The 144179-nt window shown below is 35.5% G+C and overlaps 11 protein-coding genes, 3 long non-coding RNA genes and 1 pseudogene across 23 annotated transcripts; 12 read left to right on the top strand and 3 right to left on the bottom strand.

The window, feature by feature from the left end:
- Nucleotides 1-13711: 13711 nt before the first annotated feature.
- Nucleotides 13712-19233, top strand: LOC145598774 (iron-sulfur protein required for NADH dehydrogenase, mitochondrial-like). 2 transcript variants are annotated; one of them, XM_081655164.1, is made up of 9 exons: nt 13712-13809; nt 13929-13985; nt 14112-14238; nt 15363-15485; nt 15766-15863; nt 15954-16080; nt 16419-16504; nt 17034-17159; nt 18706-19233. In XM_081655164.1, exons 2-9 carry the CDS (start codon nt 13944-13946, stop codon nt 18871-18873), a joined length of 897 nt encoding a protein of 298 aa, XP_081511290.1. In that variant the 5' UTR covers nt 13712-13809; nt 13929-13943; the 3' UTR covers nt 18874-19233. The 2 variants fall into 2 exon arrangements, with proteins under 2 accessions (XP_081511290.1, XP_081511291.1); XM_081655165.1 differs by lacking the exon at nt 13712-13809 and having other exon boundaries at nt 13920-13985.
- Nucleotides 19234-19957: 724 nt separating this feature from the next.
- Nucleotides 19958-25120, top strand: LOC145598352 (uncharacterized). The gene is made up of 5 exons (XM_081654697.1): nt 19958-20433; nt 21731-21981; nt 22176-22467; nt 22689-22841; nt 23941-25120. Exons 1-5 carry the CDS (start codon nt 20056-20058, stop codon nt 24334-24336), a joined length of 1470 nt encoding a protein of 489 aa, XP_081510823.1. The 5' UTR covers nt 19958-20055; the 3' UTR covers nt 24337-25120.
- Nucleotides 25121-32496: 7376 nt separating this feature from the next.
- LOC145597846 (uncharacterized) lies at nt 32497-35676 on the top strand. Its single transcript, XM_081654102.1, has 3 exons — nt 32497-32607; nt 32777-32889; nt 33067-35676. Exon 3 carries the CDS (start codon nt 33219-33221, stop codon nt 35529-35531), a length of 2313 nt encoding a protein of 770 aa, XP_081510228.1. The 5' UTR covers nt 32497-32607; nt 32777-32889; nt 33067-33218; the 3' UTR covers nt 35532-35676.
- Nucleotides 35677-38946: 3270 nt separating this feature from the next.
- LOC145596660 (uncharacterized) lies at nt 38947-39600 on the top strand. The gene is made up of 2 exons (XR_014103291.1): nt 38947-39226; nt 39464-39600. It is a non-coding gene; the product is annotated as an uncharacterized LOC145596660 (long non-coding RNA).
- A 14906-nt stretch (nt 39601-54506) lies between these two features.
- LOC145598879 (uncharacterized) lies at nt 54507-57134 on the bottom strand. Its single transcript, XM_081655279.1, has one exon. It carries the CDS (start codon nt 57066-57068, stop codon nt 55212-55214), a length of 1857 nt encoding a protein of 618 aa, XP_081511405.1. The 5' UTR covers nt 57069-57134; the 3' UTR covers nt 54507-55211.
- Nucleotides 57135-59623: 2489 nt separating this feature from the next.
- LOC145597239 (calmodulin calcium-dependent NAD kinase-like) lies at nt 59624-64002 on the top strand. Its single transcript, XM_081653386.1, has 8 exons — nt 59624-59876; nt 60024-60247; nt 60424-60488; nt 60629-60862; nt 61627-61753; nt 62181-62503; nt 62974-63118; nt 63602-64002. The coding sequence occupies exons 1-8, from the start codon at nt 59624-59626 to the stop codon at nt 63872-63874; spliced, it is 1644 nt and encodes a 547-aa protein (XP_081509512.1). The 3' UTR covers nt 63875-64002.
- Nucleotides 64003-68423: 4421 nt separating this feature from the next.
- Nucleotides 68424-69899, bottom strand: LOC145597931 (uncharacterized). The gene is made up of 2 exons (XM_081654206.1): nt 69579-69899; nt 68424-69465 (listed from the first exon to the last, which is right to left on the bottom strand). The coding sequence occupies exons 1-2, from the start codon at nt 69780-69782 to the stop codon at nt 68758-68760; spliced, it is 912 nt and encodes a 303-aa protein (XP_081510332.1). The 5' UTR covers nt 69783-69899; the 3' UTR covers nt 68424-68757.
- An 8509-nt stretch (nt 69900-78408) lies between these two features.
- Nucleotides 78409-81146, top strand: LOC145597238 (uncharacterized). The gene is made up of 5 exons (XM_081653385.1): nt 78409-78556; nt 79572-79801; nt 80119-80218; nt 80771-80828; nt 81082-81146. Exons 2-5 carry the CDS (start codon nt 79629-79631, stop codon nt 81144-81146), a joined length of 396 nt encoding a protein of 131 aa, XP_081509511.1. The 5' UTR covers nt 78409-78556; nt 79572-79628.
- Nucleotides 81147-81972: 826 nt separating this feature from the next.
- Nucleotides 81973-83844, top strand: LOC145596557 (uncharacterized). Its single transcript, XR_014103256.1, has 4 exons — nt 81973-82180; nt 82916-83057; nt 83166-83372; nt 83516-83844. It is a non-coding gene; the product is annotated as an uncharacterized LOC145596557 (long non-coding RNA).
- A 3115-nt stretch (nt 83845-86959) lies between these two features.
- Nucleotides 86960-90110, bottom strand: LOC145598427 (putative WRKY transcription factor 21). The gene is made up of 3 exons (XM_081654778.1): nt 88689-90110; nt 88463-88588; nt 86960-87486 (listed from the first exon to the last, which is right to left on the bottom strand). The coding sequence occupies exons 1-3, from the start codon at nt 89492-89494 to the stop codon at nt 87342-87344; spliced, it is 1077 nt and encodes a 358-aa protein (XP_081510904.1). The 5' UTR covers nt 89495-90110; the 3' UTR covers nt 86960-87341.
- Nucleotides 90111-101244: 11134 nt separating this feature from the next.
- Nucleotides 101245-102507, top strand: LOC145597236 (uncharacterized). Its single transcript, XM_081653384.1, has 2 exons — nt 101245-101290; nt 101381-102507. The coding sequence occupies exons 1-2, from the start codon at nt 101245-101247 to the stop codon at nt 102505-102507; spliced, it is 1173 nt and encodes a 390-aa protein (XP_081509510.1).
- Nucleotide 102508: 1 nt separating this feature from the next.
- LOC145597235 (uncharacterized) lies at nt 102509-105698 on the top strand. The gene is made up of 3 exons (XM_081653383.1): nt 102509-102740; nt 102826-104251; nt 104339-105698. The coding sequence occupies exons 1-3, from the start codon at nt 102509-102511 to the stop codon at nt 105696-105698; spliced, it is 3018 nt and encodes a 1005-aa protein (XP_081509509.1).
- Nucleotides 105699-119420: 13722 nt separating this feature from the next.
- Nucleotides 119421-120446, top strand: LOC145597234 (replication protein A 70 kDa DNA-binding subunit B-like). The gene is made up of 6 exons (XM_081653382.1): nt 119421-119535; nt 119634-119712; nt 119786-119915; nt 119988-120121; nt 120208-120328; nt 120405-120446. The coding sequence occupies exons 1-6, from the start codon at nt 119421-119423 to the stop codon at nt 120444-120446; spliced, it is 621 nt and encodes a 206-aa protein (XP_081509508.1).
- A 419-nt stretch (nt 120447-120865) lies between these two features.
- LOC145598595 (plant UBX domain-containing protein 1 pseudogene) lies at nt 120866-123515 on the top strand (annotated as a pseudogene). 2 transcript variants are annotated; one of them, XR_014103587.1, is made up of 2 exons: nt 120866-121053; nt 122452-123515. The product of XR_014103587.1 is annotated as a plant UBX domain-containing protein 1 pseudogene, transcript variant X2 (transcript). The 2 variants fall into 2 exon arrangements; XR_014103586.1 differs by having other exon boundaries at nt 122412-123515.
- A 2266-nt stretch (nt 123516-125781) lies between these two features.
- Nucleotides 125782-130545, top strand: LOC145598197 (uncharacterized). 7 transcript variants are annotated; one of them, XR_014103505.1, is made up of 9 exons: nt 125782-126252; nt 126398-126513; nt 126908-127065; nt 127419-127518; nt 127611-127736; nt 128605-128674; nt 128789-128937; nt 129050-129127; nt 130086-130545. It is a non-coding gene; the product is annotated as an uncharacterized LOC145598197 (long non-coding RNA). The 7 variants fall into 7 exon arrangements; XR_014103504.1 differs by having other exon boundaries at nt 126388-126513; XR_014103509.1 differs by lacking the exon at nt 126398-126513 and having other exon boundaries at nt 125784-126252; nt 126916-127065.
- The last annotated feature ends 13634 nt before the right edge of the window (nt 130546-144179 follow it).

The following is a 144179-nucleotide window of genomic DNA, read 5'->3' as shown; positions in this document are numbered from 1 at the left end:
TGTATGTTTGTGGAAACATATTACATGAGAAAATACATCAATTTGCAGAATTATGTTTAAAACAGAAATTATTATTTCTCTTATTTAATTATGGTTTTGAAATTAAATAAAATGTCCAAAATAATTATGGATTGATGGGCTCATCAGGTTATCTATCAGATAGAGACCTGGTGTATGAAACCCCACAGGTGAACAAAATCCGTATATTATTTAAGTTCCTAGTTCGAAATCATTAAAGTGGACATAAATGATTTCAATGAATGGACTAGCATGTAAGATTGATTGGATAGCTCGGTTTCATGGGCTATAGGGGCATAGTGATGCTCGATCAATCACTTGGATATGCATGAATGATGCATGATTGAACTATTGACCTACTTTGAAGTTCAAGTATAGAGCTTCCGTATATATTAGTGGATTCCTTTGACATGAGTGGAACATTGATTTCATTCAATGGATGTTATAACTGTGGTACATTCAAACGTCTTCCCGTAACTGGAGATTATAAAGGATGTTTCCCGGTTATTTCAGAAGTTGAGTGGGAGGCTTGTTGCCACAAGATTGGATAGAGTCTACCTATTAAATTAGGAAATGTGTCATGGCCGCTTGAAGAGGGAGAATTCAGAAAATACGTGGCCGCGTTCAAATGCATTACTCAGTAATCATTTGGTTTTGTAATTCTAACTCAGATTTCAAGAAACGATTTGTAGATTAATATGATCTCGACATGTGATGCAATCATATTATCAAATAGACATATACATTGACTTAAGGAATTTGAATATTGCACCCTTGTCTCAGACAAGTGGGAGATTGAAGGAGTTATGTCTTCGTCGTGTGCAATTACTAGATATATAATTGGATCAAATTATGGAGATAATTAAGTCCGGACATTTGGGTCGTCGTTTTGCCATAGCTAGAGGTACTTACGATCTTTGGACTAGTAAAATAGGCCAAAGCCCGATTGGACGGATCCTATAAGGTCACACAAAGGGGCTAGATCGAGCATTAGAGGACGAGGCCCATCATGGGCCTCATCTCTCTAGGTGGCCGGCCATGTAGGGGCTTTGAGAGGCTATTGGGCTTCGTGCCCTAGTCTAATTATGATGAGATTATAAATAGACTAGGTGCCTAGGTTTGCAGGTAAGGAATTAACTGATCATTAGATCAAACCCTAATTAGCAAACACGAAACCAACCCCCTCTCATACTCCCTCTCTCACGGCTCTCTCCTCCTCCCGGCGCACGGTGGTGTCTCGTGGTGGTGGTGGTTCGTGCGGTGGTCGGTTGTCCAAAAAGGTGGTGATCGCGGTTTTCCTCAATCACTCGACCAATCTAGTATTGGTGGACGGCTCGTTCGAATCTCGTGGACTAAGTAGAGGAGCAACACTTGGGGCTCTATTCTCTCCCTGATTTGCCTGTTGAATAGCTTCGTGGAATTCACGCTTCAAAGGTATGATTATGTGTCTTGTGTGTTATGCATGTGATTCTTGGGATTAGGTACTTTATTGAATATGATTCATATATGTTATTTCCGCTGCGTAGTACCTATAAACTCCTACATAAGATTCCACTGGATCCGCTTGAGTCACGTGCCTGTAGTGTGCCTAAACAAGGTAGTCTGGCTGCATTGCTAAGAGAAACGACGCTTATCATTTGGGATGAGGCTTCAATGGCAAAAAAAGAAAACGTTGAATCACTTGATATGTTGCTGAGGGATATATGTGATCCTGACTTATTGTTTGGTGGCAAAATCATTGTATTTGGAGGAGATTTTAGACAGGTTCTTCCTGTTGTTCCCAAGAGAACACAACGCGAGGCAGTTGCTGCAAGCCTGGTTAGTTCTGCTCTATGGCCACTGTTAACCAAATTCAGGTTAACAGAAAATATTCGAGCTAGACATGATCCAGCATATGCAGCTTTCTTGTTAGCACTGGGAAATGGGGAGCTGCAGGACAGTGAAGATGCATTGGTTCAGCTACCTACAGAAATTATTAAGCCTTATGATGGTGCCACACCTCAGGATATGCACCTGACATCAGTTGCTTTTCCAGAAATGGATATGCCTCCATTTAATGCTGATATATTTACCACTAGAGCTATATTAACACCTGTCAATGACGATGTTGATGCTATAAATGCCATCCTGATAGATAAGTTTCCAGGTGAAGAAGTAGCCTACAAGAGTTATGATTCAATGATTGACGATAATTGTTCCATTTATCCCACTGAATTCCTAAATAAGCTATGTCCTGGTGGCATGAGCCCTCATGAGCTCATATTAAAAGCCAATAGTCCAGTTATATTACTACGCAACATCTTGCCATCATCCGGACTTTGTAATGGAACGCGTCTGATATGCAAGAAATTCTTTCCAAACCTCATTGAATGTGTTATTGTTGTTGGTCATCATAAAGGAGAGCATGTACTAATACTAAGAATCAATCTAATACCATCAGAGTCCTCGGCTTACCCTTTTCAGTTTCAGAGAAAACAGTTCCCTTTAAAGCTTAGCTTTGCAATGACCATCAACAAAGCTCAGGGACAAACATTAAACAAGGTTGCTGTTTATTTGCCGCGATCATGCTTTTCACATGGACAGCTATACGTGGCTCTTTCTCGAGCTCAACAAGCATCTAATGTTAGTGTTATAACTAATGTTAGCGATGATAAGTCAACCTTAGGTCATGTGAGGAATGTAGTAGCCTATGATATTCTCCATCTAGCTGGCATCATTTAGCTCCATCAGTGAGTAATTATTTTCCATTTTTTCTCATTAGAATTTATTTTGCATTTTTGTGCCTTTTTTTAGGATTCCTTACAGGGTTTTCTGACTTATTTGCTTTCAATTTCTGGCTACAGACTACACTATTTGCAGCATATGTTCCTTTTGTGGTGACTCATCATTCAACAATCAAACTAATGTCCTTTCAAAGTATGATATGCTTTTTAATGATATCATGTACTTTCTGATGTATTGTTCTGATCTGAAGCTAGATTTTGCAAATTAGCATGTGCTTGATGTACAGGTATTTTTCTGTTATTTGTGCAGTGTTCAGGGGAGATTTTGCTGATCATATGCTTGCAAGAGAACAGTTATTCTGCTGATTTGCCTAGGCATTTATACATAGTTCAATGGATAAGCCTGAATCGTCTAATCAGTTGGTTATTTGTAATTGTAATAATCAAATATTATCTTGTAATGCTACTTACTTAGTTAAGTGCTGTTGTTTGTAATTTACTGCAGCCAAGCCTTTGTTATTAGTACTCCTATTTAGCTATAAGCGTAAGGATAATTTCTTGCGTGTTGTATCCTCATAGCCCTATGCACATGAGTGGTTACCTGTGAGATGCTTAGTCTTTATGTACAGGTAATCTCTAACATAATTTGTATTCATAGTATCCTTACAAGAGGCATAAAGCAAGACATACTAGGGAGGAAAAAAGGATCAAACATCTTTGCTTTTCAAGAAATAGATATGCCTCCATTTTTTTTTTATAAAACTAAAGTTGAAAAAATTAGTACATAATATCATTTTAGCAATGGTAAAGCTGTGGAAACTAAAATAGTACTCAAAAAGAAATTACACAATGCCTTTAAAATAAAATGACACAAAACACTATATTAAAAGCACATGTTTATAATTGCCTAGGAAATATTAAGTTTTACAGTGAATGTCAAATAGAGGTCTTTAGAATTGTAAGGAAAAGTTTTAGTCAATAAAAACAAGTACAGTCAAATGCAGAAATTATGCACTTCAGCTTTAGATGGTTCAAGTTATGTTTTTGGTTTCTTATCAGAGTTAATTTAAAATATGACTACAAAAATTCTATATGTATATCATGTAAGTGCTATGATTTCAGTCTAAAGATATTAAAATAGATATGCAAATCCATATTTAAATATAAACAAGTACATCCTATATCTATTGAGTGTAGAAGGAAGTATTTTAGGTAGTAAACCTTGCTGATTTCATGGGAAAAAATACAGCAGACCACTATTGCAGTGAACAGTGTATTTGAATTCTTGCCTTTTTTCCACACTTTCTTTTTACTTAAACTTAAAAAAAAAATCAAGCTGTACTATAAAAACACTACTACCGTTAGGTCTTCATATGACTGACAACATTCTATATTCTGCAGTAAACCATAGGAAGGAGACCAGGAAAGAAAATTCCAAGCAGCAGCTACAATCTACACATTCAGCATTTACACCCCTGCAACTTGACAGGTAAGATCAATCTGTATAGTATTTCACTTCATTTATTTAGGAATTCCAACTAAACAAATTCGAATTTATTACTGACTGAATATCCATTCATGCAAGGTTTATGTCATACGTTTAGATTCTTCAAAGACTTTTAGGGGTTGAATATGAAAAAGTCATTATTTGTTTATATGCTTTTGTACATTCCCCGTTACATATGTGTAGTTGTTTAGTGATGCTTGCTGTTGTTTAGATCTATTTAGTACATCACATCATAAAAATCTAAAAGGACATGCACTTAATTAACAAATGGCCATATTAATTAGGTTAGATTAGTGCTGAAATTGCTAGATATTTTAAGAGTGCAAGATTATTCAGTAGCTTTAGTTACATATGTAAATTAGTTGATTCATTTTGTAAAAAATAGATGTTACATTATGACTCGAATCGCTGCAATCGGTTTGATTTTGGTCTTTGAATGGCTATATATCATTGCTTCTGATGTTTACCCTTGTTATCAGTGAGATATTATGAAAGAGACCAAGATTTATAGCAGCTACACTTAAATCTAATAATTAAAATACATGTATGTTTAATTTATTGTGTGATTACTGTCTTAAAAAAAAGATAGAGCCAACTGGTGGCTGATCTTTCTGCTTGCATGTAAACTTATCTGTTAGTTATCTAGACAAAATAGCCACTATACATGTATGCATACAACCAAGACTTATTGAACTTTCTGATTATGTTGTATGTAGAATCTTTTAATGGCACCTCAGCGAAAGTTTCTTGATGAGCTCAATGCATCGAGTAAGTCATACAAGGTCAAAGTTAACATTGCAGAGAAGGGTAGCAAGCAAGAATCTGAGAAAAAAAATAATGTACCAGTACATTATCTTACAAGATGATAAGGTATAGTTCATGCATACCATTTAGAAATATCCATTAATCCTAAAACACAAAGTGATACATAGTTATGTTATAACACATGTTTTTTTCTCCTTTTTTCAGAAAAATAGGATGAAAATGACACTGTTTGGTGATCAGATTGATGCATATAAGGATGTCATCTTATTCAGAGGCAACTATGATATTGCTAATGCCTTGATAAGGCCATTAGATCCCCAATACAGAGCTAAGGAAACAGATCTTCCATTTCAGATGACAGTAGGCAGCAGGACACTCATCCAATCTTTGGATCCTGAAGGACAGCAAGTATTTCCTAGATATCAGTCTCTTGCTTCTATTCCAAGAATTGCCCTTGATGACACTCGACATAGTGAGAAACTTCCTATTTGAACCTTGTAATTATCTATTACTACCTCATCCAATTAAATAGCTAACACCAATATCTTTTCCATTTTAGATGTTCTTGTCATTGTGTTGTATGTTGCAAAAGAACCAAGGAAAATCGTGACAAATCTGTGCAAAGAATCTTTTGTGCGCGACCTGATAGTGATAGACCATAGGTGACTTCACTTCTGTTACCAGCTTACATTCCATCATAACAAGATAATACTTGTGATCCTTTTACTCTAACACTTATACTGTTGGTGCACTTTCAGCACTGATTAATCTATAAAGGTATGCACATGGAATGATCTATCAGGAAGCCACTGTGAAACTCTTGTTTCTGACAGTGACAACTTCAAGGTCATTGGTATTACAGCTCTGCGTCCTGTCACTCGGAAAGGTAGCCAATAAGATACCCTAATCAGTATATGCCTAATTTGACTTGTTTTGCTATCTATCAATCAGCTAATAAACATCTCCTAATGTCTTTAACATACAGGTTTCCAACTTGAATCAACCATGTCAACTGTAATAATCGAAGACCCTGAAGGCAAAAAAGCAGCTGCATTAACTGAATGGTATGTCATTTTCCATTTATCTTTAAAGAATTCCACAATGTGCATATTTTATTTGCTATTGAACTGATACAGGCTACAATTCTTATTTACAGGGCAAGAAAACATCGACCTGTTCTGATTGATCATCAAAATAGAGTTGGGGCTGCCTAGAATCCACCTGCTGAAAGAATTTTAACCACAATAGGTCGCATCAAGGCAAAAAAGGTAGATTCCTATGATATTCCAGTATTACCTCTTTACTCACTATCAATGGTAATGTACTAGCTCTTAAATGACTTTATATCCTCAATGTAGGCAACAAAGACACTTCCACAAGAAGTATATTGGTTGTGAGTTGTTGCATCTGATATGCAATATGATAGGCTCAGAACATATATAGGATGCTCTTACTGTGGAAAACGAACACAGCTTCCTCTCGGAACCATCTATAATTGCGCAGCCTGTAACAGAGATGAAATAACTGTAACACACCGGTAAATAACACAACTTTTTCACATTACCTGATAGAAATAACGAGATATGGTAGCCATTATAAGAGAAAACACTAATCCTTAGAATAATACAGAGCAACTATTACAATGACTTTCTCTGATGGAACTGAAGCACTTCAGCTCACTGCATTCACTGAAAACTGCCTCCCACTTTTTAAGCTATCAGCTGAAGAAATCTATCACATGAAGGCTACGGTAAATGATTAAGTGCAGTGCATGTCATATGTTAGCAATTCTTAGTGTTCTTGATTTGTGTGCTTCCTTTTATATTAATTCACCATCTATCTTATTTCAGGATGATACCACTAAATTCCGTAGGATAGCTTATAGGCTATCAACTACATACTTCTTGATAAAGGTTGGTCCTACGACTGCCTTAGAACAGAATCAAGTTCTGCAGTGGGGTTTAAAGGGTGTAGAGATGGACGATACAGCCACACCTAATGTTGTGGGAAGCAGCTGTTATCGCAGAATCTGTAGCAAAGAATGCAGAACCAATAGCTGATGCTGGAGATGCTGCTTCTGACCAACACAATGAGTATGCACTTCAGAACAAAGATCCTCTCAGCAAAATCATCAAGAAGGAAACAGTTGTTGCATATGATCTATCAGTCTTCAGCCAAGAAGAGGAAGATGCTTGCTTAGCAGCAGAGGCAATGGCTGCAGCAGAAAAAGCAGCACAGTCTGATGCAGAGGATGCAGGACAAAAAAGAAAGAGGGTTGATGCTGACAGTCAGCCTGATGTTACCACACCAGCAAAAGATGCTATTGACCATGAAAAAGCTTCAGCTATCAGGAATGCACATCTCATCAAGGAAAAGGAGAAGGATCAGGCAAGGCAAGCAGCGCTGAAAGGAAAAGGAATAGACTATGACGCACCAATTGCCTCTGCGGAAATAGTCAAGGCTGTTAAGCAGGAAAAGGACAGCAAGCGTCGAGCCCTTGTATTTCCAGATGATGACTCAGATGACTCGTAGATGCAGGACCAGGAGTAGGACTTGTGACAGATTGGTTGGGTAACAGCTTCACTACTAAATCTTTTGCAATGTATATATTATGCTACTAAAAATGTGGCTTTTAGAAAGAACAAGTACTCTTAGATTACATGTTCCTAAATAAAGCCATATAGACTAGATAAAAAATTGGTTATGGTTAAGACTTTTAGGAACTATGGGCTTGCAAAGAAACTGGTTTCATAGAGACACTCGTTTCTAGACAATGCCAATTGTTAGACTACCTATCTTTTGCTGCTTCATTGCTTATGGTTTTATATAGGAACAAGCATTTGATAAGTGCTTGTTCCTGTGTAACACTACCTTGAAATGTGTCTATCTTGACACAAGCTGGAATTAGTCCATTTAGCTTTTGTTGTCTGATTGCTTAGTCATGCTCTGTAGCACAATCAGACATTAGGTATCTGAAGTTCAGGGAAGATGTAGCAATGTTACCAGTGTAGCTATCAATCATGTACTTGTTATGGAAACTCTTATGTGATATATATATATATATATATATATATATATATATATATATATATATATATATATATATATTTATATATATATATATTATGGCTTAGTGCTTGAAATTTAACTTTTTACATTTACTTGCCATACATTTCTCAATAGAGTTCTTTTGTTCTAAATTGACAAGGAAATTTTGAAGTCAAACAATCTCTGCATTGTCACTATATTATTCCATTAGTTTGTACATGTGGACTTATTAACACTGAATTTATATAGAGCATGGCTACTAGCAATATAGTATAGCAAATAATCAATCATAAAAAACACAGAATATATAATCAAGTTCGATCATTCATTTATACTAAGAGCAAAATCTTAATTTGCACTAATTACAACCTACTATCCTTTGTTACTAATTACACTGCTAATAAGCCTTTCATCAGCTAATTAGGTGCCTACATCTGATACTCCAAAAAGACATCAGTTAAAATCACCAAGAGACACCAACATAATCTAAACCAAAAACTAACAGCCAACAAAAATCCTAAAAACCTAAGCAATAGACAACATGCAGTCAGTCAGGAATTTTCATACGAAACATCGAGGGGTCTTCACTTGTCTCTGAATTTACTTCTTGCTGGTTCCCAGAAGAAGGATCTGAATCACTGCCATCATCAACTTCATCATTATAAACATCACGGCTTGATTCTAATGCTTCATCTGAATCAACAGCAACTTCTTTCTCAGATTCAGCCTCCGAGTCAGAGTTCAAATCGCTTTCAGGATTTTCATCAGTCTCTTCATCTTCCTCACTCTCATCTTCTTCTTCACTTTCCTCCACTTTCTCTTCTGCGCCAACACCCTCCTCATGTTTAGTCTCAGTTTTATCATTGTCTGAATCAACAATGATAACAGGCCATTCTCCACACCCATTCTTCTCAATTCCCCATTTTCTCTTATTACTTGTTTCTCCTTTTTCTTTTTTGCTCTCCACCTTTGAAATCCCTCGTTCCAGAAGCTCCACATGCCTATCCATCTGCTTCTTCAGTTCACTGGCATATACACGAAAGCTTGCAACGTTTTCTTCTTTGGATTTCAATTCACTCGGCCTCCAACTTGGTGGTGAAAATATTGTCCCTGATGTCGCGGTGCTATCTGTGCTTCCCATTGTGAGGTAATTGAAAATAAAATGTAAAGAAAAAAGACAGACAAAAAAAATGAAGAAGAAAGACAATGAACAGGAATAGAAGAGCCCACACACCACGCAATATAAAGACCAGGCTTGACTGATCAGAGATAAACAAGCCAATCATGACACTTTCTTGAAAGAGTAAAAAACGAAGACTTTATGACTTCCTTAGCACAACCATTCAACGTCTCTACATATTCTCTTGGACTTACAGAATATAAAAATCAGAATTAGAAAGTTTCTTTTCATAGATATATATAGTTGTACTTACAGCTTACAAAAGGCAAAAATAGAAAGTTACTTTTCGTAGATCTCGTAATATGCACAATGTCCACACACACGTGTGTTGGCTGTTTTTCCTATTATTATATGACGCCTTGTCGTATTTTTAAACATCGCTTTGTCACACAATCTAAATCAATTGTAGCTCTTAATCCTACACAATATACCGTTTTAAAAAATAAAATGGAATTATTAAGACTTGTATTTAATTACCGTTACACGATACAACATCCTAGCCCGTTCAAACCACTATTGCACTGCCCATTATATACATTATCTAAATTGGATTAATAAGTTCCATCAAATTAACGATACCGTTAAATTCACTCGTTCCGTGTTTATTGGGCTATCGCGCGCACCGCGCGCGATGGCTCAACTAGTGAAATAATAAAGTTTAAAATTCTTCATATTTAATTGGGGTTATGGTTTTAATTGGTGAAGCCAAGGGGCAAGGCCCAAAGGAAAAGCAAAGAAACTACGAGCTAGAAAACAAAAGAAAAACAAACTAACAACTACTCCCATACTCAAGACCCAACTTAGCTAATCTTCGGAATCATCCTAGGAATAGCCATGCCACGTAAGTCCTCCAATAAAACGGTACCAAGATTCGTCGACTGGTTTGCAAGGTTTTATGGTTTAATTACATGACAACATTAGTCACTGGACAAAGCAAAGTTGTTGTTTTATGTGGGAATTTTTTTCCCCTTTATTTTGTAAAGGTCAAAATTAACGACTTACCCATAATTGTATTTAAAGGACATAGAGAATAATAAAAATTAATCTATGATTGTGTTGAATGTATTAGGAAGCTAGAAAACCAAACTGACTACAATGAAAAGGGAAAGAAAGCAAGAACGGATTCAAGGAAATTAGCATGGGTGGACAAAGAGGCTACAAGTGGAGCTGCATAGGGCTAATTTTACTGAAAAAATAAATTCTTAGAAGCATTTTGTCCAAGTTTATTTTCTAATTCTATGTCAACTTTTAAGCATTATAAATCATGCATGTATATCTGAATATATACTGAGTATTATATATTAATGCCACTACTATGTATTGTGATGTACCTTATACTGCTATATGTTGTACTTAAGTTGTTTCCAATTAGGTCAATGAGTGCAAAAGATATATTAGTTTTGTAAATTCCTATATAATCTTTATGTAAAGCTAATGGATGCTTTCTCTTCCTCCATACTATAGTATTTGGTATTTCCGTGTCAAAAATCTTGTGCTCTCCATGTGAAGTGCAAACACAAGACCTCTTAAGCAATAAAGAGACATATATTCCTTACCAGTCCATCATCAATGTGAAGTGCAAACACAAGCCAAGAAAAATTAAGTCGAAAGAGTTGGACATACCGAGCGCAACGCGCGCGTTGGCTGCCCTAGTATGAATAAAATTGGAAGTTGTTTATTCTAGCAATAATAAAATTAATGTATGTGACAATTATGTTACCCTGTTTTAAAAATATATACTGTATAAGAATTATGTAACTCGATAGGTAAGTACTCTTTCTGTCCCAAAATAACTGACACAGTCAAATTTTGCACACATGCTGATGCACTCTTATGACCTCATATAAAATATTTCATGATAAAATAAATATGCTTTTATTATGTTAGTAAATAAATATAGTCAAAGTTAATATATAAATAGTGAAAAAAGTTCAACGTGTCCGTTATTGTGTGACGGAGGGAGTACATAGTAGTGTGCTTTTATAAGCTTTAATTTAAATTGTATTATTAGATTTAGGTTAAAAGGAAAAAAAAAAGGTTACAAGCTCACAGGAGAACGAAGCTAGGTGGCTCGATATCACACCCATTATATTGACCTTATTAATACTGTTGATGTTAGTGTTGCATATACATTAATTATAATGGTTGAATGTTAAATCAACTTTTGTTTTGGAGTGCAATGTTACATCAAATACCTACGTGAAAGCTAAACTTTTTCCCCATTCTACAAAGTGTGAAAGCAAAGGCTAACGACTATTATTTCTGAATTAAAGAGTATTCATGCAAACAGCAAACCTCAATGCAATTGATCATGTCTATTATACTTTATAGTTTATACATTTATTCAAGTGTACCTAGATATAGGTGCATATGTATTTTCTTAAATATAACTAAATTATTCTAAAAAGGATTAATCCTAACATCAATTGCAACTTTTGCAAGTAGAATTAAATTTGATAAACATCAATCAATATATTATTCTCTTTACATGAATACGAGATAAATACAACGGTTGTTATATACATCAATCGTAATGTTTTCTTAAGAGTGATAAGACTGTAAAAGCAACAATCTAATATACATATATAAAGGGGAGTTTTTTTTCAAGATTTTAGAGCGCTATGTAGGATTTTTATTTTTAAAAAATTATTAGAACGCCACATAGGATTAATATTTTTAAAACGCTATTATGCCACCTAATATAAGATTAGTTAACGTGCCACGTATGATTATAAATTATAGTTTATCCAATAAATAATTCAAGTGCCACATAAGCATAATTGACCAATGAGATTTTAATGGTTACATTAATTAAATATGAAATACTATCTTTTGAGATTAGGAATTTTATCTAATATTTTAAAATAAATACGGAGAAAAAAAGATATATTACGTACAACTAATAAAATAACAAATGTAATCATATATGAAAAATATTTTTTTAAAAAAAAAATAGATCGACCCGTGCATCGCACGGGCTTCATCTAGTTACATTGGAAAGATAAATTTACATTGGGTATATAAAATAGTAGAGAGAGAAAGTAATAAAAGTACATTGAAAAACAAAATTTTTATTGAAAAGATAAATTTGCACAAATATTGTTTTAATTAGAGAGAATTTTGATAAAAAATTGATATTAATGGTACTTGAAAAAAGCAAATGGGACTATCATTTTGGAATTAAAAATAGGCCATAAGGGACTATCATTTGGGGACGGAGGGAGTATAATATAAGGATTCTGCTAATGAGCGCCTTTAATAGTCCAAACTATTTGCTAAAAATTTAAAGTATATGAACACTGTATTAATTTTAAAATGCATGACGAAATTACGTATCAATCTCTATAATTAATGATTATTTATTTTTTTTATTTAATATATATTTACATTAAGATCTCTTATCTAAAACCACAAAGCATTTGTTAGCTTTTTCCATAATATAAAATTAATTGTATACACAATGTACAATTGGTTATTATTTATAAATTGTCACGGGGTTGAAACATGTTGATTTGCAATGAATTAAAAATTGGTTTTTATATTATATAAAAAGAATCGATATTTGCACACTTTTTAACTACAAACTCCTAAAAATAAAATGGTAAGTGGTCACAGTCTAGTTGGTTAAAATCTTAAAAGATAAGAGTAGTAGTATTCCGTATTGAAGACCTATGAACAAATTTCATGTATTGTAAGAGATTGTTATATGCACACCCGGTTAGGGGTGTCCATTCGGTTTTCGGTTTGGATTTAGCCCAAATCCAATCCAATCCGAAATAAATTTCGGTTTTTTATTTTCAAATCCAATCCGATCCGAATTACTTACCAAATCCGATCCGATCCAATCCGAAAATCCGAATTAAAATACATTGCTAAATTTTTTGGGTATAATGCGATTATAAAAATAAAATTGCAATAATAAAATTCAATTCTTGAAAGTATAGTAGTACATGATTTATACAAGTATTGAAAACATAGGCTTACATTATTAATATTATTATAATCATAAATATAATTTAACATGATTAATATTAACGATAATTTTTTGAAAAATAACGCTCATAATTCGGTTATTTCGATTTTTTGGATCCGAACAAGGTCAATCCGATCCGATCCGATCCGAAAATCCGAATTATCAAAAAAATTCAATCCGATCCGATCCGATTTAAAGTTTTGATCCGGTCCGAATTGATAATTCGATTTGTATTGGATTGGATTTCGGTTTTTATCCGAATAATGGACACCCCTACACCCGGTGCATGGTGCACCCATCGGTATTTTGTTTTCGTTAGCACCCTATAAGAGTTGGGCGTCTTCAAATCATACCAACCCAATGGGCCTCTTCGACACAGTTAACAGGCTTGGATTCGATTAACCTGAAAGGCTGAAACACATACAAGTCCATTTCTTTCCTCTTCTTTACAGAAGTACGAAACTCCATTGTTGAGCTTGGCATTGTCAAGGTTTTTTTTTTTTTTTTTTTTTTTTTTTTTTTTTTTTTCCCATTACTACATGAAAATTAAACCAAATTCTACAAACAGAAGTGCAAAAATCAGAAGTTATTCGAGGTAATTTCAGCTTTAATTTTACGGTTAAGTGTAAAATTTTCCTTCAATGGTTGATTAAGTTGATATTCCTGTGATTAATTATAACTGATAAACCTTGTTAACTGATTACTGGGTTTCAGGAAATAAGGAAATCCATGAAAGGGGCATTCAAGATCAATAGTTTTGTTAATAATTGGGTAATTAAAATTTCTGGGTTTTGTTATTTTATCAAAGTATTGAAATTTATTGAGTTTTGAAACTCTGGGTGTTAATTTATTCTCATTTTTGGGGGGATTATTGATTCAATCAATTGAATTTTGCAGAGAAATGTGGGAATTAGGGGTTTATCAGCATTGGCTGAAAAGGGAAAAGGGCTGCAAATATCAGGGGTTAAGGATATTATAGCAGTGGCTTCTGGTAAAGGTGGAGTTGGCAAGTCAACTACTGCAGGTATTGCTACTTTCTCCATTCTCTCTCCTCTTTCTCTTCAAATTATATTGAAATTTTGTTGGGTTGAATGAAGGAGGAAATGGGGTTTTTGCTGTTGATTTTATTAATTTTTTTTAAAAAAATTTGGTTGCTCATTGTGTAGCAATTGGTTGATGTTGAGATTGATAGGATAATGTAATTGCTAATTGATGATCTCAAGTCTCAAACTTCAGCTTGTTTTTTATATGTCGAACTGTGGAATTTTGGAGTTTATTGTGTTGATATGGAAATTGTCTGTTGGGTAAATAAATCATGGGAAGGAGAGTGATTGATTGCCAACAATACAATTTTATACAGTAGTTTTTTTCATGGCAGTCAAATTGTGATTAAATGGCTGAATATTAGCTCCTTGTAAGTGTTACGAACACTGGTGGCAACATAAAGGGGAAATGCTTATAGGAGTAATGATATTGAACATATTGTAAAACATTTTAGGTTTCTAGGAAATTTGCTCTCATATTCTATCTAGATTCTCAGCAGTGAGGAAAGTGATGGCAGACAAGCTATTCTGATGTCGGTTTTGTTGTTAATGATAAATTTTACATGGGAGTGTAACTAGTTGTCCATTGATGTCACTGCAGTGTGGTGTTCACATAGTAGTTACTCAATATGAGCTCCATTGACTCTTGTTATGAAGCATCAGAGTTTTAAGCTAGTGGCTCCTATAATGACCAATATTAATAAGCACTATGGAGGCATTAGTAATGACTGAGCCAATGATCTTTTTAATTCTAGCTCTTTTTTAACTCTTATTTTAGGTCTTCACTGTTTAGATGTTGCATCCTTTGCATTTTAGTTAGCGTCAATTTTTATCTGCGCCTCCGCTAATTCTTCAGTTTAAATCACACTCATGGATGAGAAATGGAGGGTGTTTAAGATATCATTAAAAAAACAGGAAACGAGACTTGTTTATATTTATTTCTTTCTTTTCCTTTGGGATGGCTTGCAGCCTGGCATGAGTGGATTTTTTCAAATACTATGATGCTCTAACTAAAATTTTGACTTTATATGGAATAGGAAAAGAGTCATATCAGAAACTTTGCAAATATAGCTTACATGTGTTTGTGTGATTATTTGATTTGCAGTTAATTTGGCTGTTGCCCTTGCTAATAGATGTCAGCTTGCTGTTGGTCTGCTTGATGCTGATGTCTATGGACCTTCTATCCCTACAATGATGAGGATTCAGGGAAAGCCAGAAGCCACTGAAGGTGAGGAGAATTCTTCATGATGATATTTTTGTTCTGTGTAATATGTTATGATGTGCATGTAAATAGAGACTTCCAATCGTTGATTCCTTGTCCGTCTCTGTATAACTAGTACAGAGAAGTAATAATTTAACTTCCCATCACCTTCTTCTGGTTGGGGGCACTTTTTGCTATGAGCATGTTATCTTTTTTTCTTTTTTCTTTTTTTTTTTTTTTTTGAAACCATGAGCATGTTATCTCATCATTGGATATAAATGATTTCCTTTTTTTGCCAAATTATTAGATTTGAAGATGATTCCTAAGGAGAACTATGGAGTGAAGTGCATGTCAATGGGATTGCTTGTGGAAAAGGATGCACCAATTGTTTGGAGAGGTCCCATGGTACATAATTCTGCATCTTATGCTTGTATTTCCTTTTGATTTCTGGTATCAAACTCTGGGTTTCATCTTGGCTTGACTCTAGTCTTTCAGGTAATGAGTGCTCTGGAGAAAATGGCAAAAGGAGTTGATTGGGGAAAGCTTGACATTCTTGTGGTTGACATGCCACCTGGAACTGGTGATGCTCAGCTGACTATTTCTCAGAGGCTGCAATTATCAGGTACATTTCGTAGTTTGTTGACAGTTTAGTGTAGGAAGCCAACATTCGTTTGCAGGCTTATGCATAGCATCCTATCTTATATCTTTAAGCTTAAATAACTTAGCAGATTAATCAAGTCTATGTATCTTTGTGGGCATCTTTCTGTTTTTGCTTTGGTGGGGGGTTGGGGGGGGGGGGGGGGGGGGTGGGTGGGTGGTTGGTATCCAGGAGGTGGTGACAGTGTTCACTGTCATGTCATTTAACCTAATATGTTTTGCTTCCTTTGTTTGCTTTAGTTAGCTGTCTACCTTGAATTATCTTCCCCAGAAATGTACCTTTTCTGCTTTTTTCTTTTATAGGTGCTATAATTGTCTCCACTCCTCAAGATATTGCATTACTTGATGCTCGAAGAGGTGCTCACATGTTCTCCAAAGTCAACGTTCCGGTATGATTAACTCTTTTGAAACTATTGACTGCTCTTCTAAATTGCTTAATGTGATAATATTTGAGCAGATAGAGAAAATTGATGCTTTTGGACTTGTTGAAATTCTGTACTTAGGACATAATATATTTCAAGAATGAAAACTCAAGCTTTCTTTAGGCTGACCAATTGTTAAACTCTCTTCTGCTGCTTATTTGTATCATCCTTTAGGTTAAATATTGTTTACTGCCCTCTGGTCTTGATTTCCATTTGTGTGCTCTTGTCAAGTAGAACCCATGATAAATACAAGCGGAAATGCGGAATAACACCTTCTCCCTGTTTGACCATTGTCTTGAAGAGCCATTTTAGTCTAGTTGGTTACCTGCAAGCGTCTTTATCTGTTATGGAGTACCTCAGAGGCAGAATCTTCAAGGACAACTTGCCTCTTGAGAGTTGGGACTAAGTTAGAAGTTTGCTGATTAATCACCGTGTTGCTCTTCATTAATGTCTGTTTAATTGTACAATAATGTATGGGCTTTGGTTTTCCCTGCAGATTATTGGAATCATTGAAAACATGAGCTGCTTTATGTGCCCTCACTGTAGCCAGCCTTCATTTATCTTTGGGGAAGGAGGAGCAAGGAGGACAGGATCTGAACTGTCTCTTGAATTTCTTGGTGATGTAAGTGATTCAATATCTTTTTGATATATTTAGTATGGTGAAGCTATGTCCTAAAATTTTCTTTTCGAATTCATAAAGAATCAGAAACATAGCATTATTCTTTTGTCTTTCTTCTGTCAAAGTCTCAAATCCATTTCTCCAAGCAAATGCTTGGGTTGAAATTGTTTTAGGTTTTTTTTTTTTTTTTTTTTTTTTTTTTTTTTTTTTTTTTTTGGTAAGCGTTGCCTTTCAATTGATATCTTCCCCTCACCCCCTCTGTGTGGGAACAGAAACATGTTACATGTAAATCCTGGTTAATGATGAGCTTTTGTTCAACAGGACCAGCCTTAGCATTGGTTAGCATTAGACAAGTTTACTAGATTAGATATCTTGATGGTTTTTGCCGATAATTATTACACAAATTTTACCTGTCTTGCCTATGAGTTGTGGCATAAGGAAGATCTCTTGGTGCACCAACCACATTTTCCCTTGGAGTTGACAAGGGAAGAATATCAACTTGATCCAAAAGCCGGACCTAGATGGTGAATCTCCATTTTTCTAAATCCTGCACTAAGTTCTGAGGAAATGATCTAATAAAAGATAAGCATTGTCAGGGATTTCATTGTGCTAAAAGATATGTGTGTTTCCAGCTGATTGAGTAGTTCTGTCTTTATTGGAGATAACCAAGTCGATCTTTCTATTCCCTGCCTGACCTCTAAGGTTCAAAGTAGAGTTGGTTGCCCTGCAGCCAGTTTAGTGATGGACCATCGAGTGAAACCCCTAAAAGTGTAGTTGCAAAAAATAAGCTTGCTTAAGGAATGGTAGATGAGATTGTGAACTATCTTACACCCTCAGTCCCTAGAAAAATAGTTTGCCTTTTCACAATCTTCTAAGTCTAACCGTGCCTGGCAGTAACAATTACAATGCCTTGCTAACACAACTCCACATGTACTCACTTTTTGTCTGTTTGTGTGCTTGTGACTTACTGACTTAGCCTCGAGTTCCCTATTCCTTGCTCTCAGACTACTCTACAAATACCTAAATACCCCCATAATTGAACTGTAAATTTTTTTTTTTCAAACAATAAGATACACGGGGGAGATCCCCCTCCTATCACAGGATGGGGGGGATAGGAGTCGAACCCAGGTCACACCTGGGGGAGATGGAGGGACTAACCATCCCTCCACTCCTCACTCCTCACTCCTCTAATGTATATAACTATGTAGAGATTATGTATTTAGATGGATTTTGACCAAATTGCTGAGGTGTGTTATTAAAGCTTGAATCAGACAGAGCTCAATTAGGGAAGAGGTTTCGTGACCTTTCAAGTAGTTGGGAGGGAGGGTATATTATCTATTCTTTATTACAAAGCCAAAAGAACGTAATAATTTTTTGTCAAGACTAGGTTTGGGGAGGTCCAGATGTTGACAGCTGCGCCCTGTTCATTGCTTGGGTCTGGTCACACAGGAGAAGTTTGCTAATGTTATATGTGCTTTTTTCAGCTTGCTAGATGCTGCTTTTGAATTATGTGTTTCAAATGCTCAGTAATCTTATCAAACTATTGCAGATACCCATAGAGATGGACATTAGAACTTGCTGTGATGATGGTGTCCCTATTGTTATATCATCGCCAGATTCTACCAGTGCCAGAAGATACACTGATGTGGCTCAGAAGGTTATAAAGCGACTAGAGGAAATTTCACAGAAGCAATTTAGCCCTGAAATTTCACTATGATTTTCTGAACTTGCAAGACTATACAGAGAAATTTCCAGTGTTGACCTTGTACCTTTCTTTGAGGAAAAGGAGGGGTAGGCCTTGTAGTCTCAACAGTATCTTTGGGCAGTCAGAAATTTTTAAGATCAGGGTCTGCATGTAATCAAGTCCTCGTGTATGGTCACTATGGTGTGTAATCGTGGTATTGCGCTTCAAAATTTATGGTTACCCCTCCAGTTTTAACTCGTCTCTGTATTTACTTTTCAAGTTTTGTTGAAACACACCCTCTCTTCCATTTACCTGAGTATTATGTTTTCAACTACAATTGTTCCAGATTGCTGCTCTTTATAGCTCGCTACAGTTTCTGTTTTGGCTACCTCATTGATGATGTTTCTTGAATGTGTTTATGTCATTTCTTTGTTTTCATATCTTCAACCAAACCATGCTTATACAGTTAGTAAGTGGCTGGTAATTGACGCCCTTAATGCTCCTTACATCAATTGCAAGGCTACACTTCACTACAAGTAGTCCACTTTACTAAACTAGGGACCTTTCGCTGTAGGCTTACAGCATAAATAGTAGTTAATTAGTTATGTAGTTATGTAAACAAGATTTAATCATAGGTCACGAATAGTCGGATACCACCTTCAAGACTTTAACCAACTAAACTTATTTTGTATTCGGTAAAAGTTACTAATAACATCATAATATGTATATCTCAAACACTAAGGGCCTGTTCATATTTACTGAATTGAGCTGAACTGAACTGATTGGAACTGAACTGAACTGAGCTGAAATGAATATTTTATGTGAGAGGGAAATTAAGAGCTGAACTGAACTGAACTGATTGGAACTGAACTGAACTGAAATTAAGTAAATGTGAACAGGCCTAACACGTGTAGGCATTTCAAGCACTCCACTTAAAAATCGAATAACAAAAAGGTACAAAAACACGGCAAATGAAATCGCGACTAATCGCCTATTCACCCTAACGAAATTGAAAGAAGTTTTGTTCGTTCAGTGCATCGAATAAAAAGCCCAAAAAAAGACCATTTCAACTTCACTAATCACTATACTACTAATCACACTTTTCTGGGCTTGAAAACTCCATGCATTTCAGAACCTCAATTCACACTTTCTCTCTCCTCCATCTTCTTCTTCTTCACTGAGTGAATTGTTCTTCCCCAAATCACTGAAGTCTGAATGCATCACCTCATCTTTTCCCCCAAATCCCTAATTTCTTCCAATGTCTTCTTCCCCTCACTCCCTCTCTTCCCTCCCACAAACCCTAATTCAATCATCACATCAAAATCACCTAAAACCCTCAGAAATTCCATTGTTAATTGCAGAGGAATTGAAGTTTCGGTCCTAAGTAATCACTCAAATTCGCTCAGTTCTTCGAATTATAATGGCTCAATTGGAAATGAGAAGTTGAGAAATTTAGATGTTAAAGATGTTGATATTGCGACGCTTGGAAATCTTTGCGTCGACATTGTTCTTAATGTTCCTCAGCTTCCCCCGAAGCCTTTGCCTGAAAGAAAAGCTTATATGGATTCCTTGTCTTCTTCTCCTCCTGATAAGGTATTTTTCTTTTATTTCACATTTTCTTGTTCAATTTTTATCAAGAAATTGTTTGTTTTTCATCTTTAATGTTGAGTAAACGATTTTATGTGGTTATTAATTAATAGTTTGCTTAATTTTTGCTGCTTTGATTTAATTCTTTGGGTTTTTATTTTGATTATACTATTACAAATTGTTTAGATTACAAACATTAGCATCTTTTTTGAGCAATTTTTGTCTGTTACTTTATTATAATATGCTTATGCCATTTCCTGTTTCATGAAGTCCAAAAAATTATTGGAAAGAGATTTTGTTGGTTGAGAATGGAGTGTATGTTATTCTCAAATGGAAAGAAATTAAAGGGAAAAAGAAGAAATGAAAATTAAAGGCTATCTTGAGATTGTTTGATTAAATGCAATATATTAATGGCATTGGACCATAGTGCTAATTGTGGTTGGGTATGTTCCAAACTACGCGCAGATGATTCAGAAGCTCCAAACTTTACTGGTTAACTAATAACTTGATTATCCATGGGCCATGGCAACTGATGATTAATGTATAATCTTATTGCCGCCAAGATTTTAGGATTTAGAGGGGAGGGGGCAACACTTATAGAATACTACTTATCTAGTCCATGACAGAAAGATTCATTGACAACCCATTTGGTAACCACTTATAATAGTTACAAATAGCAGTAATGTGAACAGATTTATGTTTTATTTGTCAAGCAAATTAACATTCTAGTGTCCATAGTAAGGCTTTCTCATCCCAAACTTGTGTTTTTCCTTATAAATGTCCATTACCACCCAATACAGCTTTTTGGTTGAACTTACATTACCATGGAAATAAATATTGATTTCTCTTTCGAATTTTTATGCTAATTCATTCCCATTACTATAATGTATTATTACTTACCAATCGGGGCATGAAGGTCAATAGCATTCAAATTTTCAAACTTTAGATTATTAACTGAAGTAGGCCTCCCCTTTTGAAAATGGAAGGGTTTGCTACTTTCCTTGATATAATACAGAGTAGAATCCTGGAAGCATGTTCGTGCTTATAGAGTAAGATGTCAGTGGTATTAGAAAACTCCCAATGTTAGAACAAAGGAAGCTTGGGGCCTTCCTCTCTTCATCAGCCATTTATTTAAAATCTTGCTAGTATGAAAGCTTAAATTCCATGGAGGTTGAGTTTTCCTAAAGGCCAGAGTTCTTTGTTGCTTGCTAAGTGCTTAATGATTGCTTGATTAACTTTTATATTTTTTTTCCTGGATGTATTTCTGAATTCTTACATTGGTGATCATATGTTTTTCCCATAGCAATATTGGGAAGCTGGTGGCCACTGTAATACAGCCATTGCAGCAGCCAGATTGGGACTACGATGCCGTGCAATTGGTCATGTGGGTAATGAAATCTATGGCAATTTTCTTCAGAATGTGCTAGATGATGAGGGAATCGGTTTTGTGGAGATGGTTGATGATCTCGAAGCTGTTAAGAGTGCCACCGAAGCATATCAAACCCTCCTTTGCTGGGTTTTGGTGGATCCTTTGCATCGGCATGGTTTTTGCAGGTTTGTGTACCTGAAGTGTTGTTCTGGTTAGATAGAGAAGTGATGAAGGTTGTTTACAATTTGTTCTACGTGCTAGAAAGTAGATTATCTGTTGTGAATATTCAAGATAAACGAAACAAAATTACATGACAAATTAAAATTCATGAATAAACTTTCACTATACTTGTTAACTTAACGTATGTTTTCTCTATCAGCCGAGCAGATTTTAGTGACGAGCCTGCTTTTAGTTGGATAAATGAGCTCTCAAGGGATGTAAAATTGGCTATCAAACAGTCAAAGATTTTGGTGGTCAATGGGTATGGTTTTGATGAGCTCTCCCCTGGTTTTATATTGTTTGCTTTGAAGTATGCTGTGGAAGTTGGAACTTCTGTCTTCTTTGATCCTGGACCAAAGGGGAAATCTTTGTCTATGGGATCTCCTGAAGAACAAATTGCCCTTAATGAGCTTTTGAAGATGAGTGATGTTCTTCTTCTAACTTCTGATGAGGTTAAAGCTCATAACTTACCTAATCTACATTATGCGTCTAAATTTGTTCCTCATTCTGAATGTTGTGCTTCCTCTGCAAAAACCTCATATGGCTCTTTATTGGACTTATTGAAGGCTTTAGGCATGCATTTTTTTGCTTTTTATAGATGCTTTACATCAACATGCTGCTGTATCTATCATGTCTGCCTGTTTGTAATGTGTGTTTACAAACGATTTTTTAGGCTGAATCCTTGACTGGCATAGGGAATCCAATATTAGCTGGGAAAGAGTTGCTCAAAAGAGGGTCAAGGACCAAATGGGTCATCATCAAAATGGGATCGAAGGGTTCAATACTTGTCACTTTGTCTGGGACATCTTGTGCCCCATCTTACAAGGTAACATTTAGTCATCTAAAATTTTGTGAAAGGTAGTTTACACTCTGTATTCCCAAGATGCTGCTTTAAAAGGGTAGAAAATTGTCTTCACCTTCTGTGCTTTTTATATGCTGAACAATTATCATTAAACAAGTTTCAATGACAGAGAAATCTGTTTGGCTGCGTGTTCACATATCATTTTGAGCTCAAAATGGGAAGAGAGTTCTTTTCACAGTTATTTTGTTGTACCTTTATATACATTTTTGCACTCTCATTACTTTTTGGTGCATCTGTCCAACTTAGAGAGAACTTAACTTAAGGGATGCCATCATATATGATGTCTTAAAGTGTTTAACTTTTCAAAATTGTTTCGCACACAGTTGTAAATTGAAATAAGTGTTGCGACTGTTGTCATCAATTCATAAAACATTAAATTACCTATGGTACATGCCTTAAGCTGTTATCTGATGATGATGAACTTATGCGTGATGTTTATGACCCTGTCAACTCGTGTGTGGCTTTGCTCTAGGCTAGATTTAATAAGCTATGGTGCAGATAACACTTGTATAATGTGCTGTTGAAGATAAAGAAATTACTGAGACTAGGATTTAAATTGTTTATATTCCGCACAATGAGTACTATGTTTTTATGTTCAATCTGCATGCAGATGCCTTAGACCTCAAGATTAATGTTATACAATGGGTAAAAACAAACAAATAAACAAAAAACTAAGCCCCTACTCTTTGCACAAACCTTCCATGGTGCACATACTATTGCCATGTTTCCTCTTTCTTAAATCTACTGCGTAACTGTGTTAACCTAGGGGAAATCTCTTCATTAAATTTTCTTTCTAGTTCTTTCTTTGTAGCTCCCCATATTAGAAGCAAAAAATATATATATCATTAATCTCCCTGCTTAAGTAGACTTTTCTAGGGGTATTTTTTTAGCAAATATTTTTATGTTTGGGTTCCCCACATTTTGGGTTGATGCTGCCTTTTTTTGTAACGATTTTCTGGTTCTTTATGCCAAATGTGTTTGACTATATATCAAGTCTTGTGAAAGTTCTTTGTTTTGCCTTTATATAACAGATGAATTCAAGTTGCTACCTTGAATGTTGCAGGTGAAGATCATTGACACTGTTGGCTGTGGGGATAGTTTTGTGGCTGCTGTGGCATTTGGTTTTGTGCATGAAATGCCTATGATTCACACATTAGCTATAGCTAATGCAGTTGGTGCTGCCACAGCTATGGGTTGTGGTGCTGGCAGGAATGTTGCAACCTTAACAAAAGCAGTGGAACTCATCAAGGCTGGTGATCTAAATGAGGATGACAAATTTTGGAGGGATCTTCTTGATAAATATGCAGATGATCAGGAATTTACTTTGCTCTCAAAGAAAGTAATAAATGAAACAGATAGTAATTTGAATTGTGTGTCCTTCGAGAAGATATATCCTGAATTAACAAGTAAGCTTAAATTAGCCAAGTTATTCACTAAAGTCTTATCTTCCGAATCATAGTCATTTTCTGGTATAGCACATACCAGTATTTATTGTTGGCATCTTGCCCCATTCTCCACCCCATCCCTTCACCTTTTGTATTCTGGGATAGGCCGGGTGAATTTTGGCTCGCTATTCATGATCATCTCTAGTTGTAACAAACTGCTAATAGTTGCAGATATGATAGCAGAGGAAGTGATAGCAGAGCTATTGAATTTTTGTAACTAGATTTGCAAGGATATGTACTTAGATTGCCACCATATTGGTAAAATATAGAGGTTCTGTCTCTGCCACATAGGTGAATGGTGTATAAAAAACATTCTGGCGATATTTTTGTATTTAGAGAGCAACAGGTACAAAGACACCCTGATCTAAAGTTGGGACCTGTATTGTGAATTTGTGATTTGTATGTATTTGTTCAAGCATTATTCTGTTATATAATGATGTGCTGATAGGCATTGGTGACTGCTAACAAAAGAATTATGCAGAAGACTAGAAGTCTTCAAGATTCAAATGGTGTCCACTCTCAATTGACAGTATCATAATAATGGCTCCAAACTTTGAAACTGTGGTACACTTTTTTTTTCTTTTTTTTTTTCCTTTTTTTTTTTTTTTTTGGAATCAAGCTTGATTTGTGTTTCAATATTCACATATTATGAAATATATGGTAGAGGTGTTTCTTTTTCTTTATTTTTTTTCTTTCTCTTTTTTGTGAAATATAATATACTACGAAGTACTTATTGAAAAAGCAACAAAAATGATTCGTATTTGACTCAATTGAGTTAACTAACACAACACTCATACAATACAGGATGATATTATGGAGAGTAATGAATTTGGGTATATTTGACAACTCAATGAAGATGAAGAATTTCCGACATCTTGATAGGACCCCGTGATATCAATTTAGTGATTTAAACAAACATCTCTTGTAGCTCTTAACTCCCTGCTACATTAAAAATAAAAAGTCATATAGTTGAATCAAACTCATTTTCAAGACTTTATAGACATTTTTTTTTTTTTGAGGTGGAATGTTTACTTTATAGGCATATTGGTATGCCTTATATACTTAAAAAAACCAACTTATATGACCCTAGAAGACACCCCGCACATCCACTTCAATTTTGAAAAATTTATCAAAAATTTGCCCTAAAACGTGGATTATAACCTTCAATTTTGGATAATTTTCGACTTTTTCGGACCCAAATAGAAACGAGGTTGGGGTGCTTCCTACGACCCCACAATGCCTTAAAAGGCAATTTGAGTTGTTGAAATTGTCTACTTCCTCTACAAACCGTTAATTTAGTCGTTTATATATACGTCTCTCTCCATTAATTTAAGCCTACCTGGGGACTTTAGGTGACTGACTAATGGTTATATATGGTTCCAATTAATAGTATATGACCTCGAGATGCATTTCTTACAATCTCAAAAAATTTCAATTCAGAGTTTCGAAAATCTCTGAAATTAGTCCGATTTCGTGCATTATAACCTTCAAATTTGGCCTTTTGTGAACATTTTTGGACCAGGCTATATTTTGCATTGAGAATATGAGATACTTCCTAGGGTTCGCGAAGGTCCTTGGGAGGTATATTTAGTGTCAGGAACAATCTCATTTATGTTTTGGCTCGCCCCTTGTTATCTTGTCTCGAGACACCTTGTGATGCCTTGACTTGGCTTGGCGTTGTGATTTGAAAATGGGGTTGCTACTAGTTCCATGACCATCGTCCTACTGTCTTGATCAACCATCACTCTTTGTGGGATCTAGGTTTGCACACAGTTTGCACAGTGATCAAGCTTTCAAATCATCTAACATTGACCAAAAATGGCCTACTTGGCCAGTTAAAAAGTTCTTGACTAAGTGGCACTGTTTAGCAAAACAGTTGCATCGTCATACCTATTTAAAGTTTGATGATAGGGCGTTGCACCCTGACTGAGGTCTCTGATTATTGGCTTTAGCTTATAGAACTTGTGAATGAGCTCCACCTATTCTAAGGGAACGTATTAGAGTTTGGTTTGATTGATTTGTTATATTTATGTTAATATTGTATATTTGGCAAGTCTATCTTGTTAGGAGTTTTAGGCAAGTTAGGTATTCCTTTGTATTTGGTATATATTTGTGATTAATGGAATATACGAGGCTAAGCCGTTTTCTCCAATACTTCTCCACTTTAACATGGTATCACAGCCTCTCTGATTTAAGAGATTTTTTTTCGATCCTGGTTTGTTCATCTTTGATTTATTTTTCCGCATTTAATTTTTATATTCTGAGATCAAGGCTTCAATTCATATATTTTTTTTCTTTCTTTTCCCTGGTTTATTGTTCACGAAATTGGGTATTTACAAACCCTAATTTCGTGTCTTGTTTTTTTTTGGTGGGTGCTTCGATCTGTTGTGCTCCGTGTGTGGGTTTGTGGTGCGTCTTTGCGTGCTGCAGGCTGTCTTTTGTGTGCTGCGTGGTGTGCTTCTTGTTGCGGTGTACGTGGTGTGTGTGTGTGTGTGCTGCAGTTTGTTGCGGTGTACGTGCAGTTTGTTGCGTGGTTTGGTCTGAGCGTGCTGCTGCCTTGAGGTGTTGCGAGACAGAGTGTGTTCTGTTTTTGGCTTTGTGGTGCTGCTACTCGTGCTTTGTGGTGCGTGTGAAGTGCTTTGTGGTGCTGCTTTGTGGTGCTGCTGTCCGTGTAGTGTGTGCTGCTCGTGTGTGGTGCGCAAGTTTGGTGTGTGGTATTTTTTTAAGCTCGTATTTGTAGGCGTGATGGCTAGTGACGAAGTTATTCTGACTCCGCCACCTCTTCCTCCTTCCAAGTATGAGCCTTTCACCGATTATTACCTTCATCCTAGTGAAGGCTCTCAATTGGTGATTTGTCCTGTTTTGCTTACCGTCGACAACTATGAAGAGTGGTCGAGGTCAATCCGCAATAATCTTCGGTCCAAGAGTAAGCTCGGGTTTGTTGATGGTTCTATTGTTCAACCCGATCTCAAGCATCCGGATTATCGTCAGTGGGATATTGTTAATTCTACTGTTGTTGCTTGGATTTATAATACTCTTGATGTTTCTATTCGTTCTACTGTTATTATTCCTGATGATGCAAAAACTTTGTGGGATGATTTGCGTGATCGTTATTCTCTTGGTAACGGTCCTCGTATTTTTGAATTAAAACATGATATTGCTGATTGTAAGCAAAGAGGTCGTTCTGTTGCAGTTTATTATGGTGAATTGAATAAATTGCAAAATTTATTATCTAGCTATGTGAAATTGCCTGCTTGTACTTGTTCCGCTGCGAAAGAATATGCTAAGTTGCATGAGAATGAGTTATTGCATCAATTTTGTCTTGGTTTGGACCCTAAGAAGTTTGGTTCTGTGGTGTCTACGTTATTGATGAGTGATCCTTTGCCTAGTATGAATGCTGCTTATGCTAAGGTTATTGCTTATGAGCGTAAGCAATCTGTGTCTGAGGCACATGAGACCTCTTCTTCTTCTGCGACTGTTGGTTTTAATGCAACAGGTACGGCTTCCGGTCGGACTTCCGAACGGATTGAGTGTACTTATTGTAAACGGTCTGGTCATGATAAGGACCACTGTTATCAGCTCCATGGCTTCCCGGGTGGGGGCGTGGAGGGCGTGGTGGTCGTGGTGGTCGAGGAGGTAGTGGTGGACGGTCGTCTGGTAAGGGCAAGGGTGAGTTTGCCGGTGCTGCAGGAAATTCTCGTGGAAACAATGAGCCGGTTTCTGATTCTGATCGTGGGAGTGTTCCAACGATTTCTGATGCTCAATGGAAGGAACTCATGTCTGCGGTAAAGGGTGCCAAGTCTGGTTCTTCATCAGATGGTAACAAACTTGGTACGTATAATTCCATTGATTGGCTCATTGACACTGGAGCTTCGAATCATATGTCTGGTAATATTGATCTTTTCACTGATTTGCATGACATCTCTTCGCCTGTTGGTTTGCCCAATGGGAAGAGCACGACAGCAACGAAGGAAGGAAGAGTTATTTTGTCTGATAATTTAACTCTTGACAATGTTTTATATGTCCCTGCTCTTAAATGCAATTTATTATCTGTGTCTCAATTGTTAGAAAAACAATGCTATTTTATTATGTTCACTGACAAGCTATGCATTATTCAGGACCGCAGTTTGAGGAACCTGATTGGAGCGGGGGTCCAATGTGATGGGGTCTATATTTTTCGTCCGGTTCGTGCTCGGAATCTGCAGGCGAACAAAGTGGTTATTTCAGACGCAAGTTTATTATGGCATAGGCGTCTCGGGCATCCGTCAATGCAAGTTGTGAGCTCTCTTCCGGGAGTCTCTAGTAGTCGTAGTACTCATAGTAGTAACTCAGTTTGTTCTTTTGATTGTGACATTTGTTTTATGGGGAAGCAACCCCGAAACTCTTTTCCATTAAGTATGAATAAAGCATCTGAAATTTTTGATTTAGTTCATTGTGATATTTGGGGTCCGAACAAGATTGTTTCTAGTTGTGATGCTCGTTATTTCCTAACCATTGTTGATGATTTTTCTCGTGCTACTTGGGTGTTTTTGATGGTTGGTAAATATCAGGCTTCTCAGTTGGTTCGTGAGTTTTGTGCTATGGCAAAAACTCAGTTTGGCAAGAAGGTGAAGGTGGTTCGGAGTGATAATGGCCTAGAATTTCTGAGTTTGGGGTCGTTCTTTGCACATAAGGGTATTCTTCATCAGACATCATGTGTTGACACGGCTCAACAAAATGGTAGGGTTGAGCGTAAACACCGTCACATTTTAAATGTGGCCCGTGCTCTTCGGTTTCAGGCAAAGTTGCCAAAGTATTTTTGGGGGGAGTGTGTTATGACTGCGGTGCATCTTATTAATCGCACTCCTACTCCGGTTTTGAAAGGTAAAACCCCTCATGAGCTTTTATTTGGTCAATTACCTTCTCTTGATAGTTTGCGTGTTTTTGGTTGCCTTGCTTATGCTGCAAATCGTCCTCGAATTAAGGACAAGTTTGATTCTCGGAGTCGTAAGTGTATTTTTGTTGGTTATCCACACGGAAAAAAGGGTTGGCGACTTTTTGATTTAGATACGAATGATTTTTTTGTAAGTCGGGATGTCCAATTTTTTGAAGACAAGTTCCCTTACCTTGAGTCTCTTCCGGACGACCGACGGTTACAGTGGGAAAAATATTTTGCGACTCCACCCGTGTGGGATTACGAGGATGAGGATTTTATGCTCAATGGCGTGCAAATTGGGGGTGCAAATGTTGATGAAGTTAGCACCGCAGCTAGGCCGCGGGAAAAGGCTCCAAACCGCAGCCAAGCTGCGGACTCCGCTGCCCAGCCAGCCACGCAGCAGCCCCAGGCAGAGAGCACCGCAGCCAGGCCGCGGCAAGTTGCCTCAAACCGCAGCCTAGCTGCGGACTCAACTGCCCAGCAGTCTAGCAGCAGCTGCGGCCAGCAACGAGCCACCACAGCCCAGCCTGCCAGTGCTGGGCAGCTACCACCCCAGCCTGGTACGGCTGGGCAGTCCCCTGTCGCCGGCGACGGTCAGCCGGTGGTACCGGAGGGTGGCGCCGGTAGTGTAGACCAACCGGAAAATGTTAGTGAGTCCGAAAATTTCGACGAAAATATTTTGAGTAGCCCGGAATCTTTGAGGGGGAGTTCTTCGGATAATAATTTGGGTCGTGGTCATCGTGAGAAGCGTGCTCCTTCGTGGCATCGGAATTATGTCACTCATACTATCATCACTGAAAATATAGACCCCGTTACATCGAATATCGACCCTCCTCCATCACATTCCTCAGGTAAACCTTTCCCTATAGCTTGTCATGTTGAATATAATCGTTTTTCTAACAGACACAGGTGTTTTCTGGCGACAATCACTAAGGGAAAGGAATCGTCTTCATTCAAAGAGGCGGTTAAAGACGTCGGTTGGCGTAAAGTTATGCAAGATGAGATTGATGCTCTAGAACGCAATGGCACATGGACCATTGTGGATCTTCCTCCAGGAAAGAGGGCTATTGGTTGTGGTTGGGTGTATAAAATCAAATACACCGACAAGTCAAAGGTCGAACGTCTCAAGGCTCGTTTAGTTGTTCGTGGCAACCGTCAGGTTGAAGGTGTTGACTATAATGAGACGTTCGCTCCAGTTGCAAAGATGACTACGGTACGTGTTTTGTTGTCTGTTGCAGTTTCTTTGAATTGGGAGTTACATCAGATGGATGTCCATAATGCTTTTCTTCATGGTGATTTGGAAGAAGAAGTATATATGCAATTGCCTCCAGGGTACGGTACTTCGACACCTGGCAAAGTTTGCAGGTTGGATAAATCTTTATACGGCTTGAAATAAGCCCCGAGACAGTGGTTTGCAAAACTGTCCAGTGCTCTGCGAGGTTTTGGGTTTAAAAACTCATATACTGATTACTCTCTATTTAGCTATGTACAGGGCAGTGTCTCTTTACATGTTCTTGTCTATGTCGATGATTTGATAATTGCAGGCAACTATCATGATGCCATTGTTCGTTTTAAAGCCTATTTGAGCAAATGCTTCTATATGAAGGATTTGGGTTTGCTTAAGTACTTCTTAGGCATTGAAGTTGCTCGGAGTCCCGAGGGCATCTTTCTTTCACAACGAAAGTATGCTCTTGATATTTTGACTGAGGCAGGAATGTTGGGTTGCAAACCCATTGATACACCGATGGAGCAGAATCATCGTCTTGCACATGCTTCCGGTGAGCCATTTGCTCAACCGGAACTGTATCGTCGTTTGGTTGGTCGTTTGGTTTATTTATCGGTCACTCGACCGGAGTTGAGTTATTCAGTGCATGTTTTGGCACAGTTTTTGAGTGTTCCACAGGTTTCTCATTGGGATGCGGCCATTCGTGTCTTGCGCTATCTTAAGGGTAGCCCGGGACAAGGTATTTTGTTGCGACCTACGACAGATTTACGTTTGACAGCGTTTTGTGATAGTGATTGGGCGGCATGCCCGTTGAGTCGGCGTTCCTTGTCAGGTTATTTTGTTTTCTTAGGTCGTTCCCCTGTTTCGTGGAAGACTAAGAAACAGCCCACTGTAGCCACATCCTCATCTGAAGCCGAATACAGGTCTATGTCACTCACTTCTCGTGAGTTGAAGTGGTTGAAAATGTTGTTGTTCATTCTTGGTATTAAACATTCAAAGCCTATGCAGTTGTTTTGTGATAATCAGTCGGCTTTGCATATAGCCAAGAATCCGGTATTTCATGAGCGTACGAAGCATATAGAGGTAGATTGTCATTTTGTTCGTGATGAGTTGATAAACGGTAATATTTCTACCTCATATGTTCCGACAGGTCATCAGTTGGTAGATATTCTCACCAAAGCTCTTGGACGTCAACAGTTTGGTTTTCTTTTACGCAAGTTGGGCATTCGTGATTTACATGCTCCAACTTGAGGGGGAGTATTAGAGTTTGGTTTGATTGATTTGTTATATTTATGTTAATATTGTATATTTGGCAAGTCTATCTTGTTAGGAGTTTTAGGCAAGTTAGGTATTCCTTTGTATTCGGTATATATTTGTTATTAATGGAATATACGAGGCTAAGCCGTTTTCTCCAATACTTCTCCACTTTAACAGAACGAAGCTTCAAAGGGCATCAACTACTATACGGCTCAATTAGTCACGCAAAATAATTTGGTTAGCAATCTAATATAGAGTATCAACAACAATTGAATTTTGTTGAATTACATCTTGTACTGCGCATCATTTTAAGGTGGTAACCGGTGAATGCTAAATTAATACTTGAAGAGGAATAATTGAATGATACTACATGTCTACGTATATGCAAATAATGTTATACTATGTAATACGCATGCCACATCAGAATAATCTATTGAAGATTTTTTTTTAGCGCTAAATAATTAAGTGACGCATAAGATAAGATAGTTCTCAACACATTTATTTTTTAGGGTGTCATTCATATTTGATACTGTACATTTTTTACTTTATAAATTATCATATAATAAGGTTAATTAATATAACTCCTAATATAAGCAAAAAATTAACATGTGTAGAACTTAAAAGAAATTTCAAAAAAAAAAATTAAATAAAAAGATATTCCTAATCATATCAGAAATTGTTCGAGGGTAGTAAAGGGAAAGCACAGAACAAAAACAGAGCAAGTAGTTGGATGACCCAAAAATACCCCTTTTTATATGAAGTTTGATGCATATTTCAATTACCCTAAAAAAAATCCTCTTTGAATCGCCAACAATCTTGCTCAACTCTTAGCTACCCTTTTGCCCCTGCAAATTTATCTCTTCCCTTCCTCTACCCTCCTCCTATAAGGTGCTTTCTTTTTACCCAATTGTTTTTTTGTGCCCGCCAAAATCTATTTTAATTCCCTCTTTCTAACCTTGTTCTATCTTCTCGTGCCTATTTTTTTTCAATTTTGTTTGCTAGATCTGTGATTTTTGTTTAATCAATGTCTCATTCTGTTTGTGTTTTGATTTTTCAGGTGATTTCTGAGGTGGGTTTTTATAAAGTTCGAATCTTTCTACAATTTGCAAGATACCCAGATCAAGAATTTGGTGATTCTGTAATTTCTGCTTCTAGAATTCGCTATTTCTGGTAATTTGCTCGGTACCCATCTATGGATTTTTCAATTTTTTCCCCTTTTCCCCTTATTTTTCCTCCAATTGATGCTTAATTAGTTAATGATATTTAGGGTTCCAATGATTGATTTTTACTATTAGTTCATTTAGATCAAATGTAATGCTGAAATCTTGTTTGTAATTGGGTTTTCAGTGTTGTTTGCTGGAATCTTGTTGCTGAAGCTGAATATCTAAAACTGCTTGACTGTTGCTTGATGAGTCTTGTTGAGTAAATAGGAGTGAGAGTGTCAGAGTGATATGGAGGATTAATCTCTATTTGGTGTGAGTCAATTTAGGTACGGGTTCATGGAAGACCGCGATTTGGTTATTGGGTCGAGTCATGGTTTTCCTAATGTGAAACAAGAATTTGGATTTTTCAATAATCATGAATTTATTTCTAGTCAAAATCATGGGTTAGGGCATGGGAATTCTTTACCTTTAGAAGAGAACCATGAGATTGAATTAGATGTGCAACATGACAATGAGCATGATTTGGGATTAGCTCATGAGCAGAGCCACCATTTGACTATTAGCCAGATTGATGAGGATAATATGAGTCCGCTACAATTAGTTACTCGTGATTATGATCAAGATGATGGATATAGTCATGAAGATGAGGCTGAATCAAATGTAGGTTCTAGTGGACATGTGGTAGACAAAGGGAATTTTGAGGAGCCAGGTCATCAGTTGTGTGATACAGATGAAAATCATAAGTTAGACCACTTAGATGTTTCAAATACCCATGATTTTGATAAAAGCCTTGAGATGAATGACAACCATACTCAAGAGATGAGCATCGCTCCTACTTCAGATTTTGAAATAGGGGTGCCTGAGATGATTTACTCCGCGCCTCCTATTGTGCAGTCACGGTGTGTTGTTCCAGCGCCTGACCATGAACTGCATGTGGGACAGGAATTTCCTGATGTGCAGAGCTGTCGTAGGGCACTTAGAGATGCAGCCATCGCCCTTCATTTTGAAATTCAGACTGTCAAGTCTGATAAAACTCGCTTCACTGCCAAATGTGTCAATGAGGGATGCCCTTGGAGGATCCATGCTGCTAAGCTTCCTGGTGTTCCTACATTCTCAATTCGAACCCTTAACAGTAATCATACATGTGATGGTTTAACTCATCTTGGCCATCAACAAGCCACTGTTGAATGGGTTGCTCATTCCGTGGAGCAGCAACTTAGGGAGAATCCAAATTGCAAGCCAAAAGAAATATTGGAAGAGATCCACCGGGTTCATGGAATTGCTTTATCATACAAGCAAGCCTGGAGAGGGAAGGAACGAATCATGGCTACTGTCCGTGGATCATTCGAGGAGGGATATCGACTCCTTCCTCAGTATGTTGAACAGATTGAACGAACAAATCCAGGGAGTATAGCAGCGGTGTTTCCCAATCCAGAGGATAACTCTTTCCACCGGCTGTTTGTGTCATTTCAAGCATCAATTTATGGTTTTCTCAATGGATGTCGCCCCCTTCTTGGACTTGATAGGATTGCCTTAAAGAGCAAATACCTAGGGACCTTACTTCTGGCTGCTGGTTATGATGGTGATGGAGCTCTATTCCCTTTAGCTTTTGGGGTAATTGATGAGGAAACTGATGACAATTGGATGTGGTTCCTCTCTGAGTTGCATAGTTTGCTCGAGTTGAATACAGAGAATATGCCAAGGCTAACTATCTTGTCTGATAGGCAAAAGGGTATAGTTGAGGGGGTAGAAGCAAATTTCCCCACTGCATTCCATGGGTTTTGTATGCGACATCTTAGTGAAAGCTTTCGTAAAGAGTTTAACAACACCATGCTCGTCAATCTATTCTGGGAAGCTGCTCGGGCCCTTACTGTAATAGAGTATGAGACCAAAATTCTTGAGATTGAGGAAATTTCATCAGATGCAGCCTATTGGATCAGACGGCTTCCACCACGCTTATGGGCCACTGCATATTTTGAAGGGACAAGATTTGGCCATTTGACAGCTAGTATGGCTGAATCAGTCAGCCCATGGATTCTTGAAGCTTCTACTCTCCCAATGGTTCAGATGATGGAGAACATAAGAAGGCAGCTGATGACTTTGTTCAATGAACGGCGTGAGGTAAGTATGCAATGGACAAGCACACTGGTACCAAACGCAGAAAGGCAGGTGGCAGAAGCCATAGAACAAGCTCGGACATACCAAGTGCTCCGAGCTAATGAAGCTGAATTCGAAGTTATATCCCATGAGGGGACCAATATTGTTGATATCAGAAATCGTTGTTGCCTTTGTCATGGATGGCAGGCATATGGGTTGCCTTGTGCTCATGCTGTAGCGGCTTTACTTTCTTGTAGGCAGAATGTTCACCGGTTTGCTGAGAGCTGCTTCACAGTTGCTACTTACAGAAAGGCTTACTCCCAGACCATTCACCCTATTCCAGATAAGACCCTGTGGAATGAGGGTAATAACAATAACAATAGTTGTACTGACATCATCTTGAGCCCGCCTAAATCACTTCGGCCACCTCCACGTCCTAGGAAAAAGCGTGTCCGGGCTGAAGACCGAGCTGGCCCAGTGAAGCGAGTCGTGCACTGTAGCCGATGCAATCAAACGGGACATTTTAGAACCACCTGTGCAGCTCCTATATAGATAATTAGATGCATGATGATTCATCATCTTTATTTTCCTTGCTATGTTTTTCTTTAGTTGCATTAAGAATTCATTGTACTTCAGTATCAGGCTCTGTTCTTAGTTCTTAATCTTCTAATACAACAAGAGTTCCAATTGAGTGCAACTAATTCTGGCAATTTTAATTGATATGTTCATAGCTGTTTCGTTGCTATATTTTTTAGTTGAACACGTTTCTTGTATGAAGTAGTCCATATCATGTTTGCCAACGCATAATTTTAACAAGTATTATAGCAAAAAGTTGATACTGCGTATTTGAAATTATATAAGAGTATGGACAAATATAACATGCTTTTACATTACTATGTTTTATCATAAATAGTTGAGGTTTTTTTATATGGAGCTACAACCAAATCAAATTCTTTTACTTGCTATTTCTTTGTTTATATGGCCTAAATAACCTTATTATTCTATGTCATGCTATATACATGAATGTACTTAGAATAATCAGATTTACATACTAGTCATACCATCATTTTTGTCTAAGAACCTACAATATTATGAATCAAAAGTCAAACGACTATAGACATAATCAATCATTTTCAATATGCTTGACTGTTGTTAAAGTCAATTTTTTTCCTAATAACATATATGTTTAAGGAATTATTATTGAAAGAAAGCAAAGTAAAATGTTCTACTAATCCTAGTAAAATTTGTCAATGAATAATGTATTGTATTATCCCTTGTGCTACAATTTACCCTGCAAGAAGTATGGGCTTCAAAGTTTCAAAATAATGGCTTTGGAATAATGATGATGATTGATGCTAAAATTATGACACTTGGTCACTATTACCTTCTTTGTACTAGTATCATTTAACAAGAAATTTTTTGTGTCACTACCTAAGAAAGGTTTAGAATGATGATAGTGAATTTTAGCTTACTTTAACATAATATGTATTAAAAGTAAAATTGTGTTATATTTTCTTACTATTTCGGCTTTTGTATTAGAGGCGGATGAACGCGGACTATAATGGACATTGATTAAAACTTGTCAATAGATAACGAGCATTGTATACAACGAACAGACCTATTATTACCAAATCGTATATGAAGGTCTCTATTCGTAAAGGGGAGATTTCAACTTGATATAGCGTGACATTATAAACGAAATAAGGTTGTTTAAAAAAAAATATTTTATAAGAGTAACAATGATTCTAAATTAGACCTATTAATTATTATTGTTAGACATTAGAGGAACCAAATTGAATTAATGGTGAGCTTAATAAGTTAGGTCAGTTTCACCTCAACACTCACATGACTTTTGTATACAATTAAGCAATATCATTTGTTTGTTTGTTTTAAGCAAAATTCTTCATGTCATTGAAATCTTGATTAGTGGGTTTGAAAAAAAAATCTTGAAAAATGAGCACAACAAAAATTAAAATGAAAAATTCACAGTACTTTTGGAAGGTTTGACATAACTTTATTTTATTACTAAGTTAAGAAAATGTCAATTAATATAATATTTTGATTCTGCAATGAAAAGAATATATCTTTTACTTCCCACTAGAGTAAAGAGGTGGAGAGCTAATTTGATGCCAAGCTTAAATCCCAAGCTTAACCCTTTCTAAGCCCTTTTGAGGTAAAAAGCCTACAAGATAAAAGTCTAAAAAAAAAAAAAAAAAGAAAAGAAATTACAGTAGAGATATTATAGCTTTTAAAATTTCTTTATGTATATAGTATAAATTATGCTATACAAGTATACTAGTCTAACTTAGAATAGAAAAACATGTTTGAAATTATAATTATTCATTGATATTAATATTGGATTCTTCTGTGCTCTTCATTCATCCTTTATTCCTTTTAGCAATGAAGACATACGACTTACCTCTCAGGGCTTGTTCTGATTGACTGAACTGAACTGAACCGAACTGAATTAAACTTAATATTAGGAGGATATTAGGAACTGAACTGAACTGAACTTAAGCTTAAGGGAACAGGGCCCTAAGTCTTGTACTGTACTTCGTATATAACTGGTGTATTGTATATTGTATATGATAAATTTGCCAACTCTTTGCGCATGCAAAGTAGTTAAATTTAATAAAGTCAAATGAAAATATTATGTTGTATATTGTATAATACACCATACCTTTTGTATACAAGTTTTTATGGTACCTTATGATGTATACAAGCTTTTGCATGACTACTACTTTTGAATGGAATAGAATGTAGATACGGAATTAAGGTAGAAGTATACTTTGACTGTAGATCGATGGATTATGAAACATAAGATGTAAAGTGTATAGATGTATAAAATTTGGTCATCAAGCAAAAGGTTTCTAAATTCTACCAAGTACATGATTCTTTCCCTTTAAAAGTTGATAGCCCGTCAAAAGATAATTGAAATTAGCAATTAAGCTGACCTCATTATGTTGAAATTGAATTAAAGGGTCAATATTTTAACAATGAAAGTGACACTATAATATAGGGTAGTAATATATATATCTCAAATTGGAATGGTTTGTAATTATATTGCCACAAACGGAATCTAAACCTTTATTCTAAATTGGAATCCTACCCATCATTGACACTCTCTAATTAATTGGTTTTGGTACAAAAACATACTAATGATAAACTAATTATCGACTCTTTAAAACATGGTTTATCCTAATTATACATACAATCGACAAATTCTTCTTAATAGTTAATACAAAATACAACTTACAAGTTATTCTTTTATGTCAAAAATATATCTTGTTAACCTTCTAAACTTTCTTGTTTAAACATAGTTCGTTGTCCTCCTTAAATTTTAATTTCATTTATTTTGTTGATAAGCATAATCGACTATTTTTCACATAAAGGGGTACGTAGAATCAATCCAATATACTGAGTGCTAAAATGAATGGTTTTTATTACATGTTCAAAATATCCTATATAAATTGAGTAGCGAGTGGGAATAGAGTAAAAATAATCTAACTATTAGTAATGTAAATGTAACAACTAAAGTCCAAGTTATCGTTTAGTGACCACCAAAAGAGATGAAATCTTGTGTCAAAAAAAAAAAAAAAAAAAAAGAGATGAAATCTTAACTAGTAAATTATTATAATTAACAAACTATGTCAACAATAAGTCAGAAAAATGATAATAATAAATTCTCATGCATAAGTTTTCAACTGATTTATTTATATAAGGTATCTAAAAAAATACAAATAACGTACTTTTGCGTGTGAACAAGGCAATTTTGTGAGGTGCTGTAGAAAGTGGACTTATTTTCATGTGTCACAAATTTAAAAAGAGAGAACCTATTCTCACATATATAAAAAGAACCTTGACCTTCACCTTTAATTTACAACTTGAAAAATATTGATTATAATGCATGGAACAAATTGAGTAGACCTTATTCTCATTCTCATTCCATTTCTCTCTCACACTCAAACTCAAACTCTCTCTTCCTTATTGTGAATCATGGTTGAGGGGAATGTTGTCTGGCTCGAAATCTTTCGGTTATTGATTCTTAATACGAATGATTTCGGACCAGGCTTCATTCCCCTCAACATACACATGTAGGTTAATCTTTATATGGTGATACTTCTACAAGTCTACAATGTAACCACCTTGTATGAATTTCATCATTGGCAGGTCTAAGAAGGTTCAGATGTATACAGCCTTACCAGCAACATCAACCGATGCATGCTATTTTGAGCAAAACATATAAAGTGAGTTTCTTTAACAAAATCAATTATTTATGCTTCCTTTACTAATCAAAGTGTGGTTTATTTCATTCTTTGTTCAAGTCGAAAGCGTGGTCTTCTCATCTTCAGTTAGTTGTGAATATATGACTAGGTTATTTTAAAATTCTAGACATGAATTAAAGCATTAACAATAATGTTTTTGGTTGTGGAATTTATTTATTTTCTTTATATATATTCAGGGTTGTATGTTTTGAGTTTCAGGAAAATGTGAACATTCAATCTGCTGTCAATGGGTGAGCTGTTGCAAGAAGTATTACTTTGTTTATTATATTCGGACTTTGAATATTGTAGCTTTAATTGTTGATTTATTTTTGATAATAAAACTAATTTGTCAGCTGTGAGATTGACTTCATATACTTCAAAAGAAAACAAATCATTTGAAGTATTGCATATAGTTTTTAGTTTCAAAACACAAGAGTTTTTGTTTTCATTACACATACCTTCGATTTTTTTAATTTACACATAATTTATTGATTAAATAGCTATTACATTTCTAAAATATGTATTTATAGATATTATACATAATATGGTTTCAAAAAAAAAAAAAAAAAAAAAAAAAAAGATATTGTACATAATATGAAATGAATAGAGTAGCTGTTTTTTTTTTTTTCTAACTTTTCTACTTAATAATTTGCAACTTCCATGCATTTGAAACAGAAATTGCTCAAATGATACAAGGAAAGTTATCAATAGCATGTGAATTTTACTAGTAATGATATCATGTGGGTCATGTTCTTCAGGAAGTTCATATATAAAAAGAGCAGAAAACATGATTTTTTTTCGTTACATAGCAATTAATTTATTTGTCACAATGTGACGGAAATTTAAATCAAACAACAATAATCAAGTACACGAACATTTTGTTTATGTATTATTTATCATAGGAAGATATGACAGATTGACAGGCTTGCAATGTCAGTAACTTCTCATAAACTTGCAGAGTTTAAGTCTTGGATATACTAACTACAACAATATCAGTCCAAAAAAGAATTCTGCTGAGACTGCAGGTATGTACGTCTCAAGAGTTGACGATTTGTTTGAATGGGTCGTGTTTGTGTTTGGTTTCATGTCGATTTTTCAAGTTGTTCACTAAGTAGATAAAAAATTATAGAGATTTATGTCATGATATGGCAAATGGGTCAAATTCAATCAGTATGGGTTGATTAATGTTCATATCATGTCCACTTCGAATTTCTATCAGTAATGGACCTCAAGTCGGATTTGTTTTGTGTTATCGTGTAAAGTTTGCTAGTTCTGCTCTTACCCCTCAAGGCCCCTGCAGTCAATCTGGATTGTTGTGAGTTTCAGGTAAAGCATATTGCAGCTTTCAGCGCTGTGCTGTGGTGTGGGCCGTGTGGCTGTAATTGTAGTTATAACGATATAGAACAGTCAGATATTCATTACCAATTCCATTGAAATGACACAAATGTCAAAAATAATATCAGGCACCAGCATAGTATAGGCATACAAGAATAAAGTCGATGCAAAAAATGGAAAGTTATAGATTGAGAATATTATGGAATGTTATATCATTGTAACAACAATGATATTTCTGCACCAGTGTCAAGCAGAAGTTAACACAATACACAGATTAGTTGTACTGAAAGAGAAATCTAGTACAGTATAAATTTGATTACAGAAAATTTACCCTTAACCTGAGCAGACTGAATCTTTCCGAAATAAATCACCAGGCATGCCTATGATACAAGGTCACTCGCTAGACATAGCTGAAATATATCCAGCCACTGGGAACACTGCCTTTCTCAACCTAGATATGATTTCCACGTATGTCAAACTGCAAACCTCCCCTCCTCGCACCTCCTCAAATCTTCAGAAAGCATTTGCAAGTAGAACTTCACAACCACAAAGACATCAGGGAATTTGCTACTCTGTTCCATATGCAGCCAAGAAGCAATTGATCTTCTTTATCGGTTTCTTCAAAAGAAGTTGCTGCATCAAAGAAGAAAACAATGTCATGTTGTGCATCTATGAATATGACCACTTATCTATAAACTAATGCAGTTGTCAATTCAACTGACTGAGGCCTAAGAAAATGGCATCCAGTATAAAAATTTTCTAGCCATTGCAATTCATAAAAAGTTTTGGCATTATTGAATCGCAGCATGCACATAACTGCACTAAATATTCAGAAATCAATTACATATACTCTGAAAAGCTGTTTGATGGATAATTATTAAGTTTGGAAATGGAATGGTAAATTTTAATTCTCAGTGTTTAGTTCAAACTTTCTGTTTTAGACTCTGTTATCAAGGTTTAAAACACAATGTCTTCATTGCACGATGCATTCCAAACCCAGGTCACAAAAGCCACTCCCCCCATAGCATCACTCCCACTCTCTCATGTGACCAATACAGCCAATTTACACAATTTCTAGATTTCAGAAAACAACAACAACAAAAAAGGCAGAAAATCTTTAATTAGATTATCACACAAGAATATTATTAACGGAAAACAATACGAGACAAGAGAAAGAAAAGATTAAACCTCGGGAGGAAAGGGAGAAGAGAGAATACAATATAATGCCAAATTGCAACAAATCACAGACAATAACCACAACACCAAGCAAGATGATCAAGGGTTGAGTACCAAGACCCCATATAGCCCACATCTGGCCATAGAGTTGATAAATTCCCCACATCCAGACCCAGCAGCCATGGTTGACAATACATCAATTGCAATATGAAGGAGAAAGGAGCAGTAGTTATCTTTATTAGAGATAGTAAGACCTTCAGCAGATGAGAGGATGGTCGGTGACATGCAAAAGGATGTGAAGCAGAGTCATGCAAAGGCAGCGGTGTAAACAACAGAGCTTGAGGAGTCAATTATTAGAAAAAATAACCAAATAGCTTTAATAAGAGAATAGAATACATTCCTATACCTTATCTAACACCACTCAAATTCTAGTTGAACCACACAGGCTTTGATATTATCAATTTGGCAACAGAAGTGAGACTGCTCAAGAAAGTGACTGTGAACTAAAGACACCTCAGGCTATTTTAACCCTCTAGGCTCATAGTTGGTCCTCTCCAGTTACTTAATATCAGTTCCAACATTTTCATAGCCTTTGGTTTCTTTCAAGAGTGTCTATAGCCCCAGACAATCGAGCCAATTATGGACATCAAACATCCAGAAGCAATTCATTGTGCAGGCAAATTTTGATTTTCTATATAGGTGAAACAAGGTCTTGCAAGCAAAAAAAAAAAAAAAAAAAAAAACAAAACAAAAACTTCCCAGGGTTAACATATTGTCACTTGAGAAACTTTGAATTTCAGAGAGCTGCAGAATGACAGTGGGCTAGTGACAGCAGTGGGCTTCCCGCTGCCAGTCCCAAGCCTGGACAAAGGAGGAGGGTTACGGTGGGCCAGTGACAACGAGTGTAAAACTTAGTCACCTCACATAACACGTGACATGACAAGTGTAAAACGCTGAATTAGGTATGTGACGAATGAACGCCCATTCCCTCTCAACATTCTGCATCCCGGGGCACAACTAGAGACCTTACACCAGACCAACACTTTTATTTTTCCAAAAAATATTTTTTATGGGCCCCAAAAAGCGAAAATACGGGAAAAAAGGAGGTAATTGGAAAAATATGAAAATTTGATGAAATAGTCCAGAAGATAGGGAAAATGTGGGGAATAAGAAGGGAGGGGGGGTTTAACGCTTTTTACATCCCATATTGTGCTTTTTTCGTGGTTCGGGACCGGGACCGAGAATATGGTGATTGACTCCAAAACATGGTGATTGGGGGACAGTTTGGGTTGCTGGTGATTGTTTACATGAGATAAGATATGATACTTACATTACAAACATGAATAGTTTGTTCAAATATATCAATCAACATAACACATCATATCAATCAACACACATGTGAATAGTAAAATCCCTATTGTCAAATCAATCTTCATATTATATAATGTGTTCGTTTCCATTACTATTGTCAAATCACATCACTATTACCCTTAAACATCACATCACTATTTTACCCATATTACATTACTAATATAGCATAATTATATTTTTATGGCATCACACTTGTCAAGTCACATCATATATTGACATCACATCATTAAAAATTTACTTTCATAATATGACATCATTATAGTCAAGTCACATCACTTCAATATACATTATGACATCATTATAGTCAAGTAACATCACTTCAATATACTTATATGACATCATTATAAATATATGACATCACTATACTCAAATCACATATCACATTATTAAACTTATATGACATCACTCTTAGTTTTAAAAAGCGCGCCTAGGCGCACTTGAGGCGCGAGGCGGCCCTCAAATCGCCTCAAGGTCCTGTAGCGTGGCGAAGTCAAGGAGGCGCGCGCCTCCGCGCCTTTTAATTGAGGCGTGAGGCGCTATGAGGCGTCGCTTTTGAGGTTTGAGGCGCTTTGAGACACGTGCTACTATTGCTAATTTAAAAAAAAATTGGCTTTAATTAAAGAAATAGAAGAGAGAGAAAACAGATCTATTTGAAAATTAAAACCCTAGCTTCCCGATTTACGTTGGGTCTCAGCCAGATCTCGCCGGAAACCGTCGCTTCTCGCCGGAAACCTAGCTATTCTAGCCGGAACCTGTCGATTCTTGCCGGAAACCTGCCGATTCTCGCCGGAAACAACCCAAGCTGTGGTGGATCTTGCCGAAAATCAGGTTAGCTTCTTCGTTCTCTGTTTCTTTTTTTTTTTTACTTTTTTTTTTTCGTTTTTTTTGTACTGCTTCTTCGACTTATCTTTATCTTTTGTATTCTGATTTATATTCTGTGCTCTGTTTTTTTTTTTTTTTTTTTTTTTGCTTTTCAGTTTATTTATTTTAGTTTTTGGTTCCAATTTTTTTTGTTTTTCTCTATTTATAACTTTATATTTATTTTGTTACTGTTTTCTGATTACAGGACATGGATGAAGAGTCCCTTCCTTCCACCGGATCATCCGATCCCGACCCGGCTAGAAAATATGGAAAACCGAAACCTAATAATAGAGTTAATTGGCATTGTAGTTTTAGTTAAAGAGTTTCATGCCATTAGCGCCTTTTAAGGGTATCTTGTAGTTCCTTTGTTAATTTATGCATTAATAATATGTTATTTTGATTACTTAAGGCTTATATTTTGGTCTAGAAGTAAGTTATAAGGTTTTGGGCACTTAAGGTGCGCCTCGTATCCAATAGGCGCGCGCCTCCGCTTTGCGCCTCGCGCCTAGGCTCTAGGGACCCTTTGCGCCTCGGTGCGCCTCTCGCTTTTTAAAACCAAGACATCACTATATTTCATGAATTTCAAAATAGAGTCAAAACTCATTCTTGGTACTTTATGGACATCTTTATCTGTGTCTTATGGTTTCAAACCTCCTTATATGACCCCAGGAGTCATCCAACACTCAGTTTATTTTCCGAAAAAATGTTAAAAATTGATCCAAAATAGTGTATTATAGCCTTCAATTTAGGACAATTTTCAACTTATTCTGACCCGAAAACAAAAATTGTCGAGATGCTTACCATGGACCCTAATACACCCTAAGAGTCTATTTGGGTGGGTGCAACCATCCAATATGCCATCAAACGGTCCGTTTACCCGTTCGCAACTTACACTGATTTCGTAAACTCAAGCCTACCACGGACATTTATGATAACATATGATAGTCATATATGATTCCAAACGGCATTATATGACCCTGAGATGCATTCCCTAGGGCCTCAAGACTTTTCTCCACCGGGCCTCGTAACCTTAAAAATTCCTCAAAAAACATAGATAATAGCCTTCAATTTTGAAAACTTTTGACCTTTTTTTGCCAGGAAATAAAAATTGCCGAGATGTTTACCATGGTCCGTAGTACCCTCTGGGAGTCCATTTAGGTGGGTGGAACCATCCAATTTGCCTTAAAACGTTCAATTTAACCGTTCAAAACTTGCACCAATTTCGTGAACTCAAGCCTACCACGACATTTACGACAATATAAAATGGTCATATATGGTTCCAAACGGCATTATATGACCCTGAGATGTATTCCCTAAGGCCTCAAGACTTTTCGCCATCGCGCCTGAAACCTCCGAAATTCCTCAAAAACGTGGATAATAGTGTTCAATTTTGGAATTTTTTAACATTTTTTCGCTCAGAAATAAAAATTGTCGAGATGTTTACGATGGTCCCTAATTCCCTCCGAAAGTCCAATTAGGTGGGTGGAACAATTCAATATGCCTTTAAACGGTCAGTTTACCCCAACTTACACTGATTTCGTGAACTCAAGCCTACCACGGACATTATGACAACATATAATGGTCATATATGGTTCCAAACAGCATGAGATGCATTCCTTAGGGACTCAAGACTTTTCGCCACCCGTACTCGTAACCTTAAAAATTCCTCAAAGAACGTGGATAATAACCTTCAATATTAGAATTTTTTGACCTTTTTTCACCCGAAAATAAAAATTGCCGAGATGTTTACCATGGTCCCTAGAACCCTCCGGGAGTCAATTTAGGTGGGTGGAACCATCCAATTTGCCTTAAAACGTTCAATTTACCCGTTCACAACTTGCACCAATTTCGTGAACTCAAGTTTACCACGACATTTATGACAATATATAATGGTCATATATGGTTCCAAACGGCATTATATGACCCTGAGATGAATTCCCTAAGGCCTCAAGACTTTTCGCCATCACGCCCTGAAACCTCCAAAATTCCTCAAAAACGTGGATAATAGCCTTCAATTTTGGAATTTTTTAACCTTTTTTCGCCCGAAAATAAAAATTATCGAGATATTTACCATAGTCCCTAATACCCTCCGGGAGTCCAATTAGGTGGATAGAACCAACCAATATGCCTTTAAACGGTCAGTTTACCCGCAACTTACACAGATTTCGTGAACTCAAGCCTACCACGGACATTTATGACAACATATAATGATCATATATGGTTCCCAACGGCATTATATGACCCTGACATGTATTCCTTAGGGCCTCAAGACTTTTCGCCACCGGACCCCGTAACCTTAAAAATTATTCAAAAAACGTGGATAATAGCCTTAAATTTTGGAATTTTTTTGACCTTTTTTCGCCCGAAAATTAAAATTGTTGAGATATTTACGATGGTCCCTAACATAGAATAAAAATGTGGTCGCGGTCGCGATCGCGGGAACGGTCGCGGTAGCGCGGTATCGGTATTGGTACGCCCGTAACGGAGTAGGTATCGGTCGTCGCGGTAGAATTTTAATTTTAGAGTATTTTAAGGGTGTTTTTTACCAAATTGAAGCCCAAAATATGTATATTAATAATAAATATCATTTATAATTGTAATTATAAATGTAATTCATATATTTAAAGCCATGTTTTTAATTATTTGTATATCTTAATAACCGGTAAATGTATTTATTAATTCTGTATCTATTTTTATGTATTTTTTTTTTATTTTTAAACATATTATTCTTTATTTGTAATTAATTTATTAAGAAAATTAAATTATTATTATTTAAATGACAATAATAATAACCTCATATTAGTTATAAAAGAAAAAAAAATTACAAAGTTTAATAAGATAAATACAACAAACCATGTTACTGAAATGATGCATAAGCCATAAATTCTACAAATATTACATATGAAATTCTTAATACCAAAATGAGTGGCGTGGAGCATCTTGTTGGGCATCTCCATCGTTATTATTTCTTCCAGTTTCCCCGAAAAAATATGATCCCGCACCATCCATCCATGTGGACTCATTTTGACTAGAGTTACCGCTACTACCACAATAATATGTAGGCTGATGATAGTGCACACCACCATAATTTAAGGTGCCATGGTTGACAATATGAAGACCTTCTTGATTGAAAGGGTCAAGTTGTGGTTCTTGGTAGCCAAATCCACTCCCACTCGCTCCTGCATATGGCATACCTATTGTAGATTGAGGATATGATGAAAAAGAATCATGATAGTTGTAATCTTGGGGGTTGGAAGTTACTGATTCAGATGGAAAAACATTTTGTTTTGTACAAAAATTAGTGACAAAATTTTTTAACTTTAATTTACTCATTTACGTGATACACTGTTACTCTAATACAATAATTAAAAAAATATTATGCACAAGTAAATGAATTACCAATGTTCACACATGTATAATTGTTTAGCACTTTATAAGTTTATATTACTAGTCTAATAAAATAATTAAAAAAATATTATGCACAAGTAAATGAATTACCAATGTTCAAGCATGTATAATTGTTTAGCACTTTATAGTTTATACTACTAGTCTAATGCAATAATTAAAAAAATATTACCATAACAAAATTTCCTAAACAATTTCTTAAAAGATACAAGTCCACAATTCTACATATAGTCATATAATTGTCAAACACCTTTCTTAAAGTAATACACTAATACTACATATAATAATTATATAATACAACAATCTTAATACTTATCTAAAAATTTAATTACAAAAAAAAAAAAAAAAAAAAAAAAAAAAAAAAAACCTTACGTTGGTTGCTGCTTCTACTACTTGATACAAGTATACATCTAGTGTTTTACAGCTCACTAACAAGTCCCAACTCCCAGAGTACTCCCAAGTCCCAAAGTAGCAGTAGCACTATTCTTCTTCAAATCCACAATTTCCCACTCATCTTCAACCTCAGGAGAAGCTAAGTAATTGGGGATGGTGAGTTCGTCGGCCGGTTTACAGCTTACTCCCAACTCCCAAGAGTCCCAGAGTACTCCCAAGTAGCAGTAGCACTATTTTTCTTCAAATTCCTAATTTCCCACTCATCTTCAACCTCAGGAGTCGAAGCTAAGTAATCGGTGATGGTGAGTTCGTCGGCCGGCGGCAATGTTCTATCCCCGACTCTACTTTTCTTAAATCTGAAAACGGTAAGTTTTCCTTGCTTTTCTTGTTTAAGTTTAGATCTGAATTTCAATTACTTCCTCCTCTTCTTTTATCTGTGAAAATTTACAACAAAAACAAAAATTAGACTCTTTGCGGGAAACACGGGGAATATTAGCTCTGAAAAAGTTTTAAGAAAAATCCATAAGTACTCATTGAACTTTTTGAAATTGTGAATGCGGACAATTCGTCCAAGATACGGATGTCGCGGTTAAAAAACGCTTGTCGCGGTTAAAATTCGTTTGTCGCGGTATATGTCGCGTTGTTTTCTAGCACTCCGTGACAAAACGCTAAATATCGTAACGGCAGTTTTGAATACCGTTACAATACGGCCGCGACGCATCAACTCGGCCGATATTTTATACCATGGTCCCTAATACCCTCCAAGAGTCCATTTAGGTGGGTGGAACCATCCAATTTGCCTTAAAACGTTCAATTTACCCGTTCACAACTCGCACCGATTTCGTGAACTCAAGTCTACCATGACATTTATGACAACATATAATAGTCATATATGGTTCCAAACGGCATTATACGACCCTGAAACGTATTCCATAGGGCCACAAGACTTTTCGCCATCGTACCCCGTAACCTCCGAAATTCCTCAAAAACGTGGATAATAGCCTTCAATTTTGGAATTTTAACATTTTTTCGCTCGGAAATAAAAATTGTCGAGATGTTTACGATGGTCCCTAATTCCCTCCGGAAGTCCAATTAGGTGGGTGGAACAATCCAATATGCCTTTAAACTGTCAGTTTACCCGTTCGCAACTTACACTGATTTCGTGAACTCAAGTCTACCACAAACATTATGAAAACATATAGTGGTCATATATGGTTCCAAACAGCATTATATTACCTTGAGATGCATTCCCTAAGGCCTCAACACTTTTTGCCACCGGTACCGCAACCTTAAAAATTCCTCAAAGAACGTGGATAAATAACCTTCAATATTAGAATTTTTTGACCTTTTTTCGCCCGGAAATAAAAATTGCCGAGATGTTTACCATGGTCCGTAGTATCCTCCGGGAGTCCATTTAGGTGGGTGGAACCATCCAATTTGCCTTAAAACGTTCAACTTACCTGTTCACAACTTGTACCAATTTCGTGAACTCAAGCCTACCACGACATTTATGACAACACATAATGGTCATATATGGTTCCAAACGGCATCATATGACCCCGAGATGTATTCCCTAGGGCCTCAAGACTTTTCGCCATCGCACCCTGAAACCTTCGAAATTTCTCAAAAACGTGGATAATAGCCTTTAATTTTGGAATTTTTTAACCTTTTTTCGCCCAGAAATAAAAATTATCGAGATATTTACCATAGTCCCTAATACCCTCCGGGAGTCTAATTAGGTGGGTGGAACCAACCAATATGCCTTTAAACGGTCAGTTTACCCGCAACTTACACAGATTTCGTGAACTCAAGCCTACCACCGACATTTATGACAACATATAATGATCATATATGGTTCACAACGGCATTATATGACCTTGAGATGCATTCCTTAGGGCCTCAAGACTTGCCCCGTAACCTTAAAAATTATTCAAAAAACGTGGATAATAGCCTTCAATTTTGGAATATTTTTTGACCTTTTTTCGCCCGAAAATTAAAATTGTTGAGATGTTTACCATGGTCCCTAATACCCTCCGAGAGTCCATTTAGGTGGGTGGAACCATCCAATTTGCCTTAAAACGTTCAATTTACCCGTTCACAACTTACACTGATTTCGTGAACTCAAGCCTACCACGGCATTTTTATGACAACATATAATGGTCATATATGGTTCCAAACGGCATTATATGACCATGAGATGTATTCCCTAGAGCCTAGGGCCTCAAGACTTTTCGCCATCGCGCCCCATAACCTCCTAAATTCCTCAAAAACGGGGATAATAATAGCTTTCAATTTTGGAAATTTTTAACATTTTTTCGCCCGGAAATAAAAATTGATGAGATGTTTACCAAGGTCCTTAATACCCTCCAGGAGTCAAATTAGGTGGATGAAACCATCCAATATGCCTTTAAACGGTCAGTTTACCCGTTTGCAACTTAAACTGATTTCGTGAACTCACGCCCACCACAAACATTTATGACAACATATAATGATCATATATGGTTCCAAACTTCATTATATAACCCTGAGATGCATTCCCTAGGGCCTCAAGATTTTTCGCCACCGAGCCCCGGAACCTTAAAAATTCCTCAAAAAACGTGGATAATAGCCTTCAATTTTGGAACTTTTAACCTTTTTTTGCCCGGAAAAAAAAAAGTGCCGAAATGTTTACCATGGTCCCTAATACCCTCTCGGAGTCCATATAGGTGGGTGGAACCATCCAATTTGCCTTTAAACGTTCAAATTAACCGTTCACAACTTACACCGATTTCGTGAAGTCAAGCCTACCACGACATTGACGACAACATATAATGGTCATATACGGTTCCAAACGGCATTATATGATCTTGAGAAGTAATCCCTAGGGCTTCAAGAATTTTCGCCATCGGAGCCCGTAACCTCCGAATATCCTCAAAACACGTTAATAATTGACTTCAATTTTGAAATTTTTTAACCTTTTTTTGCACGGAAATAAAAATTGTCGAGATGTTTACCATGGTCCCTAATACCCTCTCGGAGTCCATATAGGTGGGTGGAACCATCCAATTTGCCTTTAAACGTTCAAATTAACCGTTCACAACTTGCACCGATTTCGTGAACTCAAGTCTACCACAGACATTTATGACAACATATAATGGTCATGTATGGTTCCAAACGGCAATATATGACCCTGAGATGTATTCCCTAGGGTCTCAAGAATTTTCACCATCAGGGCTCTGGGCAACCTCTGAAATTCCTCAAAAACGTGGATAATAACCTTCAATTTTGGAATTTTTTAACCTTTTTTCGCCCAAAAATAAAAATTGTCGAGATGTTTACCATGGTCCTTAATACCCTTCAGGAGTTCAATTAGGTGGGTGGAACCATCCAATTTGCCTTAAAACGTTCAATTTATCCGTTCACAACTTGCACTGATTTCGTAAACCAAGTCTACCACGGACATTTAAGACAACATATAATGCTCATACATGGTTTCAAGCGGCATTATATGACCCTGAGATGTATTCCCTAAGGCCTCAAGATTTTTCGCCACTAGGCCCAGTGACCTCCGAAATTCCTCAAAAAAACGTGGATAATAGCCTTCAATTTAAGAATTTTTTTTACCTTTTTTCGCCTGCAAAATAAAAATTGCCGAAATGTTTACCATGGTCCCTAATACCCTCCGGGAGTCCAATCAGGTGGGTGGAACCATCCAATATGTCTTTAAATGGTCAGTTTACCCGTTCGCAACTTACATTGATTTCTTGAACTCAAGCCTACCACGGACGTTTATGACAACATACCACGGACGTTTATGACAACATATAATGGTCATATATGGTTCTAAACGACGTTATATGACCTTGAGATGCATTCCTTAGGGCCTCAAGACTTTTCGCCACCGAGCACCGTAACCTTAAAAATTCCTCAAAAACTTGGACAATAGCCTTCAATTTATGAAATTTTTGACCTTTTTTCGTCCGGAAATAAAAAATTCCCGAGATGTTTACCATGGTCCCCATTACCCTTTCGAAATCCAATTAGGTGGGTGAAACTATCCAATTTGCTTTAAAACGTTCAATTTAGCATTTCACAACTTGCACTGATTTCGTGAACTTAAGCCTACCACGGACACTTATGACAACATATAATGGTCATATATGGTTTCAAACAGCATTTATGACCCTAAGATGCATTCCCTAGGGCCTCGAGACTTATCGCCACCGGGCTTCGTAACCTTAAAAATTCCTCAAAAAACATGGATAATAGCCTTCAATTTTGGAATTTTTTGACCTTTTTCCGCCCGGAAATCAAAATTGCCGAGATTTTTACCAAGGTCCCTAATACCCTCCGGGAGTCCAATTAGGTTGGTCGAACCATCCAATTTTCCTTAAAACGTTCAATTTACCCGTTCACAACTTGAACTGAGGGTTTATTCTCATTGACTGAACTCAGTTGAACTGAAATGAATATTTTATAAAAGAAAGAAATTAGAAGCTAAACTGAACTGAGCTTAACTAAAAATGTATGAGAACAGGCCCTGATTTCATGAACTCAAGCCTACCACGGACCTTTATGACAACATATAATGGTCATATATGGTTCCAAACGGCATTATATGACCCTGAGATGTATTTCTAAGGGCCTTAAGACTTTTCGCCGCTGGGCCCCGTAACCTCAAGAAATTCCTCAAAAAGCGTGGATAATAGCCTTCAATTAGGAATTTTTTGACCTTTTTTCGCCTGGAAATAAAAATTGTCAAGATGGTCCCTAATACCCTCCTGGAGTCCAATTGGGTAGGTGGAACCATCCAATTTGTCTTAAAACGGTCAATTTACCCGTTTTCGTACACGCCTCTTATATAGGCTGTAAGATTTCACGAGGCTTGTACGTAGCCGAATAATGGACATATATGGGTCGAAACAATATAATACGACCCCGTGATGCATCACGTAATGTTTCGTGAAATTCCGACACCCGGTCCTGACACCTCCTAAATTGCTCCAATTTCGTGTATAGCCTTCATATTTTGCTTCCGTATATCATTTTGTCAATAGGCGAGCTTATGCATCCAAGTACTTCCAAGGGTTCCCAAAGAGCTTTGGGAGTCATTAATAGTGCCCGGAACCATCTAATTCATCCTTAATCATCATGTCTTAAGGGCCTTAGGAAGCCATGGTTGACAATACATCAATTATAATATGAAGGAGAAAGGAGCAGTAGTTATCTTTATTAGAGATAGTATGACCTTTAGCAGATGAGAGGATGGTCGGTTACATGCAAAAGGATGTGAAGCAGAGTCGTGCAAAGGCAGCGGTGTAAAGAAGAGAGCTTGAGGAATCAATTATAGAAAAAATAACCAAATAGCTTTAATAAGAGAATAGAATACATTCCTATACCTTATCTAACGCCACTCAAATTCTAGTTGAACCCCACAAGCTTTGACATTATCAATTTGGCAACAGAAGTGACTGTGAACTAAAGACACCTCAGGCTATCTTAACCCTCTAGGCTCATAGTTGCCAGTTGGTCCTCCTCTCCAGTTACTTAATATCAGTTCCAACATTATTTTCATAGCCTTTTGTTTCTTTCAAGAATGTCAATAGCCCCAGACAATCGAGCCAATTATGGACATCAAACATCCAGAAGCAATTCATTGTGCAGGCAAATTTTGATTTTCTATATAGGTGAAACAAGGTCTTGCAAGCAAAAAAATAAAAAAAATAAAAAAAAACTTCCCAGGGTTAACATATTGTCACTTGAGAAACTTTGAATTTCAGAGAGCTGCAGCTAAATAAAAGCTCCGAGAGAGAGCATTGTATTACATCAATCAACAGAAATCAGGAATACTACCTCAGTGTTCTTACAATCAATCCGATTTTTTAAACCTGAATTAGTTACAATGGCAGTGGGCCAGTGACAGCAAGTGACAGTCTCAAGCCTCAAGCCTGGACAAAAAAGGAGGGTGACGGTAGGCCAGTGACAACGAGTGTAAAACGTAGTCACCTCACATGACATGTGAAATGAAAAGTATTTACAATAGTTAAGCTAACTAACAATATCACATACTCTCATCACCAAAGGGCCAGTCTAGACTTTACATGCAATCTCATATCATTATATGCACATTATTTTATAGCTTATAGCAAGCTTTTAATTAAGTTTGTAAGAATTCTTAAAGGCCATTAAAGACACTTTTCATTCTAATACTAACATCTTCTTCCAGGTAAACTAAGAATGAGGGTAACAGGCAAACCAATTCACTATTGAACATTTTCTGGATTGTGGTTCCCACTAAGGCCGCTAGGGCCACTGTAAATTTCTATCTTTTTTTTTTTTTTTTTTTTTTTTTTTGCATAACAGTATTAGTAAGACTTGCTTTTTGTGAACCTTAGAGTTCGTACCTTTGCTACTTTGATCACCACACTCCGCATATTCCTCTCTTAAGACTCACTGCTACAGCTGCAGCAAAAAAAAAAAAAAAAAAAAAAAAAAAAAAAAAAAAAAAAAAAAAACATGCCGCATAAAAAGGCTGACCATGCAACTCATATAGAAGATATAACTGCAAGAAAAAGAAAATTAAATGAACATACATGATCCGAGCAATACATGCATTGGGAATGTCTGAATCAGTTTGATTGTTCAGATAGTCTACTAAGATTGATAAATCTGTCATAAATGAAAATATCAATGAAATTGATTTATGCCCAAAGTACCAGTAAACTTACAACTTTACAAGTTTGATCAAGCAGTTGTTCTCATAGCATGATTTCCATGGGCCACATTGCAAGTCTCTGATAGATATTGAAGTGTAAAACCGACATACATTTACAGTCGGTCAATCAATCACAACAATCATGTGAGGAAAGCCAAAAACTTCCATAATTACAGAATGGCAAGCGATAATCCACATCACAGCTTGATATCATGTAATACCAACTCAGGAAAGAAAATAGGCAGCCTCCAGTTGTTCTCTGTCACTTTGACTCCATTTTTTTCACTGCTACATAGGACCAGTGGCTTTACAAAGAACTAATGTGCCTCCAAATGAGATTATTTTAGCCTACAATTGACAGAGGTAAGAGCAACGGGCATCCTCAACCTTGTTAGTGGTGCTGCTCGTTCTGGAATCTTAGTATCATCTTGAAAGCATGAAGGGCATAAACTGGCAATACTACGAAGAAGACAGCTGCTACCAAGTACCACCCTATGACCCTACCAGATGTGCTCAAATTGTCCAAGAAAATGACTGCCCGTGAGTACATATTACAAATGAAGTCACCAAGACTACTGAAATAAGAATTAGCTTCCTAGGTCTGTGAGTGGGTGGACCATAGCAATCTGTTAAATGTAGGCTCAAATCTGCCATAGAGAGCAGCTACTCTGTAGACAAATCTCACTTTCAAAGAAGTAAGAAGAGAAAGAATTTTGTAGCCTAGTCAGATCATCAGGACTTTTTTGCTGATGCTTGCATGGGGAAGGTTGGTAGCATATTGAGCAACTTCTTATGATCTTCGTTCTTAGAAAGTAAATCTACCACTATAGAAGCAGTGAATAAATCTGGTGAAAGTTTTCTTTTCTTCATTTCTTGAAGAAGCTCCACCACCATATTGCTCTCATTTTTCTTACAAAACCCATGCATAAGGGTATTGAATATAAAATCATTAGGGGCACAACCTTTCTCTTCCATATCTCCAAAATAACTATAAGCCTCTTCTAGTTTGCTTTCCATGCATAACCCATGGATCATGGCTCCATAGGTTACAATTGTCGGTTGCAAACCGACAGATGGTAATCTAGAGAACAGCTCTTTGGCAGCTTCAAAGTTTTTCGCTTTACAAAGCCCATCAATGAGGCAGTTATAGATCCTGACTTCCAGCTTAGATCCACGAGCTTCTAAAGCATTAAAAAGTTCCAATGCCTCTTGAAGGCAATCGTTTTTGCAAAGCCCATCCAAATATATTGTATAGGTAACTGAATTTGGTGTGAGGCCAAGATCTCTTATCTCACCAAATATTCTTCCAGAATCCTCAACTCTTCCACCTCTAAGAAGACCAGTTAGCAAGGTATTCATTGTTACAATTGTTGGCTTAATTCCTTTGCTAACCATATCTTCATATAGCTTCATTGCTTCATCTGCATTCCGGTTTCTAAAATATCCATTCATCAAAGTATTGTAGCTAATTACATCACAACCATCACTACTACTAGCTAATAAGTCAAACACTTCTCTTGCACCATCAACATTACCAAGTAAACAGAGGCCATCTATAAGTGTGTTATGTGTAAACACATCAGGAACCACACCTAGCTGCTTCATTTTCTCCAACAGTCCTTTCGCTTCTTTTGCTTTGCCAACTTTGCAAAGCACACTAATGAGCATATTGAATGTCACCACGTTAGGCTGGATACGTTGGTCCAACATTTCGTTAAAAAGTCCTATCGCCTCTTTCCATGTCCCAAAATGACAAAACCCATCAATCATAGAACTATAAGCCACAACATCAGGAGAAATACCCTCGGATTTCATTTCCATGAACAATGTTTTTGCCTTATGGACAAATCCTGCTTTACAAAGGCCATCAATAAGAGTAGTATAAGACACTAAACTAGGTTTAAAACCAAAACCAAGTTTCCCATTCCCCATTTCTCGATGCAACCGCAATGCGGCTTTGGCATTCCCCGACCTACACAACCCATTGATCAAAATCCCACAAGTAGCCACATTTGGCTTACAACCCAAATGCACCATCTTCCTAAACAAACCAGCAGCTTCACCAATTTTGTACTCCAAACACAACCCTCTAACCAAAAAGTTTAATGTCATCACATTTGCCTGAAAACCCTTCTTTAAAATCAACCCTAAAACCGAAAATCCAGCACTAGTACATTTCATACTACAATAACAATTCAACACAGTATTCAAGGATATAAAATTGGGAATCAACCCACTTAAATTCAACCTCTTATAATAGCAAATAACAGGATGAAATTGCTTATTTTTAACCATAGCACCCAACAAACAATTGAAAGACGAAATTGGTGGGGTGGGGTGTAAATGAATCATATGATCAAATAAAGATTTTGCTTCTTCTATAGTAATATTGCCTGATTTGCAAGTAGTACTTAACCATTGAAGCAATTGGGTATCTTCTTTAAATTGAGAAATTGATTTTAGAGTAGTTATTCTGGGAGTAAGTTCGGAAGAATCTACATGAAATAAAGATGAAAGCTTGTTACCCGTTATTGCAGAAGCTGTAATTGATGGTGCATCAGAAAAACTTCTGCGAATGATGAAAGCCATGAATAGCAGTTAGCAGCGCCACAAACGAGCGAAAGAGGAAATGATTGTGAGAAGAGGAGTTGAAGTGTTGAACTAGTGATTAGTGAAGTTTCATCACTTTCTAGTTTCTAACTATCTTAAGGAAAATAATTAGTCATTCCTAGTTAAGTCACCAAACATTTTATTGAAGTGTTTCGCATAAAAAATGACACAATCTAATTAGGGATGGCAACGGGTCGGACTCGGAGCGGATTATGTTAAATCCGACTCCGATCCGACAGGAAGTCGGATGTTAAATCCGACATCCGACTCCGACATCCGACTCTGACTCCAACATCCGACTCCGACTCCGACTTTAATATCCGACCTCCGACTCCGACTCCGATCCGACCCGACTCCGAGTTTCTTTTTCATTATTTAATATACTTTGAGATGTTGGGCTATTTGGGCCTTTACAATCCACACCCAATGCCACCATGACCCACACAAAAATCCACTATCTATTGGAGTCGGAGTCGGATAATCCATCAAAGTCGGACATTTGTCGGAGTCGGATTTTTTTCTCGGATTTTTTTTAGGATCCGACTCCGACCCTCCTCCGACTCGGAGTCGGATTATTTTAATGGAGTCGAACTCGGATTACTTTTTTCTCGGACTCGGAGCGGATTTTTTACCTCGGATCGGGGCGGAGTAGGGTCGGATCCGGACTGGATTGCCATCCCTAAATCTAATGGGCCCAACTTGGTGTTTTTTCCGTGTTAAATTAATTGTAAGTTGTAACACTTTGATTGATAGTCTGATACACGTGATAATATCATGTTGTGAATGGTCACAAAGCCATTAGCGATAGCTAATCCACACGTTAGAAGTGAAGCACATTAACAAAGGAAACAAAGCTTCAGTTTGGTTTGCTAATCGAGGAGTATCTCAACACAATTAAATTGAGTTGATTCAAGTCCCCTCGCTTTTAGGTCGTATTTTACATAATGATGTAGTAGGTTTGACTTTACCACGTGGTGTTCCTCTTTAGTTTGTTTTTATGTTTTTTTTTTCAGACTTTGCCCCTTGTGTGTGTGCACCAAAAAAATAAATGTAAGCAACTTATATCTTATTAGGTGCTTTGACAATATATAATACAACAATATTTATTACAAAAATAATATTTTATTAAGTGTTATTAATGTCTATCTAAAATCACCCCACCCCTTTTTCATTCTATGTATTAATGTGTAATTATTGGTCAGTTTTCTTATATGCTAAGCATCCAATTACATGGAGTAATTTAAAATTAAAATACTTTATACAAATGGAGATTTTTTTTTTTCTCCATATCATCTAATGTGAACGAATTGCTCAAATAATATAACTCCTATTACATGGCAAAACCGTACAAAATAGCAGGAATATTGACTTTTGACTACTACGAAGTCTACAATACATTCATTTTTGTTGTCAATACAATTAATCGGAAATATTTAATGCTTGTCTTTAAATTAGAAATTAATCAATAAGTTAAAACTTGAAATAATATACTACCTCCGTCCCCTTTTAATAGTCCCTTATGGACATTTTTCACGGGAATTAATAAACACAAATAAAAAAAAGTTAAAGTACATTGAAAAAGTAAATTGACATTGGGTATGCAAAAAGTAGAGAGAGAGAGTAATAAAAGTACATGGGAAAGCAAAATTTACATAGAAAATATAAATTTGCACAAGTATTGTTGCAAATTGGAGAAAAGTTTGGAAAAAAATTAATATTTATGGTTGTCGGAAAAAGCAAATTGGGTGAACAATTTGAGACTAAAATTTGCCCATAAGGGCAATAGCAATGGTGGGGTTTGTGTGAGGTTTGTTGGAATTTTTTAGAGGTTTTTCAACAAACCTCTTGTTGTGGGTAAAGGTTTGTATTTTAGAGGTTTGTAAATACAAACCGGTTTGATCATGTGAGTTGGCAAAATTTTGGGGCTTTTTCCTTTTTTTTTTTTAAGAAAAGAAATGTTGTGGCAGGTTCATCTATTGTTGGTGAGAGGTTTGTTAGGGGAGAGGTTTATATAATGATGATGTGGCAGGTGAACAAACCTCTTAGAGGTTTGTTCTATTGCTATTGCCCTAAGGGACTAGGAGATGGAGGGAGTAATAAATTAATAATAAATATAACAAGATAAATTTTGAAAGAATTTAATGCTTGTCTTAAATTTAGAAATTAATAAATACGGAGCAAGTTAAATCTTGAAATAATAAAATAGATAAATAAACAAGATAAATTTTAAAAGAATTTAATTAGAGAAAAGAAATAAAAATTTCCCTAACAAACACAACCCACTTGTCAAATTTACAAGAATAAAATTCATAGCCAAAACAAATCACAACGATTTGCATGGCAAAGAGTGATCTCTTCCACTAATCACCCCCCTTATCTGCCATCTCAACACAGATTATGAATTTTCTCTCTCTTCAGCCCAATCATTCAGAGAAATGCAGCAAGGTAAGATCTTTTCCATAACATAATCCATCAATAAATATAATTTTATCTTCTATTTCTACTAATTTTGGCAATGCATCATCTTTTCTACAATGGAAACATCAACCTTCATAACTAACTACCTTGATGATATCCTTTCCTCTCAGTCTGATTCTGACAATTCTAAATGTCACAAATCTTCAGATGGCTATGCAATGCTTATCGCGTCTACGGTTGGATTAATGATTGCTGCCGCTGCTGCATTGTATCATCAACGAAACCTTAAGAACCAAAAACTCGTCCCTAGGATCAAGTTTGATAGCTCCAAGAGGGTGGCAAAGCTCGAGCGATTTTCTCATTATGTAGGTAATTACATCTAATTCTACCTGATATAAATTTATAGATCAATTACAAACAAACATACATTTTATGATCTCCTGATATAAAATCGGGATGTTACATGATATGACTTATAATATAATTATGAATGTCTCTTATGATCAATATGGGCAGCAAGGCAGTTAGGATTCCCTGACAGAAGGCTATGTCCACAGCTCAACAGATTGGCGTCTGATTATATACAAAAGAGAGAAGGTTGGGAGGATACCGTCTACTCCTTTTTTGCCCGTGATCCAGATTGTGATTCACTCTTCATCAAGCTAGTCGAGGAATTTGAACGATGCATTCTCAGTTACTTCGCCTTTCATTGGAGTTTTGCAGAGACTTCCCTCAAACAGGTAATCCATCAAAGACCCGGCATGCAATCAACTTAGCACCCCAAATAATTGATCATGCTGAAAATGTATGGGTAATGAAACATTTGCCTAAAGCCCTGCAAAAAGCCATAAGTTTGTAGCAATATTTGTACCTTAATACATGACAGAATCTTAATTTAGGCTGGTATACATTTCAGGTGATGCAAGGGCCAGACCCAGAACCAAAAAAGAAGCTCAAGAATATTTTGCTAGCTGCCTCAAGGTAAGTCAGAGAAAAACTCTCAGAAACGAACAATTTGGTTTCTTGCAATGAACAAAGTACTTTTAGATGATACAATATGAGAAGTGTGACAATAAAAGGGAAATCAAAATTCATTTTCTCATGCTATGTAATGAGTCCAGGGAGAAGATAATAGAGAAGGTGACCAAAGACTTGAAGGTAGCTAGAGTATTTACCACATTGGTGCAAGAAATGAAAGCAATTGGACTCGCTCAGCCAAAACCAGAGATCGATGAGTCTGAATGCACAGATGTGATGGCACCAGTAGCTTTCAAAGATAGAAGTCCAGTTCTCCTCTTTATGGGTGGTGGAATGGGAGCTGGGAAAAGTACAGTGCTTAAAGACATCCTCATTGAGTAAGGAATACATCTCTTTTATTATGCGTGAAACTTGCAAAATATATTGAGAAAGAATACATCTCTTTTATTATGCATGAAACCTGCAAAATATATTGAGAAAGAATACATCTCTTTTATTATGCATGAAACCTGCAAATATATTTATATTGAGAAAGATGATTATACAATAAGGAAATAATGGAATAACAATAATATATATCTTTGATGAAATCAATCAAAACAGATGTCTCGGCTCTCTGCTAAAGGAAAATAAAGATAATATACAATATTTTCAGCTTAGTCCCCTGATACAAACTACTAATTTCCACAAGACAGGGTCACAAGGGCTCTAATTCATTGCTTATCTCTCCATATATGTTTTACGGTCAAAGAGAATTGTTTCCTGCTGACATCTTAGGGGTTGTTGACAAGACCTGAATCAGCATGCAGCTTTACAATCTTAGCCTAATCACAGCTTGACTCAAACGCTTGGGCTTGATCTCATACCTTAATGAGTTAAGTTGAGGAAAAATATGGCAAAAGATTATTAAGATTTAAGCAGACAGTTACTGTTTATTGCAGCTTCCTAAAATTATACAAAGTAAATGATATATATGATATCTTATGACTCATAATCTCTGTCAAAAATGATGCTTTAATTGAAAGCAATTTGGTCTTAGACATATAGTGCTACAAATATAATAGTTCAGGCATTCAGCTGCAATACTAAGAAGTACTGAAACCTCTGAAAACTAACCTCGTGATCTCAATCATCCATGCAGACCATTTTGGCAAGAAGCATCAGGGCAGGCAGTAGTCATAGAAGCAGATGCTTTCAAAGAAACAGACTTATTTTATAGAGCCCTTAGCTCACGGGGCCATCACGACGCAGTCCACACAGCAGAGCTGGTGATTGTCTTCTCTTCTCTGGATATAAGATCTTGCCTCAATTGCATGTAGATCAATTAACATCAATCTTATCACCATGCTAAAAACTAATACTGTCTGTTTAGAAAAACCTATGTACATAATGCAGGATTTGCAGGGGTCAGGTGCATCTGCCTGAACCTATTTGAACAGAAGTGCCAAAACATAACAATAACTTGTGATTTAAATAACAATACATATAATTCCTCAAACACTTAATGCTATGAAGTGATTAAATCACCACTTGAGATTTGACATATCATGTCTAAAACTCGCAGGACAAATCAAATTGCATATGCACTTCCTAAGTTCCTAAGCGAGCACCATAGCTTTACTCTTTCCTGATTCTTGTGTACAGTATGCGACATATCATGATAATTTGGGTCACATAAGATTTTATTTCAAACAGGTTCACCAATCATCTGCAGACGCAGCAGCGTCAGTACTCGTGACAGCACTGAATGAGGGTCGAGATGTTATCATGGATGGCACCCTATCTTGGCTTCCCTTTGTAGTGCAGACAATAACTATGGCCAGGAATGTCCACCGCAAACGATACCGTATGGGACCCGGATACCATGTGGCTAAAGATGGAACTGTGACAGAAAATTACTGGGAACAAGTAGAAGACGAAGAGGAGGAGCAAACAACCATTAAAAAAAGAAGGCCATACCGAATAGAGTTGGTTGGTGTTGTTTGTGATGCCTACTTAGCAGTGATTAGAGGCATAAGGTAAGCATATACTGTAATTTTCTATAAATCTGCTACTATCAGTCATTCAGTCTCATAGGCTCATATATTAAACTCCTATCATCAACTCATATAGCAAAATTCCTTCTAAAAAAGCAAGCTGCAAATCTTGTATATTGTGCATAATGGCAAGCATGATACCTAGTCATTTTAGTCTGAATACAAACCACAGGAAACAAAGGTGAGAAAGGGAGTCCAGCTCACAAAGACCTGCATTCCAGTCAAATATGAGTCTATGTTTTAGAACAAAATTTACAAAACTGAAAATCAGCATGTGAATTGACTTCTACAGTTCAACATTCATCCTACAAAAATATTCTGCAGAGACATAGAAGGATCTTCATACTTTTATCCACTTAACTTAGCCATTGGACCATATTATAGGCAGGATACAAACAAGTTATGTGGTTAAAATATGGAACTAATGAAATAATTTCTCGTTTTACATGCAGGAGGGCAATCTTGTGTGGGAGAGGTGTGAGGGTGAGTTCACAGCTAAAGTCTCACAAAAGATTTGCAACTGCATTTCCAGCATATTGCCAACTAGTAGACCAGGCCAGATTATACTGCACAAATGCTTTGGAGGGTCCACCTAAGGTACTTTTTCTCATCTTCCCGTTCACTTTCTATGGTTTAGTTAACATTACTATTGTCATTAACTACAATTAACCAAAATCATCCCCGACGAAATTTATCTAAACAAATCATATCACCAAATAAGGCAACACAGAACAGAATTATATCTGCTCCGCCCAAAAATATAAATCTCAGTGTTATATTCTATGTGTCTGACTGACTGTATCTACACATGCATTAATTGCAAATTAAGATCATTCATAAAACTTAACAGCCATGGTTACACTAGGCATAAGATCATTCCCGCATCTCAAGAAAATATTTATTTTTCTACTCAATCTTATAGAGTGTGCAAGATCTAGACAAAATCAGAAATCACAGAATCACAAATGCACAAAACAATTTCACCCACACCAAGCCTGCACGCAGCCAGCCAGAACATTAAACTGTTTCTTGCTTGGCATTTTATAAAACTATTGTACTAAAGATCATTATTGTATAAAGTTGATAGGATGGAAGGACAGAGACAAAACCCTACTTGTTGATCCAGAGGAATTCAAGTGCCTGAAGATAATTTCAGAGTTAAACGAGGAAGCAGACAACATTTATGAGCTTTACAAGGACCCAAACCCAGCATGTCAAGATGGCTCTATTTGGAAAGACATAGTATCATCACCTTCAAGGTTAAATGTGCAACAGGAACTGAAATACTCAATCCAAAGAGTTGAAGGGTTGATAGATACCAAAAACAACAAGAGCAGCTTCCGGAACTTATGAGAGCTGGATGCCTGGATTCCAAAAGGATGCAAGCTGAAATCTTCCACCATCTCGAGCTTCTTGTTCTGCAATTCTGAATTCTTCTGGCAAAACAGAGTCAAACGTCTGTATGTAGATCCAATCACATCTACCTGCTAACAACATTAAGATGATACAGCTGCAGCATCATTTTGGGGAAGTATACAGATCAATAAAGCACAAGTAGCAGTATGCTGTTTACAATGCAATTTAAATAAGTTGCATCACAATATCACATTGACCACCAAACAACCAACGACACACTCACGTCCTAATGCCAACACTTACATATTTCGGACTTTAATTCTCTATGAATTTCAGCAATTACCAGTACCACTCAATGTTCATATAGCTTACCTCAGAAGACAACATTTTCCTTTGCCCTTCAATGCATTCAAGTTATACATCAAGGCTTCATTACATCTAAAATCCAGGCAGAAAATGCCTTAAAAATTCTTAAAATTGTCTTTTAAAGTTAATATACAGTCAGAAATTTGAATGTTTTTGAGAAGTCAGTTTGTAACAGTTGTCTAATACTGGGTATAGCCTAAATTCTGGTAAATAAGCAATCATAGCAAACCACTTTACATAGCTCCAACACCAAGCAAATGTACTGTGAACATACACGACCAAAAGGCTATAATGAGAGAAAGGAGTCAATGAGAATGAGGGTTGCAAGTCTTGCAATGAAGTCCAATAATTGCTAGAACCAAGTTTTTCTTTGTAAAAAGCATACTGAGAAACTCCAAATTTTTAAACTCATGATCCACACAGCAACTGATACAAAGCACACATACTACAGCTTTAAGCGGGCAGACAATACACCATGAATTTATTTTTCATGGACCATGAATCCCAAAAAGTATCATGAGACAGCATAATATAACTTGAAATTTTGAAACACAGTGCTTTATATAATGAGCTTCCTTTTATTTTCTGCCTTTTCTTTTCAAAGGTAACTATAGATGATCTCAAAGAAAATTCTTGACATCAATAGAAATATCAATCCCTTCATGCGTTGAAGCTTCATAACATCTAGAGGATATGAAAGGCATACATATCTTTCCTTTGAATATTTTGCTTTACTACTTTCCTAATACATAGCAATAGGAAAGAAAAAATTAAGATCTTACACATGAAAGATTAACATAAGATAAAGATCATATAAAACTGACATTGGTGAAAAAGGCCAAGAACATTACAACAAACTTAACAAACAGGTACTACACAATAAAGATAGAGATTACGCCTTATAGAGGATAACCATTGTTTTAAGATACTACCAAGTACCAACTACCAAGTTAAGATCAGACAAGTAACAATCTCAAAACAGTTAAGTGCTGACTGATAGAGTACAATACTATTAAAAAGATGGCAGAATACATTGTACAGGATGCCAAGAGTAAACCAAACCTGACCTCTAAAAAGGACCAAAAGAGCTCTTAAAAGGATCAAATCAACCCCCTATTATAGCTGATATGAGGAAATTTAACAAAAGTATGCAGATGCTCTTAACAAAAAATTAGACAGGAAAGTAACGAGTTAACGACACATATGTCTTCGATTAACTCCATATAAAGACTTAAGTCATTATGCAAGTTTTCTCTTAGGCATTATGCAAGTTTTCTCTTTGGCATTCAAGTCATCCCTACAACATAGTGTGAGTTTGGCAAGTGCATATTGCAAATACTGCTGAGAAAGAGAAAAAAATAAGCTTATTAACCAGATCAACAATAACAAAGTCAAACATCCCTTCAGATGTAAAGACATGAAGGATAATGCAAGTATTCCAGAGTCCAGACTCCAGAGCTCCTATTCTGCTCTTAGGACATCAGCTTAACTCTACTTTGATATTATACCCCTTTCCCCAGAGGACAGGTCAACAGTCCCCCTTTTCTCATATAATTTTCCACCACATATTATCAATCTTTATTTTTACCTGCTCCATTCATCCTAAAGCCTACCCAGTGTTTAGTTATAACACCAATGATGCAAAGGAGGAGAATAAAACAGTTTAAACTAGTTGAAGAATTGGGTATTTTGTACAGAAAGTTCAAAAATAGAGAGCAAACATGGAAACTTCAGGTTACACTCATTTATTCTAAATACAAACAGAAATGGAAAAATAAAATATCTCAACATTGTGCGGCAGTTCATTAAATATTATGTAATGGAAAGAAACTTAAAGGAACATCATGAGTCCTCTCCAGTCTCCATTACAAGCACAATCTATTCTATATTTCCATTACTCGTCTTTACAAGCCATAGTTGTAAAGATCTGCATCCAGAGGCAAAAAAAAACCTACTAAAGGAGGAGTAATTCATGCATCCACATACATAGATCACCAATACCAGTAAACCATCCTGAAATATAAATTTCTCCGAGAATTTAGATGGGTAAAGCCATAACACAACATACCACAGTCACTTGATGCTATCTACATTTCATGCTTCAAAAATTTTATAAACATTTTCCCACTATTAAGTTAAATTCTCAATGCAAGACAAACCCTAATAAATTGGAGCCCCCTGTGGTAAACTGATTGAGGCACCTTTCTAACAGTACTAATAAAACAATACCAACTTGCTAACTTCATACTCCGTCTTTCAAAAAGGCAACATGCCAGATAAATCATCTTTACATGGAAAGAAGAAGAAGAAAAAATACTTCACAAGCATGTGTCCTTTACAGTGACTAAAGCCTCCCCATAACTCTCCTCAAACTGTCCAGTGCCCTAAAAAAACCTCATTGTCAGTACTCAATGGCTTCTATTCTATTCAATAACTTCGACACAGACTCAATAAACCTAGTTAAAGGCTGCTGAATAAACACTATCTAGCTCAATAAACATCACTAGTGGGGTTAAGGACAATTACTTCCTCTAACAAACAGCTATTCCCAAGCTAGATAGACTCAGGAAAGTGCAGCATTGATGGATGAACATTTCCAATAATATAAATTATAACAAGCCTCAATTCAATTTCAATCAATTGGGAGGATGTGGCAGTAAAACATACCGTAGGATGCAAACCTTCAGGGTAAATGACATACTATAATACTCAAAAACTCGGACCATAAAAGTACCCCATGAGATACCACCATTGTTCCATTGACAATGAATAAGAGAACACAATGCACAACGCACAGAAACAAAGCCTAGTTGTTCCAAGTCTTCTTACTTCCCTATGATTGAAGAAACACAAAAGCACATTGTTAAGAACTTAAGACAATTAGAATGTTTGCTCAATGTAGCTAGTTCTTCCAATGTATAATACATCCAGTTCAGCATCTTACAGGTTCACAGATTTTGATTTTGATTTTGACAATACAATTTCTAAAAGATTATAAACTAGTTGAAGAACAGGGGATTATGTATCAAAAGTTCAACCATAGAGAGCAAACATGGAAACTTCAGGTTACTCGCATTTATTCTAAAATAACAAACAGAAACGGAAAATAATATCTCATTTCTCAACATTATGCAGCAGTTCATTAAAGATTATGAAATGGAATGAAACTAAAGGAAGATCATGAGCACTCTCGAGTCTTCATTTAAATCAAAATTTTATTCCATATTTCCATTACGCTTCTTTGCAAGCTATAGTTGCCCAGTGCCCTAAAAAAACCTCATCGTGATTACACGATGGCTTCTATTCAACTTCGACACAGAATCCATACATTGTCCCCCCCCCCCCCCCCCCTTCTCTTAAACGTAGAGACCGGCTGAAGAAACACTATCAAGCTCAATAAACATCACTTGTGGGGATAAGGATAATTACTTCCTCTAACAAATAGCTATTCCCAGGCTGGAAAGCAGATAAGCCAGATAGACTGTTAGAAGGCATCAAAAAATAAGGAAAGTGAATCGGAATGGATGAACATATCCAATATAATTGCAAATTATAACAAGCCTCAATCTAATTTCAATCAATCAGTAGAATGTAGCATTAAAAATGTAAGATACTCCTAGAATGCAAACCTTCAGAGCAAATGATATACGAGTACCATAAGTCCATAACACTCAATAACTCGGACCACCATGACTCCATGAGATTCATACTCTTTTGAAGGTTCAAACACAATACCACCATTGCTCTCAAGCATTGACGAGTGAGTAAGAGAGCACAACACACAGAAAACAAAAACTTTTAATTCCAAGTCAAACTTTCCTATGATTGAAGAAACACAAATGCACATTGCTAAGATAATCAAATGTTTGCTCCATCTAGGTAGTATTTCCAATGCATAACACACAAACAATTCAACATGATAACAAGTGCACTGATTTTGATTTTGACAACGATTTCCATAAGATAAATGCTAAATACACAGAAGTGCAATATACACTTACATCCTTAGTGCGCAATTCAATTGACTACGAGTGCTTCAAAGCTAATCAAACCCTCCCCTTCAACTCAGCTCTTCACTGAAAACCATGAAGAACAATAACAATTCAGATACCAAACTCAACACTTGATTCATCAAATAAACTCAATCAATGTTGAGAGAAAAGAGACATACCATCAACCATGAACAACATAATCTCAATCAATTGCACAATTCACAAACAAAGAGATTAAAAAGACAATGAATTGAATCTAAAATTCTTATCTTATATTAATACTCATATATTAAAACTACATCTAATTAACATCCCAGATTAAAACCATCTAAATAAATGTAAATTAAAAAGAAAAAAGAAAAAGGAACTCCAACTTCCATGTATAATATGGGCGCTAAAACTCTCTCAACATTACACCCACTAAAACATCGGAACATTTACAGAAAAACTATTCATCCCAATCAAATCCTACAAACAATCCACCACATCCCAGAAACTATCTAAACCCAACAACAAAATTCATCATTTCTTCCCTCTCTTCGGCATTGATCGCTTTGCCGGCGACCTCACACTCTTCGGCTTAACACTCTTCACTGCGGCAGCCTTCTTAGCAGCAGGAGCCGCCTTCTTAGCAGGAGCAGGAGCAGCCTTCTTCGACGGAGTCGATTTCGCTGCGGTTTTCGCAACCTTAGCCGGCTTCTCCTTCGGCTTCACAGTAGCCACTGCCTTCCTCTTAGTACCAGTAGCCTTCGGCTTCGCCGGAGCAGCAGCCACTACTGCCTTAGGCTTAGCAGCAGGCTTAGCCTTTGCCGCTTTCGCCTTTGGCTTCGCAACAGTCTTAGGCTTAGCCTCCGCTGCTTTAGGCTTAGCAACGACAGCCTTAGCCTTAGCCTTAGCCTTAGCCTTAGCTTTCGGCTTCGCAGCGGCTGCTTTCGGCTTAGCAGCAGCAGCTTTCGCCTTCGGAGCAGCGGCTTTCGCCTTGACAACAGCCTTGGTTTTCTTAGCAGGAGCAGGCTCTGGTTTCGGAGCAGCAGCACGAGCCGAAGGAAGCTTGAAGGATCCCTTAACCTTCACAAGACGACCAGAAGCAACGAATTTCCTCAAATTCACAAGAAGAAGCTTCCGGAACGTCGATGGAAGATCCTTATGCTTCTCCTCAATGAATTTCTGAATCGCCTTTTGACTCGAACCATTCCTCTCCTTCAATGTCGTAATCGCTTCACTCATCATCTGAAATTCCAATTCAACAACTCAATCAATCAATCAATTCAATCATTTAACCTAAATTACAAAATTCAATTCAACAATCAAAAATCAATCAACATTTTTCCAGAATCAATTACCTCAAAGTAAGGAGGATGAGTAGGAGTCTTCCTGGGCTTAGAAGCAGTAACAGCCTTCTTCGGCTTAGCTTCCTTCGCTTTCCTCGGCTTTCCGACGACTTCTTCAGCAGCGGTGTTCTCTTCCTTAGGAGTATCCTCAGGTGCCGGAGCAGAAGCAACCTCTTGCTCTCCTGCTGCAACAATGGGTTCCTCAGTCGCCGCCATTTTCGCAGAAATCGAAGCTTTTTTCTAGGGTTCGAAAATCAAGAATATTTTTTAGAGAGAGAGAGAGAGAGAAAGAGAAACTGTCGGAAAATGAAGGCCGACGATTAAGATCTGTTTGTGTGGATGAGCGAAGAAGAACGTTAATCTGAGGGCGTTTAAATAGTCAGAAATGTACGTAAGTAAAATCCAAAAGCTCAACGCTGATTGGTTGAGAGGGCCTTCACACGGATCGCCACCCTTTTTCGAATTTTTAATTTTAGATCGTTGGATAAGATTTTATCAACGGTTGGTGTTTGTTAGTGGTGTATTGTGAAGGATTGAGGAAGGATGGATTAGGATTTTGGATTGGTGGATTAGTGAATAAGGGTTTGGAGGGTGTGTTTCTTAGTCGGATTATTGTGGGTATATCTTGAGATGTGGTTGATGAATTTTTGTGAGGTTTGGTTTTTTGGGTAGGGAATTATGTGAGCTTTCATATGAGGGGTTACTCGGGTTCTAGCGTGGTCTAGGTTGGGAGATACTTGGGTTGGAATCGACAGTGGTCATGATGAAGGTTTTGTGTGAGTTTGTCGTGCTTGTGCTTGATTTTACAAGAATGTTTGGGTTTGAACTTGGTTTTTTTTGCTTGGATCTTTTGTGGGATAACTGAGGAGTGTTGTGAATCAAGAATCGTGGAAATCGGATTTGATTTGGGTGCTGAAATGTTTGCCAAAACACCGATGAAGATGAACACACGTAATAGAAGTGTTAGGTTGGAGAAAACATGCATGTTTTGCATCCTAGTGCTATTAATGATCGAATACGTGAATGCAAAATCTATGTATGTATTCTTACAATTGCCCGTTAATCATTAGACAATATCACGAATTTGAAAATTTAATGTAGTGCGTGTTATGATGGGTTAGTAGATACGTTTCCATGTATACCCTTATTAATGTTTTTCCTAACGCGTTTAACATGAATGTGCTATCCAAGCACTTTTTTCACTTATTGTATACCGTAAAAAATATAAAACTTGATAATCAAAATGATTATCATCATTTAACACTTTTTTTTATTATTTCTAAAATCTTGTACTACACGTAACACAATAATTTAATAACTTCAACTCATGCAAGTGTTATCATGTATATCAATGTGTTTATGTTTTATGTCTTAGTGCGCTATGTCTCGATTATAATCCTGTCATGATATTGCTAGTTTAGATAATGTAATGCGAAAATAGTTGGATTGAAGGAAGCCTTTGTGAAACAATTATGTTAGTTGTTAAACCAAGTGCAAAGTGCAATAAATTACGAACATAAAATCATATTGCATAACTTCGAATTAAAAAACAAGTAGATATGCTTGTTATAAACAAACCCTTTAACATTGCTCACATTCAAAATTAGTATCAAATAACATATCTGTCATGAATATATATAGATGCATATTCCATTGTTATAATTTAAGCATGAACAAGACATCTCAACAAACCAGAAATAGTGCTAAACCAAGTCAATACCATGAATATTAGAGTGTTAACATGTGTGGCATTCTAAATGTGATACTTGGACAATAAATAAAATGGTACATGAATATACCACATGAAAATTTGTCCTATCATATATACTTACATGCTTTGTAGTTGGAATACATAAGAAGAACATTATAAATCAAACATTACATTACTACTAAAAGAATTAGAATGAAGGGACATGGACATGTTTCAAGGGGAAAAATTAGCTTTCCCAAACAACACATAAGATTTTTTTTCTTTATTCCACGAAAAAAACTTGATTAAAAATTTATATACTATTATCGCAAGATATTACATTCTTTCACTAGTACTGTTTGATTGGAGTCTCCAAACTTTGGAATTATCACTATTCAAGTGTTAAACTTTTTTTTGTTTTACTCATAAAGATCATTTATTTAGATGTAAAGCTTTTTTGAAAAAAAAAACGTATTACGTACTTACCAATACTACGCTCTCTAATGGTAAACCGACCAATATACTTAAACATTGACGGTGATTTGCCCTCACCTGATTTTTATAAGGCCCAACTAGTTAATCATTCCACTTGGAATAACTTGGTTATAACGCAAAAAAAAAGGGTCACGATTCACATATAGCAAAGATAGGTTGGTGCATGATAATGTCGAAAATGGTACGGTTTTCGTATAATTAGCGACAGTAATAATTACGGGGTTCTACATACGTTCACTTTACATATTGGAGCTCCAGAGTGCTAAAAATCCCTACAATGGGCTTCAAATTTAGCTATATTGCTTATTGATTCCTATAATCTCGTTACTCTTCTACAAGTGATGAAAAGGGAGACATCAATTATCTCGGCTCAATAAGAACAACAAGCTTCTTAGATTGACCTTCCAACATTGCAGTATATATACAACTATACAAGGCAGATAAACATCATGCTCTCCATGCTAACCAAATTTAAGGAGAAGCGATACTACATTTAATTTGTTTTTCTATTAATTCATATGTAAACGTTTTGAACTATATATTTTTTTTTATATAGAATAATGGCAAGAAAAGTATTTTTCTTCTTTTTTTTAGTAAGCAATTTAATATATCAAAAAAAAGATCAATTTGGTTTACCCCTTAAAAATTTCACTTTTATGTGATTAATTTATTTTACAAAAATAAATGTTTGATATATTTTCCTTTTCAATTACGATTAGTGAATCGCTTAACAACACCCATAAATTAAATTTCTTGATTTTATATATATTTATAGTAAATGGACTTATTACACATTCGCCTTCGCTCTCTCTTTCTCTCACACTCTCTCAGTCTCACCCAAACCCACCACTGGAACAACCAACGCCACCAAAAGCAAATTTTTTTTTTTTTTTACCTATTAGAAGATTTTTCAAAATTTGAACTATATATCTAAGTATTTAACACACACACACACACAAAAAAAAAAAAAAAAATCTCTAAATTAGAAAAAAACTTAAAGATTAGTTCCACTTGGAGAAAATCGCAATTGTGTACAACTACTATATAAAATCAAAATCTAATTTTCTTCTAAGTTTGGCTATTTTTAGCTCATCTTATTTTAACAATTTTACTTTTTTTCAGACCTAACTAGAAAAAATAAGTTCAAATCAGAATTATTAAGCTCGAATCATACTTAATAGTTAACCTTATCATGTGCGATTTTTGTATTGCTAAATATCTTTAACTTCACAATGAACAAAACAATGAAAATTTTAAAAATACTATTTTGCATAGCATGCAAATATCCAATGTTTATCATCCCTTAAAAATAGTTTAACTTAAAAAATGTATAGGATATATTTATAGGACAATTTTTCAATAACTACACGACTTTTTTAACCATTACAATGTTTGGATCACAACTTTTTTTTTTTTTATTTTATAAATGATAAAGTGTTGTTTAATATAAAATGAAACTTATTCAATATTCATTCCAAAAAAAATGCTCAATATATTTCCATATATAGTATGGTAAATTTTGATTGCCCAAATCATATCATGTATGATTTGGTATATACTCTAAATATAGTATAAATCTTGTGTAATAATCTTTATATGGTAATTGACATTAAAAATATAAAAAAAGAAAAGAGTGAATTTGGATGGAAAAAACAGCCCGAAAATGACATGTGTCATTCCCGATGTCTGTTTTTAATATTGAATTATTGATTGTATCCACAATACAAGATTTGTAGTTAAATTATAAATTAAAAATACGGCCAATTATTAATAGAGTTACGAGAAAGAGGGCGTTGGCAATGATAGTGAAAATTCGAGAAAGCTTAGCCGGTATGAGAGAAAGTATGATTTTATTCATGATATACTAAAACAATTTACATTATAATCTTTTTTTTAAAAAAAGTGTTAACCTTTATAAAAAAAAAAAGGTGTTAAAAACGTAACATAATCACTGTAATATACACAAAATCATTCAGATACACATTAGCGATTACAAAGAATAATATTAGAGATATTCACAGATCGATCAATAATAATAAAATACCATAACATTCAAGATATCAAGAGATATTATATATATTATAATATCAAACTCGTCAATCAAAATAATTTCCATTGATCCATATCATATTATGTACCAAATAAGATAGTTCTTTTACAAAATATATCCTAAACCCATAAAGGAAAATATTGCAATATTTGTGTATATTCTCTCACCATAAGCTTTGTATCAAATTCTGAAAATTTGAGGTTTGGAGCTATTAATATTATATTACCCCCAATAGCCTATTTATCATATCAACTCCTTATTGAGTTGGATACACTCCATTGACTATTTGACTGAATCCCTTTTTGACAATGAATAGTTGTGTTTGTGTAAGCTGATTTGGCTATCTGATTGTATGAGATGGTTTGATTACTAGTTGCTTGTTTTAGTTATTTGTGTAAAATCATTTGATAACCAACTGTTGGAGGGTAATTACTTTTTCTTAAATGACTTATAAGAAGATATATACATGCATTATGTTAGTATTAGCTTTTACAAACTAAGTAAAAAGTAGTGCATTTGATCAACAATGATAGATGATTCATTTCCCCTCAAATGCAATAATAGATCTCTCTAAAAAAATAGACATACTAATAGATTTTTTTTTTTGTTTTTCAACATTACTGTTTAGACTCAAGTACTTAATGTTTTTCTCTCAACTAAACATTCACATTCGAGGATTGAGTTAGTCGGACTTTTCAAACAAGCTCCCTTAAGTATCACTTATGAAAACCTTTATTCTTGTAAGTTATACATCTTCAATCACTATGTGTATTTCTTACTCCATATTTGACTTGTCTATGTGTTTGTTTAGAAGCTCAATCAAAGTTAACCATTTGATGAATAGCTTTGGTCAAGCTTAGGGCCCATTCTTTGGACTGAAATTCTTCAAATTGAACTGAATTATAACAACTTGAATTGAACTAAATTCAAAAATCATATATAGAATAGTTAAATAAAAATAAAGCCTATTTATTAAAATTATTATAAACCTAAACTTTGGATAATACACTTGAAAGATGTTAATATGGAGATCATTTTACTAAGGTATTGGTATTCTTAGATTTTAACAATCGCTTGTTTGATGGGGAACCTATAAAAATAAAATAAAATAGAACCAAACTACATGGCGAATCTTAATTAATAAAATAAAACCTATTAATCTCTTTTACATATCATTCAATCTTAAGCATATACGACCTCCACTTCATAATAAATGCATTGTTTTGATTTTTCTTTTCAACATAGCATTGTGACCATTAATTTTTGTATACATTAATTAATAGAATAAATTTAAAAAATTAATTTTTTATAAGGATCTTGCTAACGAACGCCCTCAGGGCGTTATAAGCATTTAAAATATTATCTAAAGTGGTTTTTAATTTGGGAATGCAAGACAAAATCACGAGTCGATCAATGTAATTACTGTTCTTTTTACTTCAATATTTCTACTTTTAATTATCTTATCCAACTATCCCGAAACGTTTGTTACTTCGTTAGCTTCTGCCTTTTTATAAAGAAATAGAGACCAACCCATAAATAAATAGGGTACTCAAATCGTTAAATCTACTGTGAAATGGAGGTATTATTAATTCGCATTTACATATCCTGACCCAAAAAAAATCCAAAAACTCAAGAATAAGAAACTAGAAAAAGTTATTTCCACTATTTTGTTGTCAGTTTCAAAAACTATAATGATTTTACTAAGGGCCTGATCTCTTCGGCTTAATTTGAATTCAGTTCAGCTCAACTCCAATTTATAGTTATAACACTTCTTTTTTCACGCTTGCCGATGCCTGTTTTCAATCGCTAATATCTTTAATTCCCGACATGTAAAAACTATAAACATTTGATATAAAAATTGTATAAGTCGAGACGAATCTAACAAGATCCCACATGATTATACTTATAGTTAAGTACAAACCGTTAAAACTAGTCAAAGCGAAATACATGAATAGTGTAAAAGTCAAACTGTTGCAACTATTAAAAAACGGAGGAAATATCATATAGTCTTGAAAAACAAAAAAACCCCAAAAAAAAAAGAATACTAGCAATGCTGAATGGATTAGTACTTTTCACTTTTACATTGTCAGCTTTCTTAATAATCATGATTTCAAATATTTAGACTAATTTTTTTATTATTTGTATGACTTATATCATATATAAAAAACTAGTCAAACTTATAAAAATCATAGTAATTTTGAAAACCGATAACTGAAAAGTGAAAACACTTTTTTTTTTTCATCTTGTTTTCCATTTTTGATTTTTTATTTTCAAAAAAATAAAAAACTGAAAACCAAAAACGATGTCAAATAATCAATAACTATATACTAAAAGACACACCAGTAATGACACATGTCATTTCCTGTTGTGTGCTTAGTTTTTTTTTTTTTTTGATGAATTTCTATTAAGGAAATAAATATTATACAAAAATAATTCCTGATCTTATACGATATAATTATTTAAATTTAAAATATCTGACATATATTTCACACAAATATTTATTGTAATTAAAATAATCCCCTAATCTTATATGATATATTTACTTAAAACAAAAAAGATTTGACATATTTAAATACAAATATTTACAGCTATTAAAAAATTATTTTTAACATAAAAATTTACAATATATTCAACTATTCAGTTTTTTCTTGATAAAACATCTATAATTATGGATTAACATCCATCATTTTACTACAAGAAGGTATATAACAAATCAATGCTTATAGAAAATTAACAACACATACTCCGTATTTCTATTATCTCTCGATAATCTACATTTACAATAGTTATAATTAGTCAATTATCTATAATCTATCAATTTATACATATACTAAAATAGAGGTACTTAATTAGTTAATTTACAAAATGACACATATCACTATTGCATTATAAATCTCACTTTTTTCCATTCTCTTATTAAAATAACTAGATGAAGCCCGTGCGATGCACGGATCGTTTATATTTTTTTTAATTTTTTTTTTTTTTTTATATTTATGTAATTACATTTGTTACTCCGTATTTTATTAGTTGTATGTAATATATCATTTTTTCGTATTTTGTTTTTAAATATTAGATAAAATTCCTAATTTCATAAGATAATATTTCGTATTTAATTAATGTAACCATTAAAATCTCATTGCTCCATTATGCTTATGCGGCACTTTAACTAATCTTAGGTGGCATAATCCTATTGTAGCGTTTTAAAAATATTTATCATATGTGGCGCTCTAATAATTTTTTAAAAATAAAAATCCTAAGTGGCGCTCTAAAAACTCGGGGAAAAACTCCCTTTTATATATATAATATATATATTAGATTTGTGTAACATCACATCCTTAATACAAAAGTTAGAATATAATATTAAATAGACATTAAAAAACTAATGAAGATCTATTTATTTGTTAAATTATTTTACTGTATTAATCTTCCTACTCCCTCCGTCCCCTTTTGATAGTCCCTTATGGGCATTTTTCACGGAAATTAATAAACACAAATAAGAGTAGTTAAAGTACATTGAAAAAGTAAATTAACATTGGGTATGCCAAAAAGTAGAGAAAGAAAGTAATAAAAGTACATTGGAAAAAAAATTTTACACGGGAAATTTAAATTTGCACAAGTATTGTTGCAAATTGGAGGGAATTTTGCTAAAAAAATAATATTAATGGTTGTTGGAAAAAGCAAATGGGGTGAACATTTTGGGACTAAAATTTGCCCATAAGGGACTATCAAAAGGGGACAGAGGGAGTATTAATTAACATATTTTTTCTTACACAAACTAATGGCATTTATTTTTCATTTTAAGTGTTACTCCCTTCGTCCCCTTTTGATAGTCCCTTATGGACAAATTTTAGTCCCAAAATATTCACCCCATTTGCTTTTTCCAACAACCATTAATGTTGATTTTTTACCAAAATTTCCTCCAATTTGCAACAATATTTGTGCAAATTTAAATTTCCCATGTATATTTTGTTTTCCCATGTACTTTTATTACTTTCTCTTTCTATTTTTTTGCATACTCAATGTCAATTTACATTTTCAATTTACTTTTATTATTCTTATTTGTGTTTATTAATTCCTGTGAATAATGCCCATAAGGGACTATCAAAAGGGGACGGAGGGAGTATTAATTATTTTACCGTTATTGTATCTTTGATTATAATACATAATCTTTTGAATTCCGTATTTTTTTATCAAAATTTGACAACAATGTCTTTATTTAATTTTTTTTATTTATAAAAAGTTAATTATAATGATAAATTAATAATAATTATTGAAAAATATCGTGCATGGCACGGGAACTAACCTAGTTCTACAGTAATACCGAGCCGGAAAGTAAGGTATAACTTTTTTTTTTTTTTTTGAGGGAAAGTAAGGTATAACTCAGCTAGTTAAAGCTCCCCTAAAACAATTTGTCGGAACCGACCAACTTAAATGGGCCAACAAAACAACACAATTTCATTTCAGTTTAATTAGTTTTACAGCCCAACAAAATTCCCTTACTTCTCACTCTCTCTCCTCTCTTCTGCCGTTTCTCTCTCTCTCTCTCTCTCTCCTCGCTGAATCTCTGCAACCATGGTAGCTTCATCTTCTTCCTCTCTCCTCTTTTTCGCATTCAATCTTCTGTAAATCATTCTCTGTAACTCTGTTTTCCATTGATTGATTGATTTCAGGCGGATGTTGAAGATATCGCAGCAGCACCAAAGAAGAGAACATTCAGGAAGTTGTCAAGCATTTCCCTGCTCGTGTTCGCAGAAGGTTTTTTTTTTTTTAATTTATTTTTTTGATTAATTGATTTGTGCATTTTATGGTAATAATTAGAATTAAATTATTATTTATATAGAAAATTGGTTTGCTACAAATTGTGAATGATGTGCCGTTGGAATGTTGGATTGCGTTTAATTGATTTTGGAATTGTTTCAATTAGGCTGTTGTAATTTTGATTTTGTACGAGATGTTAAGCAATTCTTCCAATCTCATGAGTACAAATGGTGATTAGATTGAATGACAGTTCTAATCTATAGTTCATATATGTTGTTGCGAACTGTGTTATTGATTTTTGATATGAATGCTAGACATTTATATGTATTAAATTGGAATATACTTGGAGAAATTGTATGGTTTAGTGCTACGCTACTATAATGTAAAGCTGTCATTTTAACTCAATTTTGAGCCTAAATGATATAGGTTTATGAATTATGAATTTATGATGATGCAATGGTAAATACAATAGTTCCTAAAGGAATGTGTTTGTTTGATGTTTTAGTTTGTTCATAATCCTGATATTCCGTGACGATGACTATAAAGCTAAAAGTTTAATGAGATATTGGCTTCTTAACAAGCAGTGCCACTGTGATGTAATTGAGAATAGAGTTTTTGGATGAAGTGTAGCTTAATTTTTTTATTGTCTGTGGTGCTTCAATTGGTGAATGTAATTGCTAATGGTTCTTAGTTTTTTAATTTGCTATTGTTATTGGATTGAACATTATTTTTGTTGTTGCTGGCAAGTGTTTTGTTATTTTTTGTTAACTTTACTCGTACCATGGTATCATGATAAGTTATCAGTTTTGTTTGAACCACCAAATGTATTGATTGATACTTGTTTGAACCACTGAATGCATTTCGAAGCTCTTCTGAAATCTTGCTGTTAATTGTGGTAAAGTAGTATAATCCTTTGTTTTGAAGAGATCTCTTGCAGTAGCGTAATTTGTGTCTCTTGCAGGCCTGTATTTTTTTTATGCAAAGAAATTAACACTCATGATTTTTGTATCAGAAACGTTAGGCACCACCTGGTGAGAAGCCCTAGCCTGTGAGGACTCACCTCCGTAACATGATCATTGTTCCTGAGATAATAGGCAGCATCATTGGTGTATACAACGGAAAGACCTTCAACCACGTTGAAATCAAGACTGAAATGATTGCCCACTACTTAGCAGAGTTCTTCATCTCTTACAAGCCTATGAAGCACGGTAGACCTGTTATTGGAGCTACTCACTCTTCAAGGTTTATTCCTCTCAAGTGATGACATCATGTTACATCTTCGCAGTATTTAGAACTAAATCTTGCTAGTTGTTTTGTTAGACATTTTATCTGTCATGACTCGCTGCGTACTATGAATTTTTTGAGATTTTAAATGTGTTTTTATCATACTATTATTATGCCAATAAAAATTCCTTTACTTCTCACTCTCTCTCTCTGCCGAACCTCTGCAAGTCTGCAACCATGGTTACATCATCTTCTTCCTCTCTCCTCTTTTTCAAATTCAGACTTCTGTAAATCATTTTCTGTAACTGTGTTTTCCATTGATTGATTGATTGCAGTCGGATGTTGAAGATGTCGCAGCAGCAGCAGGAGCAGCCTCACCAAAGAAGAGAACATTCAGGAAGTTGTCAAGCATTTTCCTGCTCGTATTCGCAGAAGGTTGGTTTTTTTTTTTTATTATTTTTTTTTTAATCTGTTTGGCTCATGTCATGGGCATGTTAAGGTGGATGTGTGGAAACACTTTAAGAGATAGAATCAGAAATGAGGTTATTCGCAAGAAAGTAGGTGTGGCGGGCATTGTAGATAAATTAAGGGAAAATCGTCTGCGTTGGTTTGGACATGTAAGACGGAGACCCGAGGGTGCACCGGTGCGAAGAGTGGAAGAGTGGGACCATGGAGGGATTAAACGAGGAAGAGGGAGACCAAAGATGACTTGGTTGGAAGGAGTGAGGAAGGATATGAAGTGCATGGATTTACGTGAGGATGAAGTTTTGGATCGTAAGGGATGGAGGAGAAAGATTTATGTTGATGACTACACGGAATAATCAAATTTGGTTCATGTTAGCCGACCCCACTTTTGGGATTAAGGCTTTGATTGATTGATTGATTATTTTTTTTTTAATGATGTTTCTAGTAATTGAATCGTTATTTTTGGAGACTTTGAAAATGAAATTTAGGTTTTGATTGTGATGAAATTGAATTGATTTTCAGGCTTGGAAGAGGTTTGAAGGGCAAGCCTATGGTTCTCATCAAGAAGCTCTGAAAAGCGGTAAACCTTCTTTTCTCTATATATGTTATGATTTGTGCATTTTATGGTGATAATTGGAGTAACAATATTATTTATGTGGAAATTTGGTTTGCTACAAATTCTGATTCATGTGAGGTTGGATTGTGTTTGATTAATTTTGTATTGTTTCGGCTGTTGTAATTTTGATTTTGTTTGAGATGTTATACAATTCTTCCAATCATGAGTATAAATGGTGATTATATTGAATGACTGATCTGCTATATTGGACCTCTAGTTTATACTACGTATATGTTGTTGCCAACTGTGTTTTTGCATTTTGCGGTAGTTGTATTGTATTGATTTTTGATATAAATGCTAGACATATGTATAGCTAAGATTGAATTATACTGGAAAAACTGATTAGGAGGAATTGTATGAATTAGTGATACGCATACTATAATATAAAGAATTACTGATTGGTAATGTAAAGCCGTCATTTTAACTCAATTTTGAGCCTAAAAGATATCGGTTTATGATAATGGAATGGGGAATAGTTCCTAAGAATTGTGATTGTTTGATGTGTTAGTTCGTTTGTATTCCTGATATTCTGTAACGATGACTATTTATTTATTTATTTTTTGACGGGAGATGACTATAAAGACAAAGGTTTAATGAAAAATTGACTTCTTAACAAGCGTTGTCACTGAGTTGTAATTGAGAACAGTTTTTTCCCGATGAAGTGTAGTTTAACTTTTCTATTGCCTGAGTTGCTTCAATTGGTGAATGTGATTGCTAATGGTTCGTATTATCTTAATTTACTATTGTTATTGGATTGAACACTATATTGTCGTTGTTGGCAAGTGTTCTGTAATTTTTTTAAAATTTTACTTGTACTATGGTATCAATATCATGATAAGTTATCAGATTGTTTGTACCTCCAAATGTATCGAATGATACTTGTTTGAACCACTTAATGCATTTCGAAGCTCTTCTGAAATCTCGCCTGTTAATTGTGGTAATGTAGTATATTCCTCTGTTTTGAAGAGATCTCTTGCTTACTTTGCTGCCTCATTTCCAGTAGGGTAATTTATATCACTTGCGGGCCTGTTTTTATTTATTTATTTTTTTGTGTGGAAATTAGCATTCATGATTATTGTAACAGAAATGTGAGGCACCACTTGGCGAGAATCCCAAGCCTGCGAGGACTCAGTTCTGTAACATGATCATTGTTGCTGATATGATAGGCAGCATCGTTGGTGTGTACAACGGAAAGACCTTCAACCAGGTTGAAATCAATCCTGAAATGATTGCCCACTATTTGGCAGAGTTCTCAATCTCTCATACAAGCCTGTGAAGCACGGTAGACCTGCTGTTGGTGCTACTCACTCTTCAAGGTTTATTCCTCTAAAGTGAAGACATCATCCTGTTACATCTTCGAGTATTTAGAACAAAGTTTTGCTAGGATTTTTGTTCGATATTTCATTTTTCATGACTCACTGAGCGTTATTATTTTTGTGAGATTTTTAATGTGTTTTTATCATACTATATTATGCCAATGAATCAAGTTTTGTTGAACTTCAATGGTTTGTCATTGCTGCTAGTTGTGCACATTATGGTATTGGTTTCTGATTGAATAGAAGTTTTTCCTAAAGTTGAGTTAGTGTGCCTCAATTAGTCTTCATGGTTATAAGGGTTACTCCGTACTTAATTAGGTGTATCATTGTTTTGAATTGTTTAGGCTATCATTGTTTAGTAGTCATTAACCATCATGCATTCATTCATGCATGCGCACTCACACTCACACTCTTATGAATGAATGCATGATTCATCCTGATTAAAATCATGTTTTGCCTAGTCTTAATTTCATCATTGTTACCCTGTCAAATCGTGCCCGATGCAATTGTAAACACTTTCATTGAGAATGGCTATGTGGCTATTTATATCAACACTCGATTACATGAAAACATACATAAGTTTTTTAATAGGTGTAGTTTGGTCATGGTTTTTTTTTTCCCCTTTCTTTTTCACGGGAGGCTTAAGATTCGATAGATGTGGTTATTGTCTGTTTACACAAACATTCACTACATCTTATATTGAATTCAGTGTTTTCCTGAATGTTTTATTTGTAGTTTGAATTTTGACAATAGAAGGTCTAAATCTTGCCATGTTGCCAAACCCAAAACGGAGTATCATGAGTGCACAATAAAAGAAGCTCATGCTGCAGTGAGGCCGTATGCAAATGTAGCCTTGAAGTTCTATAATGAACACGCGGTTTGTTTTCTTGTGATAGTGTAATTTTCCGCTTTTCCTTTGCCCATTTTTGAGGGATTCGATTAATCTTTCTTTTTTGTGTTGTCTTGGCCTGAATGAAATTCTCAGCAAGCAAATTATAAGCTTGTGGAGCCTGGTGACATGAAGTCCGTTGGTGTTGTAAGAGGCTGTATCCACCATATCAACTTCACTGCTAAGAAGAAAGATGTTGCTGATGCTCCGGTGGAGATGTTTTTTGCTGAATTGACCACAACTGGCATTGGGATTCGCCGTGCTACCACTTTCAATGCTTGGGTCCGGAAAAGTATCTCTCAGGTCTGTACCTTGTAATGAAATTTTGTTTAATGTGTTTCCATTTGTTCAGTATTACTGCCATATATTGGTACATGTTTATGTTTGCTGATATATGGACTTTCAAACTTCTTATGTTTGGTAACCTCGATGAATTTGTCTTGCAGAGGCTAAAACCAAAATCAATGGGTGCTGCTTTTTTTTGTAGAGATAACAATATTTATCATCCTAGATGTGGAGGATTCAAGACTGGCCTGGAGGATAATGGTGGAATGTATTTCTAAGGACCGTGAAAGACTGACGACTCAATGATTTATTTTCTTGGATATGATTGAAAATTTTCCTATAACTTGGATTAAATCATGAAGAACATCGCTATAGAATTTGTGCCGAGTTCCATTTTCAGTTTTTCACCAATGCATTTGATCTAAGACTACAAGTTTCCAACTGTATTTTTTTTTTAATGTTAATATAAAATCCTGTTACCAAGTAATTGAGGGTTACATGACAGTGATGACACAGTTTATGTTGAATAGGTCTTGTAAAAATTAATTTTACTTTTCTTTCTTTAATTACATCAAATGACGTATTTTACAATGCATTATTTGACCAAACATCTCTTCTGCTATAAAGAAACAGTCCATTATAATCTCTGCTTCTTTGGTATGTATACATCAAACTGTAATCAATCTTTCAAGCTCGAAACAAAATTATTGATACGATTGTATGCACTCTTCCATTGAAATTAGTGCTTGTAAACATCATTAGCACTAGCACTTGTAGCTAATAATCCTCTTAGCTATTCTTATATTAATCCACAAATCTTTACTGCGGGAACTTCCTATGAACTGAGGGCATGCTTGGATTGAGGGAGATGTAATAATAGGGTAATAAAAGTCAAATTAAGCAAAATGAAAGTGAATATAGGGGTAGGAGATAGTGACGGTATGATTATAAGAAAAATTATGTAGTGATAGTATGGTATATGAAAAAAGAGAAACTAATACCCTCATTTTGGGGTAATAGTTACATTAGGGGGAGGGTGTGTAACTATTATTCTCATTATGAGGATAGTAATTCCTCCATTTCTCTCTTTTTCTCATGGTACAACTATCTTTTTCATTTGTATACACCTTGTCTCCTACAAGGCTACAACACCACCTCTAATTACTTATGTTTTTTCAAATTTGACTTTTATTACCCCTTAATATATTACCCGCAATCCAAGCAAACATGCCCTCAACCTTAACAAACTCATCACCGGCCTTATTGACTACTTAACTTTTTTTTTTTTTTTGTCAATGCTAAATTGAAATTCCTTTAGAACGAAAAATAAATAATAGTACTAATATTAATAATAAAAAATAGATAGTTTTTAATCTTTGTGATCAAGCCTAGAGTTAGTTGTGTGTAAACATAGAAAAATTATGTTAAATACGTTTAAGTAGCTAGATCTTTCATTAAGTGATTTTGACAATTTATACATGTTTATGTATGAAACTAAATGTTTGAATATGATTTGAATGTGTTGAATGATGTTTTGAAATTTTTAAATACGTTTTATGAATTATTAAAAATTTGATTGTTAAAGGTTATTACTGTTACTTGGTTTCCAAGTTACATATGAAAGGAAGTGGTTTTTAAAAAGGTGTTTATAAATGTTTCTATTAGTGGAAAAGTAAATTTACAAAAAACATGTTTATTATTGGAAATTATTAATCCCATCCACCATGCATAAGTATATATGACCTATATATTATATATATCTATTAATAAGTATGGAGTATAAATTATAATAAATTAATTTTAAATTTTAATGAATTATTCAGTGTGACACTTATATTCCAATAAGTAGTACACACAAAATTGTTCGGGTTTAGGTTATTTTTTCATTAGAGGTATTAAGGTAAAGTAATTTTGGCTTAAATCAATTTGGTCTTTTAGGATATCAAGAAACACAAGTATTTTGGTTCGGGTCATTTCATGTATTATAAGATAATTAAGTTTGAGTATCTAGTCGATCAAAAAGGCGAGTTTGGGTATCGGGTCAATTTTGAGTCGAGTTATAAATTCGGGTATCAGATCAATTTCGGGCCGGTTACCGTCAATTGTGTTTGCATGATGAACATTTTTGATGTGTACAACTTTAATAATGCATTTGTATATATTGTCAATTTGGGTTGATCTTACGGATTCAGATCATATTTTGAAGGTTTTTTTTTTGGGTTATAAATAACTTATAAAACTATTGTGTGCATCGCGTACATACGACATATGATGCTAGTTAAGATAATGACAAGATTAGTATCACAGGTTTTAAAATAATATTGTTATACGATTCCATTCTTTTTCATTTTTTATTTTTTTATTTTTACTTTATATTAATTAAGTCATGTTCACTTCACCTTTTGCTGAAATAAAATAAAAATGAAATTATTTATGCTGAACTATTCAGTACAAACAATTTAAAGAAAAAATATGATAGTGAATTAGTAAAATTAAATTCAGTTCAGTAAAATTAATTTTAGTTAAGTAATAATAATTTCAGTTCAACAAAAATAAGGTGAAATGAACAGAGCCTTATTCTTTCTATATTGAAATTATTTTTATGGATTCCCAATTATATTTCAATAAAGTTACCGATTTTCACTAAAATAGAAAATTTTATTACTAAACTGAACTTAATTATACTAAACTAAAATTATTTTTAATGAACTAAAATTAATTCAATATATACAAAGTATTATTTTTGTAAGGCGGGGAGAAAAAAACCTTACATAATTTGACTATGGTGTAGATTTACACTTAGAATAAAATATAATCATAAGATCTTATTTTATTCATCTTAGTGTAGAATTTTTAAAACACAAATTATTTATAAATTTAAATTAACAACTTGAAATTATTCAATGACGAGCATTGCAATTAAAAAGAATGGAGGAAGTATCTTAATAGAGAATATATGGCCTAACCTAGAGGATGATAGGGATCGAGAATATAAGTAAAGACTAAGAAGGAATATGATTGCTTCAAAGATGGCCCATCTCTAAAGCTTGCAAGCAAAGTTCAAAGAATTGATAAAAAGACAGACAACTCATTAACAAAAAAAGTCAAAAAACAGATAAGATACCAGAATAGTTAAACATTACCCATCAATAATCAACACTAAAAGTCCAACCCCTCTCTTCCCTTATTGCAAATCCGAACAATATCAGCCTCCATACTTGTTAAATCATGCCTCAATCTTCCAAGTCTTTATAAAAATCCAAAAATAATGCCAAATTTGGGATGTCACACCAAAGAAAACCAAGAAATTTCCCGGTATTTGGATATAAATAACTATGTACCTCCATACATGATTAATAATAGTCACACATACTATTTTCAAGATGTTTAGAAAATTTGACGCCTTTTTAATAATGATAAAGGTACGTGGAAAAACATATTAAGGGGTGTTTCTAAAACTCATGGCAAATCCATAAATACGAGGGGATGGGACTATTTGAAACTAAGACATAGGGGATGGGACTATTTGAAACTAAGTTAGTACTTTAACTCTTCTTTCAAACCATATAAGATGAGATTTTAAGCATGATAAAAGCCAAACCATATAAGATGAGATTTTAAGCATGATAAGAGCTAAGAAATACTACAAGACTAAAGCTCGATATGTTTGACATGCCAAAGTTCTGAACCATATGAACACCTCCCCCAACTGTAATAAACACAGAATGTCAAAGATGGAAGTGATTTTTACACTTTAAACCCTTGAGCCTTGGACCCCCCCTTCGTTGTAAAGACTGAAATTCAAAGCCTGAAATTGATTTGTCTAAAACCAAACCCCCCAAAAAATGCTCCCAAAATACTGAAAGGCTATTCCTAACTTCTGCACTTGCCTGAGTCAAAGGAACTATGTACAGGAGCAATTCAGATCAATCTATCATGTTCCACAAAAGTCGAGGAGGTTTCATCTTGGCACCCCGCTTGATTGAATCATGAGTTTGCCGATTGTGATGGTAGGCGGGGGTGATTGTGCTCACCTTCGTAAGTAACAATAAGCATTGACGGCTCTTCTAAGCACCTCTCAACATGTTTCCTGGCAGGGCAGCCTCTCATGCTGCTACACTTGTAGTAACCCCTGTAAAATCATCACATTAGCCTAGGAACTTGTCTTTGGAGTAACCAGCAAATCTTTGAGCACATGATAACATGAACAAATCCTAGTAACATGTAATCTAACAGCACATGAAAACGAAGTGCAGCATTATTTAGCATTTATATTCATGCAAACAAACTTCATGATATATATCACAGGGAATTTTCAATCCTATTGAGCCAATCTACTACTAATCAAGGAAAGCTAGTAGCTATTGACTTGTTTTCACAAAAGAAAATGGGCAAAAGTGAGGCCTTGCTGTTTTAGATACCATAGTACCAAAAAGCGTAAAGGAACATTAACTGACTGACTTGGTATCTGATCTATCAACAATAATCCAAGCAAGACTGATTCCTCATTAAGTAATTGGCTTAGTTGTAGAGAACAAGTGCAACAGTCATAGTAATAGATTCAGCGCAAATGCTTCTTAAATCATAGAAGCATGCACATGCAGATGCAATAGATAACATCTGCTGTATAGTATACATTATCTTAGAATCATGATTCTGTGATTTGTTTCCCTTTTTCAATTGATATCATCCAGGAAAAGAAGTTAAGACTATGACGACACTTTTCTAAAGATAAAGTAAAGGAGCTTGAGTCTACTTGTTCTAATGATAGTAAGAAGTGCAATTTAGAACAAGTTTAAACTTTAATAAAGCAATTCAGCCTAAATTGATCCTAAACTGCAGGAAACACAAAAGGTTTTCAGAATAAAGTACTATTAATAAGCTTTCTAACTTTAAGCAGCAAAGAATTCATCTAAATATGGCGAGACCAATCAAATAAATTAGCTGTAAAAGGAATTTGACAAGTGAAATTCATCAAAGATGCTTAATTTACTTATTGACAGTCGACAATTCACATTAATCAATCAACTTTAAGGGAATGGAAAACTAAAGTTAGTTGATGAACATCATAAAGCAGAGCATAAAACAGAACAAGAACATGAATATACCTAGGATGAGGTGAGCCCTTGATCGGCTTCTGCCCGTATTTTCTCCAAGAGTACTCGTCCGGAGGGATATCAGCCAACTTGTTACTGATAGCAGGAACCTTGATTGATCTCTTCACCCTATGCTTCCTACATTGATCACCAATAAAGAAATATCATCAACTCAGTTCACAAATGTATCAACGGTTAATAATTCAAAAGCAAGCAGTAGAAATTAGTGAGGTCTAACCTCTTTTTGGAACAATGGCATCTTCCACTACTCCCACATTTCACACTCCCATCTTCCCCCTTGCCAGAGCACCTCTTCCTATGCTGGCTTAATAACTGGTCCGACGATTGACTCACACCGATCAAATTAAACGCATTGCCATCCAAATTAGCCACACTTCCATCGACACTCAACGAAGAAATAAACGACCTAGTTGAGGACATTGTCGGGGTACAACTAGAGTTATCGAAATTCAGATTGATCCCACTATTACTCCTTCGATACAACATCTCAGCCTGATGTTTCATCTGCTGCTGCTGGTGAAGCTGAAGCTTCTGCTGATGCTGCTGAAACAGCTGAAAATGTGTTGATGAACTCGGGTGAACAACCTGAATCGGGGTTGTTTTCGCACCCGAATTCAATTCCAATGACAAATTTCCACCCAATGACAGACAACTCTTCCCAGTAGTGGATCCATTCTCTTGAATTGAACTCTCATTCAAATTGGGTTTCAGCAATTGGTAAGTAGTCTTAATAGCTTGCTGATTACTAGAACTAGGTTCAATCTTTGGAACATTAGAACTTTCTTGAAAAAGGGTTTGAGTAAAAGGGGTTGTAGTACTCCTATTATGCTTAACTATTCTAGCTCTTCCATGACCTAAACCATTGCTAAGAAGAGATACAACTCTCTTAAACTTAGTTACAGCTTGCTGAGTTTCAGAACCTAAATTCCAAAACTGGGTTTGATCTTGGGATTGAGATAATATATTTAGAACTCTATGACAACTTTCAATTGCTGCTTTGTTAGCTTCTTCTACCCCTTCCATTTTATAGGAAAGGAGGAATTTATACCCAAAAATTAATTGAAATTTCTAAACCCTAAACTCCCAACCCCAGAAACCCAGAAAAAAATCAACCATAATTTTCACAAATTATTACTCAAATCACAACAAAATCAGCAAAAGAACAGAACTTCTAAGCACCCATTTGAGAATTTAAGGTAAAGATTAAACTTCAAGAACAAAATTCAATCTTTTTTAAGGAATTTTAGAGAATAGACTTGGAAAATGACTAATTCTTCAAATAAATTAAGACCCATAAAACTTTGATTCAGTTGACAAAGGTAAGAATCAAAGATCAAACAAAAAAATTCACTAGTCAAGAAAAAGGACAGACCTTTGGTGAAAATTCAAACCCTAGATTTGTCAATCCATGGAATTCTTCAAGATTTGTAGAAGGTGTGAATGGAAAGACTTCAACTTTCCTCAACAACAACAAGTTCACACTGCCTAAAATTAAAACACAAAATTTCCCATTTTTTTTAATCACTCATTTTGAGTTAATTTGACCCCAAAATAAAAAAATAATCAAAATTTATTGAAAATGGGCAGAAAAAAAAAACAAAAACAGAGTAGAGAGAGAAAGAAGGGAAAGAAGAGAGAGAAAGAAGCAAGGGGTGTGATTTAAATAAGCTTTGAAGCTGTTGTAGAAAAAGAGCAATGAAACTGCAGAGTCTGGTTGCAGATTTTCAGGTGGGTCCCAAGTGAAGACCTTTGTTTTCCACTTTTTTTTTTATTTTAAATTTAAAAAAAGAAAATTAAAAAAAATGTAAAAAATAGAGTAGGAGTATACCTAAACTCATTACTAGGTGTAATAATTAAGTTTCCCTAGTATAGTTGAAACAAAACGGCTAAAAATTGATTGACTTATCACTTGGAATTATTAGGCACAAATTAATTTATTTTATTTTATTTTTATTTTTATTTTTCATGAAATCAGTTGCTTTGTAGGTGGACTGTAATGAAGGCTTGAACCGTTTGTATGAATGGGAAGCGTGACCTTAATAAAGACAGCTATCTGCAATTTAATTAGAGGGCAATAATTATATAGAAACAATATACTCGTATATCTTATTAAAGACAATTATTTACCATTATTTAGGGAGCTATTACCTTATAAAATGCTCCAAAATAATTATGAGTAAATTCCTTAAGTACGCAATGTTTTACAAAAATGCTTTGTATTATCATCCACGTCGGCAAGAAAACGGACCTTTTTTATGTAAAAGTGTATAAATCACTAATTGAATTAACGGTTTAACATATACCAAAATTTGGTTTTGTATATGGGTTTGTTCTCATTGACTGAACTCAGCTAAACTGAAGTGAACTGAACTTATTAGAGTTGAACTTATCTGAAATAAACTGAAGTGAACTGAACTGAACTTATTAGAGCTGAACTGAACTAAAATGAATATTTTATAAGAGAACAAAATTAGGAGTTGAACTGAACTGAACTTGTTAGAGCCGAACTGAACTTAACTGAACTTATTAGAGCCGAACTGAACTGAACTGAACTGATTAGAGCTGAACTGAACTGACAATAAACGTAATAGAACAGGCCTTAAATCTTATAAATGAATAGCTAGTTGAATCATCGATTTCATTAAGAGTAGTGGTTTTAATGGAAACCGGTAAAATAAATAACAAAAAAGTGTTTTGTTGTGGACGGTATATATGTGTTAAACATTGATAAAATGTAGTATACTTATGAAATTAAATTTTTTTGAGCAATTTATATGGAAATCGATCTTAATATTGTAATGATATTAACTTTATCTTTACAACCTTATTGATATTATCAAAATGGTTTTAACAATATTCATATCCAATACAAGTATCGAATTGAATAGTTATTGCTCTTATAATTTGCTATTTGGTTTTTCTAATGTGTGTCAATACCCTAACAAGAAGATATCAAATTATCTGATCTATGTATTATCGGGATAGCTATTGGGACTTCAATCACATGAGAAAAAAAGTTCTTATTATCTAGCTCAACAATTTTTGTTTTATTATTAGCTAGGGTGAAAAACAAATTAAAGATGAGGGCTAAATAGCTAATGATGTTAACGATCAAGTGTTATTCCTTGATGTTGAAAATTTTCAATTATTAGAGCAATTTGCATCTACAATAGTGGAATTAAGAAAGTGTAATGAATGTTATTACTTGGAATAATTAATTTAAGTTCTATTTTTTCAAATTCCTCTAAATTTGAAAGCGAATGAGATATAGATGAACATTTTAGAGATTAATTTCCATGACTTCATTTACTTGAGTTCCAATTATAGAACTTGGTTGGTTTAGTGGTCCAAATCTTTAAACTATAGTTCGAAGTTTATTTAATATTCATCTACATTACCATTTTTTTAATTTTATTGTAATTTGTAACTTTTCCAAAGATAGAAGTTTTGAAAATTAGACTTCCTCAACCAACTAAGGTTATGTAGAGTTTTGAACAACTTTTAACTTAGTTTGTTTATATTAGTAAGTATGTATACGTTCATAAGATTAGGAGATTAATTTGGCAAGGCTCTTAATAGCTATCATATGATCTACCATAATATCAGACTATCCACTGATCAAAATACATGTACACATTATTATCAATACTTATTGAATATTTGAATAAAGTTACATGACTTACATCCCCAATAAATCTTTTAAGGGTCTGTTCTTTTCAACTTATTTTCAATTTAGTTTTGTTCAGTTCAACCCGATCAATCAGTTGAATTCCTAATTTCAATCTCTCATAAAATATTTATTTCAGTTTATTTCAGCTCAGTTCAGTTTACTTCAGCTCAATTTAATTAGAACAAGCCCTAATTAGACATAAAATAATAATACATCCGGCCCTAATAGAAAACTAATTTAGCAAGATATTAATGGCTACGGAGTAGTGTTTACTCTTAATCAAGCTAATGCATTAAAAAAAAAGATAGAGAAAGTAGGCATTTTTAAAGATAATGTGTTATACTTGGTGCATCATGATGTTTGAGATCATCAAAGTCATCAATCAAACTTGTAGACATTAGTACAATGCATATCATGTCCATAAAAACCTTGTGAATTTTGTTCTTCCATCAAAAAATTGTTCACACAATTTTCTCACCTCTCCCTATTTTCACTCCCAATTTTCTTCAAAAAATGAAAAATAACCGGTATACATGGGCCCCACCACAAGAGCCGTTGTGGAGGTAAAGCAACCAATAAGACAGTGCCAGGTTGGAAAAACTAACTGGAGTAAAAACATGACACGTAACCCTATGTTTGTTGACTGGTTTTAATACACTCTTTTGTATTTGTGGTACAAGTTGCTAACGTACGCAGCGGTGACACTTTTAAAGTCGGTGACTGCACATGTGGGCCCCAATGTCAAGAAATCCGTTGACTTTTTTGGACGTAATAAATCAGCTACTTAAGTGTTAAGTGGAGTGGAGTGGAGTGGAGTGGAGTATTGTTTAATTAGTGTGTCACATACGTGCGGTATTCTCAAGTGTCGCAAGTCACAAGCCTATATTGATATTAGCATTTTATTTTAAAGTAATAAAAACTTAATGTAAAATTAGGAGTTAATTAAATTATGATAATGATGGGATTTTAATCATATTATAATAAAAGGTTTGGGATTGAGATGTGACATAAGATTAAGCTATTATTACTCAAGAAACTAGATCTCATCACCTTTTGAATTTGTGGTGTTGTAATTATGGCATTTACTTTACCACCATGATGATACATTGATACTATGGGGTATTACTAAAAGAGATGTGCCCTAAATATATATACTCCGTACTATATCACTAATAATTCGATATACGCATTTAGATCCTCTTCTTTTAAGCTGATGTGGTCTGCTTGCTCTGCTGTGTATTAATAACCCGTTCTGCTTTGCTGACACTTGCTATACTCTACTCAAAAGAACAAGGCCTAACTTTTTTTTTAAAGAGATAGGGGGCTAGTCTAGAGCAATTGATTAGTTCTTCGACTTTCAGTTGTGATGTTAGGGGTTAAATTTTCTAAGCTCATTAGAAGAGGGATCCTCTTAGGATTGGATTTTCCTAAAAAGTTACACAAACTTGTAATTTTAGACAGTTTTGCTTCTTAGAAAATGTACATATAACTAAATATTCGTGATTAAAAGAGTTATTTTTATTGTGACTAGATACATGATATTTCTTCAAGGCGTTACAAGAATAGTAATCGATTATCTATTGAATAAACATTACAAAATGTATTTTATACATCAAACCTTCTAATCAACAACACAAGACAACACATCTTTTTACTTTTACACTAGAGACTAGATAACATAACCTTAGCTTTCTCATTAAAACTTCCCCAACGTTTTTTTACAACGGGCAAATAGCTTAGTGCCTTAGTGAATATTACATTAAAAAAAAGGCAATACCAAATTCTAATCGAAAAGTAGAGCGAGGCTTTTTTGTTTGAAGTTTGTTGGCGGGTAGAACGAACTTATATTTTATACTTTAATTAATAAATATCATCTTGAAATTTAACTTAAAACAACATATACTTCGTATATAAAAGCTATATTTTCGAAAACTCGAAACTACATAAGTACAACAAAAACAACCTTCAAAGTATAATACTTAGATCCCAAATACTATAAATAGGCAAACATTTTTCCTAAAGCATCAATATAAACATATTTGCAATGCTCTAAACACTTGTTTTCTTGCTAGATTTACTGGTTTTTGATATGCTCGATCAAAGCGTTTCTTTTATTTTCTTTTTTATTTTTAAGGGTTCATTCTTTAAGTTTATAGTAGTATTAAACTTTTTGAAAATAGGGAAAGTGAGGAATTTTTGCATGCTTTTGAGGCACATGCAAATGATAACAATAGCAACTTTAGCTTTATTTCATGGGGCTATGAAAAAAAAATAAATAAATAAAAATAAAGCAAAAAGAAAAGAGGATGTGCCTGGTGCCTAGGGATCCGGGGAGACAGAAAAGGAAGAATTGCCAACACCATGAGAAAAATGAGCCCTAATTTTGGACCCATTATTGTAGAATATTTAACTTCATTTATCAATTTGTAGTACTAATCAGTAATCACAATAGCAAAGTATTGCAATTTGATGATATGTCATTTGAAGTTGTTTCGAATAGGGTCCCAAACTCCCAAGCTAATTAAGGGCCAAAGGCATTCTAAATGATAAATGTATATCATATCTTTGAGATATACAAAGAAGTATGTACTATATGTTTTTTTTTTTTTAAAAATCGATTTAAGGGTGGTTTAGTGAAACTTGTACAAGTAATGTTGAATGTTATATTAAGTTGAGAATTGAAATCCAAAACTATATCCTTAATGTTATTTAGTGTATCCCAGCTTTTAAATTTTTACTTTGTTTTCTTTGATAGATAGACGTTCTATTGTAAATCTTGCCAATTGCTACATAAATTTTTGAGCATGTATATATATGCATATGCATATATAATGCATGCCTTGTCATAAAATCAAATAGAAAGTTGGATGAAAAAAATGTTTCTACTCAATAAAGAGAGAAATAACTAATTTATTAAAATATCAATCAATAAACTCGTAGTAGGTTAATTTTTTTGCATGCACGACTTGAGATTGAATGTCGTCTATAATTTGCCCCAATTCTCTTCGATATTGAAAAGACACACCATTATGGTAATTTTTTCGATACAAACCCTAGCTAAAAAATAAGTGGGAGAAAGTGGGAGAACCGGATAATGTCCCCTTAAGCCCAATCTTTCCTACCGGACTACCCCTACTCATCTGGTCAATGTCCACATGTAGTTAATTTCATATTCGTCTAAACCACCAAATCACCAATCATTGAAATTTAGATGCAATAAACTACTTGTATAATTCATAGTCATCCGCATGAAAACAGCTAGGACGATCAAAATAATTCCCATTAACAAAGATTGAAAATGGACTTATTAATTATAATAATATGCTTTCATTGCATGAATCTGTTTGGTCCTTTGAATCATAATAGAGATCCCTTCTTTTCAACTATTATTGTCTTTTTGTTGGTAAACAAATGTGTCTTAATCTAATCTTTTCTTTATTATTTCATTTTCTTGTGTGCTTATCATTATTAATTTATTAGTGACTATCCGAATGTACACTCATAATGTCATTACATGCATTCAAGGTCTGATGTCAAACTCCGTTTACATTATTACTAACCAGTGTTGCTTTTGTGTCGCGCGCGTGAAAGTGTAGATCTACTCAAACCGTGAAACAATCTATATAAAAATGGACCACCAGGGGACCTAGTCAGCTACGTACATATTGACTCCTTTTAATACCACAGAGGCATAAATGGAGCATTTCGTACATGGGTTAAATATAATAACGACATCGGTTTGAATTGTCAGAAACACCAAGAAAGAGCAGCAAAGTTTTAGAGTAATAGTCGTAGAAAAGACAAATTAGGGACATGGAATATTGCTAATCTTGCTGCTGCTTATATATGATCCTTTTTCCTTTGCTCTTGACTCTATTGGTTGGCCTCTTGTAATATCATAAATTTTGGCATTATTATTTTAAAATTTAAGGGTTTTTTTTTTTTTTTCCACTAGAATAAAATGATTTACTCATAATTAAACTTGTACTTCGTAGTAATCAGTATCGATTTTCTAGTAACTTGTACACCATAACACCATTAATAATCAGCATTATATAGTGTGATTAGACTAATTACGTAGTCAAGTATTGGCAAATACAGTAGTTTTCTTAGGATAACAGGTTGACCGGACGATTAAGCCTTTAAGGTCTAACCTTACACTATTTTTCCCTACCACACCAAATGACCAATTATTATTACTGTATTATAATATTTTTTTGTACTTCGTAGTTAGATATCGGGTTGTTTTTAGGTAATTACTAGGTTAGGTCCCGTGCCATGCACGGTATATCGTAATTTTCATCATTAAATAACATTATTTTTAATTAAAAAATTTCTAAAACTATTGTGAGCAATTTTTTACCAAAAAAATAGTTCTTTTCTTCTTATATCATGTCTTTACAAAAATATTTAAATACTTGTATTAATACCACATTAAAGAGTTGTTTAGTACTTTAGCTGAATGAGTATATTAAAATTATATTGAATGACTGATTTTAAAAACGGTCGGTAATTAGCGACCGTTTTTATAATCATTTGCTAACATTCATTTTATCGACTAATTTGATGCCCGTCATTTTAATTTTTCAAAGATATAATTGATGTATCCTTCTTATTTTTTACAATTAATCAAAGAAGTATGTATTAATTATATAGGTTTTTTTTTTCTTCCTAATTTAGTAATTATTCTTGTCCAGTATATTCTTAAGATTATATATTCTTAAAAAAAATTCACAAAGAGTACATTTTCAAAATAATTATATGGTAATGTTGCCAAAACGCATACCTATAATAGTTGTGAACCCATTTATAGAATGTAAAAGATCTTTAATTATTTTATATGGTTAATTATGACAATTATTATTGTATATAATAATTTCCTTAAATATAAAAGTTTTATAAAAGGATTAAAAAAAAACAAAAATACTAAGGACACACCAGAAATTGACACGTGTCATTGCTGGTGTGTCTTTTAGTATATAGTTATTGATGATTATAAATTTACTACTCCGTAATTCTATTGTTATATATCCCATCAATATAATTTAATCCCAATTTTTAATATTTCGTATCACTTAAAAGCATAAACTACAAAGTATTACAATAGTTGAAATCACCACCTTTTTAAACCAATGATTGTTGTTTATGTATTAATAAAGCAAGATCCTATGGAAATTTGGATTATTAAGTTATTAACCAACAAATCTTGAATTTTTAATGAAACATTTAAGGTTGAAGATATATTGCAGGCCCACATCTTCCTGCTTGGGCCAGTGGGACAAAAAGTCCAGTTTTCAGTCTCACAAATCACAATGACCTTGTACTCTTGTTAACACAATTTGCATCCAAGACCTTGTCTTTCTTCTTGTTGCATTTCTTCATGCTACAACTTTTTTTGTTGATTTCCTTCATTTTACAAGACATCAAAAGATCCAAACTTTTCCATGATAATGTATTTAACATGGATGTACATTTACACATAGTACGTAGTATTGAATATTAACTAAGCCAATTTCTTAAAAATGGCATGTTACCACAACATTAAGCTAGACAAAAGGTTTAGGTTGGCCCTTGGTCCTTCAATGAGTTCCAAAGCTCGTTAACCTTATGTTAAGAGCCATAAGTCAATGCAAGTCCAAGTCCCAAAAGCCTTTGTGGATCTCTAACAAGCCCAAGTGCTTAGAGCTCGCCACAAGCCCAATGGAGTCCACACTATTTACTACCCCATGGGCATAACTAATCCAATTTTTTAGGTATCCACAATTAGTCTCAAGCAAGTCTCTGCATAAGTGCATAAGGGCATCTACAATAGAACAAACCTTTCATCAACAATAGATAAACCTATTTACAGGTTTATGTACGGGACCCACTATCTATACAACTCATTAAATTCATCCATACAACTTTTTTTCCTTATAAAAAAAAAAAGAGAAAAGCATCAAATTTTTGCCAACTAAGCAAATACAAACCGGTGTGTCTACACAAACCTTTCCACAACAAACCTCAACCCAACAATAAGAGGTTTGTGAAACACTAACTTAGGCATTAGAGGGCTTTCCTCGGTAAAATCCCCAAGGACAGTTATTGTGTTTTACGAAGTATTGTACAACAAATCCTCGGCCTAGATAGCTCATCTTCAGCCCATTTAACTATGAACTTTCTTTACTTCATACTGTAAGTCTGTATTAACTCGAAACACTACCCCTATTTATTAATAACTTTTTATTTTATTTTTTTAATACTAAATACTTACTATTTTGTCAATAAGTTAATATGAAACCGTCTCACGTCTCACGCATAGCATCGTTCCCCAATAATCAATTCACTTCCCACGTCCATTTAATACGGCTCGTCACCACAATGGCCCAAAAATATCATCTAGCCTGAACTCTGAACTTCTGAAGTCCCAGCCCAGCAGTTCAACCAATTTCCAACATTTATTTCTCGTATATTTACTTATTTAGGGTTCTAGAAAATCAATCAATCTATAATATAATTGTAGAGCAGATCAATGAGGAGCCTCCAAAACCCCAACCAAGCCTCCTCATTCACTCCCGCCTAATTACCCTAATCCCTCCAATTTCCCATTAACCAATCTAATTTCAATTTAAATTTCAAAATAAAAGAAAAAAAAAAAAAAAAAAAAAAAACTAATTGCGTGTAAACTATCACGAACACCTAAAATGAGAACAGCTCCAAAACTACTCTATTTTAATCCCCCCAATTTTCCATTAACCAATCTAATTTAAATTAAAATTTTTTTTAAAAAAAAAACAAACATCCTTATTTCTTGATGATGAACGTGGGTACCTAACTCAATGTGTTCATCAATTTACACTCCACTTTCCCTATACATTGACACTCCACTTTCCCTATACATTCTATAGAGAAAAACTTTGACAGACTAAGGTTAGCCTTCTTTTCTATTTCATCGATTACAATTATATACTACTCCGTATCTTAAAAATAACAAAAAATGAGGTAATACACAAATATTTCGTAGTACACAAATAATTGTACTGATTATATTTTTTTTAAGATTCCTACAATTCATTTTATGTTGTATTGTTTTTACAGAGTAATATTGTTTTGATCCTACCAAGTGGGTGCTTCGTAAAAGTTCGTGAGGCAATTGGAAAATACAAGGTATATTAGTTATTGATGATTATTTGTTGTATAAAAAGGAATTTTGATGCATACAATTTTATCTTGACACAGCATTGCAACCTTTTTTATTTTATCTTTATAAAATTCTATTTTTATCTCTTTTGCTACTAATGATTGTACAATTTTTTTTAAGCATGAGTATTATTTAAAGCCACCACAAGATTGAAAAGACATGAGTATTATCAACCGCGTAAATACATTGATCAATAGAGTTATAGAAATCAGAAATAACAGTATGTTTGAGGTAGTTTTATCTTATAAAAAACGGTTTCGTTAAGTGGGCTAAACTTTTTTTCCTTTTTCGTTTCATTTTTTGTTAGCTCAGATTTTTTGTTTTTTGTTTTTTTTTTATTTTTTTTTTCCAAATTAAAAATTCTATCCTTATCTCTTTTACTAATCATGATCAATATATTCTATTTCAACTATAAGCACGTACTTTTTTTCTTTTTCGTGTTTTTTTTTCTTTAGTTTTTGTTAACTTAGTATCAATTTAAAAAAGATTCATTTTAAAGGTAACTGTTAGGGTCTGTTTGGCATCGCTGTGGTTTTCTGTTTTTTGGTTTTTTGTTTTTTAAAAGTACATTATATATGTCACATAATGGATCAAAAAATATTTAGACTTATTAAAATTATGATAATTTTGAAAACTGACAAAAAAAAAGTGGAAACACCTTTTTCTTGTTTCCTGTTTTTTGTTTTTAGTTTTCAAAAAAACAGGAAACTGAAAACCAAAAATGATGCCAAACAAGCAATACTCACTTACCAATTACTAATCTATCAAATTAAACTTATCTAAAACTCACTACTTATAATTTCAAATTCACTAATTATACTTTCAAATTAAAAAAAAAAATAGCAAAAAAAATAAATAATAACATAATAAGTTAAGTCATCATCATTCAACTCCACTTTCATTAGCAGATCCCACACATACACTATTTCTTAAACCTTAATTCAAAAGGGAAACAAAGTCTATACCATATGTAGATTAATTATTCTTAAAGTTAATCATTTTGACACTTAGTCATCCGATTAATCCACATAGTCATACAATGATACCTAAAAAGTAAGCATGCGTTCCTATTAAAAACTATACTAATAGATAAATTTCGATAATAGGTTGCATTCCCTTTTTTTTTTTTTTTTTTTTAATTATTATAATGAAAATTGAGTTGCGGTTAGAGATGGTTCATTAAATTGTTTATTTTTAATGAAATGAAAATGGATTTGTAGCTGGAGGTGGTTCATTAATTTTTTTTTATTGCTCTATTTTTTTTACAGTACATAAATCACTTTGTTCACTGCTTTTCGCTTTCATTTTAAATTACTACACCCTACAGGTATGTAAACATTACTTTCTTTTACTTTTGGTAGTATGAATGAGCATGTATATATTTACGTAAATTGAGACTTTTATCTGCAATAGAGCGACATGCTATTAATTTGTTGTTACACTGCATCATACACATATATACATAATATTTATATTAACCTTATAGTTTAAGATTTATGTTAATAGTTTTTATACATTGTTTTATCACTAAGAAAAACCAAATATAAATCTATTTATAATTTTATAGGTGGCAAGATTAGATTTTTTTTCATTTGAAAACCAAATATAAATATAAGTCACCAATTAGACAAATATAAAACATGTCAATTTTACCACAGAAAACTACATTTTCACAACTTCATTATATCAATTGAAGTTCTAATATCGGTTCTAATACATTTACTTCTTGGTTATTGTATAACTAATGATTAGAATGACATGAGTACAAGTAATTATCGATTCAGAGAGAATTTGCAACACAAACATGCTAGATTAGCTACTAGGCGAAGGTTACTATTCAAACGCACTGCAAACCATGAAGACCCTATTTTCAAGCGACGTCGTTACTTATTAGAGAAAGAAGCACGATATTTACGATTATTAATGCTGAAATTACGTCGATCTACACATCAATATCACCATGGTAGAGGTAACCACCTTGCCAAGCCACTTAATCATACACATTATTGATATCAACATTGTTAGTTGATAATCATTTGAATAAATCATTTGTATGCAGAATTGACTCATCAATCTGAGTTTGATAGACATTGGGAGTTTGGACCTAGAACAGTTGTGTGTCCTAATTGCAAGGCCCTTATGTGGATAGAAGAAAGGGTAAAGGGTAGTAGTAAAACACACCCAAGGTTCTATCATTGTTGTCAAAGTGGGCAAGTTAAATTGCCGCTTTTACCTTTGACACCGCCATATTTGATGTCAATTTTGCCATATCAACAATTTCGAAACAATATTAGAGCTTTCAATTCTATGTTAGCTTTCACCTCTATGGGCGGTCGGATTGATAACACAGTTAATGATGGTAGAGGCCCCTATGTCTATCGTATAAGTGGTAGTAATTACCATAGAATTGGAACTTTACTCCCTGAGCCTGGGACTGGACCAAAGTTTGCACAGTTGTACATTTATGACACTGATAACGAAACATCCAACCGGCTACAATACATGGGGGGCACAGAGGCTTCTTCCTTAGATCCAAGAATTTTACAAGGACTACAAACGATGCTTGACGATATAAATCCATATGTTGCAGTCTTCAGAAATGCTGGCAGTATGTTGCGCGATCAAGGGGAGCATCAAGATTTGAGAATAAAGCTAATTCGCGCAAGAGAAGGTAGACAATACATCCAACCAACCGCAAGTGAAGTGGCTTCATTGATGGTGGGTGATGGGACTGAAGACATAGGTAATCGAGATATCATATTGCAAAAAGTAGATGGTGGGTTACAAAGGATTGATGAAACTCATCCAAGTTATATGCCTTTACAATACCCACTGCTGTTCCCATATGGTACCGATGGAGGGAGAGTTGGGATACCTAAGGCCTCAAGTACAAGTACCAGTCGAACTACTGTGACAATGCGACAATTCTATGCATTTAGGATACATGATAGGGAAGAAGAGGGTGACACCTTGATAGATTCTGGCCGCTTATTGCAACAATTTGATGTTGATGCATACGCTGCAATGGAACAATATCGATTATCATGGATAAGGAGAAATCAAGGCAGGCTTCGCTCTGATTTATACAGTGGACTCCAAGATGCAATCAGGGCTGGAGATGTCAATGCTACTGATGTAGGTCGATTATTCATATTACCATCATCCTTCACACGAAGCCCCCCGTAATATGGCCCATCATTACCAAGATGCTACGGCAATTGTTCGCGTTTTGGGTCCGCCTGATTTATTTATAACTTTCACTTGCAATCCAAACTGGACTGAGATTAATGAGATATCTACACGTGGAAGTCGTCGCACTGAAGATAGACCAGACATTGTAGCACGTGTTTTCAAGATCAAATTGAAACAAATGCTTCGCGATTTGAAGGATAACAAGAAGTTTGGAAAAGTCATTGCTGGTGAGTTGTGTTAATTAATTATACAATCATACTATATTTTTGGACATATCTAATTAATTAACATGGGACATATTTCATGTTTCAGATTTTTATGTCATTGAATTTCAAAAGCGTGGACTTCCACATGCGCATATTCTCATAACATTGGCTCCAGAAGATAAGCCTAAGTGTCCAGAGGATATCGATGTAATTATTTTTGCGGAAATCCCTGACAAGGATACAGATCCTTTGGCATTTGAAACAGTTACCAAGAACATGCTCCATGGACCATGTGGGCCATGTTTAATCGATGGAAAGTGTTCAAAGCATTTTCCGAAGAAATTTTGTGCTGAAACCACGTTTGATGATAATGGCTTTGTGCAGTATAGACGTAGACAAAATAGAGAGCCCATCATTGTTAATGGAAGGGAGGTAGATAATCGCTGGGTGGTACCATATAACAGAGATCTATGTGTTAAGTACAATGCACACATAAATGTTGAGCGTGTTGCTGCGAGAAGTGTGGTAAAGTATCTATACAAGTATGTTACTAAAGGTCAAGATCGAGCAACAGTTGTCATTGAAAACAACTCAACCACACGACGTGATCAAGAGGCACGGCAAGGAAATAGAGTGGATGAGATAAAACAATACTTAGATTGTCGATATGTGTCGGCCATTGAAGCATGCTGGAGAATATTTGAGTTTGATTTGCAACATCAATATCCTTCAACGGAACTGCTTCAGTTTCATCTACCTGGTGAACAATTTGTAGTTTTCAATGATAATGATGATCTGCAAACAGTCCTTGAACGACCGAGATTGCAACAAACCATGTTAACTATGTGGTTTCAAGCTAACAAGGATTTTCCAGAAGCAAAACAATACACTTACCAAAATTTTCCTATGGGATTCACATGGCATCGTTCTACAAAAAGGTGGGCACAACGGCAAGAAAGACCTTGCATTGGTAGATTGCCTTTTGTTCATCCGAATTCTGGGGAACGATATTACTTACGGATGCTTTTAACTAAGGTTTGTGGAGCGGAATCTTTTGAAGATATCCGAACTGTTGATGGTGTCATCCACCCTACCTTTAGATCTGCGTGTCATGCCTTAGGGTTGCTTGACGACGATAATGAGTGGCATGAAACTCTGTCAGAAGCCTCTAACTGGGCATCGGGTTCACAGTTGAGAAACATGTTTTGCTCCATATTGATGTTTTCTGAAGTAAGTGATCCGAAACAGTTGTGGGTACAACATTGGGGTGAACTTACCGATGACCTCGAGAGAATGATGCAACGTCAAACTAGAAACCCTAACTTACGATTAACTCCCGAAGAGATGCAGAATCAAGGATTGCAAGAGATTGAGCATATACTGAATAAACTTGGAAGGTCATTGGCAGATTTCCCTGACATGCCACAACCTTCTTCGGAGTTAGCACGCAATGCCTTAAATCAGTTGATAAGAGATGAACTTGAGTATGACACACATGATGAAGCCAACAGATTTGATACCTTAGTTAGAGGGTGAAACACGGATCAATATAGAGTATATGCTGCAATACTGGATGCTCATTCTCGAGATGTAGGTGGCCTATTTTTTGTCTACGGCAGTGGTGGGACTGGAAAGACATACCTGTGGAACACTCTGATTGCGAAATTCAGATCTGAAAGAAAGATCGTGCTCTCTGTGGCTTCATCGGGAATTGCTGCTTTGTTATTGCCTGGGGGTAAAACCGCACATTCGACTTTCAAGATTCCTTTTGATCCTGATCAACATTTCGTTTGTAACTTCAAAAAAGACTCAACCCGTGCTGATTTGATCCGTGAAGCATCATTAATTATATGGGATGAGGCTCCAATGACCCATCGATTAGCATTTGAGGCTGTAGATCGACATTTCAAGGATATTTGTAATGACAATGGAGTTTTCGGAGGTAAATTGGTTGTTCTTGGTGGAGACTTTAGACAGATACTTCCTGTGGTGCCAGATGAAGGACGAGAATCTATTGTTGCAGCTACCTTGTATCGAGCGTCCTTTTGGAGAGACTGCCAAGTTATGTGCCTAAAGATAAACATGCGTTTATGTCGAAGTGACGTTCCCTCTGATACCCTTGAACAAATTCGAGAATTTTCTGATTGGATAATAAAAGTTGGAGAAGGAGTAATAGCAGGAGTGTCCATTACAGAGGAAGGTGAACCAAATTGGATTGAAATACCACATGATTTTTTGATAACCAATGATGAACATGGTTTGCAAAATCTCATTAACTTTGTCTTCCCCAACTTGCCTTCAAATTACACGGATTGGGAGTACCTCAAGGATCGCGGAATTCTAGCACCAACAAACAATGATGTAGATGAGCTAAATTCGAAAATTTTATCAATGTTACCAGGAAACGTGCAGAGATACTATAGTTCGGACACTTTGGGTCATACAGAAGATGGTGGGATCCTTGATAACATGGAGCCTATGGAATTATTAAACTCATTAAATTTGTTAGGTCTTCCTAATCATTGCTTAGAGTTAAAAGTTGGTGCCCCGGTAATATTGATAAGAAATATGAACCAATCCATAAGGTTGTGCAATGGAACACGCCTTATAATCAAGAAATTGGGCTATAGAGTGATTGAGGCACAGGTGATCACAGGTCCAAGAGCTACAGAATCAGTTCTAATTCCGCGAATTGATTTAACACCCTCCAACAAGAAGATAGATCTCCCTCTTAAAAGAAGGCAATTTCCATTAAAACTAGCCTTTGCCATGACAATAAATAAAAGCCAAGGACAGACGTTGAGCAAAGTTGGCATTTTTCTCCCTAGGCCCGTGTTTAGTCATGGCCAGTTATATGTTGCAATGTCACGAGTTACATCTCCTTCCGGGCTAAAAATCTTAGTACAAAATAAGAAGGATGTTTCTTACAGTTTGACTAAAAATATTGTGTATAAAGAAGTATTAAACAGTGTAAATTAGATATGTATGTAGTTTTGTTATAACATTTACTTAGTAACTATTAGCAATGTTTGTTTTAGTGTTATTTCAGAGCTATGCTTTTTTTTTAAAAAAAAATATATATGAGCTATTAGATTTTTTTAAAAAAGCTATTAGATTTTTTTGTCATGTTAATGCTACCATTTTACTTTATTAAAGATTTATTTCATTATCTATACTATTTGTTTTACCTTTATACATGTGCGAGGTTGGATCAGTACTGATTATTATATGAGAGTGAATTATTTTTTATGCCCATGCCACTTCAATAATGTTAAAAAGCAGGAAATGAACATGAGATACACACCATGTCATTGTATTACCCTTACGACATTGAATGTGAATATGAGAGTGCGTTTATTATGGATGGTCACTGAACAAAGTACAGCTAGAGGTACAAATTATGTCCATCGTTCATGGAGTATGGTATTCATCGACTCAGAGGTTTGAACTATATTTTTACTTAGTACTTACTTTTTTTTTCGATTTATTCATTTATTTCACACTCATGTTTCTCATTTTCAATTTCTAGGGGAACGAAGTTCAAATCACATTATTTAATGCTGACATTGATAAATATAAAGAGATCTTGAAACAAGGAAAGGTTTATTCAATTGCTCAGCTAGAGCTTATGCCTCTAGATACATCTTACAAATATGCCAATAACCAAATAAGGTTGAAATTTGGCAACAAGACCATGATAACAGAAATTCTTGATGATTGTGATTGTTTCGGGGTTTTTTGTGATCTCCTCGGATACTGGTCACGCTCTACTGACAATGAGACTCGAACACCTGCAAAACAACGAATATTCCGTTTATCGGAATATTCGCCTCCGACGATCAAGTTAGAGATCGGAAATCGGAAAAGCTAGAGAGAGAGAAAGTAGAGAGAAGTTGGAGCTCTTTAATGCTCTATGTTTTTGTTATGTCACAATCCACACCTCCCATCATAAATGATTGGGGTATTTATAGGGGTGGGAACATGTGCCCCTCTAGGGTTTGTACCCTAGAATGTCGTGACGTGATTGGCTGCGCAATCAGGGGTCGCCACGTGTCATGGGGGGCGCCGTTTTACGGCTTTCAAGGGTTTCTCGGGATTTGGGTCTGATGTAATCAGGGCCTTTTTCTCTTTCTGATGTATTGCGTATTTAAAGATAGCTGACATGTGTCACCCTGTCAGGTGGACACGTGTCACACTCTCATAGGGCCACGTGTCGCCTTCTTATTGGGCCACGTGTCACTATGAGATTGGGCCACGTACCTGGGGTATTTTTACCCTAAACATTTGCCCCTCAGAGGGGGTGGCTTGTACACTTACTAGTCGCCTCCTCTGATCTTGCATTCTGGACGTCCTGGTACTCTGGGTTGGGTTTACCTCCCATCTGCCCTGGACGTCCATATACTTTGGACTCAAAGCTCTCTTTGCTACCTGGACGTCCGTATATTTTGTTCTGGACGTCCTCGTAGTCTGGAGTGAGCTTGTCTTCTTGTTCATTTGGACGTCCATACTTTGTACTGGACGTTCTCGTACTCTGAGAGAGGCTTAACCCCTGGTTCATTTGGACGTCCACATACTTTGGACTGGACGTCCTCATACTCTGGGAGGAGCTTCTCTCCAGGTTCATTTGGACGTCCACATACTTTGGACTGAACGTCTTTATACTCTGGGAGGAGCTTATCTCCTAACTACCCAGGGCGTCCACAACGTTTAAAATGAACATCCTTGCTTTTTAGTCTGGACGCTCTCGTACTCTGGGAGGAGCTTATCTCCTAGCCACCCAGAGCGGCCTCAGCAGTGGGACTAGACGTCCTCCTATTTTGGTCTGGACGTTCTGATACTCTGGGAGGAGCTTATCTCCTAACTACTCAGAGCGTCCACATATTTTTGAAATGGATTGGGCTTCCTTGATTTCAGGCGTACTCTATGGTTCTTTCATCATGCTGCGTACGTCTGATCTTTCCCCTTTGGACTAAACGTCTGGGAACTAGGCGGACGCATTTTCCTCTTAGATATTTTTAAGTTCTGGAGACTAAGTGTTGAAGGTGTAAATCTCTTGAATTTGTGACTTAACTCACTTCAACTCACTTTGACGTGCCGTCAATTGTCCGTCTGATTTTTTCACAAGTTAACAGAACCCTAACGTCATTCTGTCTCTTTCTTCGAGTAATTTCTTCAAAAAAATTACCGTTTGAATGTTTAGGCGGGAAAGGTGGTTTTACCATTTTGCCCCCATGAGTTCATTCTATAAATATGGGAAATGAATTCTCATTTTCACACTTTACCCAATTGTGAATTCTAGAGAGAAGTCAGAGCAGTCTAGTGAGAGAAAGTGATTTTCCTTCTAATCTTCAAGAGCGCCGCCGTGAGTTTGAGTTGTCCGGGCATTTTTTGAGTTTTCCGGTCAATCTTCAACAACACCAAGAACACTTTCGAAGTTTTTAGAACGTACAAAGGTAGGCCGTCTACACTTCTTTCTTTTCTTGTATTTTTTTCTTTTATTTCAATTCTGGATCCATACTCGGCTTCGTCCGACTCTCCTTATGAGGCCGGTCGTTCGCCTGGGACTGAGGAGTCTAGAGTGGATGGAGAAGAGTTGTCTCCTCCTTGGAGTGAGTCTATGTCTGGTGCGTACATACTCACCCCCACTTATTCTTCTCTGTCCCCTCAGGCAATGACAAGAACAATGCGTACGCGCGATCTTCATGCGGCCAGGAACCCAGACGGTAGTCTGGTTCACCCTAGGGTCCCTTATGACCCTAATAACCCAAGTACCATGGAGGTGGAGACTACCTCCACCACCCAAACAACGACCGCCTCCACTGGCTCTCATCACTTGGCCGTGGAGGTCACTTCTTCTTTCGAGGAACGCCAACAAGCTCAAGGCGCCTCGTCCACTCTTGCTCCGGGACTTAGGTTCCCTCAATTTGCCAGTTCAGTCATGGATGGGGCCGAACTGGTAGCCTGCAAAGACTATCCTACCGATCTTGGGGCGGACGCTGATGGTTCGTCCGTCCCCTCTTCCTCTCAACCTCTACTTCAACTGGGCGGGGCGGACAGACCCATGACATGAATCTCAATTAGGGAACCGTCCGACCTGCCTATTCGCAACGCCCCTCCTTCGGGAAATCAGGCGGACGCTGCCAAAGACAAAGGCAAGCATCCATTAGTTGAGGAGGGCGTTCCTTCTTCCATGGGCGTACATAGCTCAAGAGGTCGAAGCTCGGCCGAGGCAGCAGACTTGGACAGGGTGCTGTCTTCAGAGTTTGGGAGTGCCCCTTCTCACCAAGTGGAAGAAGAAGAAGTTGAGAAAGAGGCCGTGGGTGAGACGGCCGAAGAAAACGTCGCCAATATTGACAACTTCAGGGACCCGTACGCCTGTACGGTTGGAGAGACGGCCCTGAAGTTCTTGAAAAAGGATTTTGAGGAGTACAAGGGGTCCCTCCATTTGGGGGAGGGATTCGAAATACAAGTCCCCAGGAAAGCCATTGCTGTGGCTACGTGGGATGATGAGAAGCCACACAAACGGGCGTTTTGCGTTTACAGGGCCGCTTTGGATGTAGGCCTTCGCTTCCCTCTTCATCCATTCGTCCGGACAGTTCTGGACGAATATGACATTGGCCTTTTCCAATTTACGCCAAACAGTTGGTTAAATATTTTTGGGTATTTGGTGACGTGCATCTGCAAGGGTTTCACGCCAGACTTTGCGGTCTTCTGTGAGATGCACTCACTTACTCGGCTGGAGAAGGATACGGATGGTTGGCTCGTCTTGAGCGCGACCAGGGATTACATGGTTGTGGTCGACTGTGTCAGCAAATGGAGGGACTGGAAGCACCGATTCTACCACATCAAAACCCAAGATGCGGAGTTCAACCTCCGCATGAACAAGTGCCGTCCGGATCCCATTCAGCTCGGACGCGGGGACCATAAACCTGACAAGCCGCCCATCCATCCAAGCCACGAGCACCAACTTGAATATTTCATGGTCAACCGAGTCAAGCGGGGTAACAAAACCGAACATGTCCCTCGCCATTGGGTTCGTCTTGCCAATTGGCTTAGGGACACTACCTTCATGTCTGCGTACGGCCTGTACCAGAACATGCCCCAAGGTGGACACTTAGATATATAAACTTTTTGTACGCACGTAGATTTTTTAGAAAAATATTCTAACACTTTGCTTTTTTTTTTTTCTCTTTGCAGCGGAGGCGTACGCTATGCTTGACCCGGCTCAGAAGGGAGAGGTGGCGATGTCCGAGGTGGACCTTGCTCGATACAAGGCTCGTTTCAAGATGTACGAGCAACTCAAGGAGGTAAACACTTAGTTTATCTTTTGAGTTTTTCTTTCCTCATTGTCCGTTCTGCTATATTGGGAGGAGCCTGCTTCCCGAGTTTGCACGGACGCATTTCGTCCGTTCATACATGTTAGAAGGGAGCTCCTTCCCCAATTCACACGGACACTGACATGCTTTCTCCCTTGTGTAATTTTTCTAACTTTGCTTGTGTTTTTACAGTCTTCCTCTACTCGGAAGGCAAGGAGGAAGCAGCCGACTTCGTCCACTCCTGATGCGAACGCATCTAAAAGGAGGAAGACGGTTGCAACCAGGACGCGTTCAAAATCCGCGACCAAGGCAAAGTCGCAGACTGCTACAACGCAGTCTCAAGAAGAACAGCCCCGGCTGACACAAAGCGGGGTCTCCAAGCCCGTGGAACCTATTGCTGATCAGGTCCACGATTCGTCCGTCCCACTGGACGATGGGGGTAAGTCATCCCCGGAAAAAATGACCGGCTCCATCTCGACTCCGCCTGTCGAGTTAGTTAAAAAATCTGATTGGCTAAATGCCAGTCAGTCGGTCAGTGACACCGCTGGCCGTTTAGACAACGAGGGGGACGCCTCTTTGCCGCCCCCTCCCATCAATCTTTCTCCTCCAAGATACTCCACTGGTTAGCCTTTCTTCTTTATTCTTGTACCATATGATTTACTTGTACTTGTAAATTTTAGCTAACTTTTCTTGTACGGTCGTCTGCAGACATCTCAGAGGAGTTGCAAATGAGGCTGCCCGGTCAGTCGCTGACTGGCGCGGACAGGAAGGCCATGCGCGAGGCCATGGTTTGCGCGGTTCCCCAAGCGCAGCGTGATAAGCTGCGGGGAATCAATGAGGGCTTCCTCGGCCCTATGCTCAACTGTACTGCTGAGGTACGTCTCCTTTTCTCTATACTTTTTCTTTCTAACACTTAGAAAATTTTTCTATATTTGACTAAGTTTCCTTCTTCTATCCGCAGCTCTTCCTCCGCCTGAATGCCTTCCTTGAATGGAAGGATAAAGAGAACGAGCGGCTGAAGCAGGCTTGGCTCGAAATCAGGAAGGCCGAGGATGCTGTGACGGGGACGGTCGTCGTCCAAAGGGTGCATTTTGAGACCCAAATAACCGCGCTGGCCGACAAGGCGGCGCGGCAAACTGAAGACCTGGTCAAACTTGGCAAGGCACTCGAAGAGGAGTCCTTGGCCAGGGAGGCTATGCGGGTTGAGAGGGACGAGGCCGTCCTGGAGAAAGAGAAATGGAGGCTGGGCTTCGAGGCGTCTGAAGCGTTGAAGAGTGAGCTGAAGTTGGCCCAAGCCAACCTTAAGTCTGCTTTGGACGAAGCGGACGCGCTGAAGGCCGAGGTTGAGGCCTCGAGGAAGTCCGTTTCGGACTATGCTGAGCAGCTAAAAGCTGCTCGGCCGCCCAGCGCGGAGGAAATCGTCCGCATTGAGCAGAATGCCGAAGACAGGCTTAGGGCATACTTCTTCGATGCCTTCGAGCTGATGGTGGATGATGGTGAGGCCGCATACTATGAAGAACGCTTTAAGAAGCGGCTGAACTATGTCTGCCTCAGGGAAGAGGCGAAGAAGGCCGGCCAGCCTCCTCCAGAGCTGGTAGTTACTTCTCCCGAGTCCGGAGAGGACGAGGGGGAGGGAGAGGATGAGGAGGAGGGGGCGGACGGTGATGCCGCTCCGGCCGAAGATGCCAAAGTTGCGGAGGAGCCTGCCAAGGATGATACGGCTAAGTAGAGCTTAGGTCCTCCAGCAACCGTCTGCTCAGCTACCCAGCTTTTTCTTCTTTTTTCAGATTTACTTAGCTTAGCTTATTCTGTACTCTCTCTTTTTTTTTTGTTCTTATTTTGAGGCCGCCTATTTGAGCGGTTTTGTAAACATTTCGGCCGCCTTTTGCGCGGTCAGTTTAATGGAAATTTTATCCGCCCGTTGAGCGGTTCTTTTAATTCTGTTTCATACTTAGCAATTTTTTGCAATGTTGTGCTTTTTGAATGTTTTTCGTAAGTCTCAATATTATGCTTTTTCGTACGCTCCTAGGGGTATGCCCCTTTATTCGGTGTTCGCCTAGTCCATACTCTAAGATGTTTGATTAACTTGGTAGTTTTTATGCCTTAAAGGGTATGACGACTAGCAAGTTAATCAAATCATAGTAATGATTGCCCTTGGACTAGGTGAAGCACCGAATCAATTTAATTGGCCGTTCAGCTATCTTTGTACGAGTAGTCCGTTGAATCTATCGCTCGGACGTACCCTAGAAATCCCAAGTATTATCTCAACTTAGAGATTCCTGACTCGGCCGGGCTAAACGCCTAGGTATACCCTTGCCCTATTTGTAAAGGACACTTGCTTTTTAAATAAGTTCAGAATACCTTGCCTCAACCGTCCGCCTTGAATTGGTGCGGACACATTGTTCTCTGAATTGAATCAGTTTTTTTTTTTTTTTTTTTTTTTTTTTTTTTTTTGTGTGGTCGAATTGCTATATTGGGAGCAATCTTGCTCCCTTTTTACTTCGGCCACTCAGTAAGACTGATAAGCCGTGTTGCTATATTGGAAGCAACTTAGTAAATCATTTCATTCGGCCTTTAATCACAAATCATAATATGCAAATAAATATAAGTAAAACAGCAAATAGTTCAACAATGCCTGACTTTTCATTAATTTTGTCAAAAGTACATTGTCGTGGCCGTATGGCTTTGATTACATGGCTCGGTCAATAGACCTAGCTGTATTCACAGCTTTTTGGCTAAGTACTTAGAGAAACTTAAATATGATATTTCTTCAGATTGTTAGTGTTCCATGTCCGTGGGATCTGACGGCCATCAATTGCTTCAAGGCGATATGTGCCGTCTCGGACTTCTTCCCTGATTCGGTACGGCCCCTCCCAGTTTGGGGTCAACTTGCCGTCCTCATTGGCACGGCCAACAGCTTCCATTTTCCTCAACACTAGATCCCCCATTTTGAGTGGCCGCTTAGACACTCGGCGGTTATATGCCCTTGTCATCCTTAAGCGATAAATTTCATGTCTAAGCGCCGCATTGCCCCTAGCTTCTGGAAGAAAGCCTAGAGCGGTCTTCATGGCCTCCCAATTGGCCGATTCATCATAGAGCATTACCCGCAAAGTGGGCTCGTACATTTCAATTGGGAGTACAGCCTCAGCTCCATAGACCAAAAAGAATGGAGTCTCCCCTGTTGAGCTCTTTGCCGTTGTCCGTATGGACCATAACACATTAACCAACTCATCTGCCCATAGGCCGCCTGCCTTTTCAAGCTTGCGCTTGATCCCATTTGAAATCAGCTTGTTATAGGCCTCAACTTGGCCATTGGCTTGTGGTCGGCCGATTGAGGCAAAACAATGAGTTATGCCCTGGTCCCCCAACCATTCCTTGAGTTGGCGCGTCTCAAACTGAGGTCCATTGTCGAACACCATTGACTGAGGTACCCCATACCGAGTGATTATGCTCTTCCAAATGAAGGCTGACACATCCGTCCATTTGATGCCCCGGACAGCCTCAGCTTCAACCCATTTAGTAAAGTAGTCTACTGCCACTAGTACATATCGTCTCTGGCCGGATGCAGGAGTATACGGCCCCAAAATGTCCATGCCCCATTTAGCAAAAGGAAGCGGACTACTGATGGCTGATAGACTATTTGCTGGACGATGAATAAGGGTTGAAAACCTCTGGCACTTGTCACATTTTTTCACCATTTGCATGGCGTCCGTATTCAAGCTCGGCCAGTAATATCCCAAATGTGTCGCTTTTTCAGCTAAGGCTCGTCCTCCTATATGTGAGCCACAATGCCCCTGATGGAGGTCGTCCAACACATCATGCCCTCTTTCAGGAGTTATACATTTAAGATAAGGCTTCACAAAAGCTCTTTTGAATAGCTCCCCATCCTTCATCTCGAACCAGGCCGTTCTCCTCTTCATTAGCCAACTCTCTTTTGGGTCGTCCGGAAGTATTCCATCCCTTAGATAGGAAATAATTCCGTCCATCCAGGTTGAACTTCTATCTATTATCTGAACGGGCTCGGCATCAATACTCCTTTTCTCCTTTACTTCCCAAAACACTGATCTTGGAGTATCACATGATGCCGAGGAAGCCAATTTGGAGAGCGCGTCCGCTTGATGATTTTCTGATCGAGAAACTTGTCTGAGAGAGAAATGTTCTAGGCACTCGGCCTCATCCTTCACTAGCTGCATGTACTTCATCATGGCCGGCTCCCTAGCTTTGAAGCCACCATTGACTTGGTGGACTATTAGCCGGGAGTCCGAGCACACTTCAACTTTGGTTGCCCCGGCCGCTTTACACATTCTTAGGCCGGCCAACAATGCTTCGTACTCAACTTCATTGTTTGACGCTTGGAACTGAAATCTCAACGCATACTCATATTTGTCTCCTTCAGGAGATTCACATATAACACCAGCATACTCATTAGGGGTGTTCAAATCCGGGTACCCGGGTTTTCGGGTACCCGAAAATCCGGGTACCCGGGTTTTCGGGTACTTGATAGCTTGTCCCATGTCCCGACCCGAATAATCCGGGTACCCGGGTTTCGGGTACCCGGATTATTCGGGTCGGGACATGGGTACCCGGATCTTTTTTTCTTTTTTTTTTAAATTAACTTTTTACTTAATATTATGTATTTAACTATTTATCCTTGCTGTAATTTAATTTATTTTAATAAAAAACCTGCTGCATTTTTTTTGTAATTCAAGATTTTCAGATTTTATTTTTTGTAAAAACCTGCTTTATTTTTATTTTTTTTTTGTTAAAACCTGCTGCCTATTATAAGAAACCTGCTGCACTTTTTTAATTTTGTAAAAATCTGCATGAACATATTCAAATACATGTCTTAACATAATTAAAGTACTAATTAAAAGCTAAAGTTTAGGGAAAGTAATTAGTTACATAATTCCAAACTCACAAATTACAAAGTACAATAATAGAACAAAGCCACAATGCAAATCAAATAAGCTTGGAGGTCATGTTTCACTTGTGAGATCCGAAACTTCAATTGTCTCATCAATAATAATTGTTGGTTGCTCCAAAACCAAGTCTTTAATTCCTACAAAACCAAATAATGCAAAAAAATAATTACATATCAAATATATTATGTATAACATAGTAAAATAAAGTAATAGATAAAGTTAATTAAATCACCTTCTTCTTCCATACTTTCCAACTCAAGCAAATTTTCCTCTATAGTAATAGGGACACTAGAACTACGCATCCAATCTTGGCCACAAACAAGAGCTTCTACCATTTTTGTGCTCAAAGAAGTCCGAAAGGAATCTAGAACACGTCCTCCCGTGCTAAAAGCGGACTCGGAAGCAACGGAAGAAACCGGAATAGCAAGAATATCACGAGCCATAGTCATAAGTATTGGGTATGTTTTTCCTTGTCCACTCCACCATACCAAAATATCGAAATCTACATCACTAGGCTCTAATTTATCCCCTAAATACTTTTCCAATTCGGTCATTCCTTTGGAAGATGAATCATTACCACTTTCCCTTACAAAACTATCCCTTAACCGAGATACATTGTTAAGACCCTTTTTTTGCTCTTGTCCACCTTTTTCACTTTGACTTGTAGAGGCAAGTTTAGAAGAAGATGACTCTACTTTTTGTGCATAAGACTCATATAATAAATTCAATGCATCTTGAATGCGTTGACACAAAGTATAGGAACTACTAACATCATAAGAATTACGCACAATGTGCTCCGTATACTTCATCTTATTCCTAGGATCAAGAATCAATGCAATGAACATCAAAATATTAATATTATGAACATTTGCCCAATACTTGTCAAATTTCAACTTCATTTGCATTGCCATTTTCTTAACATCATCATTCGGGTCATTAACATAGTCATATATTGTGTACCCAATATCATAAATCTCCTCCACAAAAGTATTTCCCGTCACATAACGGGATCCGGACAACTTCAAAGTAGCATTATAAAAAATTTCAAGAAAAGGCAAGAAACTTTGAATTTTATCCCAATCCTCATCATCCGGAGCACCCCCTACCGGTTGCTTCATAAGCTCTTTAGTGTAAGGAGAGAACTTTGTTTTCATATTCTTAAAGGCTTTCCTAAACACTAAAGCACTCTTAAGCATCAAATAGGTGGAATTCCACCTTGTTTCAACATCTAGGCAAACAAGACCTTTGGAAGTGATTTTCTCCTCTTCAACACAAGACTTGAACTTTTGAAGCCTAGAAGGAGAAGACCTCACATATTTCACAGCAGCTCTAACTTTTAAAACAGACACATTCACATCTTTCAAGCCATCTTTGACAACCAAATTCAAAATATGTGCGGCACATCTCATATGCAAAAACTCAGAATTCAACACACACCCATCCCAAAGATTAAAGATTTTTTTCAAGTATTTTATAGCCAAATCATTTGAGCTAGCATTGTCAACTGTTACAGTTAAAACCCTCTTTACATTCCATTCTAACAAACATTTTTCAACAGATTTACCAATAAGCTCCCCAGAATGACCAGCAACAGGACAAAAGTTAATGATCCTCTTATGCAATTTCCAATTATCATCAATGAAATGAGCAGTAAGACACATATATGACAAATTTTGACCCGATGTCCATGTATCTGTAGTAAGACATACTCTAGATGACAAATTATTGAAAACGTTCATTAACTCCTTCCTTTTCTCAATAAAAAGACCATAACACTCCCTTGTAATTGTAGCACGCGAGGGAGTAACAAATTCAGGACAAGCAACTTTACAAAACTGACGAAAACCTTCACGTTCAACGAATGCAAAAGGCAGCTCATCTACAATCAACATCTTAGCAAGTGCTTTTCTAATCTCATCATAATTATATCTCCACAATTTAGGAACACTAACAGTTTGAACAGTCCCATCGGTATTAATCTGTGTCCTAGACTCAAAATCTAAGATTGTTTGAGTTTTATCTTTGTAAAATGGAGCTTTTTTACACCTTTCAGTGTGTCTCTTCATGCCATTAGTTCCATTTAAACTTTTACAACCAATTACTGTTCCACAATAAACACATTTAGCATGATCTACATCATTTGCAAGCACGCAAAAGTGATCCCAAGCATCAGAGGTTTTTTTCTTCTTACCTCCATTGTTTTCGGCTTTTGGTTTTTTCCCCGCTCTCTTCTTCTTATGCCATGTTTTCGGAGCCTTCTCCAAAATTTCTGCCTCATCACTATCATCAGATCTTTGGTTCCCAACTGTTTCATTTGAATTTGTCACCATCATGTCATTTGAATCTGACATTTTCTGGTAAAAAAACAAACATACATAAATCAGTCCATTCATTTTAAAGCTGAAAATTACATTGTACAAGACTACAATGTACACTAATCACTTATTCTGTCAATGCCTAAATACCGAATTGATAATCTACATAATATCTTGAAACTAAAATTCAGGTCACACATGAAATAATTCAAAATAATGCACCATTATTCGAGCAAATCAGCATAAAATAAAAATGAAAAATAAAGATAAGAACAAATTCGAGCATGCATGTATGAATTTGTCATCTAATTAAACACCATAATACACTATCAATTAGCACGAAATACAGTATAATACACTATCAATTAGCACGAAATTAACATGAGAATAGAATAAACACCATAAAACACTATCAATTAGCACGAAATACACTATAATACACTATCAATTAGCACGAAATTAACATGAGAATAGAAATTAAACACCATAATACACTATCAATTAGCACGAAATTAACATGAGAATAGAAATTACCTGGACTGAAGCCTTGAACTCGCTGAAACTCGCTGAAACTCGCTGGACTGAAATTACCTGGACTGGAACTCGGATCGCTGAGAGAGAGTGAGGGGAAACAAGAAGAAGGCAGTTTCGTGAGGGGGAAGAACGAAGAAGGCAAGAAGAAAGAGTTGAGAACCGCAGGATGAGAGAGAGAAAGAGAGGAAAGAGGGAGCGGCGGTGAGTGGGGAAAACCTAATGTCACGAAATTAGGTTGGGGGTGGGTCTGAGTGTCTGACTGTCTGAGAGAGTGAGAGGGTAAATTTTTTTTTTTTTTTTTTTTTTAATTTTTAATTCGGGTATGCGGGTACCCGTTTCTTAAAAAATCTGCCCCATATCCCGACCCGGATTGAAGGCAGTTTTCCCGGGTCGGGAACCCGACCCGCAAAAACATGATTTTTTAAAAAAAATCCCATCGGGTAGTTGCCGGGACAGCGGGACAGTGGGCCGGGACATTCGGGTCGGGTTTTTTTGAACACCCCTAATACTCATGTTTCGGGGTTTTTTGTGATCTCCTCGGATACTGGTCAGTGTCACTGGCCGACTGACTGGCATTTAGCCAGTCAGATTTTTTAACTGACTGGCATTTGGCATTTAGCCAAATGTTTCGGGGTTTTTTGTGATCTCCTCGGATACTGGTCACGCTCTACTGACAATGAGACTCGTACACCTGCAAAACAACGAATATTCCGTTTATCGGAATATTCGCCTCCGACGATCAAGTTAGAGATCGGAAATCGGAAAAGCTAGAGAGAGAGAAAGTAGAGAGAAGTTGGAGCTCTTTAATGCTCTATGTTTTTGTTATGTCACAATCCACCCCTCCCACCATAAATGATTGGGGTATTTATAGGGGTGGGAACATGTGCCCCTCTACGGTTTGTACCCTAGAATGTCGTGACGTGATTGGCTGCGCAATCAGGGGTCGCCACGTGTCATGGGGGGCGCCGTTTTACGGCTTTCAAGGGTTTCTCGGGATTTGGGCCTGATGTAATCAGGGCCTTTTTCTCTTTCTGATGTATTGCGTATTTAAAGATAGCTGACATGTGTCACCCTGTCAGGTGGACACGTGTCACACTCTCATAGGGCCACGTGTTGCCTTCTTATTGGGCCACATGTCACTATGAGATTGGGCCACGTACCTGGGGTATTTTTACCCTAAACAGTGATGATATCCCAAGGTATAATTTCAGGTTTATTGAATTTTGCAACATTCCACAATACCTTCACATGCGCAATTCTCCTCTCATCGGTATGTGTCTTTCAGTATTTAACATAAATAGTATGAATATTTATTGCATCTTTTAACATTAATTATTGAGTTTTAATGGTCATATCCGATCTTTTTTTTTTATGATGAATGTACACATATGTTATTGGATTGGTTATATATGTGTCTGAATCATATAGAGTCTCGGGTGGGAGACAACAATTTAAAAGAGATGTGTTACTCTGCAACACAAAGTAAGAGCATATTACAAAAGTTACAATATGTTTATGTAATTATAATAACTTATGCAATGTTAAGTTTTATTTTTCTTTTTTATTAAAAAAAATAAATTCTAATGACATATTTTGATTTACAGCATGGAAACAATGAGGCTAACTTTATGGGAAGGGTTTGCTCATGTGCAAGGTCGTTTCTTATTCTATGAGCTTAATCAGGATCATGTGTTGGGTGCATCCATGGTATCAGTTGGCTCCTATTATGGTAAAATAAGTTTTTAAAAATTAGCTAACCATAGAAAGACTATGGTGTCATTTTTATTATTATCATTGCTTTGAATACTTTTACTAACCTTCTAATAGGTGCATGTCTTTCGACTGTTGGACGTACCAGACTATTTATTGATCCTGATATCAATGAAACTGATGATCTACATGGCTGGTAAGCCTAAAAACATTATAATATACAATGTAAGTTTATGTTGCATACTGATGTACTTATATAACTCATATAGGTATGCGAATGATGGATATGTCCAAAAACATATCAGCTGGAGTCAGTTATTAGCCAATAGTATCTCTGAAATGGAAATGGTGTTTAATGCAAAAAGGATCAAGTTAAATCAGTTTTCAGCTGCTCATAATGTATGTATATCAACAATTATTGATTTCATTCTCTTATACATGAGCTATTTAATATTTGATGTGTGTTTTCAGGTAAAATACTTTCGAGTACTAGCAAAGGTGTTATCTATTGATTCTTCTATGCCTATTTGGTATGAATCATGTGCTCGACACTCAAGGAGAGCTGATATGTGCGTGGAGTGTGACCCCTCTTTTAGTAGGCCAAGGTATTTTCATTTTTTTTTAAAAAAAATATAAATATAACCTGCTTTACATATCACTATACCTAATTATATCATATCAATAATAACAGATATAGAATCAGTGTAAAAATTGGTGACGCTACAAATACATTGTCTGTTACACTCTTTGGCCAATATGCTGAGATGATTATCGGTTGTCCAATATCAAGTATTCAAGCGATGACAGATAATGTAAGTATATCCTTTAATCATATATATTAAAGAATTACTCACCCGCATAATGGCTACATTTGTTATTTATGGACAGGAATTTGGAGACTACTTTCTAGAGGAGTATCTGAGTGAATGATTGATGAATACATACACCTTCATACTACATGTTCCCGAGATAGGAAATGATGATATCATAGTTGCGTCTGTTTTACAAGTAAGATGGGAGGAAGAATTCTATTACCTGAAACGAGAGATGCGTGGACAATCAAATTGAAGACTTAGATTCATTTAGCATAATATTTCAAGACTTTAATTTTTTTTTTTTTATATATGAATTCATTACTTGGTTCTTTTTTCAATTTGTAATCAATTTTTTTTTTCATTTTTTTGGTTTTTGTTGTTATTGTTTTTGGTTTTATCAAATACCGTTTGTATCTATATATTTTGTATTTTTTTAATCCTATCCTTAATTATATCCCGTGCATTAGCACGGGCACATTCTAGTTAAATTAAAAAAGGAAACTTGATGAAGCTTTCTTAAGAAATTCTTCCGAGTTATCTAAACCCACAAGTAAACAAACAGAGGAGAGAGAAAGAGAGAATTAGGAAAGTAAACTTCATAAATTCTTTAACAATTCTCTCAACTTTCTTGAACCTATGATTCTTCGATTATTCTTCGATTGAGCTATTTATCTCCCCAATTGCCGAAATCGAATTCGTTTCAGATCCTCTTCCAACGAAAGGTTTGTTCTTTCATTTGATTTTGATTTTGAATTGCAATTTTAATTTTTTTATGGAGTTATTGATTTGGGTATTTTTTTTAACCTATTCCCGAATATTATAATCTTGATGAAGCATGATTTCTATAGTTTTTGTTAATCATTGCTTAAGTTTGATTTTTCTGGATGAATTTTAGCGGTTCATTTTGAATTTGATCCCTTGATGTAACCAGGGTTTTATTTGATTGCTTGATTGGAAATTTTTAGGGTTTCCAAGTTAAAGATTTCCCCATATTATTGCTGATTTGTTGTTTAATTCTGTAATTGAATGCATAATTTTGCCACTCTAGTAAGACAGAATTGCTTGCCGCTTTCAAAACGTACGGATTCGTGTAATTTGAATTTGTTTTTTCTCTTAATTTTGAACTAGAATTGGGGATTTTCTTTTTAAAATTCTATTCTAATTTTTAAATTTATCAGTAATCGGTTATTAATCAGGTAAAAAGGCAAGTTTAAAGCTGCCGATAATCATTTGTTACCATTTTGTATGTTTATGTTGCTGGATTGAGTAGGAAGGATAGCTGCTAGACATTGAAGATGTTAAACATAGGCTTGGACCAAGTCGAGTAATTTGAGTTAAAATAATGATTTCGATAACATTAAATCTTGTTTTTAGTGTATATGTTGTATGGATTTTATTCCGAATCATTTTGGGACTAAGGCTCTGTTGTTGTTGTTGTAGTAGTAGTAGTTTAAATATTGATTTTCTCTCAGTTCTTGATTTCAACCCTGCTGTCTTTAACTCATTGAAACTTACTTCGAGACTTAGCTTTGACTTATCCGAAGGGTGAGTTGGCTCATTTAGGCTCCTTAATCCCCTCTGGCTGCACTTGTCCAGAAGTTCTGACATTTGCGCAAAATGTAGCTTGCTTAATTGACATTCCTGCACTTTATCTAACGCGTGATAGTTGATACAAATCAATTTAAATTTTGATCAAATTTTCACAGAAACAATGAAAACTCAATAGGCAGAACAACTGCTCCTCACCGGAACTGTGGTTACTGTCTTACTGATTTTTCTAGACTCGAGTTGTTTGAGATTAGTTGATAACGTGATTAGAAAATCGAAGGTTAAAGATAGGTGATTGGAGTCATTCTTATGTGGAGAGAAGTTCTGTTTTAGTTTGTAATGGTGTTTTTCCTCTTGTATTTTTAGATTTCGTTTAGACGTTTACCAGATAAAGCTTTCACAATGAAAATATAACTGTATTAGTACTGGAGGTCTAGAGTAGTATATAGTATTCTTATTTTGAATTTTGAGCTCTAGACATCTTTAGTTTCATGATTATGTATAGCTAAGTTCTCAAATTTTGCAATTTTAGGTTTTGCTCATACGCTAAATGAACTTTGATTCACCCCTAGCTTGGAAACGCAGAAGACTGACCAACATTGACCCGATGGACGCAGAGGCAGCTAGAGCTAAGCTAGAAGCTGCAAAAGAAAAATATGGCAGGGAAATTCATGTCTTCGAAACTTCAACACAATCAACAGCGTCTCAATCACTACCTGAGGCAGCTAATACTGAGGAAACAGATGATTTTTACGAGTTTACTGCTGCGGATTACCACCTCCTCTTGGCAACCAAGAAAGAAGACAAATACTTGAAGACCAGAAAAATACGAGAAGCAGAGACAGCAGCCCGCAGGGCAAAAATTACTAAAGCTGTAATTCGGATACGCTTTCCAGATGGTCATACTTTAGAGGCTACATTTCATCCATCAGAGCCATTACAGAGCATCTTTGATCTTCTGAAGAAAGTACTTGCAAGACCTGAACTTCCCCATTATTTGTATACCACCCCACCAAAGAAGCAAATAAAGGACACCAGTCAAGATTTCTTCACTGCTGGTTTCATTCCTGGTGCAATCGTGCATTTTTCATATGACTTGTCGAAGGATGATGTAGCTAATTCAGGTCCATTTCTTCAAGAAGATGTGATGTCTCTAAAGGGCTTAGAGCGTGTATCAGAACCAAAGAAAGAACCCACTGACTCAACTTCTGAGAACGCAACTGTAAATGATCCTCTTGCTGTTCCTGAGCGCAAACAAACTGACAAAAAGGCTATTAAGCCAAAGTGGCTGAGGATGTGACGGCTGACATATTTGAAGCTCTGCGTAATCCTTAGATGAGTAAACAGGAAGGTGCATGATCTGTATTTCGTTGTTTTTAAACATCAGTCAATTTTTAACTTTTTATTTGTTATACTTTTTTTGTTGGTCTACTATAAGCTTCAGTCAATGAACAATCAAAATACAAGTAACTTTTGTTGTTCTTGCTCTGAGCTCGTGGCTTGATGTTATTTACTGTTGTATACGAAGTATCATGTAACTTCTATTGCTATGCATCGTCTTCCCTTTGGTTGAATTTTGCTGAAAATGCTTGTAATACCAACTAAAGCAATAAAATTCAACTGGACTTGATCACAACCTGGTTATATTTATATGGTTTAATGTATGTGTTATATGTATATGGTTTAATGTATGTGCTGGTGTGCTGCTATCTTGTGACTTGTGAGGACAATCCATGGTAGTCCGTAGAGATAGCACGCTAGCAGATCACCTTGAAAATTTTAAATATACATTAGATGTGTTGCATACATTTTCTTATGAATTTTAATAAACAAATTACCTTAATAATGATTTTATAGAATCAAATTATGCTTCTTTTGAAACAATTTAGTCTCATACATGAGTCAAACAGACCTTATATGATAACTGCTTAAGTAAAATTTCCAACAGAGTATATCCATAATCCATGTTACAGTATAACAATCGAACCCTTAAGTTATTGTTCATATTGTTGTACAAATAATCTATATAAACTTAACTGATTAAGCCCTGACTGAAGCAATCAACTGATCCGAGAGCTTGTAATCACCTTCAACGATAAAAAGGCCAGAAAAGACAGGAGGAGGTATACTAACTCCGGCGGCAACAAACGCAGAGTTACAGGCACCAAGCTTGGGAAAAATGACATTACTAATTGTGGACCTAGCATCATTAAATCTCATCTGAGCAACTTGTGCTTGCACTGTACCACCTGCAGATATAATAGCCTGAATCAAAGGGTTAATAGAAATGAGGGTGGTTCTTGTTTTCGGGTCTGTTTGAACATCGTCCAGAATCTTGTTCACGTCTTGCTCGAGCCTCAAGGCATCGCTATCCCCGCATCCAAGCATCTCTTGGATGACATCTCCTTCGGTTTGAGCACCTCTGGCGTCGCTCTTTATGCAGCTAATGCATATGTTTGGAGCGAATGTTGCACCACACATTCGGTAGATTAGTGGATCGTTGTCACCAGCATGTGTGAGAGGTATTATGCTAAGGAGAGAAATTACTATTAGTGTCAAAATTATGGTGTTTTGACTGTAAGAAGCCATTGTATATCGTACTTTCTTAAATGTATGAGTATGTTTTGCAATGTTTGTGAGAGTGAGTTCGGACTCTTATGAGGTGTATATATACACTTGTTTTTGATGCTTATATACGGGACTGTATATAGCATTACTCTTATTTTATTTGTACAGCCGTAAGATATAGTTATTTACAACTATAAAGATAAAAAGAGCCATAACTAGTTAATAATGTAGAGGTGTTTAGCATTCACTTGTTTTTTTTTTTTTTACTCGTAACACTTAATTTTGTTATATTTTTAGACAACAATTACAATTTCTCTAGTCCGTTTCCAATGTCTTAATATCACGAATTTGCCTTTTTGAGCATCATTCTAGAAAACCTCTTTGAGTGGCATTTGATCGAAATCTTCCGTATGATAGCCATTTGAGGAAAATACACACGACATGCACAATATTACTTGCAAGTGAAAGCAATGCAAATGTGTTGTCAAATGGAACTTCAACCAATATAAGATAAACAAATAAAGCAATAACGGGAAGAAAATAACCATCGGATCACTAGCAAGTACCACAGCCTTTCTTTAATCACCGATGAAATAAGTGGGTATCAAACCAATTTCTGTAAATAACACTAGAGTTACCACAAACATAAGAAACTATCTGTAAATAGATCCACAAGTTGAATCCAACCAGATCTCTGGATCTCAAGAATAAGATACAAATCCAAATCCGGTCCATCAAATTGGATCAAGATCAATTGGATCCGCTAGATTCAAAAATCGGATATCCAGATCAATCTTATATAATGAATCTTGATGTTACTACCTCTAATTCAAATATTAGAGATTAGAAAATACTTCGTACCCATAAAAAAAGCTTCGTACGAGTATATCTCTTGGTATTTATGTTAGTAATTATTGTATCCTATAAAGTTGTCTTTGATATTATCTTTTGTAATCACTAATTTATTATTACATCATATTATATGATACTGTATCTAAATTACCAAAAATAATTGAATGCGATAATAACATTGATATCAAGAGATATGTCATATCGACTACACAGTCATAGCCAGATGGATGCATTGTAGCCCACAAATTGTACATCTAAGTGATCTAACATATCGTTCCACTCTTCCCATCTCAATTTTGTCACCAATGGAACTTATAGACATTAAAATTTAATCGATATCATAATCAATTAATCACCATCTTTTTTGATGCCAGACTTATTCTTTTCCAGGTCAACTATCCTTAAAATCCATAACCATTATAAAAGTGCAAATGTTGCTACTATTCCTTATGAATAGTATTTTTTGGTGTTATTACAGCCTTGTCCCCAACATTAATGAATTGCCAATTATACCCCTTATTTCCACCGACTTACTTGGCCCTTGCTTTTCACCGACTTCCTGACCTTCTTGCTTCTTCCAACTCTTCTTCCATTTTCTCTCTCCTCTACTTCTTCTAAAGTCTGCGCTGATTTTTTTTCGCCATTTTTGTTCCCCATTTTTTCTTCCTTTTTCTACTTCAATGGAGGATGAAAACGAAGCTCAGTTGCTCAACAATTTAATTGATAGAATCAATGAAATTGCTTCAATTTCAGATTATCGTCCTCCTGTTAAGAAACAGTACTGTAATTTAGCTCGTAGGTTGAAGCTTTTGACCCCAATGTTTGAGGAATTGAAGGAGAGTCAATTGCCGTTAGATAACGATGTTGTTATTAATCTCGTTGCTTTTCTCGATTCGCTTGTTCAAGCTCTTGATTTGCTCCGATTTGGTTCTCATGGCAGCAAAATTTATCTGGTTTGGATTTGCTCATTATATACTGTTAATTACTCTTTATTTTAAAGGATTTCATGTTAATTTTGCTTATTTATTTGAAGTTTTAGTTTGATTATTGAGTTCTGAGTATTTTTCCCCAATTTTGGTTGATTTGAGGTAAACCTAGAGAGAGAATCCTAGAGAAACCTAGAGAGAGAAACTTCTGCAACTCAAGATGAACGTGAAATCCAAGGGCGGCGGCTCAAATACCACCACCGATTTTCCCTCCGTCACTGCTTTTCGGTAACTTAAAAATAAATTTCTCATTAGTATTGTTGTTCATTTGATGGTTAATTACCCAACATTTTGAGTTACTTTTGTTGATTGTGAAATGGGGTAATGTGAATTTTTGTGGGTATTTGAAAATTTGAGTTTTTTGTGGTTTAATTTAAGTTTATAATTGAATTTTTCTATGTATCCTCTCTTTAATTTGAAGCGATGTAGAATTCTACCATCACCACAACTTTCCCCATTTTCTGGCTTCTTGCTCCTTCATTCATTTATGGCGGTGGTGTTTGACTGCTTTCTCTCTCCTTAGATTACTTCCTCTGGTCATTTTTGTGGTATTTAGAAAAATTGATGTTTTTATTTAAGTTTGTAATTGAATTTTTCTGGGTATCCTCTCTTTAATTTGAAGCGATGTAGAATTCTAGGCCGACACAACTAGCGATAGATGCAGAACGCACCACCAATTCGTCCATGGATTACGGCTAGCCTATCTCAAACGGATCAAGGAACTTGAACAGAATGAACACTACCCTTCATCGTCAACAAATTCCTGACCTTGTTCTCAAGGTTCGCACACTCTAATCCTTAACTCTCTGTGATTTTATTGCTTTCTTGCTATGATTGAATTCGTCCTTGATCTTATGTTAGCATTTGTTTGGTTTATTCGGGATTAATTGTCAAATTATCAAGGTAATTTTCTCTAAATCTCTGCTATTGTATGTTTGAAATGGGGATTTTTTTTGTTTTTTTTTTTTGGGCGCTGCTAATACTTCTTTGTGTGTTACTTTTTTTCCTCTGTTCTGAGAATTGTACATGGAGATAATTTTTTTTAATATAAAAAAAAAAATTCATCGCGTTTCTATTGCATTCCAATTATTCTTTCTAATTTTGTTTAATTTGGGTTGTAAATTCAATTTTAGGATTTGGACAATCTCAGAGAAGCTCTGAAGTACTCTGTTCAAATGCTTACAGAGCTTTGAATCTCTAAAATTTCTTCTCCTCATAAGTATATCGAACCGTGTGAGTAATTTCTTGCTGTTATGATTTTTTGCAGATGTTTATAATAGCTTTTATTTTTTCTGAATTTTTAATATGTGTTTTGGAAGCAATAGGACTATGGGAGCTTTAAAAGAATTGAGGAAGCTGGAATTGTTCTTTAAGGATGAGAGCAGGCATGGCTTTTCAGTTTTTGATCTTTACGAACTTGTTCAAAATGGTAGCAACGTGTTACCGAGACTGTAAGTTTTAATACTATAATTTAAAGCTGTTAGATATTGAGGGCACCTTGAATGCTCTAGATATCTTTTCTGTGATATTCAGTGTTTATATATGTCAGCAAAGCTGCAAGGACCTCTGAACTTTTTTTTTTTCTTACCTTCTATTTTTAATGGTATTTAGGGACTTTGCATTTTTTCTATACTTGACAATTTGCCGCCTTAGGCCTATCTACATTCATGTACAGCCATTGAGCTATACTTCCTTTGTTCTGCATATCCTCAGTAACCCTACGATTCAATGAGTAGCTTGATACAAAAGAGGTGTCACATATCATGTTGTTAACCTTTTCAGTGCTTGGTTTGGCCTTGGTAGTTATAGCTTCATTAGAAGGTGATACACTGTTAACAGTTGTTCCAGTCCCATCCCAATTGCTCTTATTTAGCAACTGTTGGAGCTTTAAGGATAAATTCACTTTTGAAAAATTGGAGCTACCAAACATTTCATTCAGTTTAGGTAATTGAATATGGATTATTAACTACTTAAACCCATACGTCAAAGAGCTGTGATTTTGTTAGCTTGCAGATTCGTGAAATTATTTTGCAATCTGGTGCTGTGATTGAATCATATTGTCTCAAAGTTCACGGTCAATTTTGTTGTTTTATTGTCTTAGACGAGTGAGGAAAATAACATGTTGCAGTTGCTTAAGTCTATTTGTTGGTCTATGTGATGAAATCATGAAACAGGTTAAGCTATTTCATTTCTGGGGTTGCATTTGATTTAGCTATTATTTGATGATACTGATGTGATTGCCTTCTACCTGATAAATGAAACCTCTGCTACTGTGCCTTCCAATTTTGTGGTTTTCTGACATCATTCAATGCTTTTCAGGAAAACGTGAAAACAAAGCATCCTCAACTGCTTTACAAGTCCAAATTGTATAAAATTCTGCAAAAAGGAAGTAATGAGCTTATCTTCCATTCTCGACACTTAATTGATTCTAAAGCTGAATATAGTAATATTCTTTCCCACATTTTGATATTAGTCTTACTTTGATATTGTCTGATGTTGGCAGCTGGAATTCCTAATGTAAGATGGTTTGGTGTTGAAGGAGACTATAATGTATTAGTCATAGATCTACTTGGGCCCAGCTTAGAAGATTTATTCAATTTCTGTAGTAGGAAGTATTCACTGAAGACTGTTCTTATGCTTGCTGATCAGATGGTATTATGTTTTGTTATTTTTTTTTTGAGGATTGCAAAATAATTTCACTTTGGATAGAGCACTCAAATGGTCTTATTATTTGCTACTTATTATAGTAATATTTTTTGTGCAGGTTTGTTGTTTTGTATATGGAAAGAATGGTTCACTTTGCATTATTCAGCGCATAATTCGGCCAGCAACAATGAATTAGGTGTGTTCTGGTAGATTTTATGGTATTCACTATTTGTGCTTTCCTATCTACGCTGGCACTTTTTTTCAGGGTGGGATGGGATGTTTCTAGATGTTTGTGCTTGATTTATGAAACTTTGTATTGCAATCTCACCTGATATGGTGATTTCTTGTATTGCTTGTATATTCTGTCTACACTTCTTACTTCTTATAGATGCAGGAAATTGATAATTTAGTAATCATGTCATCATGATTACTAAATTATAGGGATATTAGACCAATCCCCATCTCAACCCTCGATTCCCCCCCCCCCAACACACACACGCATACACCTTTTTTTTTTCTTTTCAAAAATGGCATTATTTTACTTTCCGCGACCACTTTCACAACCACCGCCAAATTTAGATTACCCCTAACTTCCTTTAGGAATTTTCATCTTACCAGCTTTACCCCAACTCTGACTTATTACCGACCAAACCCCAGCAGGCCAGCACAATTTGATTCGGAAACCTGTGCTGCTCACTAGCAAGAAATGGAGGTGGTGTATGGTGGCCGAGAGGGCTGTGGAACTCTGGTTGGGTTGTGTTGCATGGGTCAGGGGAGGGGAATGGGAAGAGGAGGAGGAGAAAAGAAACATGGTTATCATTTCTTTTTATCAAGTAGTTTGTATTTGGTGGATAATTTAATTTGATGTGTCATCTTTTGAGAACCTATTCTAAGGAATGCTCCTTTTCATTTTTATCAAAGGATTTGCTTTGAAAACATGAAGGTTAAACGATTGTATACTTAAACTGATCCCACTCATTAAAAGTCTGAATGTGTTATGTTTGCTACTATGATTATGTTATTGGAGCTTTTATATTTGTATTTATAGTTTTATACAGCTCATAATGTGGTTATGTGGGCACTTATTTTATTGAAGTATTTGCTACTATATCTTAAAGTGGGGAATGTAAGACATTTATATCTTGTTAATGTAGGGAAGTGCTAAAAGATTGGTAAAAACTGCATTGCAAGAAGCAGCTAAAAAAAGAGTGATGAGATACTCTGATTTGAAAAAGATAGACCGTGGGGTACGTCAGCATTTCCACGATGACATCACTGTGATTATTGTATTCTTTGATTCAAATCTAATATCCAGAGCTAGCTTAGTAAGGGGTACCACATTGTCCCTCAGAGGTGGTGGTATCAGCCTACCTGCAAAAACTCTAGCCCCTTGTGCCACGCCCATGGAAGTCGGCAACAGGCTAACAGGGCTAACAGCTGATGAAAGGTTTCTCCTTTTTTTTCATGTTATTATCTCTGTTGTATCTAATGCCCCAAACCCTTTTTTCAGCCTTCTCATCAGGTGACACACTATTTAGAAAGATAAAATGGAAGGTTATGATCTTTTTTTTAATTTTAAATTTTTTTAATGTAAAATGTAACATTTAACTTTGAGATAGCGTGTTAAATTATTTTGCGAGCAGAATGAAAAAGAAAGAATCTGGTCGAGGCAGCTCTGAAAGGTGATGAGAAAGATTCATTCTTTGGGACACTCCTCTACTAATCTTGATCCCATGGTCTTGAAACTCTGTAAATGATTGTATTTCTTATCGTTGGAGGGGATTGGGGGTACGCTCGTAGTGCATGCTTCAACGACTTAAACCTTAAATAAAATAAGTGTTAAGATATTCCCTCCAACTGTATTATCTAAATATCGTATATAAAATAAATTTATAGATAAATAACCCGCAAATAAACTTCAATACATACACATATGATATTTCTCATTCATTTAATACATTCCACGTCAATTACAAACTCTAACTACTATAATTTTCAACTGAACCACCAATTGAAAATTTTCTACTTTAAAAACTATAACAAACAAATACACAATTCTTTCATATATTTTACATTTAATCTATTTTAAATAACTTCAACCTTTAGTATTGCATTTCCTTAAACTACTCCTTATAATCACAATCATTTCAAAACAAATTATTCAGCAATTATTTAGGTACTCAATAGAAACCATATTGCGTTCTAAAATAATATCTAAGACAATAATATAATTCTTTTTAAAATCTTTAAATTGTAACGAATTCTAGATAATTTCACTTATAACACTGGTTTTTCCATAGGTAATTTCCCATGGAAACTTTATCACTAATTCACTATTGCTTGTCAGTACTAACAAATTCATATATCCTTATTATTACAAAACCCGAACACAATCACAAATATCACAACCACTGACCACAATCGCGAATTTTACTTATCTTACCGTCGGGGGAGCACGCGCATCGCGCGTGCTCCAACGACTAGTAGTTAAAAACATGAGAAAATCCTAATTGGAATGATCTACTCGTGCGTATGTAGTGCGTGACTGCGTAGTCTACACATATAATATAAGTTATATAACAGTACTCGTTGTGGATACTTCATAGTTCATCCTGTAAACAATTAATTAGAAACGACAAGACAATAATAATCCTGTAAACAATTAGAAACAAAGGGAGTATATCATCAATCATATGTAGCGGGATATACATTATACATGCATGCATTGTAAATTGTACCAATAATACTCTTTACTCAACTAACTCCAGTGCCAGACAATTTCTTAGCTCTTTCAAAATTTTATAACAATTGCATTAATTTAATTCTAGGACAGTCCTACCGATACGAGCATTCCTACTGATTTATTGAGGAAGTACACGGGCAATGATGGAATTTTTCCAAAATAAAGTAATGTAGATTAAGGGCCTGTTCATATTTATTTAATTTCAGTTCAGTTCAGCTCAGCTCTAATCAGTTCAGTTCAGCTCAGCTCCAATCAGTTCACTTTAGCTCTTAATTTCCCTCTCACATAAAATATTCATTTCAGCTCAATTTAGTTCAGTTCAATTCAGCTCCAATCAGTTCAGTTCAGTTCAGTTCAGCTCTAATCAGTTCAGTTCAGCTCTAATCAGTAAATGTGAACAAGCCCTAAGTTTTTATTTATTATTTTTTTAATTTTATAATTTCGTGCACAAAATATTTAAGTATTACGGAGTACTCCGTTTTATAATAATATAGTGTCAGGAACCAATAGAAAAATAAAGCTTTGATGATAAGGCTAAGTTGAGAAGGGAGGTTGAGTCGAGAAATCTAAACTCGAGTCAATGTTTCCTACCAAACAAAAAAATGAAAAATTGGCGCGCTTATATAATCATATATATCTAGTTTATTGATGAACATCCAAGTAAGGGCCTGTTCATATTTACTTAATTTCAGTTCAGTTCAGTTCAATTCAGCTCCAATCAGTTCAGTTCAGTTCAATTCAGTTCCAATCAGTTCAGTTCAATTCAGCTCTTAATTTTCCTCTCACATAAAATATTCATTTCAGCTCAATTCAGTTCAGTTCCAATCAGTTCAGTTCAGTTCAGTTCAGCTCCAATTAGTTCAGTTCAGCTCAGTTCAGTAAATATGCACAGACCCTAAATGTTGTTAAAAGTGTATTTATCGAAGTATAAAAGGATATAAATAAGATCACGTGGTGGTAATTAGTCAATATATAAGAAAGGAAAGACGGTTGTACCACTTGGATTTACAACTAATATTTATAACCGCTATATCACTTAAATTAACTAACCATTTATAACGATTATATCTCTTGAAACAATAACCATCATTTATAACGGTTATACCGGTAACCATAATTTACAACGGTAATAACGGTTGTACAGTCCGTAACCATCATATACAACGGTTATACATGACATCAATAAGAGAATTAATTAAAATAAAGGGGCAAAAGGGTCATTATACATCGCACTTTGAGTAATTGACTTACCCTTTGAAGAAATGTGACAATAATAGGGTAAAAAAACTTCCACAATTAGTAGTCAAGATCAATTTCATAACTCACTCCCAAGAGAGTGGGAGTATAAATACTAGTATCATCCACTCACACCGCCGCTGACTCATTTTATACATCAAATTCTCTTACAAACCTTGTCTTCTTCCTAATTTTCTGATTATCAAATAATCACTCTTAAATCATACATTAGTCATTTTATGTTCTGATTGATTAATTAATCAATTTGTTGGCATAAATATCTGATTTTTGTCACTTTTTTCTTGCGCAAAACTTTGTCATTCATCATGAGTCTTGGCATTTTTTTGTCAGCTTCGCGTAAAGATCGTCAACTTCTCAAAGGTAAATTTTTTTTTTTTTAAACTTGTGCTTTGATATCAGATGATTTATTTATTTATTTTCATTTATTTTTTTTGTGTACCAAAAATCATATCTTTGAACTTTACTTGTGGTTTAACTTGCAAATGAATAAACTTTTTTTAATTTTTGAATTGTTAATTATTTTTCACATAAATTTGATTGGGTTAATTTTCATTTATTTTATTTAATTTATTAATTATAATTTTATTAATTGCAGAAGAGGGGAAAAAATTGATGGACAAGTATGGTAAGCAGGAGACAAGACAATTGTTGCGAGCAAACGAAATGTTGCGAGCAAAAGATGAGAAAGGGCGTAGCGTCCTACATATTGCTGCTGCCGGGGGTGATACCACTCTCTGCAAGTTCTTTCTTAAGACAGTCAAATTTGATATTAATATCAAAGATCTTAAGGGTATATATGATATTTCTCATTAATTTTATTTATAAAATCAATTTTAGGGCTTGTGAGTTGTGAATTATATATGATCAATTGGATGTTAGTAATTGTCCTTTAGTATCGCTTGTTTTGATTAAATCAGATTAGATCAGGCGAGAAAAATCTAGATTGTGAGTTGTGTTTATTTTTCGATAGTCACCTTATATTATGTCCTTGAACCGATTACCATAATTTTTTTTTTTGCTATAAAGGGCTTCATCTATTCCTTGCACGTTTGGAACGAGGGTAAAATTATTAAGGGTAAACTAGACAAAACAAATGAAGAGAGTATAAGTAACAATAACGATTAACAAAAATAGGTGGTATAAGTAGTAATGAAACTCACCAAAGATATTACACTAATTACGAAATTGTGTGTATAAGTGTATCTTTGATCTGATCTCTCGATTCCTTAGACAACTAATAATAAAATTCGATTTCTTAAATTAGCATGATAGAGTATAAAACATATTTTTAGGCCTCAATTATCAACTTAAACTTTTGGTTGTGTTGGTCCTTTAATTGTGTGTATAAGACCATCTTTGATCTCTTTAATATTACGCGAATCATGAAATTGTGTGTACAATTTTGCCTATCTAAGTTGCTACGTACACTTGATTTCTCAAGAAGTCATTATTTCATGCAATAATATACTTGGAGATTCAACAATTGTTTAGTGGCATAGAATGATTTAAATTGTATGAACTACTAGAATAATCTACTATACCATGTCATATTAGATTGATTAATTGTTTTTTTTTTTTTTTTTTTTATTTATATTTTACAGGTCACACTCCTTTGCATTATGCAATTGCAGAAGGAAATAATTTTATGGCTTCTTCTTTTCTTCTGAATCAAGGTGCAGATCCTAATTTGGCAAGCGATGCTGGAATGACTCCATTGTACTATGCTGCCGTAAAAGGTTTAATTTCTAAAACTCGTTGAGCTATATCGTCTTAAATTCTATTACATTTGTTCTTTTACATTTGATTGTCACATTACTAGTTTAAATTTTAAACTGTAGCTGGTCTTGTACATGTTTAAAAGGCTTACGGATTTTTTGCGTTGTCAAGCTATAGATGCCAATATTCATTTCCTATATATACATACTTTACTCTCTTGGCTTTAATGTGGCAGGAAAAAAAGACCAGATGAAATTGTTGGTGGCAAAAGGTGCAAAAGTTGATGCACCATCGCAAATAAAAGGCACGCCATTGCGATTTGCTGCGGAATATGGCGTCAAAGAGGGTGTTAAGTTTTTGCTTGATAATAAGGCAAATGTATGTGACAACACTTTAATTTTTGTATCTGATTGAGATGTTTCCGTGTATTTATTTATAGTTGATGTGCAATTTATATAGTACTGGTATTGTGGTAGTGGTATGTGTCCAAGTTTCAAACTTGGCTAATTGATGAACAAATTCCATGTGTTTTGGTGCAAAATAATGAGTCAAGTGTTGATTTTTGCAATTCTTAAGTCTCTATTAGCTTATATCTGAACCATCATGTTATTTGTTTTATTCTATTGAAATTCAATAATTAAATGGCTTCATTTTTGGCCTTATAATAAGTGTTTTTTTTCTTCTTATCATCTTAAGCTATGAAGCTTGGCTTGATTACCCTTTAGTTAATACGAAGTATAAATGTAAGTTTGTTAGTTGATATGAAAATATGTTGTAAAGTATGCACATATATGTGATGGCGCCTTTTCTCTTTGCAATACTGAATTTAACCATCTTCTTCTTTGATGCAGCCAAATTCGACTATTCATCCTGTACACCCTCCATTGGTAATGGCTGTCGCAGCAAAATCTGCTGATTGCGTAAGGCTACTCCTCAAGGTATAATTGTTTTTGCCTTATTTTGAAGATTCTTATTGTATACATAGTTTTTGTTGTTGTGTTTGGTGGTTGTATTCTTATTTTGTAGAGAAGATATCATGCTATATATTGTGAGAAAACTTTGAAACAAATAAACCACTTTCTCTTCTTAAAGACTAGTTGGACTCTTTTTTCTTCGCTTTTTTTTAATTGTTGTGAATCATTTTTGTTTGGTAACTATATACGGAGTATATATTACCATTTTGCACGCACGTACCTCATTTAATTTGTCCGGATTGAATAGTCACATTTACTAGTTTAGGACATATTAGTAACTTTAATTTTGTTTAATAAACAAATGTTAATGGTATATGATTGAAGTTTCTACACGTACGCCTCACTTTAATTAAGTGATAATAATGATGAAGGAATATATTCATATGCATAAGAATATAGCGGTTATATATGTATTAAATCATGTCATATCTTTAATTTAAACTTGTCGAGATAACATGACACTTAAAAGTTAAGTATTCTTCTTCAAACACTAGTTGATTATTTGCTTATAAGAAGCTATGTCATTTATTTATTGATTGGTGGTACTCTTGGTATGCTTGGCGCAGAGTGGAGCTGACCCGAATCTTAGCTTACAAGGAGAAAGCCCTTTGACTATGGCTGTTCTGGTAGACGATGCAGAGATTGTCAAATGTTTGCTTAAGGCTGGAGCTAATGCTAATGTTATCGACTTTGTAAGTGGAAGATAACATTACATTCACATGTTTTAGTACAGTTTTAGTCTTAAACTTGAATGTACTCGTGCTTGCGGTTTTCTTTTATGTGTTTTATGTCTTGATTCTATTATATGATTGGGATACATTTGTATATGTATAATGACATTTTCCTATGATTTCCTTAGTATGATTTCACACCAATAGAACTCGCGGCTAAGGCAGGTAAAGTTGCACTTATAAACATCCTCTTCGATGCTACTGCTCGAATTCCTCATATTCCGAATTGGAGCTGTCAAGGTATACTCGAGTATACCAACTCTGAGGAAGCTGTACAAAAGGTAATGTTTTCCTGATGTGAATGTAAGATGATTAAGAATACAACATCATTTAACTATATGTTCTCTTGTTTTTTACAAACACTTGTTCACAAACTTTTTGTGGATTGATTTCATTAAATTATCAATTGGTCTTTTTTTGTATCTCAATATTTTATTTTATCATGTTATTCATGTTATTTTGTAGAGGCACAATAGTAAACTATTAGGAAAGTGACATTAAGTAACGTATTTAGAAGAAATATACGGTCCCTCTTATTCTATCCTTCCAATTGTTCAAACAATATTTTTTTGTTTTTTATAAAGGAAAGAAACAAGAAGTTAGGCTAGTCTTCTCTCAAGACTGAATTGTTCAAAAACAATTAGTACATGACCGAGTCTTATTATTAACTAGCTTGTCGATCACTAGTATATATCACTTGTAGCTCTCGCGATTCCATTTAATGCTTAATTACATGACTTGCAGCGTTTGTCCAAATATGAATCAAAGTTTCTAGGAGCTAAAGAAAGAGGAAAACAAGCCTTCCAAGCAAATGATTATCAGTCTGCAATTTACTGGTACAGCGAGGTAAAAAAATTGACTACTCCTAATTGTTTAAGAATACAGGCTAATTGTCAATTATAGGAAGTCATTAGCAAATTTGCTTGTTATTCATTCTTAGCAATAATTGTTTATGAATACAGGCTATCACGACGTTTCCATTGGAACCATGCGTGTATGTCGACAGGAGCCTGTGTTGGATGCGCGTCAGAGATGCAAAGCGTGCACTCAGTGATGCAGAAGAGTGTATTAAGCTGGAACCAGAATTTTGGAGAGGACATTACCGGAGTGCAGAAGCTCACAGAATGTTGCAGGTCTAAATATGATTGATGTTATAATTCGATTTTTTTTTTGGATAATTTTTCAAATTTTGGCTAGTACTCATCTAAACTAGTACAATTGTGTTATATTTGTATTGGTGCAGGACTATGATAAGGCAAAAGAAGCTTATAAGACTGCTATGAAGTTTTGCCCTGACAATAAGGAGCTAGAGGATGCTTACAGGTAATTTCAATCAATGAAAAATTCGCGTTTTTTTTTCTTCTTTGATTAAGGATGTACTTGGAAATAATCTTCAATTATTCCGCGAGCATTATTGATACTTAGCTTGTCCATTGTAATATTTGGCAGCGAGCTTATATTGGAAGAAGCAATGCCAGTTGGTGATCGTGTTCGTCGTCAACCCATTGCTGATTATGATCCTAATTTGTTCTAGTTGTGGTGACCGAAATAGAAAAGATCAAATAATGTAACACATACTTTTGTGTTGATTGGTGTACTTACAAAAGCCTCCGAAGAGGAAAATTAGCAGGGTCTTTAAACTGCTGGTTGTTTTAAGTGGATTTTAAGTTTTTTCTTTCCTAATCGGATTAGCTGTGGCACACCGCACATCATTTTGTGCTGGTGAAGTTGAACTTAAATATTTATGACATTGTGACATTGATAACTTTTTAAAAATTCTACTATGGTCAGGTTTAAAATGATCATCATTATTTTTAAATTTAATTGGTTGATTCCTGTAAAAAAAAAAAAATATTCTAATTGGTTGATTTTTCCTTTTTTTAGAAATACTTAGTCAAATCTCTTTTTTATTTATTTCTTTTTTATAATTCATTTTCTTATTTTTGAAAATTAATTTTTTATTTTTATAATTAATTTATTATAAAAATAAGATTAAATTAAAAAAAAAAAATTAAAAAATTTGTTAAACGTTGTCCACCGTCGTTCATCATTCCACCATCAAAGCTGATTCTTTAACTAAACATATTTCATTTTGAACTAAGACACAAAATACTCCCTCCGAAAGATAGGGTTGCGCTCTCTCGAAAGAAAGAACTTATCTCCGTCGATTGCACGCTTACACTCTGGCAATATGGCCGACGAATTGGCCTTACAATACTCCTCTCTTAGACTGGGGGAGGACGAAGGGGATATTATTGATCTTGCTGATGTTGATTGCCCTGAATCGAATGATAACCTAGAGCTCTTGCTTATAGGACGGTTATGCACTGAACATTTGTATAACGTTGAAGCATTTAAAAGAACTATGATCGAGGCATGGAATTTGTCGAATAAGATGGTTATTAGGGTTCTTAGCCCTTATATGTATGCTTTCCAAATTTTCCATTGGAGAGATAAGGAGAAGGTGTTAAAAGGGAAGGCCGTGGTGTTGGGAGAATCACCTTCTTATGCTACACGAGGTGGAGGGCGATGAACAACCTGATCGAGTCACTCTCAATTGTTCTCTGTTCTGGGTTAGGGTTCTCAATTTACCTTTTAATTGCCGCTCCGATGCTTATGTGAAGGTTGTCTCATTGAACCTGGGGAAATTTCTGGAGTTGGAGGAGGATTCACTGGGTTTAAATAGATATTAAAGAGTGCGGGTTATGGTGGATGTGGGTAACCTTTGCGTAGATATCAATGGATGAAAGACAAACATGGTAATGAAGTTAGGGTTGAATTCAAGTATGAAAGACTCCCTTATTTCTGCTTTGCGTGTGGGATTATTATTGGTCACTCCCAGAAAGATAGTATTGCTATTTCCGAGGAGGATAAGGTGAAAAGACTAGGTTGGGGTCTCTTCTTGCATGCTTCCCCAAGGAAAGGGTTTTCGAAAGAGGTTGAGGAGATGGCTCAAATTACTTCCAGTAGAAGACAATTATTTGTCACAAGGGAGAATGATCCGACTTTAGAGTGTGATATTAAGAAGGGGGAGGCAAGTGTACTGCGAGAAGGGGAAGAGAAGAAGGGTGAGACCTCACAAAGCTTGCAGTCATGCATTGAGTTGAATCACGCAGATGGAGAGGAAGTTGTTTCTGCTGGTCCGAGTACTACTGCAACTGGGGAATTTGTGCTGAATTCCGAGACACCTCTTATGTTCTCTAGTGGGGTCGCACCTGTGCAAACAAAAAGCAGGAAGATTAACCATCAATAATTGTTCGTCAATTTTAATTTGGAGGAGTGAATTGAAGTGTTTTTGATTTTTTGGGGGAAAAAAAGTGAAAGGGGGGATGAGAATCGAGTTAGGAATGAGAAATGTGAGGGAAATAGGGAGGAAAGGGAAAGAATGAGCCCAAAATGACGACATGTGGTAGTTGGGTGGCAAGAAAGTGGTAACTTTTGATGTTTTTGAAAGTAGAAGGTGGTAATTTTCAAAAAAAAAATAAAAATAGAAGGTGGTAATTGCTAAAATGGACATAACAGAAGGTGGTAATTGTCAAAATTTCCTTATTCTTATCTTATAATCATATTGGATTTATTTCTTACATAAATCTCTGGTATACAGAATTGAATCAGTCACATAAGTATAAACCCCATGTACTCAATTGCATTATTTAGCGAACTCTCGGCATAAAACCACTCAATTGCTTTTTATTTTTTTTTGTGACCCTAATAAAGAAGCAGTAGTATGATGGAATTGCATAATATTCCATTAAGAGCAGTAGCTTTAAAGAGTTGATTAGAAGAATTACATATAAAGGTTATAAAAGATTACAGATAGATACTAGCCAAATTTCTATAGAATATTATCCAAAGTTGGCAAGCTAAATTCATGGCAAATTAATCAAGATAATTACATATAGTAAAGCAATCAAATAGAGTTTGAGAGTTTATTAACGAGTCAAAAATTCTTGAATGATAATATCTTTGACTCAGTTATTATCATCCTTATCACCTTCTTGAATAATTTCTAGTGATCTGTCCATGAAATTTAAGGAGAAAAAGTGAGATTATTACTAGTATGTACAAACTTGAAAAGAAAAGGGTCTTGATTATTGAAGAAATTACTAATAGATATGCCTTATACTAACTAGATTGTTAATCTTGTTATTAAAATCTTAAAGCTAAGTGCATTTATATTTGAACTAGGGGTGCAGGGCAAAAATGAGTGAATATTATTGCCACATTATAAGAATTTCCATAGCATTTACGGTATAAAAGATTGTGCCTCCCATTTTATTTGAATGACACCTTGAACTAAATTATATCAGCACATTGTACTACTCAAATTTTGATCCTATTAAAATTAAATTAGTATGAAAATTTGTCCTTTAGTAATTTAGAGCTCAGACCTATAAAGCACTCTATTATGTCGTAGCTATGCTACCAACCATTGCTAGTGGATGGAATAGCTTGTTATCACCTAATAACTTATGATAAATTTATAATCATATCAAACTTTAATATGTTATTTAAAATAGATGGGATGCTTAAAAGAGTTGACAAAACACATGAAATTGGATAAGATGAATGTATCTGTATGTTAATACCTCAACACATGGTCTACATATAATTGTGTACTAAATAACATATATAATAAGAATAAATTACACATATAAGAAGACTATATTACATATGTGTGTATGATTAACAATGTCGTTTAATAGTTAGGATCATGGACAAATTGAATCGAAAATGAATGTATGAGAGATTAGAAGGTCGACTATATAAAATTTGTTTGTGTGATTGAGTTGGAGGATGAGAATAATTGGTCAGCATTAATCAAATGATTAATGTGGTATGGCATAATGTGAATTGAAACAGGTTTATTTTGAAGCCATACCCTATTGGAGGGAATTCTTCAATTTACAAAGGATACTCTGTCAAAATTTTTACTAATATTTGCTTATAAAGATTATTTTACTATAAGTGTTGCATTTTTTATTTTAACTATTTTATTTAAAAAATGTTTTTAGTTTTTTAAGTTTTAACATTTGAGATCATAGTTACTAATGTATCTTAATGCAGGGAGAATATATGGAAAAACTTTAGGAATATAAAAACAAAGGAATTGAGATAAACCCCGACAAAGTCTACTTGGAGGTTGTAGGTGGGCAAAAGAAAAGAAAAGTCTACGGTTTAGGGAGTTCTTCACAAATGTACTACAAGAGCGATCCTACTTCTCAACTTACTACATCATCTTCCACTCCTTCCATGATTTCTTAACTAAGCTCTCAAGTTGAAGAATTAAAGAAGATGGCAGAAGAAAACCATAACAAGGAAGAATAAAGCCAAAAAGCTACATGGAAGAAGGAAAAATTAGCCATGGGAGATGATTTTTGAAACAATAAGTCATATGGGTTTGAATATTGTTTTTTAAAACACTGATACAAAATTGATGATATTTTGGATATTTGAATAAAATTAACATTTTTGGTTATTTGAATTTATGCGTGGGTACCTTTTTTGTTTTGTGATTAATATTGGTCGTCCCTTAATTATGGTCTCAAATATTGATAGTTAATCGCAAATATTTAGCGACTGCAAATTTGGTTTAGAGACTAATTTGTTAGTTGCAAAATCAATAGTCTCAGTAGTCGCTAATCTGTCACAAATAATTAGTTTTGTAGTCGCAAAAATTTGTTCTCGTATGTAGTTGCTAATCCGTCGCAAAAAATATTAGTCTCAATTGTCGCAAATCCGTCAAAATAAAACTTGTCTCCGTAGTCGCAAAAGTTTAGTCTCGTAGTCGTAAAAGTTTGGTCTTGCAGTCGCTAATCCGTCGCGAAAGTAGTCTTAAAACATTGATCCCTGTAGTTGCTAATCCGTCGCAAATATATTACGACGGACAATAATTTAGTTGCTAAAATTTGAAAGTTAGTCGCTAAATGGTAGTTGCTAAGGCTTTGCAAATCTGTCGCTAAATTTGCGTCAGTTCAAAAATTAGTCGCAAAAATGGATTTGCGATGAGGTCTTTGGCAACTAACCAAAGTAGTTGCAAATCCGTCGCAAATCCATTTTTGCGACGGATTTGAGACTACTTTGGCCGTCGCTAATTACCCTTTTTCTTGTAGTGTTTATCGCTTCTTAGTCGTAGTCTTTTGTAAGCCTATTTAAAGGCATCTTTGCTTAATTTTTTTTTTTTTGGTGAAAAGGCATCTTTGCTTAATGGAAATATCATCAAAAGCTTTAATTACTAAAGTCTTATATGGTATCAGCGCATAGATCCTAATATATATTTGGAAAATTTGTAATTATTAATCTCAACTTTGGGCGATTTATTTTCATTAATCCCAACTATCGATTATTTTTAAATAATTCCTACTTTGGGGGGCATCTACCGGTGACCTGTTTAAAAGGTTATTTATTTTTATTTTTTTTTCCTTTAATGCCACATGTCACAATTTCATTGATAAAAAAAAAAACAAAAAAAAAAACCCAGCCAAAGCCCCTCCCAATTACGGCCACCTGCAGTAGAATCCCAACAACCACCCTCTTCGTCGCGGATCCCTCTCCACCTTTCGCCGCTGATTCCCCCTCCCCTTTCGCTGCTGATTCCCCCTCCCCCTCCCTCTGTTTCTCGTTTTCCAGTGACACTCGAAACCTACTCGAAAACCCTTGAAACCTCTTCCTCCACTCGAAACCCCTTAAAACCACCTCCCTTACTCTCGACACCACCTAATTAAACTCACCCCTGAATTTGTGAAACTCTCTCGAATTTGCGATTTGGGGTTTCGGTGGCTGGGGGCTTGGGCTTTCAGTGGTTGCATGGGGGAATAGGAAGGGGTTCGGTGGGGTTCGATGGTTTTCAGCTGGGTTTCGGTGGTTTTCGAGAGGGAGATGGTGGTTTTTGGTGGCTGATAAGGAGGAGGTGGTGGGGGTGCGTGGGATGAGGGTGGTTGGATTCTTGGTGGTGCAGTGCTAAGGGAGGATTTTTTCATTTTTTGATTTTATTTTTTTAAACTTTATAACAGGTGATTGACTTTCGTTGACCGGAATTGGTCTAACGAAAGAAGACGCCCTCTAGAGTCGGAATTATTTAAAAATAATCGATAATTGGGATTAATGAATATAAATCGCCAAAAGATGGGATCAATAATTACAATTTTTTTTTTTTTTTTTTAAAGAATTACAAATTTTCCTATATATTTTTCTTTTTCCTTAATTCTTATTCTTCCCGCTCAATATGACGCTTGACGAATGACGACCAGACCCAAATTCCAAACCATAATGATCCCATAAAGCCTTTTATTATCTTTCATCTTCACAATGCTATCAAACTTACCCCTCTTCCACAAGATTATTCTCCACCGTAGCTTATAAATAAGGAATGTAGCCCCTTTTATTTCTTCATCAAAGTAGAAACAAATCTTGCATCTTCCCTGCTTTTGCTCTTCATAGGTTAAGAAATGCCCACTTCTTTTTATTTTCTGAATATGCATGCTTAAACCACCATTAATGATATTTTTTTTTAATTGCTTTGCTTTCTAGTAAACTTTAACAATTAACTTGAATTCCTTACCAATCATCAGGTAGACTTATAATCAAGAAAGCTTGGGCGTTTCTTCGTCAATCACGGTCGTAATAAAATCATCGTTTTCGCTTTCGATAGTCGTCGCAAAAGGAATTCGATAATTTGGAGTATTTTTGCAGCAAATCCATCGTCAACAACAAGGTAATTAATTAATACCTAATTTTTGCTAATACTCCATGAATTTGCATTAATTTTGGCTTTCAAGAAACCTCCAAGAAACAAAACATTCTTGCTTTTATTTTTTTAATTGCAAC

Source organism: Chenopodium album, chromosome 20, assembly GCF_948465745.1.
Source record: "Chenopodium album chromosome 20, dcCheAlbu1.1, whole genome shotgun sequence".
NCBI classification, from domain to species: Eukaryota; Viridiplantae; Streptophyta; class Magnoliopsida; order Caryophyllales; family Amaranthaceae; genus Chenopodium; species Chenopodium album.
The sequence above is the reverse complement of the archived record's forward strand: the minus strand, read 5'-3'. Positions and strand labels throughout refer to the sequence as shown.

Coding starts and splice junctions, on each gene's coding strand:
- LOC145597846 (XM_081654102.1), top strand. CDS start 33,219: ATGGAAGACCGCGATTTGGTTATTGGGTCGAGTCATGGTTTTCCTAAT.
- LOC145597236 (XM_081653384.1), top strand. CDS start 101,245: ATGCTGAAATTACGTCGATCTACACATCAATATCACCATGGTAGAG. Junction 101,291..101,380: donor TCAATATCACCATGGTAGAG/GTAACCACCTTG, acceptor ATTTGTATGCAG/AATTGACTCATCAATCTGAG.
- LOC145598879 (XM_081655279.1), bottom strand. CDS start 57,068: ATGGCTTTCATCATTCGCAGAAGTTTTTCTGATGCACCATCAATTACA.
- LOC145597238 (XM_081653385.1), top strand. CDS start 79,629: ATGATCATTGTTCCTGAGATAATAGGCAGCATCATTGGTGTATACAAC. Junction 79,802..80,118: donor GGAGCTACTCACTCTTCAAG/GTTTATTCCTCT, acceptor GATTGATTGCAG/TCGGATGTTGAAGATGTCGC. Junction 80,219..80,770: donor CCTGCTCGTATTCGCAGAAG/GTTGGTTTTTTT, acceptor ATTGATTTTCAG/GCTTGGAAGAGGTTTGAAGG.
- LOC145598774 (XM_081655164.1), top strand. CDS start 13,944: ATGAAAGGGGCATTCAAGATCAATAGTTTTGTTAATAATTGG. Junction 15,864..15,953: donor TTGTTTGGAGAGGTCCCATG/GTACATAATTCT, acceptor CTAGTCTTTCAG/GTAATGAGTGCTCTGGAGAA. Junction 16,081..16,418: donor TCAGAGGCTGCAATTATCAG/GTACATTTCGTA, acceptor TTTCTTTTATAG/GTGCTATAATTGTCTCCACT.
- LOC145598352 (XM_081654697.1), top strand. CDS start 20,056: ATGCATCACCTCATCTTTTCCCCCAAATCCCTAATTTCTTCCAATGTC. Junction 20,434..21,730: donor CTTCTTCTCCTCCTGATAAG/GTATTTTTCTTT, acceptor TTTTTCCCATAG/CAATATTGGGAAGCTGGTGG. Junction 21,982..22,175: donor CATCGGCATGGTTTTTGCAG/GTTTGTGTACCT, acceptor TTTCTCTATCAG/CCGAGCAGATTTTAGTGACG.
- LOC145597234 (XM_081653382.1), top strand. CDS start 119,421: ATGAGGCTAACTTTATGGGAAGGGTTTGCTCATGTGCAAGGTCGTTTC. Junction 119,713..119,785: donor ACTGATGATCTACATGGCTG/GTAAGCCTAAAA, acceptor TAACTCATATAG/GTATGCGAATGATGGATATG. Junction 120,329..120,404: donor TTCAAGCGATGACAGATAAT/GTAAGTATATCC, acceptor ATTTATGGACAG/GAATTTGGAGACTACTTTCT.
- LOC145597931 (XM_081654206.1), bottom strand. CDS start 69,782: ATGGCGGCGACTGAGGAACCCATTGTTGCAGCAGGAGAGCAAGAGGTT. Junction 69,466..69,578: donor CTCATCCTCCTTACTTTGAG/GTAATTGATTCT, acceptor TTGGAATTTCAG/ATGATGAGTGAAGCGATTAC.
- LOC145597239 (XM_081653386.1), top strand. CDS start 59,624: ATGGAAACATCAACCTTCATAACTAACTACCTTGATGATATCCTTTCC. Junction 60,248..60,423: donor CAGAGACTTCCCTCAAACAG/GTAATCCATCAA, acceptor TATACATTTCAG/GTGATGCAAGGGCCAGACCC. Junction 60,863..61,626: donor CTTAAAGACATCCTCATTGA/GTAAGGAATACA, acceptor TCATCCATGCAG/ACCATTTTGGCAAGAAGCAT.
- LOC145597235 (XM_081653383.1), top strand. CDS start 102,509: ATGGCCCATCATTACCAAGATGCTACGGCAATTGTTCGCGTTTTGGGT. Junction 102,741..102,825: donor GTTTGGAAAAGTCATTGCTG/GTGAGTTGTGTT, acceptor TTCATGTTTCAG/ATTTTTATGTCATTGAATTT. Junction 104,252..104,338: donor TTTGATACCTTAGTTAGAGG/GTGAAACACGGA, acceptor TGTCTACGGCAG/TGGTGGGACTGGAAAGACAT.
- LOC145598427 (XM_081654778.1), bottom strand. CDS start 89,494: ATGGAAGGGGTAGAAGAAGCTAACAAAGCAGCAATTGAAAGTTGTCAT. Junction 88,589..88,688: donor TGCCATTGTTCCAAAAAGAG/GTTAGACCTCAC, acceptor TGATCAATGTAG/GAAGCATAGGGTGAAGAGAT. Junction 87,487..88,462: donor AAGGGCTCACCTCATCCTAG/GTATATTCATGT, acceptor ATGATTTTACAG/GGGTTACTACAAGTGTAGCA.